This window comes from Eschrichtius robustus, chromosome 16, assembly GCF_028021215.1.
Source record: "Eschrichtius robustus isolate mEscRob2 chromosome 16, mEscRob2.pri, whole genome shotgun sequence".
Lineage (NCBI taxonomy): Eukaryota > Metazoa > Chordata > Mammalia > Artiodactyla > Eschrichtiidae > Eschrichtius > Eschrichtius robustus.
The window spans coordinates 25,502,752-25,646,930 of NC_090839.1; the positions used below are offsets into that span (position 1 = coordinate 25,502,752).

The following is a 144,179-nucleotide window of genomic DNA, read 5'->3' on the forward strand; positions in this document are numbered from 1 at the left end:
CTAGAACCATTTTAGAGCTGGGAAACACCAGACTTAGAAACTGAGGCCTGGACCTACCACTGCCTGACCAAGTGGATCAAAATTGCTTGGCACTTCTACCACGAATGCTCTCGTGGGCACTGGCACATCTGACCCTCCCGAACAACCCTACTGGCCATTTTAATCCCCATTTTAGCCATGGAAACTAAGGCCCAGACAGATCAGTTTCAGGCACCCTAGACAATGCTCTCTGGCGGAGAGGAGTGAAGGAGGGAACAGAAGCAGGTGTAGCAGACCTGCCTTCTGGTTGGACAGGAGGGCCAGGGCACCTTCATGAGAAAACGCAAACCATCCCATCTCAGAGCAAACTGGGATCCAATCTCTTTATTGTCAGGGTCCCCTCCCTGTGGGTCCCACCCCCCTCCAAACCTATAGAAAAAACCCCAAGCCTGGGAGTGTCCTGGGGAGGGGAGGCAAGAGTATAGGGAAACTCTGTGCTCTGCCCTCTGGCCTGGGCAGTGCCAACAGGAAGGGAGGGTACATGAGAAGGGGATGCCGATAACTCCACCTGCAGAGAATGTGGCACTGGCTGGGACGCGTGAGGGAGGTGGTGCCTGCTGCCAGCTCTCCTCTGGGACCCGCTGGGGGTGGTTATCCAGGGGTGGGTGCCCAGCTTGAGGCCTGGTACGGTGTACGCCCTTCTCCTGCCGGTGGCCATTGCTCCTGTCAGACTGAGAAAGAGACACAAAAGAGAGACTAAGGCTGAGAGGAAGAGCCCCTTCGTGCTCTTGATAACAGGGGGTGGGAAGAAGAAAGAGTGGAATGGTGTTTGCTGTTTGCAAACAGAGATATGCCTGTGCTCTGGCTCTGGCCTCATAACTTTCTGGCCATGAAACCTTGGGTGAATCTCCCCCTTCCCTAAGCCTCAGTTTCCTCACCTGAGCCCCCAGCACCTCTCCTGCAAACTGGCTTAACAAGGTAAAACTGAGCCTCCCAGGTAAAACAAACCACGAAGATTGCCTAAACTTAAATGTGTGGTGGAGCATCTCACAGCATGAATGTGTCATGCGTACAGACACCTCTGTTGTTTGAGGCCTTCCTCCGCCCAAGCCTTTCTTACTCTGGCAACGGCCCCCAAAGGAATGGGGCAGAGTATGGGCAGAGCTGCTGTGGCCTGGTTTCCCTCCAGGGTGGGGTAGAGCAGGGTGGTAAATACCAACCAGAGAGTGAGCTTTGAGGCCCACACCACTGGGTTCAAATCTAGGCTCCACCAATTACCACCTGGGGATCTTGTGAGATACGTGGTATCTCCCTGCCCCCTTCAGTGCCTCAGTTTCTACATCTGTTACACTGGCACAATCACAACCTTGTAGGGCTGGGGTGCACGGGGCATTTCCTCCAGACAGGATCAAATCCCAGCCCCTAAGTCTGGCATAATCATCACCCTCTGATGATGAGCAGCTGCCTCTCCCCACTGTGCAGAGCTGGGACTGCAGCCACAGGAGGCTCCTGGCCACTTCTCACACACCGAGGACTGCCGGCGTTCTGTGCCTGTGATAAGGGTGCTCCCTCAGACGCTTCTCCCTCAATCCTCAACAGGCTCAGCTACACATCACCTCTTCCACCACACCCCTCTCTGAGCCCCTGGCTCTCCAGTCCCTGTCATCCTGCTCACACTGGGTGGTAATAGTTTGTCTTCCTCCACTAGACTCGGAGCTCTTTACAAGTGGAGACAGGCAATGCGGCTCAGAGTATTCTGAGGGAACTCCTGTTGGGCGGACCTGGCTAGCCCATCCACGGCTCCCTGCCCTGCAACGCACCAAGCCCCTACCACAAATGGGCGTGGCAGGATGTCTCGGGACAACAGAGCCTTCATTGCTGGGCACAGCACTACCCTGCCAGGTCTACTCCACCCCTCCCCACCAGGACCCCCGTACCTGCTTACTGCAAGGCCCCATCCTCCGCATCTGTGTCCTGGCTGTGCTCCTGATAGGGAGGAGACAACAAAGGACCACACATCACTCACTGCAAGCTCTGTCCTACCCTGGGGCCCAGAGCACATATGGAGACCACACTCAGAAAGGGGGAGGGACAGCCAAAGGGAATAACTATGGGACCAGTCTAACTAAAGGCTGGCTTGGGATCCCAACGGTAGTCTGAAGGCCCCTCAGGAGAGAGAAAGGACCAGTCAAGGAAGTTCTAGGTGTGCCAGGGGGCACATTCTGCATAGAAAGACCTTCTTAGGTTGGAGCAGACCGAAAGCCTAGTAGACTGGTGAGCTAGCTCCCATCTTAGGAGCATCGAAGCCGTCATTAGGGCCTCTATGGAGACTACTATGCCTGAAAGAGTAAGATTGGGTATCAGGCTAGGTTTAAATAAGAAGAGACAAGCTGGGCATGAGGAAGACCTCCAACTGTTATGGCCATAAGCCCATCTGTCCTCACACCAGAACCCAGCCACGTGGAGAAAGTTCACAGACCCACTGAAGTCCAGGCTCCAATCCTGGCTCAACCCTTATTAGCTACAACGCCCTGGGCAAGCTACTTGACTCCTCTTGAGTCTCAGTTTCTTCATGGTGTAAAATGTGACAAGAGTAATACTTTGCAGAGTTCAGGGCTGCTGTTAAGGTTAAATAAAGTTAAAAAGCGTGAACTACAGGGCCTGGTGCTCAGTGTTAGGTAACTGAGTACGAGGCACACAACAGACATCTTATAGACTCAGAATCTGGTCTACTTTCCCACTTAATATGAGCTCCTTGCCTCAATCTGAAGAATTCCAATAACAAACAGAGAGCTCACTCCCTCTTGAGACAGCCTGTTTTCATTCTGAGGCAACAATGGCTTTTAGAAAATCCTCAGGTGGAGTAGATTCCCACACTCCCTGTGGCTTCCCCAGGCAATCCCCCTCGTGCTCCCTGGAACTCTGCAGACCGTGTGTGTTTCCTTGAGTCCGTGACTCTTCCCTTCTCCGACTCATGTGGAAGACAGAGTCTAGAATGGGCCTTAGGCTAGAGAGAGGTCTGCCCCAGTCCTCAGTGGGATTTCTGACTGGCAGCTGAAATAGCTAAGTACTCCCTGTTCATTTCCCCCTCTTCCTCACAGGACTAGAATCCCTGGGAAGGAAGGAGGGAGCTCATAGGGCAGCCAACCGGCTCAGAGGTTCCCCCTCCCCCTGCAGCCCTCCTGCAACCAAGGGTGCAAAGTCCAGTCCCAGTCCCAATTCCCCCTGCGCCCCCGCATGCCCTCACCAGCTCTTCCTCGCTGTGTGTTAGCAGCCCCTCCTCATCACCGTCGTCTCGAGCCTGTGCTTCTCCCTGGGGCGTGCCTGCCTCAGAAGCTGTGTCCTCTTGGGGGGCCGGTGGCCGGCTGCCGCCACCACTACTGCCACTGCCACTGCCGATGCCGATGCCACTGCCACTGCCGCTCTCGCCCTTCTTTTTGCCATCTTCAGGCGGAAGCGGGGAACGAGGGGAATAAAAATCAACCTGGGGCAGCTGCCCAGGGTAGCACCTTAGCAGAAGCTAGGCCTCAGCACAGTGGGTCCAGGTGGGATTGGAGGCCACAGTCCCTCTCTGCCCCATGCACTGTCCTCCCCACACTCTGCCCTGTGCCCCTGGCCACTGATCTGGGCAGGGACCCTTGGAAGCTGACCTGGATTGGCCTTCTGCTCCTCGGCAATCTGCTCCAAGCGACCCAGCAAGGCATCGATGTTGGACTTGATCTGGGTCAGCTCTGTCTTGATGGTCTGCAGCTCACTGCTCTTTACTGAGAGTGGAGGGAGTACAGGGATGTCACCTAAGGGCTGGGAGCTTGACACTAACACAAGAGCCTAGCCCCATTCTGTCAACTAGGAAGACAGGCCAGTGGCAGAAACTATCCTTGTCCACGGTCTTTTTCTGGCCAGGGAAAAGGCCAGAGCTGCCTGTGGCTTCCTCCTGAGACTTCCTGGAGGCCCTTCTGAACCTGGGTCTCCCCCACCATCCCCGACCCCTCCAACTCTGAAAGGGACTGGGGATGGATAAAAATGGAGGTGTGTGGTGTGTACCTCTGTGTGCACCTGAGCAAGCATGTGACTTTGCTTATGTTAGAGAGTGGTATCTGTCTTTCAAGGTGTGTAAATGTGTTTTACAATCAGATTTCCTGAGTGCCTGACCACGTGTGCACACCAGAATGAATGTGGAGTAGCGAGGCTGTGTGGACCTGTCCTTGTGCTTACTAAAGGAAAGATGACACCATTTCCTCACTGGGCTCCATGTCACAGCACTGGACTCTGTGCCTAACCCAAGACCCTCCTCCACAAATGTTGGTCTTTCCTCTTAGAAATGCATGAAAATACTCACTTGGTTGTATTAGAGCTGCAGAACTGTGGGAGATTTGTTCCTTTATCTATTTTCCAATGTAAAAAAATGTGATTCTATTATTTTGCTAATGACAAAAATAAAAATTACCTAGGAAGAAGATATAGTCACTCACACTTGATCTTGGCTGAGCCGGTGGTGGTGATGGCTGTGGAACGGGCAAAGAGCTTGACAGGTATGGTGGTTTTGACACGTCGGACCAAGGGGACTGTGACCCGGGGTCGCTTCACAGGGACTGCCCTGGGCACTGGCACTGGTGACAGGCGGCCCCGATAGTCGAAAAGCCTGTGAGAGCAAATGGGCCAGAGGCTGCAGCATGGCCTGTGGCCACCAGGGGGCACTGTGACCCTAGAGCAACACATGTAGGGCTGGTGAAGGGCTGGGTAGCCTGCACTCCATACCTCATCCTTCCCAGTTATAGTCCTGAGGGTGAAGAGGAAGGGCTTTCTGGACCTCAGTGACCTTACGACATCCACCTTTCCTACCATTCAAGCTGGGTAGGAGCAGGGGAGGTGACAGGTGGTAATGGTTACCACCATTCAATGGTTAGCCCCATTCAACAGAGGAGCAAACTGACAGCCCCAGAAAGGAGACTTCCCTAGAGCACCCTGACACCCAGTCCTGTTCTATTACCTGACCTACTTCTGCTTAGTCAACTGTACCCCAAGCTCTGGTCAGAGTTTGCAAATCTCCCTAAAGCAGTACAAGTCCCCAGCCAGAAACAGAGAGGTGAGGGAGTGAGAGTCAATCCCTAAGCCTGCCTAAGCCTCAGTTTTCCCATCTGCCTAGTGAGGATGGCTACCCCGAACTCTGTGCCCCCCACATCCCCCAAGGCTGCTGTGAGGGTAGAGCGTGAGAGAACTTGGTTAAAAACACACGTTAGAAGGTGTGATAGGTGAAGGGCCAGGGTACCGAGACCCTCACCTCAGGGGCCTATGACCTCAGAGGCATGAGGCTGGAGTCCAAGCCCCTTTCCTCATTCTGGGCCCCCAGTCACCCCATCCTTCTCACTCGACTTTGGAGATGGAGGGGCAGGGGGCCCAGTGGAGTATCAAGGTTAGGCAGCTCGGTCAGACCCTCTATACCAGACAGTATGCTGCACCCCCGACGCCATCACCCAGCCCTTTCCAGGAGGGCTTCTCTTCCTGATCAGGCAGAAACTCAGTAAGCCAAGTAGGGGTTTCTCCCACCGCTGCTGCTGCTACCACCTTTCTGCACGGAACAGCAGCCACAGGAGTATACTATGGGATCACTTTCCTGATGACAGCCAGGTAACCTGCCATCACTAGGCAATTCAATGCCCCATGCCTTGGTACTCCTTTGTTTAGGGAGCCCCTGCCCTAGGGTGGTGATGGCTGGAGATGGAGAGTCTCTGGGAATGGACCCAGTCCCAGACCCTGCATTTCTGCCCCTAAGGGGAGGGGGCGGCTCTGGCCTTGGTCAGAATCACTGAACCACAGAATCCCAGAGCTGGAAGAGCCCTGAGGGATCACTTGGTGCAAGCCCATTTCAGACTGGGAGGGGATTTGCCCAAAGTTGTGTAATCTATTCAGTGGCAGAGCTGAGATTAGCACCCAGGTCTTCTGACTCCCAGGCTAGGGCACTTTCCACTACATTGCACTGTCGCCTGAAACCACTCACAGGTGAGAAAACTGAGGCTCAGAGAGGTCTGCTCTTCCTGGACAGCCTGGGGCAGGCTGAGAGGGAGGGAGGGAGGGAGAGAAGCAGGAAGGAGGAGAAGCTTGGGCCAGCCCCCACCATGATTTCCACAAGAAGGTGGCTGGTGCCATGGATGCTGGGGTCTGGGTAGGCTTGGGGGTGGGCCACAGCCTACCAGGGACTAATTCAGACCTCCAAAGGACTGCTGGCCTCTTGGCTATAAATATAAGGCTAAGAAGCTCAGACTGAGCTCTGAGGTTCCTTCAGCTGGCTGGACACCTCAGAGAGGTAAGGAAACTGAACAGAAGCGTGAGGGCTCAAATTCCCTGCACCTGGCCCTGCACCTGTTTTGTATTCCAACTTGCTACATTTATAGGTCCCCTGGCTGTCCAGTCCCATTGAGTCCCACCCCAGGATTAGGAGGGGGAGGGGCGGTCAGAGAGTTGGGAGACAGTGTGGGCTGGGGAGAGCTCTGGCCTGGGCACCTATAGAAATGGACCCTAGTCCCAGCTCTGCCACTAACTTGCGGAGCAGCCTTGGGCAGATGCCTGTCCACAACTCTGGGCTTCAGTTCCCACTTGGAGGACTGAGTGGGCTGCACCAGCAATCTCTCAGGACGCTTCCAGCTTGGCTGTTTCATGCCTGGGCACGCCCCTCCCCCGCTCACCTGTCGTAGAAGTCGTCCCGGTAGTAATCATAGTCAAAGCTGTAGCCACTGGGGAAACAAAGGGGAGAGGGCCGGGGCTTAGAGACGGCCACTCAGCCCACTCTTCGCAGGCCCTCATCTCCAAACACCTCCCCAAATTCTAGGCTTGGCATACCGTCACCACCAGTGTTCACTCCCTCTGTGGAAAGAGGAACCAATCCCACCCAGAGACAGACAAACAAGACAGAGCGCCCCACCTGTATATGGCAGATGCTGCTCTCTTTAGCCCCTTGGGTCTGTTGGGCTTTGGCTCTCCAGCCATGTTGATGTCTGTATGGAGGGAGGAGGCAGAGTCAGATGCTGACAGGATATCAGCACCCATACACATATCACCCTCATGCACGTGTGCAATTTATGTGTTTACATGAGATACACATGGACTTCACTCACTAACATGGACAACAGAGGTCTTCACAAATTAGACTCATACCCACACATCACATGCATATAGTTGTTTATATATTCATATACATTCAGATACATGCATGCATGCTCACAATCACACACACACACGCCACGTACATCAAATTATATGCTTTCTCAAGTACACTCACATAAACACATACATCAGACACACACCCTCACACATACGTTCACATATCCAGGAAATAAGATCATACACTCAACTACACTCAGACGTGGCTCCAACATCCTATACTTAACTGCCCATATGCAAATGAGCCAATGCACATTTACACAAACCTTCTACCAAACATCTTTATGCCTAGAGCAGAGTTCAGCAAATGTTAGGACCTCAATAAATATTTGGTAAATGAATACACGAATATCTGCTTACACACTCAAGTATATTCTGATACACACATAACTCTACATATATACATAGTAAGTAAGGTATGTGTCCACATATTCTCCACATGTTCAGTTACATCCACATACCACATATTCAGGAATACATATCCTTCTCAAACATACACAAATACACCGAAGTATGTGAACATATACAAACACTATACAGGCTCCAAGGTAGGCCTCCAGCACGGCCACATCTCATGTACGTAACACCGAGACCAAGAGCACCTGCTTCACCTTATGCTCCCAGCCCCTCCTCCTGGCTCTCAGAAAGGGTTCTAACCTAAGCCAAATGCAGCCCAATGTAAGAGGCTGTGCTAGTCCACTCTGTTCCCTTTCTCTGGGGAATCTGCATTTTAACTGGAACGCTTACACTGTGAAAGCAGGGACAGAAGTGTTTTCCTGAAACTTCTAAAATTTTCCCATACAGGCACTGATCTTATAGTGGGTGACAGCTGGAGAAGACAGAAAAGAGGATAAGAGGGAACCTAAAGAACGCAGGTCAGCACCTGCCCAGGAGAAATCCAGGGGCAGGGCCATGGAGAGATGCTTACCCAGGGTCTGCCCAGCCAGCACCCGCCCATTCTCTCCCAGCACAGCTGCCCGGGCATGGCGCTCATTGGCATACTGGACAAAGGCATAGCCCTTGTGCACAGAACAGCCGGCCACACGGCCATACTTGGAGAAGATGGTCTCCACATCAGACTTCTTCACCACAGCTGTGTTGAGGTTTCCGATGAAAACCCGAGAGTTGATGGATTTGGGGTCATTCTTGTTGGTTACGTTGCTTGTCTGGATCTTCAAGGACATGGTGGCCACCTGAAGAAAGAAAGCCACTGTGAGGCTGGGAACCCGGGTTGGGCTCAAGGGCTGCCCATGGCCCACAACCTGACTAAACTGGATTGCTTTGTGCCTTCCTACACACACGCCCCTACAGCATCCAGCCTCCCCATTTTTGTTCATTTCACTGGCTGCTCACCTCATACAGGCGCTTTACATATGTTCCGTCATTTGGTACTGACATGATAAGCAGAATTAGGACATTTTATAAGGGAGGAAATGCAAAGTCAGAGGTCACAATGCTAGTGAATAACAGGACAGGGATTTGAACCCTGGTCTGCTTGACTCAATTCTTCTCTTTTAATTGAGGTTACACATTGGTTTATAACATTACTTAAGTTTCATATTGACTCCAGTTCTTTCAAATCCACTCTTTCTTTAATGTTCATCTCAAATGCTACCCCTTGCAGGATCTAAACTTGAAGATCTTCCACAGCTTTTCTTCTGTTCCTTCAATGTAGAACCATGGTAAAGAGATCACATGGTAAATGCAAGTAATGTTTGCTCTAAAACAACATCATATTAAGAAAACTGCTCAGTCTGATCCAGACATGGACCATGGCTGTCTTTACTAGAACCAGCCATTTCGAAAAAAGTGAGCTAAACCTCACTGAGCACTCACTGTGAGCTAAGGGTGGCATGCGATACTGAATAATTCCAAGACTCCATGAGTTCGACAGATGAATGGATAAATTAGACGTGGCTCATATATACAATGGAATATTACTCAGCCATAAAAAGGAACGAAACTGAGTTATTTGTAGTGAGGTGGATGGACCTACAGTCTCTCATACAGAGTGAAGTAAATCAGAAAGAGAAAAACAAATACTGTATGCTAACGCATATACATGGAATCTAGAAAGATGGTACTGATAAACCTAGTGGCAAGGCAGGAATAAAGATGCAGACTTAAGAGAATGGACTTGAGGACACAGTGGGGAAGGGAAGCTGGGACGAAGTGAGAGAGTAGCACTGACATACATACACTACCAAATGTAAAATAGATAGCTAGTGGGGAGCTGCTGCATAGCACAGGGAGATCAGCTCGGTGCTCTGTGATGACTTAGAGGGAGGGGAGATGGGAATATATGTATACTTATAGCTGATTTACCTTGTTGTACAGCAGAAACTAACACAACATTGTAAAGCAATTATACGCCAATAAAGATGTAAAAAAAAAAAAAAAAAAAGACTCCATGAGTGTTATCATTATCCTTCATATTTTACCAAAACCAGACTCCAACAAGTTCATTAACTTGCCAGGAACAGGCAATCAAACCCAGGTCGTTGGTCCCTAAAGCCCATTTCTATCAATTTATCACTCTCCTTCCCAGAGCTAAACCCACTTTAAATACAGTTGACCCTTGAACAACACAGGTTTCAACTGCATGGGTCCACTTTTATGCAAATACTTTTCAACAGTAAATACAATACTGCATGGTTCCCATGGTTGGTCGAATCCACGGATGCTGAAGAACTGTGGATGTGGAGGGGGCTGACTGTAAGTTATACACGAATTAACCCCTGCATTGTTCAAGGGTCAACTGTACTACAGTAAGTCAGCATATTTATCTGAGAATTTTTTTTAATAAATTAATTTTTTAGAGTTATCCATTTTACACTTACTATTCAAGTTCTGTCCTCTTTGCTTAGAGATGATACTATACCTGCTCTTTGCTCTCTATACTCAGGCAATGTTTTTTACCCCCAAAGGGCTGTACAACTCTCTCCTACTCCCCTTCCTGGACAGGTTATAATCTGGGCACAGGCTCCAACGGGAAAGGGAAAAGGAGGCTCAATTTCAGTAGGAAAGGCCTATGTAAGCCCTGGCATTTATACTTCCTGGCCATCTTCTGCTCACTGGCATGGGTTGGTGCAACTCCCTTTTGGAACACTCCTATCTTAAAACCTGACCCTAGAGCTACTGCAGAAGGTGCTGAAGAACCACCAGGCAGTATGCATAAAAACTCTCATCAGCTTAGGCTAACCATAAACACCTGCCTATTTACCTAATATTTTAGGGCAGAGGGGGTTTCTTTTTAGTGAATTAGAGAAGAGCTGAGTATAAGCTGGGATATCTGTATCTTTTGTCCCATTAGGGTAAAAAGACCCTTTTCTCCTCAATCCTCCCAGCTTAGAAGTTAGCACTTTCTGACCAGCAGATGGTACTGTTTGCAAAGAAACCATACGCTGGACCTGAGAACGATTCTGCGCAAGAACCTGCTCCTATTATGGGCTTGCAGTAGCAAGGATATACTGGGGTCAAGTGTGTGTCATCGCAGGTAAAGGCTGAGGGCTGAGAGGGCACTGCTACTGATGAAGGGGCTGGTGCCAGTTTTGGAGCTGGCGTGGGAAGATGGACTCTTCTGTTACTCAGTTTGCCTTTGAATCCAATCATCAACATTTATAAAGCAGTGAGGGACACAAAAGAGATTGCCCGTGAAAACACTTAACACACTGCCCATATGCAGAAAGAAATGCTCGATGTATGTGGGTTCCCCATGCCTCACAGTTCTCTGACAATCCCTCTCCTACCTGGATGACAAGCCATTCAAAGGTTAATTCCTTGTGCGTCCATGGGTATACAAGAAATTTGTGGGGCTCCTCCATGGGCATCCGATAACTCTCTCCTTTGAGCTATCTCCAGGGCTATCTCCTGGAGACAGCACAAAGTCATGAAGTTTTGGCCCAGGGAGATGCCACCTGCTTTGGCTGAAGGGAGCCAACCAGGTCAGGTGTGTGGACCAAGACAGAAAGAAAAGAAGGGGGGATGACGGTTCAGAGATCTACTGATGACTGCTGGCTCTGCCACTGCCCTGGCAGGGCCATGACCATCGCTGGGTTCCCTCAGACCGCTTCCTGTTCAGTAGTGTTAGTAAGCTCTAACACTACTGAACAGGAAGCACTGCTGAGCACCTGTGCTTGGTGCTATAGTGGGATCAGCATTCACTCCTTGGCTGGTGAGCAAAGTCCTTTGGGTTTGCCTCTACCCAGTCTTTTCTCTCATCACCTGGGGTTTGGGACGATGTATATAAAAGGCCTTTGCAAACTGTGAAGCTCTTTATAAGATCTAGAAGTTACTCTAACTAGTTGAACGTCTCTGTTCTACTAATACTGCCATTTCTGGGCCCATTCTAGATGAGGGTCAAGGTCAGACTGGAGCACATTCTGTACAATGCCATGGAAAGGCAGTCAGAAGCCATGTCACACGGGGTTCAGTTTTCTGATCTGTAGAGAAGACACTTAGGAAATATATGTATGTGGCTGCCCTGCACTGTCAAGGAGAAATGTCTGCCTGAAGTATGCTCCGGGAACCTAACCGTTGTATTCCCCAACCAAATAGCCCCCAATCTGCTTTCAAGGCCTGCACACTCTTCAGAGGGCAGGCCGTGCTGCTGTTGTGCATAATCTCAAGGGGTAGGTCTCTCTGGGGGTTCAGAAAAGCTTAAGTATCCACTCACATGTCCATGAAGCTCCTCAAACTGAGGAATGGAGTTGGGGGTGCAAAATGAAAAGAAAGCATGCTCAGACTAGCTCTCCTAGAACTGCTAGGTTCAGGTACAGAATCCCTAATTCAGATACGGTCTTCCAGGTTGTTATGAAAATACCAATTTGTTAGCCTCACTTATAAGTTATAACCTTCGAATATTTAGACACATGGTATGTGGGTCTCCATCTATACTCTTGTTCTGCCCTGCAAATGTTAGAGGCAAGCTCGACAAAGTTGCTCAATAAACAGTAAATGCTCAATAAACATTAGGGAGGAGGCAGTGAGGATAATATCCCAGAAGGTGGTGAGAAGGGCTAGCTGTGGCCCTTAAGTAGGGGTATGGAGGAGTTGGGGGGACTACTAGAGGCTAGGGTTCCAGGCACCTTTTTCTAGCCTCTGACCCAAACACCCCCGTCTTAACACCAACCATCCCCAACTCAATCCTCTCCACACAATTCTATCTTGGCTCTTCCGGGATTCCCACCAGGTTAGAGCGGGAGCCCTAGAAAATACTGACATCCTATTCAGCAGAAGCTAGTTGACTTGATAAGCTATTTTCCCCCCTGGGCCAAGCTCTGCCTCACAGATTAGCTGTGTAATTGAGAGCAAGGTGTTTGTAGCCCCCAGAGGCCCCATGCTTAGCAATGAGCTAAGGTGAGGTGGGTAGAGGGATTGTTCTTGCAGAGGTGGGCGGTGGGGGGGGTGGGGATTCAAGAACCCAACTTGTTCCCAGAGACTTGTGCAATGTCAGATTAGCAGGGACCTTAGTGAGCATGGAGCTTATATGCCCCCTACTCTCTGAGGAACAGAGGGGAATGGACATGGCCAGGATGCCGTAGCCAGTGAGTAGCAGGGCCAAGAACCCCACGGGTCCTCAGACTCTACGTCTAGGGTTCTTATATCTCATTTTTCCTTCTGGGCTGCTAAGAGACAAGCCCTCAGGACAGTAAGAAGCTTGGAGGAGGCAGTCTAGATATGCTGTGTTTGAGAAAACTGGGGACTGGCTCCCAAATAAATATCTTCACTTTTACCTGCTAAAACAACTGCTGCATAAAAGCTGGGACCTTGGGCTTCCCTGGTGGTGCAGTGGTTGAGAGTCTGCCTGCCGATGCAGGGGACACGGGTTCGAGCCCTGGTCCGGGAAGATCCCACATGCTGTGGAGCAACTAAGCCCGTGCGCCACAACTACTGAGCCTGCACGTCTGGAGCCGTGCTCCGCAACAAGAGGCCGCAACAGTGAGAGGCCCGCGCACCGCGATGAAGACTGGCCCCCGCTCTCCACAACTGGAGAAAGCCCTCGCACAGAAACAAAGAACCAACACAGTCAAAAATAAATAAATAAATAAATAAATTTATTTAAAAAAAAAAAAAAAAAAGCTGGGACCTTAAGCTAATTAAAACCCACCAGGAACACAGGCTTTGAAATGCAATTTACAGCTCAAAGGGATGGGCTGGCTCCTCCAGGCTGGCTCCTCCAGGCTAATAAGAAAAGAAGAAATTTGGCAAAAAACAAATCGTTTTCCCCAGATGAAACATTTCAGATGGAAGCTATGTTTTGGAAGAGCCAAGCCTGAACATGTGGTAAAGTGACAGGGCTTTGTCAAGGCAGAAAAGCCCTAAAAGGTACCTGAACCCCTGAAATTTGAGTAAATGAGCCTCCCAGAGGGGCATCACAATAAGAATAGCCTCTAATTACTGACTGCCAACTATGTGTTAAGAGACTTTACAAACCTCACCTTATTTCTCACAACAGCCTTATGAGGAGGTAATTTAGATAGGGAAAGAAAGCTCAGAGAGACCAAGTTACTGGTTAACAGAGCAAAACCAGAACTGGAACCCAGGTCTGTTTGACTCCAAAAACCTAAGCATAGAGACGCCTTGGGTACTGATTCCCATGGTGAGAGTGTGTCACCCTGAGCCAGCCACACCCTCTCCTTGGTCCTCCTCGCCCCTTTCCCTTTTCTACTACAATGCCTCATATTTGCACAGGATTTTAGTAAAGAAAGCCCCAGTTTATTTTCTTGAGCCTGACATTGTTAATCCCATTTTACAGATGAAAAAGCTGAGGATCATCAGCAAAGATATGTGACTTACTTAAGGTCCCCCAGTTGGTTAAGGGAGTAGCTAGGGGACTTGAATCCAGGCTTCTTGTTTGACACTCTACATGTCACTGTCTCAACTATTCTAAACCTATGACTCTGCCTTACCAAACCTCATGCCCTCCCAATGCTGCCTATCAGGACCTAGTCTTCAGCCTGACCTCTGAGGCACTCAACCATCAGAACACCCACTTCCCCAACTCTGTGAATCCTCCTCAGCACTGGACCTCTGCTGCTCTTGGTCCTCATCCCCCCCAACCAGTGCTATCCAGAGCCTCTGTCTGGGCCAGTTCTGCTGGACATCTCCAGCCTTATTCCCAAGCATGGGGATGAGTGGTCATACCAGCCTGTGGCCAGACCTCTGCCCTTAGATAACCCTGGAGCCATCTGGGTGACTTTAAAGGAAAATAGTTATCAGTGATGGGGAGAAGCCAAGCAATTATACTGATCAGTACCCAGGGCCTCCTTGGTCCAGAACCTCCTGGTTACCAGGCAGCTAGGGATGACAGAACATCTGTTAATCTCATTAAACTCTCCAGGCTCCAGCTCATTATCACTGCCCAAATGATCATTACTGGCCAGACAGGACTAATTTCCCAAGGAATGCTCTTTAGTTCTTGACCATTCCCACCTCCAAGAGAAATCCTAGTTCCCATCAAGCTGAACACTGAGGGCTCCCGGGATGGGTGGAGAGTTTAAGGGGTCTAGGCTACAGGTCCAGGAGGCTTGGCTCTGCTGCTCTTAGTCATGTGACCTGAAACAAGTCTCGTAATTTCTCTGAGTCTTATCATCCTATTCTGAAAACAGAAATAATCTTTTTCCTGATTACCTTTCAAATCTGATATAAAAATCAAATAGGCTAATTGATGTGAAAGTTCTCTGTACATCTGTAACATATTATAAATGAATAGGGGATTATACCTATTTCTATTATTACCCAACTCCTATCCCCTTCACTCATTCAACAAACATTTTTGAGTATTCTCCTCTGTGTTGGCACTGTGGAGGTGCTGGGGAACAGTGTTCACGGGCCTTGCCCTCCACTTGTTTTTAAGAAAGCCTTCTCTCCAGGAACCTGTTTCTTGACTGTTTCCTAATAACAAAAGAATGCACATAGAATAGCAGAAACAGCACAGGCTCTACAGTCAGACAGGACTGAGTTCTAATCCCAGTCCTACCACTTATGAGATATAACCCTGGACATGTCTCTTATCCTCACTGGGCCTCAGGTTCCTCAGTTGCAAAATGGGAATTATACCAACCTCCCAGGATTAGTGATAATATTTGTAAAGAGCCCAGTATAATGGCTGAGACCAGTAGATATTTACATAAGAAACTCAAATGCCCAATGCCCTATGCAAAGAGATGAATCTAGCCTGGCAGTCTAGATCCTCCACATTCCAGCCCTAATCCTCTTTACCCAGGTTGTCTCCCAATGCTCCAACGTTTCACCTGAGAATAAGGGAGTCAGGGGTAGGGGGCCTATGCATGCTCTCTCCCTTGTCCTAGTATGTGGTACCAAACCTAAAAACTTCGTAAGAGTGCCCCCTCTCCATACCTGTCAAATCACTACTGTATGGGACTGACAGAGGAAAGAACACTGGCTGGGAGGAGTTCCAGGCTTTGCTGAGCCACTGACTCACCTCTCCGCCACACCATGAGGTCTCTAGTCCTATACTCTAACACTGGTATCAGCATCTGTTAGGCCCTGAGGGGAGACCCCAAAGCAGAAACAGAAGGTAGAGCTGGGGCCTCAGCCATCTCTTCCCACAGTGTGGTTTGAGTATATACTCTACCCTCCCTGCATCTTGCACTCTTGACTACGGCCTTAGGCTGCTGAGGTTTAGCATCTGTGACAAGCAGCACTTATAGCTATGGAGGGAAAGGCAACAAAGGGTAGGTAGGTACAAACTTGGGCTTACAATCCCCAGTACTGAGTTAGAGTTGGGGAACTACAAATGATTGTCAGCTTCTTTACTTTTGCCAGACGTCATCCCCTCCATCCCCCAATAGGAAGACTGGTCCTGGCTTTGCTGCTGATGTACCACATGACCAAGAGTTTGGGAGCATGTGACCACGAAGGGCCCTTCCAGGGTTAACATTTCCAGTACTTGCTGAGCACTTACTACATGCCAGGAACTGTACTATGTCTTCTGCTATGAGGTAGGTGGTGGTATATATAGTGTCCTTTTCACAAATGAGGAAACTAAGCTTAGTTGGAGCTTAGTCCTACACAAGCTAGGAAATGGGACCTACACAAGCAGAGCTGGGACCAGGCTGTATGAGACAAGAGCTAGTGCTCTTAACCTTGGCCCAGAATGGCTTTGTGCTAGGCATGCACTCTACCTGCCAGGAGATCAGTTTCTAACACTTTCTGATCCTTTGGGAAAAAACTCATGGAGCCTTGCTGAGTGCATACTCTCAACTCCAAGAGCCAATAAGCACTTGCTGTGAGCCTGGGGGATGGACTTCTCCCCTTTCCCATAACTCAAGGGGCTGGCTCCTCACAGTGATAATGTGGCAAGATTAGTCACTGCTTGCTGTTGGTTGATTACAGCTATTCTTTTCTGTAAATGAAGTTTAAAAGTCATCAAAGGGTTTGTCAGCTGTGACTTATGAGCCTCTTTCCCCGCAGGGAAGTCAGGCAGTGACAAATGCCCCTCTTGTTCTGCCATCCATTACAAGGCAGAAGGTGCCATGTTCCAATTACTGGAGACCCCGATGAAGTTCATGGAAAACCCTGCTCGAGGCTGCAGCCATTAGTCAGGCCTGGCAGGACTGCCAGCAGAGCTGCCCTAGGCCCAGGCCCCACTGGCTAAGAATGGAGTAAGAGCACATTTCTGACTTTGTGAGTCAGCCCCTTCCACCCCATACTTGTGTTATCTCTGGTGGGTTTATTCTAGACACATTTCAAAAACGAGTAAAAAAAAAAAAAAAAAAAAAACGAGTAAAAACATGGGCATCGTGTGGGCTGTCTCAAAGTACCCAGAATCAAGACTGCTTAAGACAAACAGACATGCGGAAATAAGGTCATGCTGCCGGTAGAGTAGGTGGGGAATATGATGCTCAAGAGGGAAGAGGATAAAGTACCTATGACGTTCAGAGTAGAGACTGAAAGAACCCTTAGAGATCATCTAGTGTAATCAACTGCCTCCGTACTCAATACCCATTATATGCCAAGCCCTGTCCACCTAAATGCTGGGGAACCAAAAATGAATAAAACATAGTCCCTACCACTGAGGGTAGATGAGATCATTAAGGTTTAAAGAAGTGACTTGCCCAAGATCACAAAATAAGTTAGGATCAGTGACAGAATGAGAAAGCAGGTCTCCAGACCTCTAGTGAAGTAGAGAAAGTGGAGTGACAGGGAGCCCTCCTGCATGCCAGGCTCTTTACACAGAACATGGCATAACAGTCAAGAGCGCTAGTTCCCATTCAAATCCCACCTACACACTTATTACAGGGTTTGACTTCTGCAAAGTCCCTCAACCTATCCAAGCCTCAGAACAAAATTTATTTCAGAGTTGTGGCAAGAATTAAATAAGATAATACATGTACAATGCACAGTGGCAGGCACATATTAAGTATGCCAAAATATTATTTAACATCAATTTGAGGTAGGTATTATTAATCTTGTTTTACAGACAAGAAGACTGAAGCTCTTTTTCACTTTGTCACACTGAGCCAGTACTTCTCAAAACTACTTGTGGTGAAGAAGCAGTTTTTTGTTGTTTTGCTTTTTAAACTTCCAATCCATTACAGACAAATACATTTGTAAAATACAAATGTCAAATTACTGTAAAGGTCTCTAAGCGCTTAGTCTCAATTTCTGTACTCATCACAAACCAGCAAGTTTGCGAACTAGCATCCATCTACTCAGTGGGCTATAATTTGAGTAGCACAGCTCTAAACCACTCCCACCCATCCCTGTCAACCTCTATAAAAAGCAAAGCAAACAAAAAATAGAGTTTATTTCATTTCTTTCGAGTCCTTTAACCTGATTTCTTGTAGACTTTGGTGTTAGACTATGAAAAACTATCTTAGTCTTTTTCCTTTCTTCTCAAGAAAGAGAGAAGAGGATGCAGGCCAAGGATGAGTTCAAGGATTTGCCACCAAATGCTTTAGAAGGTGATTTATCTTGGTCATCTGCTCTAGGTCATGCTATATCCTGCAAGCCAAGATGATCTAGGCTTAATGAGGACTAACACCTTCCTGAAGCCTGGTGATCTGAAAGGAAGGCATGTGCCTGAAGAGGCTAGTACTTCTAGACCCTCTCTCCCCAGACTAGAGGACATGAGGAAACCAGCCAGGAAGGGGAAGCATGTTGTAACTCTTCTTTTTGGTATTTCTAATTTTCAGTCTTGTATCACAGCTATTTACACAGTATTCTTCTCTCTCCCTCTAGGGAGTTTATTGACAGCAAGATAGATATCAGATTCATTCTTGAATGCCACTGTACACCCAAGAGTGTGACTGGCTGGGGCAGATGAGTAGCTCTTAACCAGTGTGCCAAGACATAATAATGTACCTTGAATCTTCCAGGTGCATGGCTAAATTTTCATCGGTGTACAAAACTTCTTTTTGTTCTAACTGAGCTAATGGGGTAGTACTATTTTTCAGCACAACCCAGAGCTGAGTGGGTCATATGACACGGTGTATAGAGAGGTACAACCTGCTGCTGTGAACAGGGTGCTGCCATCAAGCAGGAATCAAAGCCTAAATGTTTACTGCCATGTGAGAGGCCACGTAACATGGTCAAGAGAGTAACCTCTGAAGCCAAATGCCTTCATTCTGCCACTGAACTAGCTGTGCGACAGGGCCCTCAGTAAGTGTCTTAAGTTCTTTATGCTTCAGTTATCTCACCAATAAAATGGGGGTAGTGATACATATCTACATATCTCTAGGGTTGCTGGAGGATAAAACAATCTAATTCATGTTTAAAACAATGTCTGGCACATTAGAAAGTATGCTACTGTTATTAGTATTGTTATTGTTAGAACCCAGAAGAACTTTTTCTTGTGAGTATGAAAGGTAGTGAGTTCTACCGTAACATTAATCTAGAGCTGAACTATGATCAAGGGAAGAATACTATCACTGTGGATGCAATAAATTTTAGTATCTGGAAATGTGCCTTGAACATAAAAGGAAGCACGGGAGTAGGCACTCATTAAGTGTTAAATGAATAAAGAAATGAGTATCAAGAGTAAAGCAGTCCCCAGAGAGTACAACTTGAGAAGGCGGGCACCAAGAGGCCCCTAAGTGAAGGTTCCCAGAAAGGCCTCTTGTACCTTGAGGACCCAGAAGGCAGGTTGTTCTTCCCTTCCAGGCAACAGGGCTGCAAGGGCTGATACTGCAAGAAACCTCTGCTTGCTCACTGTTCGGTATCTCCGATGGAACCTCCACATTCTGTGGCTACTCTATTCTGAATAAGGCTGCAGCAGGTTGTGCCACGGTAGTGTACACGTCCCCATTTTCCTATTGAAGGAACACAGAGAGGGCGGCCTAACCCCTCCCAAGACAGACCTTGCCCCAAATTAAAATAGTAACAGGGGATTATTAGCTTTGAATTCCTGCTTGCCTGTGGAGTCCCAGGTCCTGAACCCCACTTCCACTAGCTGTGTGAACTTGGGAAGGCACTTCACTTCTCTGAGGTTCAGGCTCCCCATCTGTGAAATGGGGATGAAAATCCCTGCCCTGCCCACTTGCAGTGCAGGTTGTTGTGAGGGTCAAAGGAGATAACATATGGGAGTGTACTGTTACCTGAGATTGCTACAAAAATGTGGACAGGGATATTCCCTGGGATGGACAGCTCCTGCAGGTCTTCCTGGACAGAGGCACCCTGGCAGTGGGCCAGTTGGCTGGAAGTAGGCGGTAGATGGTACACAACTTGGCACTGCAGCCAAGCACTGTGCCCTTCAGGTGTAAGGGCAGTTGATTAAAATCCTTTCCTGTGAAATCAGTATTTTCCTCATTACAACAATCCTTCTCCTTGAAAACACCTAATGCTACCCCTCACAGTCCCACTAAGGCTTGATCCCGCCGAAAGCATATGCACTGGCATATAAATATATATATTTAACTTCCCACATTCAGACAGGAGAAAAGAAAGCTGACCTCTCTCCAGGGTGTTGATCTAAACACAACTCAGGGCTGTAAGCACCACCCCACAGTGCTGTATGTTTGGCCCAAAGAGGACCACTGAGAATATGTCACTGTCATAGCCACTCTGTCCCTCTGGTAACAACATTAATTCCACAAATATTACTAAGCTCTGCCTCTTGAGTGAACCACTGAGCAAGTGTGTCCTTGTCTCCTGTTTAAGACCCTTCAGCAGCTTCCCACCACCAAGAATCAAGTCCAACTCCTTAAACGTGGTTTACAAGTCCCTTCACTAGTTAAAGCTACCAAATTCATACACAACAATCCTCTAAGAGATTATAAGTCACACCCGCTTTACAGATGGTAAACCCTAGTGCAGAAAGACAAAGGCAGTTGCCCAAGGTCACATAGTGAGCACGTTGGTATGAATTGAGTTCTTCCTGAAGGGCTAGGTATCAGACCCCAAGGTATAGACTCAAATTTACAACCGCCTTTTCTTGGACTAGTCTATATGATGCAATGTGGGGATGGGGCATTTATTGCTCAGGTGACCCCTTCAGGGAGCTGCTTAGATAAATGTCCCTTGTTGGAAGCTGCCAATCTGAACTCTCTCACTCCCATAGCTGCAGCATCATTGATAAACTTGGCGTAATGACCAAAATGTTCATTTGCATGTAATATGGTACACATTTGCATACCTAAGGTTCAGGAGGCCCAGCCACCACGAGCATCAAATAAAAGTAAACCAATGAGGGCTTCCCTGGTGGCACAGTGCTTAAGAATCTGCCTGCCAGTGCAGAGGACACGGGTTCAAGCCCTGGTGTGGGAGGATCCCACATGCCGCAGAGCAACTAAGCCCGTGCGCCATAACTACTGAGCTTGCACTCTAGAGCCGGCGAGCCACAACTACTGAAGCCTGTGCACCTAGAGCCCGTGCTCTGCAACAAGAGAAGCCACCGCAATGAGAAGCCCGTGCACCGCAACGAAGAGTAGACCCCGCTCGGCACAATAGAGAAAGCCCGCGCGCAGCAACGAAGACCCAACGCAGCCATAAATAAATAAATTAATTAAATAAATTTTAAAAAACCAAAAAAGTAAACCAATGAACCACAACAACTTAGGGGGGAAAAAAAGCCAGCCCCCAAAACAATAAGCATAACATGCCCAATACCTAAATGAACTTCTAAACTAATTTATTCAACTGATCATGACAGAAGCAGCTGTGGTCTCTACGGTCTTTTCCCCCCATCATCCTCTTAGAAAGAATTAACTAACCCTTTCTGGTCCCCTTTCCCCTCAAAAAGGACACTACACTAAACATGTTTCTATACTGCAATAGCTGGTTTAAAAAAAAAAAAGTTTCTCCCAAACTTTAATATACAGATGTCTCAGCTGCAGGAGCATGAGCTTTGGACAGAGACAGACCAGGATCAATCAATCATTTACTTACTAACTGTGTGACCTTGGACAAGTCATTAAACTCCCTGAGCTGATGTTCTCTACTAGACATACTTCCATATACTTCTTCCCTCCACACAGTGAATCATTTCCTGATTCACATACTAAAACCAAGCCCTGCTGATTTGGCCTCCTAAATATTTTTAGAATGTAGCCCTTCTTTCTCCATTCATATTACCACTCAATTCATCCTCCACACCGTCACAATATCACTACATGCCTCCTTTGCTTAAAACCAAAATTAAAGTTTTGCTTTATTATTTCAAAATTCTTGGCCATTAATTTGGGTGTTTGTACTTGTGTGTTTATTTTTTGAAATTACCATAAGTAATCACCTAAACCCCAACCCCTCTATAGGACATAACTATTGTTAGCATCTTGGTATACTGCTTTCCAGTGTTTTTTCTTGTGCATTATATTTGGATTACATAGTTAGATCATTCATTCAATTCTGTAACATAATTTTTTCAACTAACATTATAACACAGTATATATAACGTATTTGTCCTTATTGCTGCATAGCTTTCAATAAGCACCATTTTAAAATAATTATCATTTTTAATAACTCATAGTTTCCCCATGAGTGGATTTATAATTTAGACTGGTCATAGTTTAGGTGGTCATTTAAGCTTTTTCCAATTTCTCAATATTATAAATAATAGCATCTGAGGGAAAGTTCATTCTATATATTGGATTATTTCCTTAGGACAGAGTGTCCCAGAAGTGGAATTACTGTGTCAAAATGTATGAACATTTTTATGGTTCTTGAGATACACTCTGCCTAATTGTTGTCCAAAAGTGCTATACCAATTTACACTGCTATCACCAATGAATGCCACTTTCATGGCAACCTCACCAGAATCATGTACTGTATTAGTATGTGTGGTGGTGGGGGGATGGGGGGTGGGGGTAGTTAACAGGGGAAAAGCAAATCCTCATTGTTGTTTTCATGTATACATGAAAATAACAGTCTCCCACAATTGTTACACTAAGTTTTGAGTCTACAGAGTTTTTGATAGCCACGAAGTTATTGTAGGTTCTTAGAGGAATAATATGCTGAAAATTTATTTACTCATTTATCAAAAAATCATTGAGTACCTGTTTCTGCCAGACACTGTACAAAGTATGGAAGTGAACAAAAAGTATTTACAATCCCTGCCCCAGAGGAATTCACAGTCCACACAGTCCAGTGATGAAAACCAGAAACTACGTTTCATCCCTTTCACCTGGATAAGGGCTATGAGAGGACCACGTGGGAACTCAGAGGCATGTCACTTACCAAAGGGACAGGACAGAAGGAAGAGGAGGCAGTCAGCAAGAGGAGTCATCAAGAAGTTCTGATCTTGTCCATAGGGATAAGTTGAAGTTGATCCACACACAGATGAGAGAAAACATTTAGGAAAGAGGAAATAGCATGAGCAAAGTTGTGGAAGCTGGACAGTGCTTCCACACTGAGTGAATAATAATATGTATTGTGGTTTTACTGGAGTGTAGAGTCTAAGACTGGATGTTACAAGAGATGACAGCAGAGAGCCTGGAAAAGGCCAGATCAGAAAGCCCTTGTGGACTGTTGAAGAGTTTGGACTTCATGGGAGCCATGACCCAGTCCTATGTCATATGCAGAAGAGTGCTCAGTAAGAAGGGACTCAGAAGTCCCTATAGGTGTTGAGCGTCTGAACTACAGAAGTCAAACCCCGATCACAACATCCCGCTGTGTCAACTCTTTTTGTCTCATATGTTAGTCTTCTCTTGCCAAGCAGTGCAGAACTTTTGGGGTATTTTTCACAGCACCTAGCACATTGGTAGGCACATGGCAGGGGCTCCAATAATGCTCATGGATCAACCAACTGGAGGTACCTCCTGCAATAATACATATACTCAAGAAACCCTTACTGCCCTGGCATAGCGCCAGCCAATCTCAGCAGGAGCTCAGTCACTGCCTCTCTAGGCAGATGTACTGCCTCAGAAAGCTACCTCCCCACTTCTTGCTCCTTCTGCCAAATAAAAAAATGTGCCTGGGTACAAGAAACTATAAAGTATGTGATAACTAAGCAGCACATCAGGTGGCCAGCGGGGAGGCCTGAGGGACATAAATCCTTCCCCATAGTACATTCCTCAAGCCAAGGACTCCCTCAGTTCCACTGGCAGTTTAGGAGTGCCACCACGACCCCCCCATAAAAATAAAATAGGTTTTTCCAATTGAGCATGTTAAAAGTCTCCTTTGAGTAGCTGCTGACCTTCTCTGAAGTAGTACAACTTTCTACATTAATAACATCTGCTTTAATGATGACAAGGATATTAACAGGATGATTATTTCAACAATTAATATAATAGCAAGTCATTCATGCCCTGCTAGTAGTGGTATGAGCTGTGGGCAATGGGATCTGATGTGCTGCCTAAGATCCATCTGAGGAGGCAGTATTAAAATGATTTGTTTCTGTGTCATCTCCCCTCCCAGATTGTGAATTCCTGGATGGCAGAGACCACAATCTATTTAATATTGGCATTCCTCCTGCCTTTCAGGATAGACCCTGGCCCAGAGTGGTGCTCAGGGAGTACCTGCGGAAGTGAACTCCAGGTACCACTGTCCCCACCCCCTTCCTCATTCATGCTTTTTAAGAAACAAAGAAGCAGGCGGTATAGAAAACGAAGCCAGGAGACTTGGGAGACAGAAAGGAGACATCTTTGCAGGAGCCCAATCCACTCCAGCCTTTAGGAAAGGCTGTTTTGTAATATAAAAAATGATCATTATGATTCATTAATTGCTTATTTTGTGGTAGATGCATTGCTAAGTATTTTACTTCTCATTCTTACAACAACTCTTTGAGGTTAAGAATTATATCAAGGTCATAATGGCCCTGAGACTCTTTTAGGACAACGACTCTGGAGTCAGACTACCTGGGTTCAAATCCCAGCTCTGCCATGTATCAGCTGTATGATGCTGGGTAAATGCCTTAACTCCTCTGTGCCTTAGTTTTCTCAGTTGTAAAATGAGAATAATATTACAGCACCTTCCCCATAAGGTTGTGAAAATTCGGTGAGATAACATACCAGCAAGTGAAGCATTCAGGAGCTTTCTAAATGAAATTATTATTACTACTGGTCCCATTTAATAGATGGCTCCAAATATCACACTCTTAACATTGCATAAGGTTAAGAGAGATTGCTTCATCAATAAAGCAGGACCAGAACCAATTTCTGATTTGGTGATGGAGGCTGGAGCCAGAAGGGTTTTCAGTGCACAAAGCCACCTATGTCATAACCTTGATGAAAACTCTTCAGGATAGCCTTTGTTTTCCATCCCCCAGGAAGACAGTCACTGTCTCCTCTGGACCCCGATATTCTCTACAGACTTCTGTCACAGCAACATTTGCTGCACCTTTGTGATTTACACATCTGTCTTTCTCCATTAGACTGTGAACTCCTAGAAGGCAGAGACTTTTATTAATCTTTGCAATCCCAGCCTCCAGCACTGCCCTGGCAACAAGCAGATGCAAGAATCTGATGTGAAAGAATCCTAGGTGGGCACTGTTTCAGTAAATGGTTTCCCAGTGTTCCTGACATGGCAGCTCCTTAAAAGTGAACTGTATATTTGAAGTTCATGGGATGAACCCAAGTTCCTCATCCATCAGTAGGGCAGAAGGACAGGCAAAACAGTGATGAGAGAGACAACAAAGGAGGATCAGAGCGAGAAGCTGGGGACCAGTGGTGTCTTTGTTCAGTAGACTCCAAGGAGCAGAGGCTCAAAAGAGAGGTTGAATCTTCAGCCCAGAAACTGCTGAATCTAAGTTTTCTATGGTGGGGAAGATGTACAAGGTCCTCACCAAGCAGAGAGCAACAACGGCTAGAAACGGCCATTCTCGTTGGAAATCAACACAGCAAGGGAGACCCAGTCTACTCTCTCTGAATTATCTGGTGACCCTGAGATGAGCCCAACCACTGGGCCCTACCATGCTGGCTTAAAGGAAAGAACACTGGGCAAAGAGTTCGAAGACCGAAGTCCAGTCCTGGAAATGTACCAATTTTTCAATTAATAAATACTTGAGGATCTACTATATGTCAGGATTGCACTAGGCACCTGTAATACAACAATGAACATATCACTAATCTGCTGTCAGCCCCTGGAAAAGTCACTACCCCTTCTCTGAGCCTCAGTGTCCTCATAACGACACATGGAAGATAACCTCTATGTCATAGGATTGTTTTGTGTTATCAGATGTGTTTAGGAAAGTTTACTGCACAACTTTGCAAAGGTAAAGGTTGTATTTTTTACTAGATCTAAACTAGAAGGCTTAGTAAAAGCAAGGACAGCCCCCACCAAATAAATGCCAAGGACAGCTCCCTTTGCCAGGTCTGGATAGAAACCAGCGGCACATTCCTAACCACTGAATTCCATGGAAGATGGTGATGGAAGAGCAGAAATCTGACACGTTCTCTTCAAATTCCTCTCAGGATCTTTCCCATAGTTACTGGTATCAGTGTTCATCGCTGGGAACTGCACTTATGGGCCTCTTGGATGAGCCCCCTGGATGCAACTGAAACTTCTTAAAACAAGAACAGACTTAAAACTTTGTGGTTTAGAGGCACCTTTCCAGACACTGAGCTAAAATTACCTGACCCCTGGTCTTTCAACTGTTTGGAAACATTTGGTGGCCATTAAGCCTGTTGTTTCCTCATTTTCCTGCTTACTGGCACAAACACAACAAAACAGAAAGCTTGATGCTCTAACAATGCTCTCTGATTAGTGGTTTGCAGAATCCTCTGTAATTTTATGATTTGCCGGCTAGAAGAGTAAGAACAATGGAGTGCAAATAGTGGTGTGGCCCAAGGGGGAGTCAGGCACCCTGAACCATAGACTTTGTTCTACTGTGGACTGGCTCTGTAAACTTGATTACAGACCTTAATTGCCTCATCCAAAAAATGGAGGAACTGAACCATATCAGTGTTGCATGAACTCTTCCATGAAAAACCAGTGTTCCTCAAGATGTTAATGAGAGCTCCTCAGAAAAGGGGCTCCAAGATCAAATAAAAACAGGAAACTTGGCATACTCCATCCCTTCCTCCCCACCCTCCCCAGTCACATGCACGTTAAGGTTCTAAGAAGTCAACAATAAAGAAATGTACTTTGCATTATTCAGTCTGACTTTTCCTAGATTATTAACATCTCTTCTGAGGAAGACACATTGGAATAGATCTCTCAGGTCCCTGGTCAGCTCTAACCCACTGTGATTTGTATCAGAAGTACTTAATCAGTGCCTGGAGCACCCCTGCTTCCCACTAACCCAGTGAGGCACTTAAATGATACTCTGGCTTACAGAAATTCATTACATGTAGTTCACTGTACTGTAGTGAGAGTACTAATTTTTTTTATGACATCTTTACTGGAGTATAATTGCTCTACAATGGTGTGTTAGTTTCTGCTTTATAACAAAGTGAATCAGCCATACATATACAAATATCCCCATATCTCCTCCCTCTTGCGTCTCCCTCCCACCCGCCCTATCCCACCCCTCTAGGTGGTCACAAACCACCAAGCTGATCTCCCGGTGCTATGTGGCTGCTTCCCACTAGCTATCTATTTTACATTTGGTAGTGTATATATGTCCATGCCACTCTCTCACTTCGTCCCAGCTTACCCTTCCCCTTCCCCGCGTCCTCATGTCCATTCTCTACATCTGCGTCTTTATTCCTGCCCTGCCCCTAGGCTCTTCAGAACCATTTTTTTTTCAGATTCCATATATATGTGTTAGCATACGGTACTTGTTTTTCTCTTTCTGACTTACTTCACTCTGTATGACAGACTCTAGGTCCATCCGCCTCACTACAAATAACTCAATTTCGTTTCTTTTTATGGCTGTGTAATATTCCATTGTATATATGTGCCACGTCTCCTTCATCCATTCATCTGTCGATGGACACTTAGGTTGCTTCCATGTCCTGGCTATTGTAAATAGAGCTGCAATGAACATTGTGGTACATGACTCTTTGAATTATGGTTTTCTCAGGGTATATGCCCAGTAGTGGGATTGCTGGGTCGTATGGTAATTCTGTTTTTAGTTGTCTAAGGAACCTCCATACCGTTTCCATGGTGGCTGTATCAATTTACATCCCCACCAACAGGGCAAGAGGGTTCCCTTTTCTCCACACCCTCTCCAGCATTTACCGTTTGTAGATTTTTTGATGATGGCCATTCTGACCGGTGTGAGGTGACACCTCATTGTAGTATTGATTTGCATTTCTCTAATGATTAGTGATGTTGAGCATCCTTTCATGTGTTTGTTGGCCATCTGTATATCTTCTTTGGAGAAATGTCTATTTAGGTCTTCTGCCCATTTTTGGATTGGGTTGTTGGTTTTTTTGATATTGAGCTGCATGAGCTGCTTGTAAATTTTGGAGGTTAATCCTTTGTCAGTTGCTTCGTTTGCAAATATTTTCGCCCATTCTGAGGGTGAGAGTACTAATTCTTAAAGACTCAAAATACAAGACACTTAAAACACTAAGATGGGAAACCTGCAGTTACTAAGCTCCTAATACTTGTTCCATACTGTGCTCGCATTTGTCCATGCATTATATTATTTAATGCTTAGACAACCGTAAGAGATGGTTATCCTTTTATTACAGAGAAGAAAACTGAGGCTTGAAGAGGCTAAGTAACTTGCCCAAGGTCATTCAGCTAGAATATGATGAGCACCAGATTTCAAACCTAGGACTACCTGTCTCCCAATTCTTGGTTCTGTTTGGGGCTCTGCCACCATAATTACCAGAAGATCGATCACTAACCTTCTTCCCTAACCCTCCCTGGTCTCAACTGTCAAGTGGGAATAGTAATCCTTGCCACTGCTGCCCTCAAAGAGTTGCTCTGAGACTCAAAGGCAATAATAGGTATGAAAGGGCTCTGTAATATATAAAGATATGAATATAAGGGGCACTTGAAATATTGTGAACAAATGTTGTTATTTCCTTTCATGACTTTTTAAGGTACTTGAGGTTCTTGTAGGCTTCCCATGAAGTCAACTGTCCTTATCCCAGTCACCCCACCTCCCTGCCCCGCTCCAGAATAGTGTTCCTTAAACTTTCCATTTAGAACTTTGGATAAACAGAGAACATGTCAACTTCTCAGTATTGAGTACTCTTTAGGCTAATTGTCACAGTCACACTAAGCAGCCAATCTGCTTAAGGAGTCAGAAGTAACAACAGCAGTGAGGGTGGGAGTGTTGGGAGGCCTGTAGATATAGGAGACTCTTTAAATAGTGCAACATGCCTGGGAAATAGGTCCAAAGGGTCATTTGGGACAGCAGATCATAGAAGCCTTTGTATGAAATCTATCCAGAAGATCAATAAGTACGTTGTGTATGGGAGTAGGAGGGGGCAGGGTTGGCCAGCTTCAATTTGTTCTGGGATGGAAAACACCTTGGCAGGGCCCTGACCGTCGAAACAGTAGTAGATGAGTAGGGCTCTCAACTCATTCTCTAGCCCAGCCTGGGATCACACCCTCATGATCCACACTGCTGTGGCCATCTGCTCCCTTCAGCTTCTGACAGAGTAAGGCCAAAAACAATAGCAAAGCATTCTTGGAACCAGGCCCTGGTCAGGGACAGATAAATAAATAGCAAAGTCCCTCCTCTTAGAAAGGAAGGCACTGCACCAACATAGTTTGAGCCTAACCAGAGGTTCTCTTGTAAAACAAAGTCTCTGGCTCATGGGGTATATTCAAGAATTGTGTGAACTGAATGAATCAAAGGAGCATTCTTCTATGACATAAGAGCACCTGTGGTGTCAGGAGCCCTGGATTCCAGTTCTCATTCTGGCATGAATAATTCAGTGAATCTGGGCAAATTACTTAACTTCTGTGGACCTCAGTTTACCCACCTGTAAAGCAGGCTCTGTCTACCCCACAAGTTGCTATTTGTAGCCAGTGACATAATAGTTGAGACATTTACTCTGTAAATGGCATGAGATGGAATAGTGGGAGCTGACAGAGCATTGGGACACATGGTCTTAAAAGTTCAGAGCCCAGTCTGGGGAAGACTTGAAATAAGCTCCTTTTCTTTCTCCCCAGGCAACTTAAGTCTGCTTTTCTCACACTGAAGTCATTCTTTGCATTTCTATTGAAGGGAGAGGGAAATGTGCCACTCAAGTATGGAACAGAAAGCCTGCCATCTTTCTACTTTTCAAAGTTTGTTCAGATTCACTGTAATGCAAAAGAGAGCAAAAGATTTGGATTTCTAATCCTAGCTTTTGTTAATCAAAAGCTGTAAAACCATAAACAAGCCTCAACCTCTCTCAGCCTTAGTTTCCACATCTGTAAATTGGTGGAAGATTTCCTAAGTCATGAGATTATAGTTAAGATTCAATTAATTAATGATGAAAGAGTGTTTTGTAACCCACAAAATGCCACACAAACATCAGTCATTACAGAGCTGTCTTCCCATCAGCTCATGAGCTACACAGGACAGTGGTTATCACTAAATTGACAGGTGAGATAATCGAAGCCCAGAGAAAATACTGATGGTGACACACAGCTCAACTCTGACTTCCTCCATCAAAGGTAATTATTCCTTTTATTTGTTATAGGAGTTATTTATTAGTTTGTTAGCCTCATTAAACTAACAGATCTCTGGGGGACAGAGCTACATACATTTTATGCATTTTTGTACCTCAATGCCCAGCACTGGCACACCAGAAAGATGCTAAAGAAATACTGGCAGTAGAAACAAATCTAGAACACCCAGGACTCCTAATCCCAGGTATAGAGTTCTTATAACAGGAAGTGGCCCAAACCTCATAGACTGACTCATCATAACTTATCTCTTCCTCAATTCCTCCACCCTAGCAAGACTTTCCATTACTGGAGAGAGTCTCTAAGCCTTTGTAGGTGCTGATCCCTCAGCCTTGAACACTCCTCATATGCTTCTTTGCTGAGCTAATTCCTATTCACCCGTCAGACTTGGAGGCCTTTCTAATCTCCCCTAATACTGGGTCAGGTATTCCCTCTCCAACCACCCCCATGTCTGTTTTATCATAGAATCCTAGCACACAGCATGTGTCAAAAGTATCTGTTGATGGTTGAATGACTGAAATAGTGGATCTAGAAATCCAAAGGAGATTCTTGGCCTGGAAGTCAGAAGGGCTGACTGTTTCTAATTCTAGCTCCACCACTGCTGTGCTCAGTGATCTTGGGCAAGCCCCAGTTCTTCCTGGACCATCCATAAATGAGCTATCACCTATGAATGAACTCAAAAGCACTGACAATATATGAGACTTAGACTCATGCTAAGTCCTAAGGGTGAGGAACTTCTGAAGCCAGTTGTGTGCTCCAGAGTATGGGAGGCCCAATATCCTCACCCCACGAGCAGCACCAGGTACACTGAACTATGCTGTCAGCAGCCTCCCAGCCTGTTGGTTTACTTAATTTCTCCTGATGAAGTGCCAAGAATAAATCGTAGGTGAGCAGCAGAACACTTTAATGAGACCAGAGCCTAATGAATCTTTTCCTTCCTGTGTCAATTAGAATTTCAAAGCTAGGATCCCCAAGGACCAATTTATTGGGAACAGAGAGAAGCCTTTTGTTCATCAGCTGCTGCCTGAGCTACTTTCCCTGGTCCTGTATGTCTGCTATGTAACAATCTTGCTTACTCAGATATGCCACCTGGTGAGACAGACAATACTTCTGGGGTCTGAACTTGAGGAAGGAAAGGAGGGGTCTAGGGTGTTTCTGGGGGTGAGTGGGGAGGTGGTAAGAGAATCAAAGCAGCCCTGACTTGAATGGCACCTCCCAAGGATACTGGTCTTCAAAGAGCTAACAGCAGCAGATCAACTTGCCATTCACCCAACTAAGTATCAGGTATTGTGTGACACCTATTTGCCTAAGGTATTTTGAATCCTCCCAACAACCCCCGAAGTAGGTATCAACAGCACTATTTTTTTTTTCGGCCGCACGGCGAGGCTTGCAGGATGGGCTCTCAGTTCCCCAACCAGGGATTGAACCCAGGCCGCGGCAGTGAAAGCCTGGAATCCTAACCACTAGGCCACCAGGGAACTCCCTCAACAGCACTATTTCACAGACAGAGAAACTGTGGCTCTGAGAGATAAAGTAAGAATTTTCAGGAACTAAGGAACTAGTTGAGGAACTAGCTGAAGAACACAACCAGCAGTTGGTAGACAGGGATTTGAACTCACAATCGGAACTTGCAATTCCAAAGACTGGGCTCTTTCTATGAAACCACAGCAACCTTGCCCCAGGGCTGGCAGGGCCAGCGGCTGATGTCCTGAATAGCAGAGATGGCCTGTGGGCCGCTGTGGCCATGTTGGACACTTGCCACCAACACGCTGTCTTTTGCCCAGGCACAAGCTAGAGTGCCTATGCATTGCTGGTCCTTCCATTCAATGAAGTTGGCAATCTCACCCCGAGAACATAATCCAAATAGAGTCACCATTGACATTACCCCCAGACTCCTACCCCAGAAATCTTTTGATTTATGACGAGTTGCTAATCCTTGATCTAATAGCTCTCAGGTGCCTAGTTCTCTTGCCTCCCATACTGTCCTCTCCAAGTCACACAGGGCCAGCCCAGTTGCCACTGCAATGTCATCAATAGAGGCAAATTCCAAGGTGAGAAGGTAAGCAAGTCAGGTTTCCAAATGGTTATGAAATGGAATTTTAGGACTCTGGTGGGAAAAACACTTAAGAGTGAGGTCAAGAGGTTTGTCCAAATTTACAGAACTAGAAAATAGCAAGAACCGGAACACAGGCATATATTGAATCCTAACCTGGCATCTGTCTACCAAGAGCAAGAATAATAAATACAGAAAAAATGAGATCAGTGGTTTAAATTTTTTTTAAACTTTTAATTTTGAGATAATTATAGATTCACATGTAGTAATAAATACTTTTTTTGGGTGGGGAGGGCGCTGCACCTCACAGCTTGCAGGATCTTAGTTCCCCAACCAGTGATTGAACCCAGGTCCTCGGCAGTGAAAGCTCAGAGTCCTAACTGCTGGATCGCCAAAGAATTTCCCAATAAATACTTTTTAAAAGCACTTAGCACAGTGTCTGGCACACAGAAACCCACCCAAGAAGTGTTGGCTATTAGATGATTAGGAAAAAGGGAGAGGGCATTCAGGATGGGCTTTTGAGGAAGAATTACTAAGTTTCTCTTTACAGAATGCTGAGGTATACCCCTATAACACTTTAAATAATCTTTCCAATGATCCCATCAAGCAGGTATTAACATCCCTATTTTACAGATGAGAAAACTGCTCTCAGAAGTCAACTAACTTATCCAAGATTACTTTGTCCCAGTACATGCCAAAGCTGGGATTCAAATCCAGATATATCCAACTCCAAACGCTATGCTCTTTCTACATTGCTTCTCTCAAGATAATACGGGCTGGGCTTAAAAGACAAGCCTGGATGTAGACTGGAGGTTAAGAGCAGGCTGCCGGTTAAGTAGGGGGGATAGCGTGAACTAGGATGCGAAATTTAGCAACATACTACTGTCTTTGCAAAGAGTGGTAGTTCAAAGACATTGGCCAGAATAAAACAGTAAACTCACATGACAAAGACAAAATAAAAAGCTAAGGGGCAGATGGCAGAGGGTCATTGAATGCTAGCTGCTCTTGCCAACTATGTGTATCACAACTTGACTCCCTTTTGCTGGACACTAAAGAAAGAGAGGTAGCATGCCAAAACTGAAGAGCCAGAGACTGGGAGGCAAAGGAAATCAAGTTCTACCACTAACTAGTTAAGTGGCCTTGGGCAAGTCACTCGTCCTCTCTGGGTTTCTAATACCAGAGAATCAAACTAAAAGATGTCCAGGGACCTCTCTAACTTTGACCTTCCAGGAATCACTCTATTACCAGGTCATGTGTACAAATGTGAGTCTGGGAAATGCTAATGCTGTGATTAAGCAGAGAAGCTTGAAATGAAACAGAGTAATGGTATGACAGGAACCTTGGGTACAGGGATAGAGAAAGAGAGCTAAGTGAGGGAGAGGAGAATAAAGGAATTAAATGGGATCCAAGTTAATCTTGGATAAAAGCCAGAAGCCAGCAGGCAGGCAAGGGAAGGGAGGCTGAACCAGGATAGTTACCAATCCTGGCCTTCCTACTAACTTGCTATGTGGCCCTGGATATTAGCCTCATTTTCCCATTGGCCAAATGCAGGGTCCTATATGTTCTGGCCTCAGCTGTCCCCTCTCCAACCTTAACCCTGCTTCTTTCTCTTCGGTGCTGTTCCAACCACACTGTCTGCCTCCTAGTTTCTCTACAAACATGCTCTTATCTTGGGGCCTAGCCTGCGTATCTTTCTTCATAACACATATGAAATAATCTAATAATTAATGATTTACTCGTTTTCTGTCTCCCCCACTGAAACAAGTTCCATGAAGGCAGTCTTTGTTTTGTTCACTATCATATCTCAGCTACAAGAATAGTATCAGGCATTCGTTGAATGGATCCCTAAGGTCCCTTCCAATTCTGGCATGCTATGATTAACTTATGGGCTTATGGAACTGGTGAAAATCTCAGAAGTTCAAAGTTCAAGCCTGGGTGAACTTAGGTTTAACCTGTCCTTTTGGCTCCGATTTTTGATATTTGCTTTGCCTCAGAGGGTCTTCAAAAATCACCTCCAAGTGTAACAATGACATCCTAACACACAAGTACACACGTGCACAAATAGACAAATATATACCACTTAATTCAAGAATTATTATCGTATACTAGATGTGAAACACAGCATTTCCTTAACCTGGAAAATGAGGCCTTACGCAGTTTAGCCCCAACTTACTTTGATAACTTTAACCCTAACCACACTCCATTCCTGAAATCCTATGCTCTGGCTACAATGGACTGTTTACTCTTCTCTGAGACACACATGTAAGCTTCTGTGCCTTTGCCCTCACTGGTCTCTTTGCTTGGAAGCTACAGACTCCCCTTCTCAACTGCCAAATACTTCATCTTTCACGACTGTCAAATGTCTCATCTTTGAAGTCTAACTCAAATATCAGCTCTTTTCTGAAGCCTTCCTTCATCTCTCAGGCAGTTAGTATCCCCCCCTCCTCCAAGTTCCCAAAGCACTCCACATGCTTCCATTATAGTGATCATCACTGCCACCTACTTACTTTATCTACCTCTTCTCCTTGATCAGCTATGGGCTCCAAAGGCCTTGACCATGTGTTTGCCTTCTCCTTATCCCTAAGGACCTATCTCTGTGCCTGGCACAAATGTTTATCATATTGGATGTTAACATGGTACCACAACTAATAACACTTCTTAACCTTCACTGGCAGACTTGATCAGATAGTTCATCCAACCAAAAGTTGGTTTCCCTCATACTTCTACTCACTAATATGAACTCCTATGGGACTGGAGAAGAAGCTGGAAAGAAAGAGGAGAAATAGTATTTGCAGAGCCTTGAATGTCATGCTAAGGACACTGGATTTTATTCTAGAGGTTTTATGAGCAGGAAAGTGATAGGAATAAGATCTGTATCTTAAAACCTATGGAGAGAAAAAGGAGGTTATATTTCAGGGGCAAAGACTGGAGATGGGGAGACAGGCTAGTTGACAATGAAAAAGTCTCAGTGAGAGAGGATTAATATCTGGCCTTGGATGGTAGCATTGGGGATAAGAAGATGGGCAAAACATTTCAGAGACAAAACCACATAATGAAAGCAGTTGCCTACTTTACCTGAGTAAAACTCTGCTCAAAACAAACTTGCTCCAGGTGGAACTTTGGGATCTCTTTGCATCCAAGATGGCCCTGAGGGTAACCAGAGCAGGGAAAAAGCCTCCATGACTAGGTGAAGGGGAAGAAGCAAGTCTAGGATTCGCAAAGGCCAAGCTCCACGCCAGTGAGTAGGGCTGTAGGAGACAGCTCAAGGTCCTGCTAATAGCTGCTACCTGCAGAAGCTTCAGCAAAGAAGTCGGGTCTGTGCCCTGAGCAGAAAGATGCCCTCCTGACTTGGGAGAGCTCTAGCCAGCTTTACTACCAGAGACTCTGATGATTTTCAGCAGTGCTTTGTTAAGGAAAATTATCCAAAAACTGGAAGTAAGGGAAAAAGACAACTGTGTGAACTTTTAAAGTCATGTTAGGACATTTTTTTTAGTATGTATCTGAGAGTCATCTGATACTCTTGGAGAATGGAATTTTGTTTGACTTACTGTTCACAACAGTTGGGGCCCAAATATTTTAAAACTCTGCAAAGTTAGAGGTTAACATATAGCAAACTGAGAAGTAGAAAAGATAACATGAAATGTTACATTTTCATTAGGACATTAATCAATTTTGGATCTAATTTAGCAATCTCATTTCAGCAATCCTTTTTCCACTAAGAACATAAATCCAGTTTCTCAGCTATTCTCTTTCTGCTGGTTCCCACACTGAGTTAAACAAAACTTGACACATGCTCACCACATGGATGAGAATTATGCCCTGACATAGCACACACATCCACAGGCCTGCCTACCTACCTCACAGGAACCAGATGCCAGGAGGCAAAAGAAGCCTGATATCCAGGCACAGGATGTTAGTGAAGTGAAACAGGTGGTCACTTATGAAATGACATAAAGCTCAGTGTAGCAGAAAGGGCACAAAGCTGAGAGTCAGACCTGCCACTAATTCATTGTGTGACCTTGGGCCTATTACTTACTGCCCCTTGCTGGGCCTCAATTTCACAATTATAAAACGGGTAAGTTGACCTAGGTCAGTGTTGTTTTATAAACTGTGTTCCTGGCAACTCTGCAGGTTTAAGGCAGATGCCTCAGAGCCTGTCTTTGATGAGGGTAAGGGGGAGGCTGGACTGGTGGACTCTGGGCCCACCACTGCCACTTCTAACAGAGCAGCTCTGTTTGAGATGTTTAATTATATGTTTAAATAAAGGGCTCCTCCATAAACTTGACAACTGTTAGTTAAGATCTCTTCCCACTCTGACATCCTAAAATTCCATCATTTTATGGCAAATGATCCTGAGGACAATACAGAGCCAAAAATATCTCCTCTTACCCTATACTTAAAAACGTATCATTAGAAGAGGGTCTCATTAAAAAGGCCCTAGCAGTTGAGTAGGAAGGGCTGAGGAAGGGGACAAGTGGGCAGAGGAGGGCTCAGAAAAGGGCAGAGACTAAAGGCCTGCCCCTTTTGCAAATGAAGATTGAGTCGAACCCAAGGCCAGGGACAGAACCCTTTCAGGGAGGGCTTAGATTCACTGGCCTTATCAAGACTAAGGAGTTGGACTCTAGCCCCTGACTCTGCCACATAAAGGCAGATGCCTTCAGTTTCCTTAAACTAAAATCTGTACAAGTAAGGTGCTTTGTAAACTGAAAAATGATTACAGATTTGAAGACCTATTAGAGCAATCTTATTCTTAAATCTTTCATATTATTCTCCTCTCCTGCCAGGTCCCTGAAGGAGGCTCATTCCACTTGAGATGTGTAGACCCTCTCTCTTCCTTCCTTACATTTCAGAGTTGGGCATACAAGGGGCTTATTGCTTGGAATATTCCCCTCATTCAACTTTGAAAATGACAAGTGCACTTCTTACTAGAGAGTCCAAGTTCCATGTTGAAAATGGAAACCTGGCCGCTCGCTTAGTGACTGGACCTCTGGGCCACACACGTGGATCCTAGAGAAGTTGGTTTGAGGCAGGAGAGCAGAAGAAACTCATGGGAAAATGCACTGAAGGCATGGAGATATTCCCATTATACTAAAGCCACTGCATACCCCTTCCTGGGCACTCTTGAACACTCTACCCTCCTGGAAGGGCAGAGGCCAGAGGCAGTATGATACTCAGGAAAGAGCTTACTATACTAAATGCATGGGGTCTACGGAAGCAGGAGGACCTGAGTTCAAAACCCAGCTCTTTCACAGGCTAAGTATATGACCTCTGGCAAATTCATTTACTTCACTGAGCCTCAGCTTTTTCCTCTGGAGCTATTAATAACTTAATGAGTTACAAAGATTAACGAAGATAATTTTAACTTAAAACACCTATGACAATACCTGGCACATAGTAGGCACTTGATAAATGTGACTTCCACCAACAGGGAAAGGGCAAATAACAAAAGATGACTGAACGTGATTCATATGACAGGTAGGGAGGACTAGGGGATGAACCCCAGTGAGCAGATCAGAGCCGTGAGTGGCTCAGAATGGGAATGGGCTGATTTGGAGAGCCTGTTGTGCTATTCTAAGAGCATCTGGATCCTGTACCAGCCAAAGCAAATCAAACAGGAGTGCTTATGAAGAGCTTGTTTCTAAAACAAGTACGGGCTGTGTTATTGACACACGCCACAGGGGAATTGACAAGACTGTTGGCAGAGATGTTAAGAAAGCTGACATGCTTTCAGTTCCAATCTTTGCTACTACCTACGTATGGGTACAGCTGACCTTGACTCCAGAGGAGAAAACCCTGGACTGAGACACAAGAGACCTAGGTTCTGGTCTGAGCGTGACTCTGAGCAGGCGACATCATCTCTCAGGCCTCAGTTTTTTCTTTCTCCTCCAAATAATAACAATTCTTTACATGCCTACTCTCTTATCACTATCCTCATTTTCTATGGCTCAGAGAAATTAAGCTAATACAGGCTGGCATCTGAATTCCAGGTCTGCTGTTAAAGCCAGTAGTCTTTCCACTCTATTGCATCATCTCTCAGTGTTAACTGATGGGGTGAAACCAGGTGGACCAAGGCATTTCTGGACTTGAAAATTTTATGATTCTTAGCAGCCTGAAACTGTGGTTTCAAGAGCATTCTAAATATATACTGTAGTGCTAACCTGCTAGTTAAGAAGCCTTCTCCTATAAATGAAATCCTCAACACCAAGGGCAAAAGCTGAGTACAAGCCAACTTGAGAGCCAGAGGAGAGCGGACAATGAAATTTTAGGAAGCCCTGAAGAGGCCCCTGGAGAATACATTGCCTAATTCATTTTACAGATGGGGACATGGAGGCTGCAAAAAGAGAAACAGCTTGACTGGGAAAACCCAGAAAGTGGGTGACAGAGCACAAACTGGGTTCTATGCCTCATGGACTCTCTCATACTCGTTATCTACTCAGTCTCCAACATTCCAGGCCATTCTGATTTCCTCACTGATATTTTTTTTCCAAATGCTGAGTGACAGGCAGGTCACTGCCCCTGCAGCCGACTCCCAAACACTTCTCGTTGTAGGTAATGGCTCTTTCTTTCTGTCTCTGCTGCAGCATTAAGCAGGACTGAATCTGAGTCTTCTCTTTTGGCCCCCTCCTCTTTTTTTCCTTTGAACGACAGACCAAGTGCCTTTGGAGGCACAGAACTGGAAGAGACATACCAGCAACTATAGAACAACTTTCTACTTCATTCCCTCTTTTTGGAGCTGAGGAAACTGAGGCCCAGAGATATTAAATGCTTTCCCAAGGTTGAGTTAGTAGAACAGGCTTAAAGAGCCTGGGCCACAATACTCACCTTCTACTACAATCTGACACTGAACACAGGGTATCAGAATTTATTTCAACCACTAGTGGCTGAACACCAATCCAGGCCAGGCATTTTTTCATCATCTCCTATTAGCATCACAATAACTGTATAGGCATTATTGTTCCCATTTTGCAGAGGAGGAAACTACAGCTTGGAGAGGTTAGTCACAAAGGAAATGAATGTCACAGCAAGGATTCAAATCTTTGGCTTTAAAGTTTCCTCTCTTTCCCCAGCAGCATATAGCCTGAGGTTTTTAAGAATATATACAATGGTGAGAAAGATGGAGTTAATTAATCTTCCTAAAGACAAGTTATCCTGTAGATAACTTTGTCTCTTGCCCTATGCACTTAAGTACACTAACTCTTGATATATTATGCTAACTGAGGAGATGGGGAGGGAGACGAAGGTACGGGAGACCAGTAGAGACTCCTAATACAAAATGACAGATAACTCAAAAGCAGCAATTTCTGCTTTTGTGTTAACGTGATCTTTTGTAGGATAGTTTTGGGGCTTTTTTCTGCATCTGCCCCATTAGGTCATAAGTCCCCTTTATTCATGTCCTACTCATCTTATGATTCTGGTATCAAACTTGCTGATGGACCTTGGTTTCCTGATTTATGGTTTCCCAGCTTGGGTTTTTGATCTCTTGGCCTTATTCTTAGGCTCAGATCCCTACCTCTCTGCCACAGTCAACGGCCTTAAAACTGCCCTCTAGGAGCTGTCAGTCACTCTTCTGTCAGGCTTGCTGCTCCAGTGGGACACAAACATGCCTCATGAATACAGGCAAAACTCTTCAACAAAATATTAGTAAACCAAAACCAACACCATACAAAAAGGATTATACACTATAACCAAGTGGGATTTATTCTAGGAATGAGGTTGGTTTAAAATCCAAAAATCAGTAACATAGTGCCATGTTAGTAGAATAAAGGATAAAAACTACACAAACAAAATCCAACATCCATCCATAATAAAACCTCTGAGTAAACTAGAAATAGAAGAGAACTTACTTGGCCTGATAAAAGAAGTCTACCAAAAAACCCTACAGCTAACATCATACTTAATGGTGAAAGACTGAATACTTTCTCCTTAAAATTGGGAACAAGGTAAGAGTGTCTGCTTTCACCAATTCTGTTCAACATTGTACCGGAGGTCCTAGCCGGTAGAGTCACGCAGAGCGATTTTATGGACGTAAGATTATGTCATTCCTCTACTCAAAACTCTCCAGTGGCTTCCTATTTCACTCCGAATAAAGCCCTACATGATCTGAGTCCCTGTCTACCCTTGTGACTTCTTCTCCATAATCCACTCTCCCTATTGCTCACTTCCTCTCTAGCTACACTGACCTCCTTTTGTTCCTCAAGACACTAAGCATGCTCCTGTTTTAGGGCTTCTGAACTTGCTGAACTCTATGCCTGGAATGTTATTCCCCAAGATATACACATAACTCATACTACTTCAGCTCGTGCATATTTCTGAACAGTTTATTTTCTCACAGAAGCCTTCTTTCATCACACAGTCCCTCCCTATTCCCTTACCTTGCTTTATTTTTATTCCTATGTATTCATTTGTTTATCCTCCACTAGAATTTAGGATACAAGAGAGAAAACTATTTTCTTCACTGCTACGTTTCAAACACTTAAAACTGTGCCTGGCACATGGTGGACACTCAATAAATACACACTGAATGAATGGACGTCTTTAAAAAGATATTCATATATAGGAGAATGAATAAAGGCGGGGTTGGGAGGGTGGGAACCACTGTCCCAAGAGTCTGAGAAGGACCAGGGTTTTAGGTCATGGAGAAAGAGCCGGTGTAGAATAGAAAAAACTTGGTTCTCTAAAGCCAGATTCTTCTAAGTTCTAACCTTAGGTCTTCCAGTCACTGCCTGTGTATCCCTCTCTAAGTCTCCGTAATTTATAAAATGAGAATATCACCACCTACCTCCCAAGCTGTTATGAAAATGAAATCAATTTATGTAGAGCATTCAATATAGCACCTGATAATATAGTAGATACTACAAATAATTAAACATTCTCTGATACCTCTGTCCCTCAAGAAGAACCTAGAACTACCTTAAAAATTACCTAGCTCCACCTTAGTGAAATGCATAGATGTCTATAGGGCTGTTGTCCCTGAAGTATGACCTTCATACCCATTTTAACTTCTCTTTCTTATCATTCTTCTTTTACCTCTCCCTTACTGTTAGCTTTCAGCTCTCACCTCTAGCTGCTGCTAATATAGCAGCTCCTCCTCCCCTTTTTATACACCGCTCTTAATCTTATGGAGGTTTAGAAACCAGATTGCTAAGCTTGTTACAACAACACGTAAAAACAGGAATAAATTAGTGCTGTGCAAGGTCTTAAGGATGACAATGCTTTGTTACCTTCTTGTTTTTCAGTTGCACTCTGGAAAATTGAGGATGTTAGACAAATAAGATACTATATGGATATCAGTATATTATACAATATTTTACATAGAATCGTTCACATTTTAAAATAGTCAGTAGTGGAACTTCTTCACAGGGCAGTTGTCACGAAAACAATAAAAGCCAAGCTTGATGCCCAGGCCATGTAAAGGCCAGAAGCTATAGAACATTAGATTAACCAATACAGAAAGAGAGGACAGGAAGAGTCCAGAGATTCAGAATAGGAGGGAAGGTTGGCCAGTGTGGATTCCAGGAGCATCAGGTTGGAGGACAGATCCCTCTGTGCATCCTCAGGCAGGCAGAGGGAAGAACAGAATGCCCCTTGTTACATACAGAGTGTGAAGAGAGTGACCTGTATCACTGGCCAAGAGAGAGAGAAACGGTGGGAAAACTGGAATGCCCATGGCCTCTGATAAGATATGAGGCTGCCGTACAAGTGCCTTTTTCACTAGCAGCTGGAGGGTGGGGGTTGGGGGAAGGCAGGGAACCTAGGGCCAGAAGAGGAATAGCCCTCCTGTTCTAACATGCTGGGGATGGACTCTTGAAACCAACTATAATATCTGTACTGGCAGTGGCCTTGGAGCCAGGCTGTGTGAGTGCATCTAAACCTGCACTCTGCAGCCCACATGCTGCAAATCATGGCTGCCAATGCTGCCTGGTTTTGTCTCTGTGCCCTGGAAAGACTGAACTTGTGGAAAGACTGAACTTCCGGTAGGGCCTGCAGAAGGAGAGGAGGAGAAGGGCATGGGAGAAAAGTTACAGTGTAAATTTCCAAGGCAAAACCTTCCCTTTTACCGTTGGGGAGTGGGGTGGCAAATAGGTCAGGGACTGAGATGCCAAGGATACTTATAACACTTTCTTCTCACCTTCTCTCATTTCAGTCATGCTGTTCTACAGTTCACAAAGCTTTCCAACTTGCATCTCCCATTTGATTGTCTACAATATCCTGTATGGTTGATGCACACAAAATAGACGTGTGGGTGCAGTGAGGCACTCCAATTTACAAATAGGGAAATGGAGATTATCCAAGGGCAAATACTGAGCGAGAAGATAAAAACCCAGGTTTTCCAACTGCAACTCAGCTCTCCAGGTCCCCATCTGTGCTGGCCCAAGTGCTTATGGAATCCCACGTGTTACAGATGTTTTCTTCTCCTTCCAGCCATATTTAGCCTTGGCCTCCGCCTGCTTGAAGGTTCTTCCTTTCCCCCTCACTAAAAATGCCATTGCTCAGAAAGGACCCCCAACTCTTGCCTGCCCTGCTGGGCCCTTCAAATAACTAGACCTCCTTCCTGAATCCCTAAGGAGGTCTGTTTTCTTGAACTTTATAAGAAAAATCATGATTCCAGGGAGATTAGCATTCCAAGGAAAGCCTGCCAAGGCAGAGAGAACAATGGTATTCACAGTTAGACTGACCTGGGTTCTAATATCAGCTTTACGGATTCCCAGGTGTAAACCTGGGCAAGTTACTTCAGTTTCCTGAGTCTCAATTCTCTCATCTATAAGATGGGGTTTTGTCTAGTTTAAATGGGATCCATAACACTATTGGTTCTTAATATGTTGATTTCCTTTCCTGTTTCACCATCTGCAGTCTTCCTTCTAAGATTCCCTGGACTTCCCTCTTCACACAGCCCCACTCTAATCACTCCGTCCTCACCTCCACTGATGATCACATTCTGCAGGACTGATAAAACCACAGGATTTTCTGAAGCTGACTCTGGGCTTGGTAGGTCACAATCAAGACTGAAATCAGGAAAAGTCTCTAAGGGCTATGAAGTCACGTTAAGAGAGCTTATGGGAGAAGGGGTTTAGCTGCCAGGTCCAGAATACCCCCCAGCAGAAAGCAGCTGGCAGAAGCCAGAAGGAATTGAGCATACTTTGCTTTATTCATGGCAAATGATCCCAGCCTGTCTCATGGCAGCTCCAGGAAAGCAAGTTCAATTCTCCTCCCAGTACAAAAGACTGCCTATAACAGTCTCTTAGGCATGGAGTAGGAGAGTAATTATCTGTAAGTTATCTGTCCTAAGGGTAAAAATAAGCCCCAAACTAGTTACCTTGTATCTTGGCCCAAGTTTGCCCAGAGTTTACCTCGGCACCCTCACTCACCAGTACCAAGGCTGAGCTCAGCCAGCAATTTCCTCTTTTGCGTTACAGGGTCAGCACCAACTGTCTCAGGGAAGAGGGCTCACCTATAACAGAGAGAAATCAGTCAGGGTCTTGCTCAGAACAGGCATGAACTTAGGTCAATGAAGGCATGCAAAGTTCCTGCCCTTACATGTCTTGCATCCTAGCAAAAGATAGGGTAATAATTAAATATATAGTTTCAGGTTGTGCTATAAAGAAAAATAAGCAGAGTCAGGAAAGAAAGAATGACAAGGAGTGAGAATGAGGTCTGTTTTAGATAAATCGGTCAAGGAAGACTTCTCCAAGCAGCAACTGCTAGACAGAGACCTGAATAAAGTAAGGGGGTAAGTAGGCAAGAGTAAGCTTGTCATGCTAAAGAACAAGAAAGTCAACATAGAATACAGTGATGGGAAGAATGAGGTTCCTCCAGGCTTCAGTAACCTGGAACCCAGCTGGGACAAACTTTCAAGCACTCTGAGATTGATTTCAGGTTTCTCTGCTCACCTCCTCCTCTGTTGGGTAAGGGACAGAGAAACTCCTATATATTACTTGGAATGTGGGGTAGAGAGAAAACAGAGAAACTCCTATGTATTACTTGGAATGTGGGGTAGAAATGACTGGGGTAAGGAGAACAGTAGCACGTGCCAGGCACTGTTGTAAACCCTTTATTTGTATTAACTCATTTAATCTTTACAAACTCTTGTAAGGTTGGTGTGTTATTACATTTCCTCATTTTACTAATGGGGAAACAGACAGAGAAGTTAAGTAAATTTGCCCCAAGTCACACAGCTAATAGATGGTAGACCTGGGACTTTAACCCTGGAAGTCCAACCTCCAGGGCTTGCCTTCTTAACCACACACTATACCACTTCTCAAAAACAGAAGAAAAAACACAGGAAACGCATTCTCTAGTCCTAGCTGACATGGCTCACAGTCCCCATTTATACCCAAGTCTGAGATCCTCTCCATTTACTTGCAGTCCAAGCTTTTTACTGAATACCAGTTGAATAACTCCGGAGTCCTTCAGCCAGGTGGTTCCAGAGGATACTGTGATCACAAAGCTATGATGATAACCACAACAATAGCCATTTAATAGCCACTAACATTTAATGCACACTTTGAAATAGACTAGGTACTGGGCTAAGCACCTTACATGTACTATTTTATTTCAGAGAAGGAATGACAGTTGCTATAAGGCCTGGGTAGAGGGATCTGTGGGGGGCTCCACGCCTGGAACAAAGCAGCAAACACAAGGAACTAAAGGATCCCTGTAGGCCAGGGTCAAAGCACAAAGGCAGAGGCACTAATGGGTGGGTGGTAAGAGGAAAGGACTATCAGCACCTCCAATTAACATGTCAACAAACTGAACTCATCTTCCATTTCCCAGTCCCCATGTTTCACCAAATGGTATAACAATTCTCCGAAGTACATATATTTTTTAACATCTTTATTGGAGTATAATTGCTTTACAATGTTGTGTTGGTTTCTGCTGTATAACAAGGTGAATCAGCTATATGCATACATATACCCCCATATCCCCTCCCTCTTGCGCCTCCCTCCCACCCTTCCTATCCCACCCCTCTAGGTGGTCACAAAGCACCGAACTGATCTCCCTGTGCTATGCGGCTGCTTCCCACTAGCTATCTATTTACATTTGGTAGTGTATATATGTCAATGCTACTCTCTCACCAAGTACATATTTGGACTCCAAAATGTTCACTCATGCTCTCCAACCCCTTCTTCCCTCATTCCCACAATTGCCAAGTCCTTGTAGGGGTTTTTTTTGTTTCTGTTTTTGTTTTCAGTCTCTAACAGCTCTACATCCAAATCATCTTCTTAATTCCCTACTGTGTCAACTTCCTCTTGGTTCAGGATCTCATTATCTCCTGCCTGCACTGCTGGAATAATTCTTAGAATTTATTGACATTACAAGGACAGGCTGTTACAGCAGCCTCTTCCCTGGTCTCTCTTTCACTAGTCTCCCCCGACCCTTCCTGTTCCAATCTATTGAGCCCACACTGCCAGACTAATGTTCCTAATGCCACTCCCCTGCTCAAAAAAATGTCATGGCTCCCAATCACCTCAGCCTTGCTCTCTAGACTCTCATACCATGGGTCTGGTCATCATCTACCTTACCTCTACTGTGGGCTTTCCAGCTCCCATACTTTTATCCATGTTGTTGCCTCACCTGGAATGCCTCTCTTCATTTGTACATATTCAAATCCTTCTTAATTTTCAAGGCCTAGCAATTCAATGAAGTTATCCTGAACCCTTTCTTACCTCTCTGTCATGTTCTTGAAACATCTCTGGCTGTGACTACTATCTGGCTCTGGCGTCACCATCCACTAAGGCTTCAGAACACATCCCCTGTTGTTCTTCCTTGTAAAGATTCCTACTGCTTCCAGACAAGGAAAACCTCGTCAGTTAAGATTTCTGTTCCAATTCCTACTACATACATACATTCATTTACTTATTTATTCATTCATTCATTCATTCATTTATGGCTGCATTGGGTCTTTGCTGCTGCGCGGGGGCTTTCTCTATTTGCAGCGAGCGGGGCCTGCTCTTCCTTGCGGAGCACAGGCTCTAGGCACACGGGCTTTAGGTGTGGCTCGCAGGCTCAGCAGTTGTGGTGCACCGGCTTAGTTGCTCCGCAACATGTGGGATCTTCCTGGACCAGGGCTCAAACCCGTGTCCCCTGCATTGGCAGGCGGATTCTTAACCACTGTGCCATCAGTGTAGTCCCCTACTACTCTTATCTTACTCTGGATCTATCTCTTAACAAAAGATCTGAGTTTTAATCTGAGCCTCAGATTCCTTAACTACAAAATGGGGATACAATTCCCATCCAGCCTACAATATAGGGAGTTTGTAAGAATCAATGTGACAATAGGAGAGGAAAGGGGAAGGGTTGAGATGGGAGACCCAGCCAAATCTTTAACAGCTCTTTTTGTCAGCTGCAAAACCCCAAGTCTTCTACCCAATTAATCGAAAACAATTCCTGGGCCTTCTTAGCCATGGTCACAACTCTGGTTTAGGGGTTATAGAGGATGCAGGGATGAATGAGAACAAATCTTATCCTTAGGCTCCTGGCAAGAACTGTGGAGTAAAGTCCTGGTAGGACTGTGTCAGCTTCCTACAAAGGATGACTAAGACTATTAGGCAGACTATGGAAAACAGTATGGAGGTTCCTTTAAAAACTAAAAACAGAGTTACCACATGATCCAGCAATCCCACTCCTGGGCATATTATCTGGAGAAAGCTCTATTCGAAAAGATACATGCACCCCAATGTTCACAGCAGCACTATTTATAATACCCAAGACATAGAAGTAACCTAAATGTCCACCAACAGATGAATGGATAAAGATGTGGTGTGTACACACATACATACACACACACACACACACACGAAATATTATCAGCCATAAAAAAGAATGAAACAGGGCTTCCCTGGTGGCACAGTGGTTGGGAGTACACCTGCCAATGCAGAGGACACAGGTTCAAGCCCTGGTCCAGGAAGATCCTACATGCCACGGAGCAACTAAGCCTGTGTGCCACAACTACTTAGCCTGCGCTCTAGAGCCCACGAGCCACAACTACTGAACCTGTGTGCCACAACTGCTGAAGCCCTGCAATGAGAAGCCCATGCACCGCAATGAAGAGTGGCCCCCACTCACCGCAACTAGAGAAAGCCCACGCCCAGCATAGGAAACCCAACGCAGCCAATGAATGAATGAATGAATGAATGAAACAATGCCATTTGCACCAACATGGATGGACCTGTAAACTATCATACTAAATGAAATAAGTCAGAAAGAGAAAGACAAATACCATACGATATCACTTATATGTGGAATCTAAGATATGATACAAATGAATATTTACAAAATAGAAACAGACTCAGAGACACAGAAAACAACTTATGGTTACCAAAGAGGGAGGGGGGTGGGAGAGGGATAAATTAGGAGTTTAGGATTAGCAGATACAAACTACATATAAAATAAACAACAAGGTCCTACTATATAGCACAGGGACCTATGTTCAATATCCTGTAATAAACCATATTGGAAAAGAATAGGAAAAAGCACGCACACGCGCACACACACACACATATAACTGAATCACTTTGTTGTACACCAGAAACTAACACAACATTGTAAATCAACTATACTTCAATTTTTTTAAAAATCTGAAAAAAAAAGAACATTAGGCAGGACCTAACAGTTTCAAGAGTGCTATGTATTATAAAAGTGGAAAAAGAAATCAGTCTGGGGCTTCCCTGGTGGTGCAGTGGTTAAGAATCCGCCTGGCAATGCAGGAGACACGGGTTTGAGCCCTGGTCCGGGAAGATACCACATGCCGTGGAGCAACTAAGCCCGTGCACCACAACTACTGAGCCTGCGTTCTAGAGCCCATGAGCCACAACTACTGAGCCCGTGTGCCACAACTACTGAGCCTGTGTGCCTAGAGCCCGTGCTCCACAACAAGAGAAGCCACCACAATGAGAAGCCTACGCACCGCAACGAAGAGTAGCCCCCGCTTGCCACAACTAGAGAAAGCCCGTGCGCAGCAACAAAGAACCAATGCAGCCAAAAATAAATAAATAATAATTTTTTTTAAAAAAAGAAAGAAATCAGTATGACTAGAAGTGGCCTCAGAAGCTTCATCAGAGCAAGGGCTTAGGCCAGGCCTTGATGCAGGGTGACAGGAAGACATGGGCTACTATGCACCAGGCACTGGGCTAGGTGTTATGCTGGTAACCCTTGTAATACCTGTGAAGCAAGTGATGGCATGCCCATTTTATAGCCAAGGTAACTGAAGATGGGGGAGGAGGCTAAGTGTGTCATTCAAGGTCAAACAGCTGGTAAGTAGCAGAGCTAAGATTTGAACCTAGGTCTGCTTTACTCCAAAGCCTAATGTGCTTGCTTACTTACTTCATGGTCTGCCTTACTCATCATGTAGCAACATGAAAAGGGACCAGGTAAACTCTGAAGTTCTTTCTACCTCAAAAATCCAATGATTTGAATGGGGGTGGGGGAGAGAAGAGAGGAGCGAAGAGGAGGTTTACTGCTGCTATGTCTTTCCCATAAGACTGTGACCTAACGGCAGGTTTAGGGTCTTATTAACTAGAATGCTGAAGTATCTGACACAGCCTGGCACGTACGAGACACTAAGTATTTAGGGAACCTGTGAGTGAGTAAAACACCAGCTCTATCAACCTTTCTTCTAAGGTCTAGAAGTAAGGTCCAAAATCTCAAGCTCCATGTTCTGACTCTCAGCCCCAATATCTATATCAACTATCTACTAGTCTCTCAGCTGAAGGTACCCTTTTCCCATTCTTGTTTTCAGGAGTTAGGGAAGAGGTGAGAAGAGAAAAGGATAAGAAAGGGAGTTAGGTGGTTAACACAGAAAGGAGAGGTAGAAGAAAGGGGTGAAAGGAGAGAAGGTAAGGAAGGAAACAAAAAGGAAGGGGGTGCCAGGGCAGGATTAAAATGTCTGACACCTAGACTTTGAGAAAGGTTTCTTTTTCCTTCTGATTCCAGAAACAAAATTGTTTTTGTTTTTTTTTTAAGAGCAGTAGTAGGAATTCCTCTTTATATATTTTAAATGAAGGGAAATTGCTTGTCCAAACCCCAGACAAAATCTGTCAGCTGGAGGTAAAGTGAAATTCCTCAGGGCTCCCATCCTCAGTTCTCACCACCGTCCTGCCCCAGCCTAACCCTTGCTCACCTGGTTTAGGCTGAGGCCTGCAGAGATCAGAAGACATGAAAGTTCTTCCTCTATTCCTCTGCTCCTTCTACAAAGGTTGCTCCAGGCTAATAAGCCCTGGGAGTCTAACCTTCTTTACAGATAAGGGGATACTGATACCCTCTGGACCCATCCTCAAAGCTCCCTGTCAGGAAAGCTTTGTTGATTCCTAAGGGAAAAGTGTTTCTCCCTTTCTGCTTAATTTCTCAAATGTGTGTGAATGCACTAAGGTAAAAATGGGATGGAGGAGGCAAGGTCCCTTCAGGACTCTCTAGATCCTGGGTCCTAATACAGCTCAACCCTCTTTAGGTCTGATCTACATATTATATACAGGTATCTCTCTTTCTTACTAAATCAACAGAGAGAGCCCTGGGCTGAGAGAAAACCTAAAGGCTAGTTCCAGCTCTACCTATAATGCACTGTGTGACCTTGTCAGGTCATTTCACCTTCCTGGACCTTTTTTCCATATCTGTAAAATGAGGGTGATAGTATCTACTAGTCTGGAGGATTTTCTGATGGATCAAACAAGATTGTCAAGAAACAGTTTAACTGTTTAAATCTATTTAGTTTGATATAAAGGTAAAGAAAGAATGAGGGGATGGTCTCTTTAAAAAATGAAATAAAATAAAAAGAGGGCTGTACCACCTTTCACTTGAAGAGATCTGCTCTGAGTGAAAAGACTTAGGAAGAGCTGTGGCAAAGACTGTCACTGTCTGTACCTCCATCAGAAGACAGTAAAGCACCAACTTAGACTGAAAAAGCTCAAGAGCTACATGTATGCAAATACCAACAGTTCCAAGCACAAAGAAGGTAAGAACCAGCAGAAGTCACGTATTACTCAGGGAAAGTAACAAAAAGTAGGAATGACCAATTTAGTGGTGAAGAGCTCAGGCTCTAGAATCACACACCTGGGTTTGAATCCCAGCTCTGTCTCTTACTAGCTTTGTGACCTTAGGCAAGGTATTTACCTTCTGTGCCTCAGTTTCCTACATTTGTTTTAAAAGGTTCCTGCTTCATAAATGTGTTATTGGGAGAAATAAATTAAATAGCATGGGAAAGCCCTTACCTCAGGGCCTGGCATAAGTGACTTAACGATAGATATTGTTTTTCCATTTAAATACCACAAAGGATGAATCAAGCAATAAAAAAGGCCTAGGAGAAAAGAAAGAAATGTACATTTGCTATTATCTTATTATGTACCATTAATACCCAAAGCCTTAATTATTCTCATTTATTCCTAATAACCTCTTGAAATCCATAGAATTATCCCCGTCTTACAGGAGGAAATTGAGCCTCAGAGAAGTAATTTGTCTAAAACCACACAACTGGGAAAAAGAACTTATTTCAAAAGGTCTGACTGCAAAACTGTGTTCTTTCTACTACATATATACCTTGCACTTTCTCATGCTCAAAAATAAGGAGCCCCCCACATACCAAAATAGGCTCCAATAATAAAGTGCTAGGGAATGGACCAACTTCTCCCATTTTGTACTCAATGAAGCAACTATTGGTTTTGTATGCCTGGGGAAAAGATGGGCAGGGGTGAAATGCAAGTGCACCATCAAGTTCCAGAGTTGCAGACTGGACTTACCAGGCCTTCCCAAGGGGCTCTCACATTTGTCGCAGTAAAAGAGGAGACAGGGCCTTTTGCCAAACTGAATACCACACCCTAAAGGACAAGATGTTCTAATGTTGTAACAAACAGGCAAAAAGCCATGAGAGGTGCCAGGGCAGAACTCAAATACCTGATCAAAACACCTTATACCGGGAGGGAATACAATGCTATGTATGAACACTTTTGCAAGAGTCAGCATGTACTGTGTCCTGAGTGTGCACACTGTCCCTATTTCTGGGAAGCACTTTACTATGGCCCACATGACTGGAAGTTTACTCTTAAGACAAGCACTCCTTCCCTTGGGCCAGACTATTATTTTGGAGCATTCCATTAAAAAATAATAATAATTAAAAAAAAAAAAAAAAGGGAACAGATTCTTACAGGAGTATATGGAAACCAGGAATCTACAGCTGGCGAGTAGGGGAAAGAAGCCAGGAAGTAAATCAAGAAAAATTTGAGAGAAGAACTGGGGCCTGGATATCAAAGGCTTTGGGTAGGGTGGGGAACCAAGCAAAAGACCTAAGACAAGAGAAAGGGAGTGCTTCAGGGGGCTAAGAAGATATTTTGACAGAAGAAATTATTTTCTACATTTGTAAAACAAATTTTTAAAAAAAATAGTACATCCCTGGGACTTCCCTGGTGGCGCAGTGGTTAAGAATCCGCCTGCCAATGCAGGGGACACGGGTTCGAGCCCTAGTTCGGGAAGATCCCACATGCCGCGGAGCAACTAAGCCCGTGCGCCACAAGTACTGAGCCTGTGCTCTGGAGCCCGTGAGCCACAACTACTGAGCCCATGTGCCACAACTACTGAAGCCCGCGCGCCTAGAGCCCGTGCTCCGCAACAAGAGAAGACACTGCAGTGAGAAGCCTGCGCACCACAACAAAGTGTAGCCCCCACTTGTTGCAACTAGAGAAAGCCCGCGCGCAGCAACAAAGACCCAACGCAGCCAAAAATAAATAAATAAAAATAAATAAATTTTTAAAAAAAAATAGTACATCCCTATAAAACCTCTGGTGTTTAGAGTAGAGCAATCTCCAGGGCATACAGGAAGACTGATTGAAAGAGGTGTTTCGTTTTCTTTTTATTTTTTTTGGCTGTGTCGCGTCTTACTTGTGGCATGCCGGATCTTTCATTGCGGTGCGCGGGCTCCAGAGCACGCGGGCTCTCTAGTTGAGGTGCGTGAGCTCAGTAGTTGAGGCACGCAGGCTTAGTTGCCCCACGGCATGTGGGATCTTAGTTCCCTGTCCAGGGATTGAACCCGTGTCCCCTGCACTGTAAGGCAGATTCTTTACCACTGGACCACCCGGGAAGTCCCTGAAAGAGGTGTTTCTGAAGTGATATCTTCCTCAGGAGAGGGGAAGGAAAATACAAGCTAGGTTCTCTAGGCCTCCGGGGTGACAACCAAGGCAGGAGTGAGCAGACACAGGACATAATCTTAGCATAACAGCTCCAGGTTCAATCAGGCAGGGCTCACCTGCAGGTAGTCTCAGACCCATTTCTGCTATAGTCAGCACCTGAAGGTGCACAACTGCCCATAGACCGTGGGGAGTACAAGACTGGCCATAGAGCAAATAGTCCTTGTCCCAGGAGCCACGCTTGCCAATCTGTTTTAGTTCTGTCCAGCTTGCCCCCTAACCTCTTGGCCTCAGAACTCTAACTGCTTCAATCTTCGTGAGGCCTGCTTTTCCCAGCCTGGATCAAACGCCATGGTCCTGCAGTTCTAGACTCCTTCCAATCACAAGAATCCCTGACCTTGACTCTTATGACTGGCTCTATTGTGTGTTGCCTATGCCCTGGCATAATAAACCAACTGGCTGTGTTGCCATGGGGGTTAAAAAAATGACCTCACAACATAATAAAAATGCAGCCAAGTCACAAATGGCTCAGTAAAACCCTCTTCTACTCCCCAACAAAGACAGGTGTCAGGATGCCCAGCATATCGCAAAAAGAGGCCCTGGAGGGCAGCTGGTTTCTTAATGACAGGTGACATTAGGGCTCCTGAGCCCAATCCATGTCCACGTATGAGAACACTATACATGCCATAAATAGATGAAACTCAATCCAGGCAGTCTCTAGGCTGCCTGGAAGAACGTCCACAGAATACAACAGACCTGCAAGACAATCATTCTTGCCTCTGCCTTTTCTGGGCAGCTAACAGCATTTCTCCTTCCTCAGCTGAATCTGCCTCCAGTTTCCCCCTTCTCCTTCCCTGAAAAACCAACCCCGCAGGAATCATCAAGGGAGGCACAAGTAATTACTATTTTCTTTTCTCCATGCTAATGAGACAGTTGGATGGTTCCCCTTCCCCCTCTTGAGCTGGAAGCGAGAATCCAAGGCTTTATAATCTGTAACCAACAGACCAAAGCTGGGGCCAGACAGTGCTCTACAACTGAACTGTACAGAAGATGGCTTTTTGTCCCTGATGAGACCAGAGCTGGAAGAGGCCCCACCATTTTACAGAAGGAGTGGTAAGACCAGAATGAGAGGATCTGTCCAAAGTCACAGAAGGAAGGCAGTGGCATGGCCAGAATCAGTCTCCTTACTCCCAATCAGGGCACTTCCCAAATCATCCAGACTTCCTCTAGTACAGAATAAATTTGGAGGTGTCCTCAATGTACCTGGAAACTGGAACTACAAATTTCAAGTTTACATATCAGTTTTTGAATAGGTATTTAAAAAGCAATGACAATGCTCTGCAGAAGTGGACTCAGTCCCAGAACTGGGGTTCTGGGGCAGAAAGCCAGGATCTGAGACAATGCCAATTTTACCCCAAAATTTAAATCACAAGTAGATGGTCAGGCAAAAAAACAATCTGTTAATTTTAGTTGGGATTCAGCTCAGTTACGTGAAGACTGTAGATACCAAGGGTGGGATCAGAACTAGCCTTAAGAATGAATTTCAGGTCTGGCGGATAAAAGACCAGTTTAGTATAGAACACTAGGACCTCATATTTCACAGATGAAGAAATCGAAATCTAGCACTATTTTTTTTTTTTTTTAATACATGTGTTGTTTAGAAGGCACCCAGTCTCGGGTGTTTTTGTTCTAGCAGCCCAAACGGACTAAGACACATGGCTTTATCCTAAATGTCAGAGGACTGTCTGCTAAGGAGACTGACCAGTGATTATCTTACTTAATTTTCTGGCCAACTGTCCATGTCATTGCTTCTTATCTCAGGGTAACACAGAGTTTTGTCCAGAAAACTAATTTTGGGGGGAACTTCTCTCTTTCACTTGGTGGGGAGTATTTGTCCTCATTTTTATTGGGGTTGCCCCATTTATCTGTTTTTATCTCATCTTTCAGGAATTCCTCATTGTTTCATCTATTGGGAGTATTTCTCCTAGTCTTCCAACTATGTCACAGATCTCTAGCAGATGATCACTTATGCCAAAAACCAAATCTGGAAACTGGATTAAGACAATTTCCGTAGTTTAAATAACAACACCAAAAGGGAGACATGTCTCTAAAAAGAATTTAACAACCGACAGATATTTGCAAAATCGCAGTTCAGTACTTTATACAGTGGTTATCCTTCAAAACATACAAACTGGGATCTGCCGTAACTTGTGCTGTGATATCCCCAGGTGACATCTCCCCTTGTTGCAGGAAAGACAGTGGGGCACGAGAGGATGCTCACATCCCAGGTCTTAGGCGAGTCCCTGGGATGGCCGCCGAGTGTGGGTTCTTGAACAGGAAAGAATTCAAGAGCGAGCCAAACTAAAATGAAAGATGGTTTACTCAAGGAGAAACAGACTCCACAGACAAGAGTGTGGGCCATCTCAGAAGGCGAGAAAGGCCTCGAATCTAGCACTATTGGGGGCATCACAGGGAAAGACCCAGGGTGAAGCAGCAGACTGAAGGATGCTATGGCTCAGAGCTAGCCATGACCTGCCTGCCTAGCCATGGTCAGAGAAAAAGGAAGACAGAGCCTCTGGGAAAAGGAGCCAGCATATGCAAAGGCTGTGCTGAGAAGAAAATGGTTCAAGTTTTTAAACTGGACTAATCTGTAGACTCTAACACAATTTTTTAATCTTTTTTATTTTTTTAACCTGAAGACAGACTGTCAGCCTCTAAAATCTCTTCCCTTCCCTCTCACGTCTATCCTAGCTCTATCACTTCAGGTTGGAGTCAGCAACTCAAATTCAGTCCTCAAACAATTCTGACTCCAGGCAGGAAATATTTAAAACAGTCTTCGCCCTAACTCCCATCTCCTACCCACACGGCCTGGATGTCAACCCTTCCTCTCTGTTCTCCTGTACCACAGAGTTGATTGTGGGGTTCCTTGTGGTATTCCAGGATACTGCCAGTGCTGACCACGAGGCTTCAACTTCTAGAGGGCACAAAATCATGTACAGTATTCTACAAATGGCCCCAGGTCCCTGTGAGAACGCCTGCCTCAGGTCACCTGCCTAACATCTCAGGCCCTCCTAGGACTAAAGCCCAGCTCTGAATCCAAGACTAGGCCTTCCCACCAGTGGCCATTCCTCAGAGACTGCCTGCCAGCCTAGACTTATTCTTGAGTTTGCCACTCTCCCCATCCTTCTGCAGGGAAGGCAGCATGGTATAGTGGAAATAGCACGCATACAGATCTGGGTTTGAGCCCTGGATCTGGCCACCTAAACTGGGTATCCTTAAGCATTATTATTTACCTGCTCCCCTATATCCTCTTAAGAGCTTTGATTACTGTCTGTTTTTTCCACCACTCTCCCCTATGGGAAGAGGGAATATTTAGGTATTTCCCTGTATCCTCAATGAGTCAGTCTCTGTCTACTGAATGATCCTCTAAAACTAAGTTCCCACATCTGTAAAATGATATCTGTGATGATATCACCTGTCTCAGAGTTATGAGATAAAGGAACAAAAAAAATGTAAATTGCCTGGATCAGTGCCTGGCCCTTATTCTTATACTCTATCAAGGATACCAGGGCCAAATGTTTACCTGTACTGAACTAGACTGCCCATCCTAGAGACACCATGCCTCGCTGAACCCTAGGGTCAGCTGGACCTGACCTCCAGTGTCTGTTCCACTCCAGTAATCAGACTGAGTGCCAGTTCCTTGAACCTTGCCAGTACAAACAGCTAGAGATATGACTATTCTCCTCACAGTCAAAGGCAGTGAATTTGAAGCAAATGAGGTACGTATATACACAAATACTCTAGATTGAAAGGAGGGGGGAACAGAGGATAAGAGAAAAAAAGGGAAAAGGCTGTGCTCTGAAGTTGAAGTCTTAAAGAAGAAAGCCCAGATCCTAAGAGGTGGCTAAAGTCACTTGAAGGGCCAGGAACATGAAACAAATTGGCTGAGGTCACATAGTAAACTGAAGGGAGAAATGAGTTTGGAACCCACCACTGCGGTCTCCTATCTAGTGATTTTTCCTATCCTCCAGGGTAGATGCACAACATTCTAGGAAAAAGGGAGTGAGTCATAGGGGATTCAGTGTAGTGGCAGGGAGAGACGCATAAGGGATATCAAATGGTACTTACATAGTTTCCTGCTTTGAAAGGTGACTGAGAAAGAAATCAATCCAGCCTTTAGCTTTGCAGGGGGCTAATATGCTCTGGAAGTTAAAGGGCAGAAATAAACTCAGTCTGGCCAGAAGAAGTGCCAGCAGTTAGGGAAGGGGAGGGGCACAAGATGTCCTCAAACTATCATGAGCCCTTCTCCCACAACACCAGCGGCTCCAGGAGATCAAAACCCTCTGCCCACCCATCCCCAACTTCACAACTCAAACTGTAAATTATGTTCCAGGTTTTCTAGGATATCTGATCTTCCCAACAGCGGGCCCTCAGATTTATAAAATGGGGGGTGAAGTATAGAGAAGTAGCAGAATAAGAGTTCTGTGCCATGAGGAAAAATCTGATTGATTCTTTTCTTTGTTCTATTCACAATATTCACCTGAACTTCTGGGAAGGTAAGTGATTTGCCCAAGGTCACACAGCTAATAAGGGCAAATCAGGACTTGCCTGCATCCTGTGTCCTTTGTGATATGGTGACTTTCAGCAAATTTGACCTTTACAAAGTTTTGAGAGGTAAGTAGGGCAGGTGTTCTCTGTTAAATCATGCTGTCCCTTCTTCTGAAAAGTCTCATTTGACACCTCCAATTCATTTCCGGCTTAGTCCTGACATTTATCTCCTCTTCCAGAACTTTCATAATTACCTTCTAACTCAGAGGTCAGCAAACTTTTTCTGTATAGGGCCAGCAGTCTCTGTAGTATTCAACTTTGCCAAGGTAATATGAAAGCAGTCATAGACGAACAAATGAGTGTGGCTGTATTCTAGTACAACTTTACAAAAAGAGGCAGCAGACTGATTCAGCCCACAGGTCAGTTTGCCTGACATCTGTTCTAACTAATCTCCTGTCTCCAATCACCCTGTCCCTCAGTCCACCACACACACTCATATCACAATCCTACACCCTCAATGGATCCCCTTTGCCTACAGGATAGTTTAAACTCTACCTCATCCTCTATCATATCCTTCCCTGCACACTGTACTCCAATCACAGCAGGATGTCACCTGGCAACTTCTTACCTTCCACCATGCTCTTCCCTAACACCTGCAATGCCCTTCTCCATTCCTCTGCTAATATTACCTATTTCAGGGACAAGCTCAAATGCCAACACCTGTGAGAAGTCTTTTCTTGGTCTGCCTTACATAATTAGTCACTATATGGCTGTCCCTCACCCACTACTGTTTCCCTACTCCCCCCACAATTCTAAGCTTTGCAGGGGCATGGAGTGTGTCTTATTCAACTCTGTATCCCTTGCAGTACCTAATGTAACACTCAGTGTCCACTGACTGAACAGGCTTCTGGGCTAAGAGAAAGTCATTAGAACATGGGAATCTTTGGTTCTAACAGAACCATGAGATGACTCACAGCATCAACAGATCCTTCAGGCTGCTTCAGGGGCTGCCTCCCTCCCTCCCCATCATGTTCCCTGTCTGGCCAGGTAACTAGTTAAGGTAGGGGCCAAGACCAGGCATTTCATTAGGTGGCTTCTAGCCTACGCTGATATATGTGAAGAGAAGAGGGATCCTATTTTCAGAGCTCCTTGTCCCTGACCTCAAACTGTATCCTTCATACCAGCCATAAACTGATCCCAGATACAGATTTAGCCCTAGATCAGCAGACAGCCTTCTAACAAGTGCAGATCCCCCAAAGACAGGAGATTTCACCCAGGGAAAGGCTCAGGGCATTCAATCCAACCTCAACTGAAATGAGAACTCAAAGGTATGTGCTAAGAATCATCAGGAGCATCTCCTCTGGATGCAAAGGGACCTCTACTGAGATTAAGGGGTCCTGAACAAGCCTGTAGCCCACAAGTAAGACCATCCTAGCTTGAGCAAGCTGTGAGGTCAAAGACTAAATTGCTCATGGGGAAAAACAAAACAAACATACAAAAGAATTTTTCTCCTAAGCCCAGAACAGAACAACATTCCATCTGGGTAAGTAAGCTTGTCACAGGCATGGGGTACTTAGCATATCTGCCATTCCAGGATTACAGCTGTCAAGTTTTAATTAGGGTAATTAGAGTTAAAAATGTAATTTCATTTCAGGGATACTTTGAACAGATTCCATTAATTTCTTTTTAAAAGAAAGGAGGGGAAGGCAAGTAGAGGATTTTGCCATCAGAGAAGCAAAGCCCTGTGCCTGAGCCAACGAACTTTCAAACCACTGCCAAGAACCCCCAGCATCTCTGCAGGCTTGGCCCAGAGTGCAGAGGGCTGCTGCTCTTCAGCTTTCCTCCCTAGTTTCCTCCCTGAAACTAAGTTTCAGTCGGCATCTACTAATAAACCCACCTTCTTCTCCCTACCTGCTCCTGTGTTACTACCATTCAGTGACTACTATTACAGCCCTAAGTCTAGTAAGGGGCAAGGGCTGTCAATCTGATTGGCTACATGTTAGGGACTACTCTAATGTCCACCCCTTTATCAACTGTTCCTGGACACATCTTTATGCTTTCCTTTGCGCTAGTTCCCTGGTCTGGAGTGCCCTCCTTGCCTTGCCTGCCTCTACTCTTACTCTTCCTTCAAAGCCAGATCAAAGTTATCTCCCCCAGAAAAACCCACTTCCATGCCTCTGTGATCCCAGAGAACCCTGCATATGCCTCTATTAAGGCACATACAGAATACTATGGTCTGTTTCCCTGTTTGGCTCTGATGTTAGATTGTGAGGTCTTTCAGGGCAGGGACTGGGTCTTTATCGAGGAATCCTTAGCTAGCACTAGCACAAGCCCTGACACTTAGGAGATACTCAACAAATATTTGTTGAATGACCAACTGTAGGGGGAATTTGGTCTGAGCACACTGGTAGCTGAGCATATTAAGCCCTCGGGTTCTACAACGCATAGAAATATCTGGTCGTGAGTCCCTTCCCCCTCCTTGCACAGGGCCAGTTCAGCAACCTGACTCAGCCCTCCCACTGATCCCAAATGATGATTGATCTCTCCCACCAGAGTGTGCTCATTCCTTAGGGACCTGGGAAAGGAGATGAGAAAGCCTAAGCAAGCAGAGCATCTCCCCCCATCCTCCTCAACCACTGGTTTTAAGGGATTTCCTCCAGTCTTTGAAGGGTTCCAGGGAGAGGGCCTCAGCTCCAGTTCAGTCTGTAGAAGGGTAAGGGATGGCCCTGGTTTTTTTTTTTTTTTTAAATAAAAAAAGGGACTTCCCTGGCCGTCCAGTGGTTAAGACTCCAAGCTTCCAATGCAGGGGGCGCGGGTTCGATCCCTAGTCAGGGAACCAAGATTCCACATGCCATGTGGCGTGGCCAAAAAAAAATGAGAAAATTCTGAACAGAAAAAGATTCCAAATTAAAAAAAAAAAAAAGTTCATTGGCTTGGAATCAAAGTGTTGCAAATGCTCAGAAATGCTGTAGTGCAGTACAACAGAGAACATGCTATGTGACATAGGGCAGCCAAGTCACTTCACTTCTCTGAGCTCCAGATTCCTTTTCAACCTACCCCGGTAAGTTGTTAGGGGAAATGAACATACAAAGAGGCTTAACCCAATATTAACACTAAATGATGTTGCCATCTGAGGAGGGGGCCTATATTATGTACCTAGCACTATATTATATATGAGTTTATAAAGGTGAGGAAAACATATCGATTTCACAGTAATCAGATTCTCCCCAGCTAGGAGTACTCCTCCAGCTTCCTCCCAGGCTCCCCAGGCCTGGCTGCAGGCCCATATCGATCCACTTCTAATTAGGAACTGTGTCAGTGCTTCTGACAGAAGATCAGGGCCTAGGCTGCCTCTGCTGGCCTCTGGCCAAAGCCTGAAATGCCTTGCCCAGGGTAGACAGAGAATGGACACTTTTATGGTAGAAAAGTATCCCAGATTGAACTCATCATAAAGCAGCATGAAATTTTAGAGCTGAAAAGGTCCTTTATGAGCATGAGCTTTGTTATATTACAGTTGAGAAAGCTAAGGTCCAAAAAAAGATAACTTGTCCAAGGTAGTACAGAAAGATAACGCAGATCTTCTCACTTCTAGTTCTTTCCTCTACATCAGTGTTTCCTAACCTGGCTACACAACAGAAGGACTCTGGGAACTTGTTAAAAATACAGTTTTCCAGGCCCCACCCTAGAAAGTCTGATTTGGAACATCTACAGTGGCTCTGGCTCTTTTGCCAGTATATGATCACCTTCCAATAGAAGTGAACCCTGAAATCACAGGATCCAGTTTGGAACTAGGTTCAAATACACCTTGGCGGGCTTCCCTGGTGGCGCAGTGGTTGAGAGTCTGCCTGCCAATGCAGGGGACACGGGTTTGAGCCCTGGTCTGGGAAGATCCCACATGCCGTGGAGCGACTAGGCCCGTGAGCCACAATTACTGAGCCTGCGCTTCTGGAGCCCGTGCTCCGCAACAGGAGAGGCCACGAGAGTGAGAGGCCTGCACACCGCGATGAAGAGTGGCCCCCACTTGCTGCAACTGGAGAGAGCCCTCGCGCAGAAACGAAGACCCAACACAGCCAAAAATGAATAAATAAATAAAAGTTAAATCTTTAAAAAAAAAATAATACACCTTGGCTCAAAACAGTGCCATTTAGAAGCAATCCACTATTGTTTGAGCCAGCCCTCCCCCACCTCCACAATAACAGGGTTACTCTAGAGGCCTTAGTCAAAGGATCTGTCATAAATGGTTCAGACTTCCTAATGGTCCACTAGCTTGGCTGTCGACAAAGACATTTCCTTTCAAAACTAGTCTGAAAAGAAAATGTTTCTATAAAGATTAGAAATAATTAAGGAGGGAGATTTAAGGAATAGTGGGAGATGGTGTGGTATTGAGTGTATGGGACTGGGGCATGGGCAGATGTCAGTGTCTGTATGTAGGGGAGTACTTGTGTGGATACGTAAGGGAGAGGACAGTGTGGTGTCTAAGACAGGCTTGCAGATACTTTCGTGGCACACACAATTCTGTGTATCTAGGTAGAAAACAGTGGGACAAGGGTATAGGAGGATAAATGTGTGGGTATAAGGTATAAGGGAGATAAGTATGGATGTGTACAGAATAGAAGAAATATGTGCACCTTTGTAACTCAGTTGTGTGTGTATGTGTTGCAAAGCATACAAACCTGTAGGGACAGAAGGGAGTGGGTATGTATCTGTGTGACCCAGACACCTGTATGCATGAGAAAACAGACCAATGAGCATTTCTGACTCATCCAGCCCTAGCTTTGCCTGAAGGCTCACACCACTCAAGGGCAGGCCTGTCTGCAGAAATTTCTCATTAAAATTGACATTTTGACAACTACTAAAAAAAATAAGATGATAACAACACCCCCACCATCGTGGGAGGTTAAAAAAAAGTCAATGCCAATAAAACATAAGAGACAGATGAGAAGCAATTATGCCATGATTACTTCTCAGCTTCACAAGAGGAGGTGGTATTTGGAGTTAAATACTGTGTAGCTGATTCACATCTCAACCCAAAGGCCTGGATTTCCTGGGTTGCCTGGGGAAGAGGGCAAGAAAGAAGAAAGTAGGTAGAGAAAGGTAAACAATAAAGTTAAAAAAACAAAAAACATAAAACTGGAGCACTGGGGGGACTTCCATGGTGGTGCAGTGGATAAGAATCCACCTGCCAAAGCAGGGGACACAGGTTCGAGCCCTAGTCCGGGAAGATCCCACATGCCGTGAAGCAACTAAGCCCGTGCATCGTAACTACTGAGCCTGCGCTCTAGAGCCCGTGAGCCACAACTACTGACCCCGCGCGCCACAACTACAAAGCCCGCGTGCCTAGAGCCCATGCTCAGCAACAAGAGAAGCCACCGCAAGAAGAAGCCCAGGCATCGCAACGAAGAGTAGCCCCCACTTGCCACAACTAGAGGAAGCCCACGTGCAGCAATGAAGACCCAACGCAGACAAAAAAAAATTAAAAAAAGAACAACATAAAACTGGAGCATTGGGAAGATGAAAGGGAGGGAAAGGACTGAGAAGAAATCAAAAGTAAAAGACAAGTGGGTCACGAGAGAGGGAGAAGGGAAGGAAAGAACAGAAAGAAAAAAAGGTAGAAAAGATAGGAGAAAAGAGAATTTCCTTTAGGCTGGCCTAAAAATTTAGCACACATTCTAGAAAGAATTCTAGCTTAGGGCAAGAGTAAATTAGTAGGTGGGGCCTGACCTCTGTGCTTTCTCATTGTTTTTACTCTAACCATTCCCTCCACCTGGAATGTTCTTCCCACCATCTTTGCCAACTGAACTTCCCCCTAAATCTCAAAAGAAATATTCAAATGCTACCAGCTTCTAGAAGCTTCCAAGATTTCTCTTAGAAGTTCTCTCTCAAGAACTTCCATAAACTGCCAGAGCACTTTATCATATTGCACCTATAGCATTTATCACTCAACCGAATACCACAGGTATCTATGTACATATATTTCTGTCATTCATTCTGCAAGTACTATTTGTGCCAGGCCTGTTACAGAGACACACGGGAAACAGAGATAAACAGCACACTGTCTCTTGGCTCATAAGGTCTCAATTTCAGGAATGAAAGCAGATTCAGGTGTGATACAGCACCAGAGTACAACTATAGAAGTAGAAGCAAAGTAGAAAGAAGATCAAAATTAATTCTGCTCATGGAGTGATCAGGGAAAGCTTCACTGAGGAGGTAGCATTTGAACTGGTACGAAAAGATGAGTAGGAGTTTGTCAGGTAAAGACAACAAGGAGCCGAAAGAGTTTCTACTCAGAGGGAATAGTCAAAACAAAGTCATTCTACTGAACAGGAGCACAGGGAACAGTGGGTGTTAAAAACTGTGCTGCTGACAGAAGGCAGCAAAGTGAGGTGACACCAGACTATATGAGCCTTATAGTCAAGTCCATAGTTGAGATTTTATCCTTTCCAACCTGGGGTGGAGGTGGGGAAGAAGGGACATTTTAAATACATATAATCTCCTTTATTTAGTTGCCCTACTTTAGAGCAAGTCCTCTCAAAACTCCTGGAAAACAGGTCCAATCCCAGGCTCTGCCTACTGCAGTGGCATCACAAGAATTTCGCATGGAGGAGAAGGGCAACAGTGAGAGAAAAAGAAAGGACGGGGGGCGGGGGGTGCAGAAGGGAGGTAGCAGGGTTCAAGGAGGAAGGAGCCGAAAGGGAAGAAAAAGAAGAGGAAGAGAAGAGGCAAGGAAGTCACAGGAGGGAATGGATCTATCTTGGCACTGAGGCTCTTTGTTGCTGAGCTGTCCTCTACATCTTTCTAGGTAGAAAAAATAAGGTCAATATGATGCTAGTCACAGAAATAGACCCTTTGCACCAAGATGAGGCTGAGCATATTACTGCCACCTCAACCCTCCCTTTGCTTAGGATGATAGGGCTGTACTAAGAAGTGGAGTTTGCCCAGCTCTACCAACCATCCCAAAGTATTCCAGAAGCCCCTAGCCCCATGCCCTAAGAGCATGAGGCAGGAGCACCAAACAAAGGTCTAGAGTTTGAAGCAGGGGCCTGCCCAAGACCTAAGGCTGCTGCTTAGGATCCTAGAGGAAAGCTCTGTTACCTTCTCTGGACTTCATTTCAATCTGCAAAACAAGGGGAGTAAATGTGATGCTCTCTAAGAGCTAAGATATTACAGAAGCTGCTACCCACAGAGGATGATATTTAATGTGGGAATTTTCCTAACCTATCAAGTCTTAACTTCTTTCCACTCCGACCTATGGCCAGTTTGAATCCAAGCCAGACTCAGAATGGAAGCCATCCCTGACACTATCATCCATTTGGCTCTGTCCAAAGTCTTGTTCTTACCCAGACCTGTTTATCTCATAGGTCACAAAGGGATGCTTAGGCCCAAGGATGTGTTTTGTCTGACCCACACATTTGTTTAAAAAACAAACAAACAAACAAACCTGAGTTATCTGCCAACATTTAAAGTCAGACCTCTTTTTTCTAATTAGATTTCTAGCTCCTCTTAAATATATCAGAGATCTGGCAACACTAGACCCTCTGGGGTAAAGGTCAAAGGGCCTACTATAATCCTGTAATTTATTTGATGCCTTCTCATTTTATCTAAAAAATTTATGTTAACTTATTATCCAATCCATAACATGACTTAATGTAAGAGTAAACTTTTAAACTACTAGTAATAATACTTAAACTAATCCAACTACAAAAAAAAGATTTGAGTACACTTCAGGAAGGCATATGGTTTATCCTGTGATTTCATGTGTCCCAGTCTGAGAACTCCAACATAGTTTATCCATTCACTCAAAAAATACTTAGGGGGGCTTCCCTGATGGTGCAGTGGTTGAGAATCTGCCTGCCAGTGCAGGGGACACGGGTTTGAGCCCTGGTCTCGGAAGATCCCACATGCCACGGAGCAACTAGGCCCGTGAGCCACAGTTACTGAGCCTGCGCTTCTGGAGCCTGTGCTCCGCAACAAGAGAGGCCGCGATAGTGAGAGGCCCGCGCACCGCGATGAAGAGTGGCCCCCGCTTGCCGCAACTAGAGAAAGCCTCGCACAGAAACGAAGACCCAACACAGCCATTAATTAATTAATTAATTAATTTTTAAAAAATACTTAGGTCCTGTGGTAAGTGCTGGGAAAACATTAATTAACAAGACAGATGTGGATCCTGCCTTGGTGGAGCTCATGGTCCAGTGGGACATAATGGAAAGAAGCCATACAGAATAGAAGGCACAAAGAAACACTAGACTGAGGATCTCAAGTGTATTACACAACCTAGAGACCCCTTAGGCAAGTTGTTTAACCTCTCTAGACCTCTGTTTCCTTGTCTATAAATGGGGAAGGTTTAATTAGGCAGTTGCTGCTGAAAAGTCATTCCCAGCTCCAAATTCTACTAGTATCACAAGAACTTAGCCCAATACCCTTTTCAAGTTCCTAACACTTATTAGCTTCCTCCCTTTATCTGGGAAATCATGATCAGTTGTCATGGAAATTACCATGGTGCTCCACATATTGGATGATGATGTTACAGTAATTACAAGAAGCCAAAGGGAACAGGCAGCAAGAACAGTCACTTACTCAGAAAGCCACCTACTTTCAACACACAGGAGCTGCTCTCACTGCAGCTAGGGGGAAAGAAAGACCAGTTACTAACTTATAAGTAAAACAGCTTTGATTTATATTGTATATTTAGATGTTGTGGTTTCTTCCATGAGACGGCAGACTTCACCCCAGCTTGTGAGTTGTTAGATGCAAAAGATGCCAATTTTACAAGGACAAGGTTCACTGAGACTTGACTACTTTGCTGTCCTTATGAAGTCCTAAGACAAGCCAGGAGACAGACTTCCTAGGCAACAGAGGCACCAAAAGTTCCTGGTAAAATAAGATAATTCATCTAGTCCCAGGGACTAAGAGCACTGTAACTGGGTTAAGTCCCTTCAATATTAGAGTTCCATCTAGTGCTGAGCTGACCCAGAGGCACCAAGCAGGTAGCAAAAATAAGTACAGCTGACCAAGTGTTTCAAAGAAAAAAGTGCTAGCCTGGTGATAAATGGCAACGGACACTGGGCTTGGGTAGCAAAGAAACAACAGGAAATGGTGTGGGCTTTGACAAACTTGAGAATAAATATGTTCTATCTAGAAGAGTCAGCCAATAAGGAAGTAGCATGTGGAATGAGGGAGAGAAATGAAAAACATGATTCTGTAAACTCAAGCATTTTGCCAAATTGGCCTGGTGCCAATTATGATACAAAGAGTCCCTGGTGGCAGGCTCAAGGAGTGAAGCCTATAGAATAACTGGGGACTATTCCCACTCCTGTGAACAGGAAAATGCTCATGGTCAGCATCAGGATCCAGCCCCTTCTTCTTCCTCAAAAATCCTACTCCCTCTTCAGGAGAAATCACTCACCCTCATAGCCCACATGCCCGGGCCTCTGATCTCATACATAGTATCTCCACTGAAAACCCTAATCTTCCCAGGCTGGGGTCCAACTCAAAATAAATACACTTCAGGCTAGACACAACCCAAGACCTGCCAGTCTGCAACCTCTGATCCAGAGCGTAAGATCCTCTGAAAAGATCTGGAACAGAAAGGACTTAGGAGTCCCCTAAGTACTCTTAACTTTTGTCAGAGGAACTGCTTTTCCAAGGAGCTATCCAGGGTCCTAGATCACTTGGCTCCTGAGCTTTAGAATCCATGATTTCACAGCCTTCTCCTCTGGCTTGATCCACTGTCAAAGTATTTTTTTTAAAGACTTTAAAAAGATATTAGGTAACTATTATATGCAAGGCACTCCAGTGATACAAATGCCCTAAACTTTACTTCTCCTGACTTTTGACTTCACTACCTGTATCAGTTGTACGTCAACCTGGACCCCAATGCCACCTGTCTGCCACCCAAATTACTACAGACCGAAAACACTGCTCTGCTTGACTCTACTCCTATATAACACATTCATTTTAATGGCTTGGTTAGCCAATAAGATGAAGGTTCATCAATGAGATGAAGGTATCTCAAAAGGATACCTTTAAGACTCTTCTCCCTGGACTCCACAACTAAAAGTTCCTTTTCTTTGCAAAACAGCACAATTGCCCCATTACGGTCAGATGTCCTTGGGAGTAAACAGTACAATGCTAAATGTATGCACTCCCCTGAATCAAGATGGCATTCCCTATGCTTCACTCCATCATTATTCTATCATCTCCAGATTTCATTTCCATAAAAGCAATAACAACTTTGCCAAATAGAAAAGAAAAAAGACTAGCTGCCCTTGAAACAGTAACTCAATCCAAGGAGGGAAGGTTTATTGCTGGAAAAACTTTTCTTATTTACCAGATCCCTCAAGCTGGATTTATGAGCAGGGAGAACACAACAAAAATGGTTTTTAGGAAAAGGCAACTGGCAGCAGAGAGGAGCATGGCTTGAAAGAGGGCAAGACAGGATGTAGGGAGGTTAGTTAGGAATCCTATGGGGGATTAATGATCCTATAGACCCGCAATTGCCAAAACAGGCTCCATGTCTGAAACAGGGTATGGTCCTCAGTCCCTGGCTGACTACGTGCTCCTTGAAAACAGTCTTATTCATATGAGTATCACCCACAGCATCTAGTATCATGCCGTCAAATGGTGGGCACTAAAATGGTCACAGGGACACAGAACACTACTTCTATAAGAGCTCTCAGTGCACACAAAGAAACTAATGCCCAGAGAACTGAAAATGATTTGCTCAAGCTCACAGAATGGGTGAACGGTGAAAACAAAAGAGCATAGGTTTTGAAGGCAAGAAGGTCTGTTCAAATCCAAGGTTGCTGTGAGGCCCTGGACAAGTTACCCAACCTTTCTCAGTCTGTTTTCTCATCTGCAAAACAAGAATACCTATTTTTGTAGGGCTGCTATGAGGATTAAGAGATATTGCCCTCTAGATACAACCACAAATTTACAGGAAATACAAAGGACAGAGAAACATATTAAACACACCACAGATCTGCAATGAGCAAATTTCTACAGGAAAAACAATCCAACTCCTTCAACAAATAAAAGGGGAAAAAGGTGAGCTTAAAATTAAAAAAGACTTAAAAGACATAACAACCAATTACAATGTATGGACCTTATGTAAATCCTAAATCAAACTGTAAAAATAAGATTGTGACATTTATAAGACAATGGGAAATTTGAACACAATCTGGATTTTGATGGTATTAAGGAATTGTTAAATTTTATTATGTGATAATGGTTGTGTTTTTTAAAATCATCTTTTAGAAATATACTGTGGGACTTCCTTCGTGGCGCAGTGGTTAAGAATCCGCCTGCCAATGCAGGGGACACGGGTTCGAGCCCTGGTCCAGGAAGATCCCACGTGCTGCAGAGCAACTGAGCCCGTGCGCCACAACTACTGAGCCTGCGCTCTAGAGCCCGCGAGCCACAAGTACCAAGCCCACGTGCTAGAGCCGATGCTCCACAACGAGAAGCCACCGCAATGAGAAGCCCCCGCTCGCCACACAGCAGCAAAGACCCAACACAGCCAAAATATAAATAAATAAATAATTTTTAAAATACATTGTGAAAGCTTTTTAACAAAAGAAGTATCTAGAGTGGTGATGGTTGCACAATGATGTGAACATACTGAATGCCACTGAACTATATGACTAATATGGTAACTTTTATATTACATATACTTTACGACAATAAAAAAAAGTTCAAAAATTAAAAAAAAAATACATTGTGAAATACTTAAGGACAAAATATGATACCCACATTTCAAAGCACAGGATGAGAAGTATGTAAGGGTATAAATGCAATAAGATTGACCATGAATAGATAACTACTGAGGCTGAACGATGGGTACATCATGCTTCATTAACCTATTCTGTCTACTTTGTATATGTTTGAAATTTTCCATATTAAAAAAGAAGATTTGGTTAGGTTTAAATCCTGGCAACTACATTTACTAGCAGTGTGACTGTGGGCATATTTCTTAACCTACTGGTACCTCAGTTTCTTACCTATACGATGTGGAACAACAGAACCTACTTCTTACGGTTGAGGTGAGAATATTTTTAATATATACTTAGGTATATTATATTTAAATTATATACAATATATATACAATATATACAATTGTATATGTATATACAACATATACAATATGTTGAAACTTTATATGAAATATGTTTATGTTTTTTTTTTTTTTAAAGAATTTCACTTTTATTTATTTATTTATTTATTTTTGGCTGTGTTGGGTCTTCGTTTCTGTGCGAGGGCTTTCTCTAGTTGCAGAGAGCAGGGGCCACTCTTCATCGCGGTGCACGGGCCTCTCACTATTGCGGCCTCTCTTGTTGCGGAGCACAGGCTCCAGACGCGCAGGCTCAGTAGTTGTGGCACACGGGCTTAGTTGTTCCGCGGCATGTGGGATCTTCCCAGACCAGGGCTCGAACCCGTGTCCCCTGCACTGGCAGGCAGATTCTCAACCACTGCGCCACCAGGGAAGCCCATGTCTATGTCTTATACATTAATTTTACATATAAGATATGCCTTAAGATTATATATAAATTTATATTATAAAGATTACACACACACACACACACACACACAAAGAGCTCTCAGCGCATAGTAACCGTCAGTAAATATCAGCTCTATTAGTATGAACACAAGGCACCAATATGGTATCTCACCACAGTGGGCACCCAAGTCATGGCAGCTTTTTTTTTTTTTTTTTTTTGTGGCTGCGTTGGGTCTTTGTTGCTGCGCGCGGGCTTCCTCTAGTTGTGGTGAGCAGGGGCTACTCTTCGTTGCAGTGCACGGGCTCCTCATTGTGGTGGCTTCTCTTGTTGTGGAGCACAGGCTCTAGGCACACGGGCTTCAGTAGTTGTGGCACACGGGCTCAGCAGTTGTGGTTCATGAGCTCTAGAGCATAGGCTCAGTAGTTGTGGCATATGGGCTTAGTTGCTCCGCAGCATGTGGGATCTTCCCAGACCAGGGCTTGAACCCGTGTCCCCTGCATTGGCAGGCGGATTCTTAACCACTGCACCACCAGGGAAGTCCCATGGCAGCTATTATTAATATAAATGGCAGAGTTAGGTCTAGAACCCAGGTCAGATTTTTAATCAAGTACTTGACAAGTCTCCTTGACAGAAGGCCTAGATACCCTCTGGTCAATGTCCCCACTGGCAGCTCTAACACCCCCAGTGTCCCGACAAATACCCCAGGACCTAACACAGGATCAGGAGCTGACTAATGTTTAACATGCCTCTCTGGGAGCAGGCAGGGCCACCTTGTTTCCCAAAAACAGGTAATTTAAGGTACATTTTCTAGTATTTGCTGACAGAACAAAGAAGAAAGACTCTAAGACATGATCAATGTTCACACCAGCCTTCAAAGTGATTTGGTAAAACTACAGAAAATAAACACCCAGCTAGAGTCCACCAGGCAGGATAAAAGCTGACAAAGAAATGGTAATTTTTCCGAGCAAATATACAAGTAATAGATGAGTGCTGAGAGACTAAGCTCTTTAGGTCCTGGCATTCCCCTTCCTCCCCCTCCATTTTAAGAGAAGACAAACTCTCTTTCGACATACTTCAAGTATGACTGTCTGCTGGATTAATTTCTTCCCCGAAATGATGTAATTAGAGGAAAAGAGGTCATTCTCATCCTTCTATCAATTTAAATACAAATTGGCTTGGGAACATTATTACCTTTTCCACCTGCTCCAGGAGACTATGAGAAGGTATCACCAACCCCCAAATTATGGGACATGCCCTCCCCACTCTGCTCATTAGCTGGAATATGGATGCCGCTTGATCTAGTTGCTCATCTGTGTTTCTGCTCAAGTTGTTCCCATTGCACAGAATGTCCTCTCTCCATCTCTGGAGCCTAAATCTCCTGTGATCATACTTTCTGGAAACAAAGGGGGAGGAGAGAGAAGCACTGCAACTGAGAAAAGATATCCGGGCGCTGCTTCTGGGTGTACTGGGAGATTTGGCCCAGACATAGAAATATTGGTGTTTCATAATTTATAAGCACAGCAAGACAGAATATTAGACATTGGGATGGTCCTAGATAATATATGGTCACTATCCTCATCCTACAAGGCCCAGCTCAAACGCTCACTCCTCCATAGGTGTTCCCTGGGCACCACATACCCACAAATGAAGCAATCTCTCCCTCCTCTGAACTTACCAATCACTTTACCCCTGTATGGTACTACCTGAGAGTTCCTATCGTGGTTCTTACAATTCACTTCTATAACTACACTCCAACAAGAATGACATAAAATAAAAAGATAATGCTAAGTGTTGACAAGGACATGGAGCAACAGGAATTCTCTCATACACAGCTGATGAGAGTTTGATCTGGTATGCAGTCTGAAAACTGTTTGTCAATAATTACTGAAGCTAAAACACTCACTGCTGCCCCTTAACAGTTCTGCCTATAGTCCTTTGCTCCATCATTGCCTCTGTCTAAATGCTTCCAGCATTCTTTCTCCCCATCCCAAGACTGGTCCAGACTACTCTTCCTGATCACCCCAGCCCAAAGAGATCTCCCCTTCTATAGGAAACTCTGCTATTTACCTATTACCTCTGACAAATGACTCATGAATTCTTCACATATAAATTGCATCATCTGGTTTTATAATGCACTTTTAGTAACATCTAACTTGCTCCTCACAATAACACTGTGAGGAAGGCAAGATACAGATTATTAACCTCATTTTATAGATGAGAAAATGGAGGTTCAGAGAGGGGAAAATGACTTAGTCCAGTTTTCCTGGCCAAATTAGTTCCAGGGAACAAGAGTAAGACCTTAGTCTTCCAAACCAAGCTCTCTCCACCAAACTGCCTTATTATCAGCTACAACTTCATGATTACCTTATCTCCCCAAAGAGACCACAGGTTCCCTGAAGACAAGAGTATGCTTTACACATTTTCATCCCTCACAGCACCAAGGGAGGACTCAATGGGCTCCATACAGTTTGGCCAAATTGATTTCAATATTGTCCCCAACCTCTGAGGACGAACACAGGCATATTTCCTCTTCTTCTAGACCTCCCAGGCAATGCTAAATTGTTGGAAGAAATCATGAACACAACACAGCATCCCAAATAACACTTTTTTTTTGAGAATAGGGACAAGGGAAGATGAAGAGCCCTTCAAGACAGGGTAACCTCAACGTTCCCTCCATTTCCTAGGGCTCCATGCTGCAAAGTGTTCAAAGAAGGCTGGCAGAGATAGCAGCAATGGGCTTCAAGAACTACAGTTTAGTCATAATTAGTAAGTCAAAAACTGATCAAATGGGAAATCCCTGGTGGTCCAGTGGTTAGGACTCCGTGCTGTTACTGCTGAGGGCCCGGGTTCAATAACTGCTCGGGGAACTAAGATCCCACAGGCTGTGCAGCACAGCCAAAAAAATGCCAGAAACCACACCTCAAATAATTCCATTTGCAAGCAAAATAGCTATTTTATTTCAAAACTGAGTATAAAACTTAATTCAATATGAAACAATTTTCTTCATTCCTAAATAAGAAGCTAGACAATATCAACTTTTTCTGGAAACCAGCCAAAGAACTGATGTGAGAAGAATAGGGAAAGCACTAGGCAGATGTCTGGACACCCAAACCTGAAGGACAATGTTGTCCCCTACCCTAAGGTTCTTGACTTTACACACTGGCTGCTGGACACCTCAGCAATAGAGAAGAAAATCTAGATAACAGGCAGAAGAAAGGAAGAGAAGGAGGGAAGGCCAAAACCAAATTGGAACACTGGAAGTCAGATACTCAAATAGGTCTCCTTGCCTAGTGATACATCCATCAATTCTGCTATTTCCAGTCTAAACCCTCAACCAAAATATCCAGGCCAAGGAAGCACGGGTAAGAATAAGCTAGGACCTGTTGTACTTACCTGTCTCTCTCTCCAGACTGAATGTAATCTGGGGGCAGGAATCATGTATTGTTTGGTTTTTATGTTCTCCATAGGGAGAACACATAGTAGGTACTCCAAATTCCTAGAACAAATGGTTGAACTTAGGGATGGAAAGCAGTTGGACTTCCAAGCATAGTCTTACTACAGCAGCTAGGTAACCTACTTAGCATGGTAACCCTACCTAACACCCTAATTTTAGTAAGAGTTAACTTTAATTGGTGTGAAAAATCAATTTAGGGTGAGTCTTTAAGGTATGAAGAAAAGTTATTCTTGTGTTCAACTGATTCAGGCACAGCTATCATTATTATATTGAGAGCACCATTCCTCAGTGCCAGCTTACAACTATCTGGAAGAACAAAGTCCCAAAGCCTTAACACGGTCTGTGTAAGCAGCGAACAACATTTGACTTCTCAGTGTAGCATGATCACACCTTCCAGAAAGGAAACCCAGACCTAGAGAAATAATGAGTTATGGAAATGATTCTTTTAAATCTACTGCTCAGCTTGCTTTCACTAGCACAAAGAATTACAAAGGAAACTAGACAAACAGATCAACAGACACCATGCAAACACTACGGTTAACTAGGCTTAGTGAAATCCTTAATAAAACAAACAAACAGGAGATAGCTAAATACCAGATAAATGCCTCTGGAATGAAGAAAACCTGGCCAACAATAGGTTGACCAGGTTGTAAATGTGACCTTGTAAATGAGACCTTGTAAATGAGAATACTTAACTTGGAATAAGGCAATGATTCTTACCTTGACAAATAAACAGAACTCTTCAGTCTCTACAGATGGCATTTCAAGGGCCAGGTAACCACAGCAGAGGTATCTACCTCAGAAAGCCAAAGCTCTAAGGAAATGCAAATTTCTGGTCTAGTGTTTTTCCAGTCCTAGTGGTGTTTGGGAATCTTATAGTGTTTTTATTTTCCTTTTATCCTATGATTTTAAACAGTTTGCTACATATTTAAATATAACTTTTTAGTCTTGGACTCCAAGTTTGTCCCATGGGACAACAGCTCCAAGTTTATAATGGAACTCAGTAGACAATTTGGTAAATTCACCTCACAAGCAATTTTTCAGCACTCTGTCCACTCTAAAAAGCAATATCCATCTGTTTATATACTGAAAGGTATCTGCGAACCCAGAATTTAACCCTGTGAGATACTCTCAATACTCTAACAAAGCCCCTTCTTCTTCCAGAAATGAATTCTCAAGCCACTCCCATAAAACCAGACATCAGCCCAACCCCCTTGTTTTACAGACAGGAAGACTGAGATCCCAGGGAGTATTAGGTAATTACAATTAACATGAGTTTGGCAAGCATCAAAGGCCCACCGAATGCTATTCCCCCTCAGTGGAACTGCACTGGGCATGTTGGGAGGATGGCCAGATTGGCACTTTAGTCAGTGGAGCACTCCAAATACATGTGTCTGAGCCTAAGAAAACCTGAGTATTCAACCAAAAACTCCCGACCCCTACCCCAGCATAGAGAGCAGGGGGCAGCAGGCAGCCTTAACGGCTCGTTGGGGATGTAGACCAGAACCTAGAGATAATATCCCAACCTTCCTCCCCTCCTCCCAGGAGGCACAGCAGATTTATTCATATGGAGGCCATTATGACGTGACAAAAAGACTGAGGAAAAAAGAAGGGCTGTAGAAACAGTCAGAAGAGATAACTAGCAATACTTGGGCAGATGCCTGTCTCCAGTTATTCGATAATTATTCCTCATTAGAGAGGAACTTCCAATCCTTTTTCTGTCCCCAGGGCTCACCCTTTGGCCCCCTGATTATTTTATGAAGCAATAGGGCCAGAGAAGCAAAGGGGCTTGGCCAAGCCCATACACTGAATTATTAGTAGCAGGGACCAGACCAAATATCCTCAGGCTCATGACTAGGCTCCCAATTTATCCCACGGCCCCTTTCTCTCTAGTCCTGAGAGTCTGTGAGCTGCATCCATCATGGGTCTGAAACTTTCCTTACAGTACCCAGGGGTCAGTTGTAGGACAGCAAGCTAACATTACTACTGCCATCGTCTCTCCTCCAGTTGTACGTTTTATACATAAAGCTAAAACTGAATACAACTAGGTTTTTAATAGACACTCATGTGAAAACCCTATCTCCACCCCGACATCCCTACTACTGCCTAAGGAAGAAAGGGGAGGAAGAGGAAGCGGGAGGGAAGAGAAAGGAAGAAAGAAAATACCTCTCCAAGAGATATACTGTCTGAATCATCACTAGAATCATAAAATGTTATTGCTAGAAGGGACCCTGGGGGTCATCTAGTCATTATTTTTCATCATTATTCAAATGAATAAACCTGGCCCTTTGAGTAAGTGTAGACTTTTGCCACCTGAGGAAAAGACTGGCACACAGAGCAGAGTCTCCTGACTCCTGCCCCTAATAAGAATCCTTCTGGGGGCTTCCCTGGTGGCGCAGTGGTTGAGAATCTGCCTGCCAATGCAGGGGACACGGGTTCGAGCCCTGGTCTGGGAGGATCCCACATGCCGCGGAGCAACTGGGCCCGTGTGCCACAACTACTGAGGCTGCACGTCTGGAGCCTCTGCTCCGCAACAAGAGAGGCCGCGATAGTGAGAGGCCCGCGCACCGCGATGAAGAGTGGCCCCCACTCGCCGCAACTGGAGAAAGCCCTCACACAGAAACGAAGACCCAACACAGCCAAAAATAAAAATAATAAATAAATAATAAATTTAAAAAAATTAAAAAAAAAAAAAAAGAATCCTTCTTAGTCCCTCCCCATCCTGTCCCGCCCCACTCTCTCCCCTCCACTACAGTATCTAAGCTACTGAGATCTGCTGCCCTTTTGAATGCAAGCTTCTCAAGCTATGTTTTATTCATCTTTGCTTTCCCAGTGCCTAGCAGAGTAAGCAGAGGTGAATTAGAGAGGGACACTGGCACATGGGGAGAGCAATGCCAAAGAATGTTGTCTGGAGAAAACATAAGCTTTCCTTGGCTTTAACATAAGCAGTCTTCAGAGCTGTGCAAGGTCTGGAATGTCTAGGTTCTAATTATTTCCTCCTTTCCAAAACTAGTGTCTACAACAGTTTAGCCAGGGATAGTTATCAAATTTGCTGTGCCATACTCTCCCTCACCCCAGTTTCCCCTCCCCTCCCCTTGGAGAACTATGATCAATACTGGATAAAGGTAAATGAAAGCAGATGTAATAAGACCCTGCATGAGAAATCTTCCCCCCATCTTCTTCTCCTGTGTCCTCACCTCAATAAACTGCATCCCCATCTATACAACCGCACCAGGTAGAAATCTAGAAGTCTTCCTTGATTTCTTCCTTGCCCTCCACACCAACAATCTTTGACAGTGTCTCACAACTCAGTTCCATCTTCTTTTCTCTACACACACACCCTTCATTGGAAACACCATCACCTCTTGCCTGCATTACTGCAAAAGCCTCCTAACTGGTCTCTTTGCCCATGGTGCTCTAGCCCTCCAATCCACTCCCCAAAGAGCCACTGATATCCTTCTAAAATGCATACAGGATCATGGTCCCCTCACCAAAATGAAGTCCAAACTCTTCAACCTGGGCAATAAGGTCCTTTCATGACTTGGCCTCTGCTCTGCCCACCTTGCCAGTCTCATCTCTTGCTACATCCACCCATCTCATGCTTTATGCTCCACCCAGAAATCTTGAGAAACTTACTTAACTCCTCTGGGTTTGTTTCCTCACCTACAGAATGGGAATTGTAACAGTATGTACCTCTCAAGATGGTTATGGAAAGAAATGAGTTAACACATGTTAAATGCTTAAAATGGCATCTGGTAGATATAGTAAATGGCCAAAAGTCTCACCTGTTACCACCACCATATCTAGACTTGCTATTCCCTTCTGCCTAGAACAGTCTTACCTGTCTTCTCCTCAGCTCCCCAAATCTCTTCTTTTCCTAGCTTAGTCTTTTCTCTGAGGTCTAGGCCTAGCCAATTTCTCCGACGAACCCCCCCCCACCCTGACCCTCCAAGGCTGGGTTAGTTCCATTCCTCCGTGCTCTCATGGTGCTCGTCCCTGTCACAACACTTCTCACACTGCCTGTTTCCTTGCCTGTCTTCCCCCTCAGACACCCGAATTTCCAAGCTTAGTACACTGCGGAGCAGATGTTTAATAACTGTTCTGTAAATGGAAAACTTTCCAATAATGAGGTGCCCAATGAAACAGAATCTCAACGGGTAGCCTACTCAAATGTTGGCTGGGTGGCTGGCTGGTCTACATGATTTTAAGTCCCTCAACTACAAGATTCTATCCAATAAACATTTCAATACACTCTGACCTTATTATCACACTCAGGGGTTTAGACTTTAATAGGTAGGCAATGTTGGGCCATCAGATTTTTGAGGAAAGTGCAACATGCTCAGATCTGTGTTTGTTGCCCTATTATCCATCTCTGGAACACCTCCCATCCCAACCCCTGCTGGCATCATGACAAAATTCCAACTACACTTCACAAACATAAACACCACATCCCACCACCACACCACCCAAAACACACAAAGACACAGAAGTAGTCAAAACAAAGGGAATTTTGAAAGACTAAATGCAGCATTTAATTCCATCTTAACCACCTGCAAGCAATGAGGAGCCATAAATACCCTCTAGGAACCCAAAAGCTAATCCCTCTTGTGTGCCTTTATGGAAAGAGGAGGGCACAAAGAGGGAGCATTTCATAAAGATAATCCATTTAATCGTCCTGAGTAGTTCTGATCCGAGCTGCTGTCTCAGCACTGCTATTGTTGATCACAACAGCCCCATATGCCCAAACCCAGGACAGCCAGAAAGGAAGATGCAAACAAAGCAAGGGTGGGGAGTCCTCTGGGTTCTATTTCAAGAGCAGGAGTTCCCTTTGGAAGATACAGAAGGGGCAAGCAGAGATCCCCAAAAAAGGCTTCAGTGATAAAGAATTTTAATCTACGGAGCTGGGGTGGAGTGGGGGAAGCTTAACCAGAGTGGTACAGCCAGGCCTAGGTTCTTGCTCTGGAGCTGCATGCCACACCTTACTGCAGATGAGAACTTATAATCATTTTGCATTTTCAGAGCACCTTGGGCTTAAGGGAGGCACTAACAGTGCCAGCTTTGCCAGTCACAAAAGGACAAATATTGTATGATTCCATTTATATGAAGTACCTAGAGTAGTCAAATTCACAAGGACAGAAAATAGAATGATGGTTGCCAGGAAGGAGAGGAGAGGAAGTACGTGTTTATACAGTTTCAGCTGAGGTAGGTGAAAAAGTTCTAGACACGGATGGTAGTGATGGTTGCACAACAGTGTGAATATATTTAATGCCACAGAACTGTACATTTAAAAATAGTTAAAATAGTAAATTTGATCTTACGTGTATTTTTACAAAAAAATAAATAAAAAGCATACCAGCTTTAAAGTTATATTGTCTGCAGTTATCAATTACATGATCCTGAGCAAGTCATGTAACCTCTCTAATCCTGTTTCTTCTTCTGCAAAAGGAGTTTAATAATATACCTAATTCATACAGTAGCTCTGAGGACTAAATGAGATACTCTAAAGAAAGTCCTTAATCCAGTGACTGGTACATGGAAAGTACTTAATAAATGTTAGCCTACTACTACAATGCACTTTCATAGCCATTTTTCATAGCACCCAACCCTGTGATAGTTTACAGATAAGGAAACTGAGGCTCAGAGAGCCACAATGAGTGACTGAGTTCATGATGCCACATCAAATCAAATCCTTTGTCCATGAGAGATGCCCTGTACTCACCACCTGTTAATCCAGTGATCTAAGTAAGGCAAGTGCCCTAACCTTGCTATGTCTCCATTCTCAATTAGAGTTGTAAAAAGGAGATATAAACCAAACTCTGAGAGCTCCCTCACAGAACTGGATGAGAAATGAAATCAGGTAACAGTTATAAAAGAGAACTATAAACCATAAATAAAGTACTATAAAATAACAGTGGTGACTTATGAGAACTGGTACTCCTGTGCACAAAACCTAGCCTCCTTTTAATGCTGGGACTAAACAACTTCTTTGTGATTTCAAGTTACTTGGGATTCTTGGTCTTCAGACCTGAATAAGTAGTTTAGTGCCCTTTCAAAAGGTGGCAGAGTACGGTAGAAATAAAAATATTACTGCACTGGGAGTCAGAAGACTGGAATTCCAGTTGTGATTCTGTCACTAAAGCAGTCTGTGAATTTAGACAACTTACTTCCCCTTTCCAAGGTTCAGTTAACAGGAAAGAGGGAAAAGGCAGATAAAAAAAGTTAGACCAGATAAGACCCCTTCCAGGTCCTATATACCACTACTCTTAAATCCAGAATCTTGGAAAGGGGAGACTACAGCAGACCTCCAGACTCCAAAGAACTCAAGCACACATCAGGAGACATCCCAAGACCTGGCCTAGGAACTCCCCTGCCTGATCTTTAGACACCAAGGATCAAACACACTGGAAAACTAAAACACTTGCCAAAGTTAATTTTAGTTCACTTTTACCCCTCTGGGCCTTATCTGAAAATAAGAGAAATAAATCTCTATTTGAAGGCAGGGAGTTGAAGCAATTGACTTGAACCACTTTCTGCTCCCCCTCCCCCAACCAGGAGCTATAAATCTAAACACTATAGAGAACAAGCAAGGTTTGGTGGGAGGAACAAGCCACAAAAAAACAAAAAACGGATGGACCTCACTGCTTTAAACGACTTACACCTTCCCTGAGCCAAAACCCCAGGGAACTTCAGTTGTGCTTGCATCCATCAGCTTCTAACGGGCAAGGAATCAGGGAGAACGGAGTTAGGTCTCCCAACTAACGATGTGAATCAAAATCCGTTCTGCACTAAGAGATTACACAAGTTCACACTAAGAAATAAATAACAGGTACCAGCACCACGGCTTTACACTTCTGTGGCTCCTAACTGTGATTTGGAACACATTACTTAACCTCTCTGCGCCTTGATTGCTGCTTTTGTAAATGGGGATAACCTCAGAAGGCCGTCGTGAGCATTCTATGAAATAAGGCTTGCGAAGTTCCTGAGTCAAGTCCATTAAATGTTACCTGTTCGTATTAAACACTTCTCTCACACATTAGTTTCCTCCCTGAATCCACAAACACCCTGCGAGGCGACTTTCTTTCTCCCTGTTCACTGAAAAGCAAACTGAGACTCGGCGGCGAAAAGGCTGCGTGAAGCGCGGAACACGGCCCCAGCTCAAGGGTCTGCTGTTGTTCCTCTATAAGCCCAAGGTGTGCAACAAGCCCAGGACCGGGAAAGGGGGGCCGAGGAGGCGCTCAGGCCCGTGGGGAGCGAGGCGGGACCAGTTTTGATCGCCTCCGGGAACCCGCAGACCCAGCCCGAGAGGGAGAGTCGGAAGAAGCCCGGGGCCGAGGCCAGAGCCGGGGCCCGGCCCGCCCGAGGCCTCCCCAGCGCGGCCTCCGCTCCCCCCTCCTCCCCTCGCCGGGCGGGGCGGGGCGCGAACACAAAAGACTCCAACTTCCGAGCGGGCGCGGGCCCACGCCGCCAACTCCGGGCCCAGGTCCGACCCGCGGGGAGGAGGCGGGCAGGGAACGCCAGGGCTGCCGGGACCCAGGGCGGCAGGCCCGGGTGGAGGGAAGGTGCGGGGGGAGGGGGCCAGGAGTTACTCCGGCTCCCGGGACTCCCCGCATGGCCAAAAAACAGAGTTTCTAAAAATAGGCAGCGACCGGCGCGAAGAGGTGGGTGACCAAAAAGGAGCAAGGAGCACCCCCTCCCCGTACCTTTAAGGAGACGCCCGCGGCCCCCACTCACCCGCGCTGAGAGGTCTGGAGGAAGCCGCGCGGCGCGGAAGGAGGCGGTGCCGCCGCACTCGGGGGCGGATGGGAGGGAGCGAGGGAGGGAGGAAGAAGGCGGCCCCGGCCGCAGCGTGAGGAACTGATCACACGCGCGGGAGTCGCCGCCGCCGCCGCTACCGCCCCCTCAGCTTCTCTCTGCTTTGCCCACCCTGCGCCGCGCTGCTCGCGCACCCCGCCGCACTGACAGCGGCGCGAGCCCCGCAGTCGCGAGTCCTTCCCTTGGCCGGCACCACTGAGGCGCGTCGGGGTGGGGGCGTCCGGAGCGGCTCCCCTCAACTCGGCCCCGCCCGCGACTCCGGCACTGCTCCCGCCACCCCCTGCCCCCGCCTCTGTCTCTAGAGACGGGCCCGGCGACTCAAGCGCGAGGAGTCCGCAGCCCCGCCATGACACAGCCGGGCCCCCGAGGCGCAGGGGCTCTTCCTACCCCCTCAACCTAGCTTTGGAAAGGTCCAGAGCTACGGCGGGGAGAAGAGGAAGGAGGGGCCGGGGAGGGGCCTGACAGGGAGGAAGGACTGAGGTGGGACCCTGAGGAGGCGGGGCTAGGGCGGGAAGAGAGACTGGTTTACCCTGGAACCGAGCGTAAGGAGGGGCGGGGCTGAGAGAGTGATGATGCAGTGAAGAGAGGCGCGCGAGACAAGCATGGAAGACATTGGCGCCCTTGCAGAGACGGGCTTGAAAGGAGGGGGTGTGGGCGGGGCTAAAGGGAGGCCTGCCCAGAGGAGGAGTCAAGGGTGGAGGGAGGCCCCGGCGAGGTTGGGGGAGGAGGGGCCCTTAACGGGGCGTGTTGGAGGCGGGGCTGAAGAGAAGCCCCAAACGGAGGAAAGACAGAAGCGGGACACAAAGAGGCGGGCCCGGAAGCTGAGCCGGGAGGAGGGGGCCCAAAGGTGGCCACTCTGGGGAGGAGCCGGAAGGAGGCGTGACCCAAAGGCGATGGGGTTCGGGAGGGGGCTGGAGGTGGGCGGGGCCTGGAGATGGGTCCCAAACTAGTTGGCGGTGGGCGGTGCCCGAGGGATGCGGAAGAGAAGAAGTGGGACGGAGCGCCAGGGCCTTTCGCTTTGAAGGGAACCTGGTGAGTAGAGAAGGCGAAGATCCACGCTGCCCTTTGGGAGTGGGCGGAGACGCCGCCGTGAGGGCGGGTCTGGGGAGGAGATGCCACTTTCACATAAAAAAAAGGTTAAATTCAAGCAGCTTTACCCTTTTGGGGTGCGAGAAATGTTTTATAATTTGATCTGGATCTGGATGTTTGTCCTCACTACTGAATAGAGTTCTCCTGTCGAAAACTCAAAGCCTAAATCAGTGTTCCAGCCTCCAAGGAACAGCCGGAGGGGTCTTACCAGAGCACACGAGGATGGTAAGCCCTTCAGTCCTCAGCTGTAGTCTTCCCTGGACTCTGGGAAGACAAATTCTCCATGCATCGTCCGACCTGTGATTCTGTGATTGTATTTTTCACATCACTTCCCCCAGAACCTGCCTAAGAGACTGGATTCCTGAGCACGAAGCAGAGTTTGAAATGAATCCTGCCTGGCTCTGCCAGACCAGCAGTTATAGCTACACTTGTGTTGTTTGATGACCTGTCGCTGCTTCAAAAGGAAGAAAAATCAAATTAGAGAGATGGTGACAACTGAGACCAAGGCCAGGAACGTTCTTCCCCCACCTCTTCTGATGCCTCAGGTCTCTGCTTAAATATCACCTCCTCAGAAAGGCCCTCCCTGAACACCCAGCTTAAAGATGTTCTTTAGTTTGATCTCTTGTTCATTTCCTTCATGGCATTTCTTAGTCTTGTCATTTACTGATCTGTTTATGTGTTTTTGCCCATGTTCCTCACTAGAAGGTAAGTTCCATGAGACCAGGAATCTTTGACTGTTGTGTATGGCACTGTGTCACCAGACTTAGTGTTCAATAAAAACTTGAGTGGATGAATGAGTCAGTCAACCAATTAATGAATCTGGCCCCGGGCTTCCCTGATGGCGCAGTGGTTAAGAATCCGCTTGCCAATGCAGGGGACACGGGTTCGAGCCCTAGTCCGGGAAGATCCCACATGCTGGGGAGCAACTAAGCCCGTGTGCCACAACTACTTAGCCTGCGCTCTAGAGCCCACGAGCCGCAACTACTGAGCCCACGCACCACAGCTATTGAAGCCTGCATGCCTAGAGCCCGTGCTCCGCAACAAGAGAGGCCACCGCAATAAGCCCGCACACTGCAATGAAGAGCAGCCCCCACTCGCTGCAACTAGAGAAAGCCCACGGGCAGCAACAAAGACCCAACGCAGCCAATAAATAAATAAATAAATAAATAAATAAATAAATCTATTTTTTTAAAAAAATGTATCTGGCCCCTCCCAACCTCCTCTGCTCTGTTTCTGGCCACTCCCTGGCTCCTCACCTCCCTCTCTGTGTACCAGCCTTACCATGTTTGCTTGAATACACCACAATCTCTCAGTACCCTCTGATAAGGCACTTGGATTGCTCCTTCCCTTCTGCCTAGATGCCTCCTGTTCATCCTTCAACACTCAGCTCAAGAACCACCTCCTCTGAGAGGCCTTCTCTGACCTCCCGTCAGCACCCCCACCCCACCAGGAAAGTTGAAGCACTCATCCCTTCCTGTTCATGGCCTCAGTTATAAAACTTCCCTGTGCAGGTGACATCGTCTTCCCTGCTGGCATCCTGCTGACACTGAAGATTATGTTCATGCCCTATAAGGTCCTGTGTGACCTGCCTCCTACTCTTCTTATCCCCTATTGTATTGCTCTCACCACCTCTCACTCTACTCCAGCCACATTGGCCTCCATCCTGTTCTTCGGACATACCAAGCATACGGCTAACCTTAGGGCCTTTGCACTTGCTCTTGCGTCTGCCTCAAATGCTCTCCTCCCAGGTATTGGCATGGCTCACTCCTCCTTCAGGTCTCTGCTCAAATGTCACTTCCTCAGGCCTCTCTGAGGAAGTGACCCACATTTAAAATAGCAACGCTCCACTCCTCTGCACTTCCTCACACACTTTCTTGTTGAATTTTTCTCCATAGCACTTATCGCCACCTGAAATATTACATGTTTATTGTTTCTCTCCCATCCCTACCTTCCACTACAGTGTGATCACCACAAAGATAGGATTTTGTCTGTTTTGCTCATTCCTCAGTACCCAAAACAGTGGTTCCTCATTTAATATTTGTTGAATGAATGACTATGTATTCAACAAAGAAATGCTAGGAATACTCTGCATCGTCCAGAAGAATCCCTGAAGATTAGAGTATAAAGGGAGATGTTTCTGAGGAAACGTGCTGGCAACACTAGCTAACATGGAGCATTTACTAGTTGCCAGGCAATCTGCTAAGCGCTTTTCAAGCTGATTCCCACAACAGCCCTATGGGGTAGGTACTATTATAATCCCTATTGTACAGAAGCTCTGGCACGGAGATTAACTTTCCCAAGGTCACACAGTTAATAAGTGGTGGGGTCCAACTTTAGAACCTGCATGCTGAATCACTATACTGTCCTACCTTCTAATTATTAAAGATCTACCACTATTGGTCCAATAAAGGCGAAGAATGAGGATGAGACATCCTTTTGCCTTCTGAGCAGTGTGGTATATAGGGTCTGATGCCTAGAGTTGTGGCAGAATTTTTCCTTAGCCACCATATTAGTCAGGGTTCTCCAAAGAAACAGAACCAATAATATATATTTAGATATATAGAAGAGATTTATTATGGGAACTGGTTAACAGTTGTGTGGGCTTGAGAAGTTCCATGATCTACCGTCTGCAAGCTAGAGAATGAGGAAAGCCGATAGTATAATTCAGTCCAGGTCCAAAAGCCCAAGAACCAGGAACACCGATGTCCAATGTCCTGGGCAAGAGAAAATGGATGTCTCAGCTCAAGCAAAGGAGCAAATTCACCCTTCCGTCTTTTTGTTCTATTCAGGCTTCACCAGATTGGATGATGCCCACCCACATTGCCTTTCTTTACTTAGTCTACCAATTCAGATGCTAATCTCTTCCAGAAACACCCTCAAAGACACACCCAGAAATGTTTTACCAGCTATCTGGGCTAAGGCCCATCAAGTTAACACATAAAATTAACCATCACAGCCACCATTAGGGAAGTCAGCTAGAGAACAAAGCCATCACATAGAGGAGGGTAGGACTGAGAAAATATTGCAGAAAAAATGAGCCAGAGACCTGATAAAGCCATACCTGAAGCTTGACTCACCTCTGGACTTTTCTATGGACCAATACGTCTTTAGAGTTTGAGTATTTTGAGTGTGTGTGTAATTTACAATAAAAACAGACCTCCTAACAAAAACAGATGAGAAGGGTTCAACAGGTGGAGGTATTAATGCCTCACATTTTTATGAGGTATTTGTTTACAGAATGCTGGAGGGGATTCCAGACAGAGGGAATAGCAAATATGAAGACAGGAATGTAAGAGCTAAGTGTTTCTGCAGTGCAAGGTATGAGTTGAGTTGAGAAAGATGAGATATAAAAGGTAGGGTAGAACTAGTATCTGGAGGAACTGGTTTCTCCACTCAACTTCATAGATGGTGGGAATCATTGAAAGGTTCTGAGCAGAAGTTGCTTTGAAATGATAAAGTGTCAAGGTTGGAAGAACCTTTAAAAGCAATCTGGTTCAACTCTAGGATCTGTTTTTGTCCACATTTCATGGATGAGAAAATGTGACAGGCCAATATCTCACAAATGTTAGGTGAAGGAGCAAGGATTTGAACCCAGGGCCATCTGAGCCCCAACACATGCTATCAGTGACCTCCTCTGTCCACCATTGGAATTAATTCTGCCTTCTGAGCTCACCCTGAATGGGCAAATCCTTTTTCAGAGATTTGACAATGATATTCGTAGAGCTACCCAGATTAGGATTAAGAAGATGGATTCAGGGGAGAGAAGAGTAGAGGGACCCAACAGGTGTCTTCATTGGAGGCAAAGAAAAAAGGAAATGAGGAAAGCAGGCGAATGAAGAGGAGGGAGCAGACAACAGAGAGGTGATGGGGAGAATCAGCAGGACCTGAAGAAGGAGAAGATGGAGGTGGAGGGATGCAAGAAGGAAGAATTCATTAAGGAAGACACAGGCTTGTCATTAGAACAGGGATTGCAAAATCAGACACCAACAGAGCCAAGTAAGTACCATAAATGAGCAAAGTGGGTCAGGTATAATAGGGAGTTGGGACTTCCCTGGTGGCGCAGTGGTTAAGAATCCGCCTGCCAATGCAGGGGACACGGGTTTGAGCCCTGGTCCGGGAAGATCCCACATGCAGCTGAGCAACTAAGCCTGTGCGCCACAACTACTGAGCCTGCGCTCTAGAGCCCGCGAGCCACAACTAATGAGCCAATGTGCCACAACTACTGAAGCCCGTGTGCCTAGAGCCCGTGCTCTGCAACAAGTGAAACCACTGCAACGAGAAGCCCGCACACCACAACAAAGAGTAGCCCCTGCTCGCCACAACTGGAGAAAGCCCGTGCACAGCAACAAAGACCCAATGCAGCCAAAAATAAATAAATAAATAATAAAATAAATTAAAAAAAAAAGATAATAGGGAGTCATGGGGTCTGCAACAAGCTGGGAGTTCACGCTCCTTCTAAAGAAGGCACCTACTACTCATGTGAGAGTATGGGCTCCCAGTGTGGGCAGCTGCCAGGTCTGAGAAGAAAAATAAGCTCTAAATTCAAATTCTTACACAAAAATCTTCTGGTTTTTAAATGCTGGAAACTAATTCAAATTTTAAAAAGAATAAAAACACTGTGCTGGCCAAAAGACACACATCTCAAGGCTGGGTTTGGCCTGTGGGCTGCCAGTTCATGCCTTCTAATCAGTTTGGATCCAAACTCCCGTTCACTGCTTAACAACACTGTGTGCTCTCGAGCAAGTTACTTCACCTTTGAAGTCCCAGGTTCTTTTTTATTTCCCCTGATTTAATTTTTTTTTAATTTTATTGAAGTATAGTTGATTTACAATGTTGTGTTAATTTCTGCTGTACAGAAAAGTGATTCAGTTATACATATTTATTCGTTTTCATATTCTTTTCCATTATGGTCTATCACAGAATATTGAATATATTTCCCTGTGCTATACAGTAGGACCTTGTTTATCCATCCTATATATAATAGTTTGCAACTGCTAGTCCCAAACTCCCAATCTTTCCCTCTCCCACTCCTCTCCCCCTTGGCAACCACAAGTCTGTTCTCTATGTCTGTGAGTCTGTTTCTGTTTCATAGATATGTTCATTTATGTCATATTTTAGATTCTACATATAAATGATATCATATGGTATTTGTCTTTCTCTTTATGACTTCACTTAGTATGATAATCTCTAGGTCCATCCATGTTGCTGCAAATGGCATTATTTCATTCTTTTTTATGGTTGAGTAACATTCCATTATATATGTGTGTGTATGTGTGTGTGTGTGTGTCCCACATCTTCTTTATCCATTCATCTGTCAATGGACATTTAGTTTGTTTCTTGGCTATTGTGAATAGTGCTGCTATGAACACAGGGGTGCATGTATCTTTTCAAACTATAGTTTTGTCTGGATATATGCCCTGGAGTGAGATTGCTGGATCGTATGGCAACTTTACTTTTAGTTTTTTGAGGAACCTCCATACTGTTTTCCATAGTGGCTGCACCAATAAGTCCCACGTTCTTATCTGACCCCACATCATAGGGTTGCTGTAGGATTTTTTAATTTATTTTTAAAATATTTTACTTGTTTATTTATTTATATGGCTGCACCGGGTCTTAGTTGTGGCACGTGGGATCTTTGTTGCGGTGTGCAGGGTCTTTAGTTGCAGCATGCGGGATCTAGTTCCCCAACCAGTGATCAAACCCGGGCGCCCTGCATTGGGAGCACGGAGTCATAACCACTGGGCCACCAGGGAAGTCCTAAGGGCTTTTCATTTATTTGTTTGTTTGTTTATTAATTAACAGTAAAGTTATTTTTTTAAATTTATTTTATTTATTTATTTTCGGCTGTGTTGGGTCTTTGTTGCTGCACGTGGGCTTTCTCTAGTTGCAGCGGGAGGGGGCTACTCTTCATTGCAGTGTGCGGGGTTCTCATTGCGATGGCTTCTCTTGTTGCAGAGCATGGGCTCTAGGCACGTGGGCTTCAGTAGTTGTGGCTTGTAGGCTCAGTAGTTGTGGTGCACGGGCTTAGTTGCTCTGCAGCATGTGGGATCTTCCCAGACCAGGGCTCAAACCCGTGTCCCCTGTATTGGCAGGCAGATTCTTAACCAGTACACCACCAGGGAAGCCCCAGGACTTTTTAAAATAAGACAAATGTATGTAGAGCACTTAGCATTCAGTGCCTGACATAGAGCAAAACACTCAGAATGGTTTTATCATCAGTGTGAAAGTTATTCTTTCTCCTATAATCCATAAACTCATGAACTATTAGAAAAGAAAATGTCCCCAAAGACATCTCATCCAGGGGTTTTAAACCTGTTAAGCTACAGAGACCTCTTTTAAGGCAGACCTTTCACAGAAAGGCAATGCATAATTAGATGGGGGAGGGGAGTGGCTTTGTTTGAAGTGAGGGAGGGGAACCCAGAGTCCTGCCTAGTAGGCTTCCCCACCCCAGCCACAAACCACCCTCAAACAGTGGTCCCTCCACAGGGTGTTGCAGAACACGGCTTTGAGAATCACCATTCTATTCCAGGTGATAAGGAAACAGATAGGAAACTGAGGCTCAGAAAGGAAAGGAAACTGAGGCTCAGAAAGGTACAGAGATTTGCCTAAGGTTCATTGACAGGGAGGGATTCCTGCTTCCCAAGCTAATGCGCTTCCCAACTGGAATGACACACCCTCCTTCCTGTCGACCTGCTTGAGAATAAACCCTCTTTTGGCCCCTCCTTGACTTGGGTGAGGAGTAGCCCCGCTAGCATTGCCCCAGAGCCCCAGGATATAACCAGGGTTCTCAGTTGCAAATTGAAAAAAAAAAAAAACCCAAAAACTCAGGCTAACAGAAACAGAAAAGGAATTTATTAAAAGGGTATTGGGGAGCTCCCAGAACTGATGGGAAGGCTGGACAACCAGGCTCAGAGAATTGAAATGACGGGATCAGGGACTTGGATGTGGCTAGGACTCTTTTTCCTCAGTCCTTGTCTTTCATTCTCTGTGTGTGAGCTTTTCTCCTCAAGGCTGGACACTTGGCTGCAGCAGCTCTCAGCACTCAACAACTCTCAGCTGCTCCACTAGTGAGACAGAGGCTTTCTGCTTCTGGTCTTGACAGAAATTTAAGCCTTCCTTAAGGGAAGGACTTAGATTGGTCCAACATGAGTAGGTGCTCATCCCTAGACCAGTTATCCATGGGTGCGGGGCCAGGTACTGTGACCGGCCCACCTTGAGCCAGGTGCCTACCCTTTAACCAATCATTGTGAATAGAGAGGTTGGGTGAATAAGTAGATGGCAGTGCCTGTTGGAACCATATGGTCAGAGGGGAAGGAGAATTTCTCTCCTCCAAGAAGCCTATCTTATCTCCCTTGCCACACACATTTGCAATTAGCTAAGTATAAATGAAATGCTTCACTCTCCAAGATTTGTTGCCCTTGGTTTATAACTATTAAAGCATGCATCCAGCTCAACTAGAGCATGGAAGCCTGTCTTGTCCACTTTTGTAGCCTTCCAGCACAGTCAAACAAGAAGCCCCCATGAGTGCTCTCAGGTTAGACTGGATTGAGCTGACCTTTGGAGACATTTAGTCCAACTTGCCCATTTTACAGATAGAGAAGTAGGCCTAGAGAGGGGAACACACACGTCACATACGCTGAAAGCAGGAGAGTTGCAGAACTAGGGCTAGAGCCTTCTCAACTTCTACTCCAGGGCAGGTTAAATTCTGTGTTTAACATTTGGATGCACCTGTTGGCAAGTCTTAGGAGCCTGGAGCTCCCAAGTGTTCAATCATCTGTGACATCAGAGCCAGAAATCAAATGATCAGGCCTTAGTTCCAACCCCAAACCTGTCTCTTACTGGACAAGCTCCTGAAGCTAAGCCCCAAATTGCACCTCTGTAAAGTGGGCATAAGTTATGCTTACCTTGACAGTTGCTGGGAAGACTAGAAATAATGTGTATAGTATCCCCTGACACATAGAAGTTCCTCAAGAAATGGTAATGTCTTCTAATGATTGTTATTGATGATAAAGAAGATGAAAAACAAGAGCCCTGACTTCTCAAAGGGAAGAGAATCATTCCTGAGGTTGGTCTCTTGGAAAACATGAATCCATATCTTCTCTATCCCAAACAAATTCCCTCTGGCAGGGAACAAAGGAAATCCCTTTGTTAGGAAGGAAGGAAGGAAGAGAAGGAAGAAGAGTTGGCAGACTGTGATTGTCTCTGCCTCTCTATGAACCTTGCCCTGCTTCCCCTACCCCAAACTGCTCCATCCCACTGCCATGCTGAATTCAGGTCACACTCACACTAGTGTGAGACCACCAGCTTTGTGGCAGAATTAGGGGATCCCCATGATAGTAGATAGCAGGCTAGGAGCACCTGCTCCTGGCAGTTCTAGGTTATGGGGGAAGCTCTCATAGGTCAATGCAAGGTTGTGTGTGTCACATTTCTCACCGGCTCAGCCCTCAGAGCCTTGTCTCTCCTCTCTACCTTACTACTAGGTCTCCAAATTAGTTTTTTTTATCAAACAATAGACAGGCTAGCATCTTTAAAGTATGGCCTTCATCAAGTAGGGAGAAAATCATGCCACACCTTCCCTCCCAATGCCTCCCTCACCAGGGCCTTCCAGTCACCTAACAAGAGGGGACACCTCCCCCCACTTCCCAGTGAACTTCGCTCCACCCCCAACCCCACCCATTGCATCCATAAGAAGCAACACCAAGATCAGATGCTGCGACATTAATTGAAATTGACATTAAGGGCTCGCTTGCTCAAGCAGAAGAACATTAGAAGAAATATAAACAAGGAAAGCTTTGCGTCTGTGGCATCTGTTCTAATGAGAAAAACCATCTCTAGAGCATCTTATTCAAAAAGGATTGAGTGCCCAGGAAATAACAGATACGCAAGGCCTTCCACCCCCTCCCCACCCCCAATATTCAGAAGAATCACACACACTTCCTGAGATTTTTCAATCTATCTTGCTTCTGTCCTGGCCTCCCAGATGCATTTCTGCAATTGTCCACCACATTCCCCTTTATATTCTCCATCTGCTTCTCCAAATCCACTTCTCCATATTTTAACAGTTCTCAGTCAGATGTTCTTTTTGCTGTTGTACCTCAAGAGTTCTTGACCATGTGGCCCAAAAACTTAGCTTTGGATCCAATCAGGAGACCCTAAGACTAAAAGAGTCCTAGCTGGAATAGAGAGGAAGATGCACAATTATGCAGGTTTCTGCATAAAGAACAAAACGTTGTTCTTCAAATTGTGCTCTAAGTGATACATCATGTTTTTAAAGGGTGTTAATGGGTGGTTGTCAGTTACAGATACTGTTTTTGCCTGCACAGTATCATGTCCCCCTCTTACTGACATCAGTTCCTGACTTTCCTATGAACATCCACTCCCATTCTTGGTCCAGCCCATAAAGAGTGTGGATGCCAAAGTTAGACTGCCTGAGTTTGAATCCTAGCTCTGCCTTTTACTAGCTGTGTGAACCAGGGCAAGTTCCTTAACCTCTCTATGCCTCATATAAGTAATATGGGGAATTGTCAAAGTTAGTAGAAGGAAAGAAATCATAAAGATCAGAGCAGAAATAAATGAAATAGAAACAAAGAAAACAATAGCAAAGATCAATAAAACTAAAAGCTGGTTCTTTGAGAAGATAAACAAAATCGATAAACCTTTAGCCAGAGTCATCAAGAAAAAGAGGGAGAGGACTCAAATCAATAAGATTAGAAATGAAAAAGGAGAAGTTGCAACAGACACCGCAGAAATACAAAGCATCCTAAGAGACTACTACAAGCAACTTTATGCCAACAAAATGGACAACCTGGAAGAAATGAACAAATTCTTAGAAAGGTATAACCTTCCAAGACTGAACCAGGAAGAAATAGAAAATATGAACAGACCAATCACAAGTAATGAAATTGAAACTGTGACTAAAAATCTTCCAACAAACAAAAGCCCAGGACCAGATGGCTTCACAGGTGAATTTTATCAAACATTTAGCGAAGAGCTAACACCCATCCTTCTCAAACTCTTCCAAAAAATTGCAGAAGAAGAAACACTCCCAAACTCATTCAATGAGGCCACCATCACCCCGATACCAAAACCAGACAAAGATACTACAAAAAAAGAAAATTACAGACCAATATCACTGATGAATATAGATGCAAAAATCCTCAACAAAATACTAGCAAACAGAATCCAACAACACATTAAAGGGATCACACACCATGATCAAGTGGGATTTATCCCAGGGATGCAAGGATTCTTCAGTATATGCAAGTCAATCAATGTGATACACCATATTAACAAACCGAAGAATAAAAACCATGTGATCATCTCAATAGATGCTGAAAAAGCTTTTGACAAAATTCAACACCCATTTATGATAAAAACTCTCCAGAAAGTGGGCATAGAGGGAACCTACCTCAGCATAATAAAGGCCATATACGACAAACCCACAGCAAACATCATTCTCAATGGTGAAACACTGAAAGCATTTCCTCTAAGGTCAGGAACAAGACAAGGATGTCCACCTCACCACTATTAGTCAACATAGTTTTGGAAGTCCTAGCCACAGTAATCAGAGAAGAAAAAGAAATAAAAGGAATACAAATTGGAAAAGAAGATGTAAAACTGTCATTGTTTGCAGATGACATGATACTATACATAGAGAATCCTAAAGATGCCACCAGAAAACTACTAGAGCTAATCAATGAATTTGGTAAAGTTGCAGGATACAAAATTAATGCACAGAAATCTCTTGCATTCCTATACACTAACAATGAAAGATCAGAAAGAGAAATTAAGGAAACAATCCCATTCACCATTGCAACAAAAAGAATAAAACACTTAGGAATAAACCTCCCTACGGAGGTAAAAGACCTGTACTCAGAAAACTATAAGACACTGATGAAAGAAGTCAAAGATGACACAAACAGATGGAAAGATATACCATGTTCTTCTATTGGAAGACTCAATATTGTGAAAATGACTATACTACCCAAAATATCTACAGATTCAATTCAATCCCTATCAAATTACCAGTGGCATTTTTTACAGAACTAGAACAAAAAATCTTAAAATTTGTATGAAGACACAAAAGACCCCAAATAGCCAAAGAAGTCTTGAGGGGAAAAAACGAGCTGGAGGAATCAGACTCCCTGACTTCAGACTATACTACAAAGCTACAGTAATCAAGACAATAATGGTACTGGCACAAAAACAGAAATATAGGTCAATGGAACAGGATAGAAAGCACAGAGATAAACCCATGTACCTATGGTCAACTAATCTATGACAAAGGATGCAAGGATATACAATGGAGAAAAGACAGTCTCTTCAATAAGTGGTGCTGGGAAAACTGGACAGCTACATGTAAAAGAAGGAAATTAGAACACTCCCTAACACCATACACAAAAATAAAATCAAAATGGATTAGAGACATAATGTAAGACCAGATACTATAAAACTCTTAGAGGAAAACATAGGAAGAACACTCTTTGACATAAATCACAGCAAGATCTTTTTTGATCCACCTCCTAGAGCAATGGAAATAAAAACAAAAATAAACAAATGGGACCTAATGAAACTTAAAAGCTTTTGCAAAGCAAAGGAAACTACAAACAAGACAAAAAGAAAACCCTCAGAATGGGAGAAAATATTTGCAAATGAATCAACGGACAAAGGATTAATCTCAAAAATATATAAACAGCTCATGCAGCTCAATATTAAAAAAACAAACAACCCAATCAAAAAATGGGCAGAAGACCTAAATAGACATTTCTCCAAAGAAGACATACAGATGGCCAAGAAGCACATGAAAAGCTGCTCAACATCACTAATTATTAGAGAAATGCAAATCAAAACTACAATGAGGTATCACCTCACACCAGTTAGAATAGCCATCATCAGAAAATCTACAAACAACAAATGCTGGAGAAGGTGTGGAGAAAAGGGAACCTTCTTGCACTGTTGGTGGGAATATAAATTGATACAGCCACTATGGAGAACACTATGGAGGTTCCTCAGACAACTAAAAATAGAATTACCATATGACCCAGCAATCCCGCTACTGGGCATATACCCAGAGAAAACCATAATTCAAAAGGACACATGCACCCCAATGTTCATTGCAGCACTATTTACAATAGCCTGGTCATGGAAGCAACCTAAATGCCCATTGACAGATGAATGGATAAAGAAGATGTGGTACATATATACAATGGAATATTACTCAGCCATAAAAAGGAACGAAATTGGGTCATCTGTAGAGACGTGGATGGATCTAGAGACTGTCTAGAGTGAAGTAAGTCAGAAAGAGAAAAACAAATATCGTATATTAACGCATATATGTGGAACCTAGAAAAATGGTACAGATGAACTGGTTTGCAGGGCAGAAATAGAGACACAGATGTAGAGAACAAACATATGGACACCAAGAGGGGAAAGTGGTGTGGGGCGGGGGTGGTGCTGTGATGAATTGGGAGATTGGGATTGACATATATACACTAATATGTATAAAATAGATAACTAATAAGAACCTGCTGTATAAAAAAATAAATAAAATAAAACTCAAAAAAAGAAAAAAAGGAATATGGGGAATTGTGGGGAGGATTATATGAGTTAATTCACATAAGGTGTGGCTGGTGCATAGCAAACACTTACTAAATCTCATCTGTTATCACTATTCCTATTTAGTTCAGAATGGGCTGACCCCATTGCCCCTAGCTCTGGTGATAGCACTTGACTCAGTCCTGGCCAATCAGGACATTCCCCCCACCTCACTATGGAAGGCAGCCATATCAATCATTTGGACTGAGGGACTTCCCTGGTGGCGCAGTTGTTAAGACTCTGCACTCCCAATGCAGGGGGCCCAGGTTCAATCCCTGGTCAGGGAACTAGATCCCACATGCATGCCTCAACTAAGAGTTCGCATGCCACAACTAAGGAGCCCATGTGCTGCAACTAAGGAGCCCGCCTGCCGCAACCAAGACCCAATGCAACCAAATAAATAAAAATAAAAAAATAAAAGAGCTAGAAAATGCATGGAATAATTATTTCTTTGAAAAAAAAATCATTTGGATTGGTACCATGGGTTGAAACCTAATCTGGTTTCTGAAAACCTGGTCTTGCCAGTCCAAAGCTGTAAAGCAAAAGGTAGCATCGGGTTCTGGGCTGGTTCATCAGGAGAGATAATTCTGAGTAGGGAGACTCAGGGACTATCAAATGTCATCCTGCAGGCGAGGTGCACTGTCTCTACTCTAGCCATTGGTCAGACACCATGAAAATACTTGTGTTATACCATTATTTTGGTGGACCCCAATGAACCACGCTTCCCATTAGCCATGCTCTTTTTTTTTTTTGGCCGCGTTGGGTCTTTGTTGCTGTGCGCGGGCTTCCTCTAGTTGCCATAAGTGGGGGCAACTCTTCGTTGTGGTGCGCGGGCTTCTCATTGCGGTGGCTTCTCTTTGTTGCAGAGCCCAGGCTCTAGGCACGTGCACTTCAGTAGTTGTGGCTCAGGGGCTCTAGAGCACAGGCTCAGTAGTTGTGGTGCATGGGCTTAGCTGCTCAGCAGCATGTGGGATCTTCCCAGACCAGGGCTCAAACCCGTGTCCCCTGCATTGGCAGGCGGATTCTTAACCACTGCCCCACCAGGGAAGTCCCTAGCCATGCTCTTATGTAATCTCCTCTTGGGCCTGGCCATGTGACACACTTTGGCCAATAGGACATCAGCAAGCATGACGCAAGCAGAGACAATAAATGCGTGCATGCTGGCTTGTCCTCTTGGAGTGCTCGTTCTTGGGAGCCCTGAACAACCATCTACGAAGTGCGGCTGGAGAGACCACATGGAGAGAATCAGAATCCCAGCCATCCACCTACCTGCCAGCTGAATGCAGCCACAAGAGTGATCACCAGCAATATCAGTAGAAAAACCACTCACCTAAACCCAGCCCAGATTGCACAATCACAAGCAAATTAAATGGTTGTTTTAAACCATTAAGTTTTGGGGTGCTTTTTAACTTAGCAATAGACAATCAAAACAGCAATCATGGGAATTCCTTGGCAGTCCAGTGGTTAGGACTCCACGCTTTCACTGCTGAGGGCGAGGGCTCGATCCCTGGTCCGGGAACTAGGATCCGGCAAGCTGCGGGGCGTAGCCAACAAAACAAAACAAAACAGCAATCATGTTTAATAAACTCTCCTAGCTCCACAGAGTTCTCAAAGCCTTCCCACATCTAAGAGAGTGTGATTCTTGTTCTCCTGTTGGGAAAGCTGAAGCCCAAGGAGGAAAGCGACAGCCCCAGCCAAGCAGAGGCAGAGTTGCCACGCTCATCCGCTTCGTAATCAGCTCCTTCTACAGTATTTCCCACTGCGCATGAAAAAACTTATAAACAGCAGCAGAAGGGAGTGTTGTGTAGAAGGAGCATTGGCCTGGGAGTCACAGTGGCCCAGTTTGAAGCTGGCTGTTGCTTCGCTGTATGAGCTTAGACAACTCAAACTGCTTCTGCTTCCCCCTCTGAGCCTCAGTCTTTCCAATGGTTCAGTGAGAGAGAAACAAACTCAGAAGTTCACGGGACCTGGGAGATAACAGACAAGGGAAGCAGGCGGTGGGGGGGGGGGTGTGCGGGGTGGGAGCTGTGTTAGTGGGTGAGCGCATGCCCATCTAAGGGAGGTCGTGGCTACCCAGCTCCAGCTGGGCCCAGCATGGCCAGATCGCCTGGTTATGTTTTCCTTAGAGAGACAGGAAATATAGGTTATGAAGCAAAGTTTTCCAACGTTAAAATATTATGAATTCAATTGAATTTTTTGTAATGTTGTGTAGGACCAAAAATTACATCCATTTAGCCTTCAGGCTGCTGTTTTGAAACCTTTTGACCACATAATTTCAAAATGTCCTTCCAGAGTTTACACTGGCATCAAAGAAGTATTCCTACCTATCCTCCTCTGCCCTACACACACAGAGAAGCTCCTTCTATCCCACTCAGGTCATAGAGGCTGAGTAACAGGGAAACCTTGGGTGTGGCCACCATCTTTCTCTCCATGGACTCCAGCCCTCTCACCCTTCTGACTATAGGGAAAGGGGTGCAGATATCCAGCCTCAAATGCCTGAAGTTGACAGGGCCTCATGGAGGGCCAAAAGTGGAAGGGAAGTAACACATATTAAGCCCTACTTTGTGTCAGGCATTGTGGTAGACTCTTTATAGCATCACCTAGTGGTGAAGAGCCCAGGCCTGGGTTTGAATCCTGGCTCTGACACTTGTAAGCTATGTATCCTTGGGCTTGTCCCTCTCCTGGCCTCAGTTTACTCATCTGTAAAACAGAAATCATAATGTTTCCAGTTTCTCAAGGCTTTGGTGGGGATTAAATAAGAAAATGTATATTTGGCAGATATTGTGAATTGGCTACCCCCAAATTCTTTACAACCTCCCTTGCCATGAAGGCTGGCTTGGTGTTCTAGGCTTCCTAGCAGGTAAGGTTGCACGAACAACCCAGATGACAGAGTTTTGGCCAATGATATGCAAGTGGAAGTTGCTTGGTGTTACTTACCAGAAAAGTTTTTTTTAATATTTATTTATTTGGCTGCGTCGGGTCTTAGCTGCAGCATGCAGGATCTAGTTCCCTGACCAGGGATCAAACCCGGGGCCCCTGCATTGGGAGCGTGGAGTCTTAGCCACTGGACTGCCAGGGAAGTCTCAGAAAAGTTTTTTAAAAAGACAGGCTCAACTGACATTCTTCAGCCATTTGCGCTTCCCCTCATGTTCTGCCTGGAACAGAGACGTGATGGACAGAGGAACAGCAGCCATCTTGAAATCTTGGGAACAGAAGTTGACTTGATAAGAATGTTAAAGCAGAAAGATGGAAAGAGCCTGGATTTCTCCAGACTTCTAATGTTAGATAAATAAAGCTCCATAAAATGTATGTGCCACAGTTACTTTTCATCTGTGCTACCTGCTGTCAAGCACATTTCTGACTCACACAGTATAATACCTGGTTCACTGCAATACTCAATAAATATTAGCTATTGTTATTTTGCCTATGTTACTTTTCATAATCATAACCATGGGTGGTTATGCTGCGGGTGTTATCACCCTCAGTTTAGAAGTGGAGAAATTCAAACTTCTTCCCAGAATGGGTTGTAAAATTTCAGCGAGATGGGTAGCCATAATAACAGCAAACATTTATCCTTGCTCACTATGTTGCTGGCAGAGTTCTAAGTACTTCACATATATAAACTCAGTTACTTCCTACAGCAAACCTGGAGGAAAACACTTTTATTCCCACATGAAAGATGAGGAAACAGGGTCAGAGAGGTTAAGAGATTTGCAAGGTCATATAGCTAGCCAGCACTAGATTCAGGATTCGAACTCTGCAGTCTTAGGACAGTGTCTGGCATCTGTGTGTGTGTGTGTGTGTGTTTAATTAGAAAAAAAGAGTGCAGCTCATAGATGTTAAGTGACTTGTCTAAAGCCATACAGACAGAAAGAGGTGGCTGAACCCAGGATTTGGACCCAAGTCTGGCTGACTCCAGACCCACATCATTAAGGGAATCCCTGTGGGTGAAGAAGTGTGTGGCCTACCTGCCATGTTGGGTTTTTTTGTTTTTTTTGTTTTTCTTACTGGAATTTTTCTTTCTTTTTTGTCTTTGAATTTTTGAATTTTATTTTATTTATTTTCTATACAGCAGGTTCTTATTAGTTATCTATTTTATACATATTAGTGTGTACATGTCAATCCTGATCTCCCAGTTCATCACACCACCACCCCTCCCCGCCACTTTCCCCCCTTGGTGTCCATACGTTTGTTCTCTAGTGGTCTGCCATGTTGAAGAGTCACATATGTTTTCACTATGAGGCAAGGCTTTGCAGAAGGAAAAGCCTAGAGCCATCCTCAAGGCTGCTGCCCTATCCAGATGAAGAATCTGAGGCTCAGAGAGGGAACACAACTCACCCAAGTTTGTCCAGCTGAGAGGGCAGTGATGGGCCAGGAATCCAGCTCTACTCCATGACTGTGGGGACTAAGGGGTCTGAGGAGATCTGTTCATCCCTGATCGCAATGAGCCTTGGAGACAGAAATGTAGCGGCAGCAAGGGACAACCCAGACATTACCTGTATTAAGTAAGAGGGCATTAAATTGAAGGGACACACGCAGGCCATCAGTTACCAGCCTGTGCTCTGACAGCCTCACCATTCTCTATGAGTCCAGCTGGGCTTGTGTGGGGTGCAGAGAGCTGCCCCTCATACCCTGGCTCTCTACTAAAGTGCTTAACTGTCTGAGAGAAAATACCAGCACTCCTGCCCAGCTCTGGGTGAAGTTGCAATAAAATAATTGAAATTAAGTGGCTTGGATCTCAGAAAGGAAGGGGCCACTGGTAGGGAAATATAGAGCACACATTTATTCAACAAATATTTGTTCAGCATCTTATGTGCCAGGCACAGTGCTATGAGCTATGAATATGGCAACGATCAAAGCAGGTAAAGGCCCCGTCCTCATGGAGATCATATTTGTGGGAGGATTGAAATCTACCCTCTACAACTCGTAGGTGCAATAAAAGTATAGGTTCTTTATTTTTTATAAGTGACAGGTTTTTTTTTTCTTGTGCCTCCCCTATCTATTATTGAGAGAGAAAAATATAAACCTGATTATTAACAGTAACTTAGTCTCTTCCAGTTTAAAACCATCTCACATAAGTTAGTGCTTAGTATCTTTTGAGAAAAATGTTCATCTTTCTGTGCCTTCACCCCTTCCTCTACTCAAGATGGTGTCTGGGTGTTGGCCAGTCCACATATGGATCCTTGTGCTGTCCTTGGACTGTTACCTAAGAGGCCAGGGGACAGCACATGGACCTATATGTGGACCACCCTCCCCTCCCCACTGATTCAGTGGTAGGGTGGGAAACCGCAGGATATCTTGGTTTAGAGGAAGGAAAACCCATCTCTAGCCAACTGCCAGAGCCCCACCCATATCTCCTCAGCACCCCACCCATGCTCCAAGGATGATTACTGCAGCTATGACCCAAAAGACCTGGCCACAGGAGCATGCTTGGCCTGTGCACTGGACAAGGCAGAAGTACTAGTGATGTAATGCCCACAAAAATACCATTAAACCAATGACCAATGGGGAGTTGATGGCTACACCATTGTCCTCACCCATTGTATGGAATAACTCTGAGGGGTGTTCTTAATTGCCTCCCAGAGTTCCCCAGTGGGATTAGGCTTCAGTTGCCCACAGTGGTAAATTATTTGATCACACATGATTTATTCACAGGCTTTCCTTCTCTGCCTCCCTCCCCACTCCACTATCGGTATTTCCAGGGATCATCCCCCAAATAAACTAGTTGGTCTCAAATTCTGGACCCAAGGTCTGCATCTCAGGGAACCCTAAGACATCATCCATTTAATATTTTTTAAATGTCATATCCATTTTATATTTTATTGAGGGATGATAGATAATAAACAAATATAGTAGAAGCTCTTTTATCTCATGTTATCGAAACAGATATTTGATCAGTGCATCAAAAATATTAGTTCAAATGTGGATTAATCATAACATATGATGCATACGTACCTTAAGCATTTTAGTCTAATTTAAAATAAATAAATGTATAGTTAAGTGCCAATCTTTTGACAGAGGGCTAATCTTCAGAATATTCTGCATTGCTCACTAAGGCTTCTGGGTAAGTGGAGATATGCTTGGGGAGAGCTTGAAGAAGAGGCAAAGGGATGACAGAAGGGAACTGATCAGTGAGAGCCAGCTCTAGAACTCAAGGCTTGTGAGTCCCAAGGCTTGTAAGACCAAGGCTTGTCAAGGTTGGAATGCCCCACGCTTTAAATGGAGTCAAAATTGCAGTGAAGCCACTGGTCTCCAGCCCTTCCAGGGGCCCAGGGACAGTGGGCAATCATGTTTCCCAGCAACACTGCTCCAAAGACATGGGCAACTGCTGTCCAGTTTCACATCGCAGGCCAGCTACCCTGGAGGAATTGAACCTGACCTACCCACTGACCCACAGAGACAAAACCCAGAGGGCCCCCAAAGAGAGCGTGAGAGGGAGCTGCCTCCTGGGATAGTGTGTTGCTTTATGGCAAGGTCACAGGGCATCTATGTGGGAAGTTTTCCCAGATTGCCCCACCCCCAGCCATTATACAGTTGGGCCTTCTAAGGAGCAGATTGGAGAGAGGGCTTAGAACCAACTTTATAATTCTCATAAGGAGCACTGCACTTCATACAAATTAAAGTGGTTTCATGGTTCCTAATGATTTTCCCAATGGCCATGCTAGTGTTCCCCACTTTTATTCTGGAAATGGAGCCATGAGCCAGACCAGTTAGAGACATCTGGAATTTTTCACACCAGAGCTGAGGAAATGTTCTCTATCCTCCAGGAGTTGCTAAAGCTGGAAGGCTATGATTCTGGAGTTGCCAGAGGCCACATTCCCCTCCATATAGAGAACGACCATTTGTGAGAGGTAGGGATGACTCCAACGAGCAAGAGAGAAGAGAGAGAGAAAAGCCTGACGGCATTTTAGACTGGATGTCTAAATCCAGTCATTGCTGGGGTCAGCTCCACTCTGTACCATCCATGATTTGGTTATGTGAGCCAATAAATCCCCTTTTCATGCTCAAAGTAGTTAGAGTTGGGTTTCTATCAATCACTTCTAGCAAAGAATCTTTGACTAATACAGATATCCTCAACAATGGAAAAGATGAGGAGTTTTCAAAGGGCCTCCCAGGCAACAGATGTTCACAGGCAGGGGCTGGAGAGAGAGGAAGAGGAACACAGAGATGACTGCATATAGGAAATACCTTCCGGGGACTCCTAGGAATACATATACCCCTGCTTAATTCTTCTTTTCTCACACACACACACCAGGGATAAAGGGGAAAAAGACCTTGAGGAAAATATATTGTTATAACACAATACTCTGTGTCAGATACTTATTATTTAACCTCTTTGTAAAGCCCAGACCCTCGGTGTATTCTCTTTCACTATATAAGGCAGCAAAGAAAATATACACTTTAGCTATTATTCTGACTCCTATTCTCTCTCTCTTTCCTGAATCATTTCTAAATTAATTTATTACATTTTATAACCTTATATAACCATAAAAACTAGAACAGATCCATTCTTTATGAGGAATTGCACAATTCGTATCTCCTCTCAAACAGAAGGCCTCATGTGCATGTAAAAGCTCGAACATAAAGCACTGGGGTTATTTGTCAATCCAAGAGCAGGCCCCAGCCTGGTGGGCAGAGGAGGGAGCTTAGAGAAGTAAACTTGGAATCAATGTTTTATTTCTTTTTTATTATTGGGAAGAAATGTTAGTTAATTGAGAAAAAGGAGTGTAAGTTTTTCTAAAGCTCTGTTCTGGGAGGTGGGGGAGGAGTTCATTGTATGAACAGTCATCATTTGAGGGTTAAATGTTCTTTAATACTTTGGGATTGAAGGGAAATTATGGAGGAGGGCTTGAGGGCTTGAGGTCCTATATGAGTAAAAAATGCTGAGAAGAGACACCACGGGCTTTTGATAGATGATAGATTAGACTGTTATCAGGAGTATCTCCCTCCCTCCCCTCTACCTCTGTGGATGGAGTATACTTCCTCACCCCTTGACTCTGGGCTTGGCCATGCGACTTGCTTTGGCCAATGGGCTTGAAATATGCTTGTGCAGTTGGGCACCCTCTCTTGCCATTCAGCCATCATCAGGAGAGAAATAAGTTCTGGTTAGCCCGCTGGTTCTAGGAGGAGAATGAGAGATACATGCAGCAGAACCACCCAGCTACCAGGAAACTCATAACCCAAAGCTAAATGCTGTTGTATACCGCCTAGATTTTAAGGTTGATTGTTATGTGGCATTACTAGAGCAATAACTAATTGATAGAACACAATGTGATTTCCCTTGAACAGGCAAACTAGTGAAGACTGGCAACATTTGGGTTGTTTTACTAATAAAAGTTAAACTCCTGATGTGAGCAAATATTTTACCTTTTTATTATTACTGGTTTAAGTGGAATCAGGAGTTGGGGAGAGAATGGTGAAGTTTTAGCTCTGGGACCTCACAGCACAACTAAGCCTATCTGATCCAGGGCATGGAGTTTGTGGTCAGCATATCCATGGATGTGGTTTGTTGGGAGAGGCAATCCACTTCTCCCAACAAACCGTGGGCCCTAAGCTTCCATGCACATTCTTGCTGGATATGCCAAGAACGCAAGGTCCTGACTGCCTTCTACTCAGGCCATTTCTCAGGACTGTGTTTGTAGCAAGCAACCTTAACGGATGAAGTAATGTCTTCCCCAGACAAAGAGCTGACTAGTTACTGCTCAGTGTAGAAGCGGTAGATTCTCCAAGCTCAGTATTCTTCTCCTATAACACAACTCGCTGTGTGTGCAGGCCCACCTGTATCACCTCCTTGGGACTTGGGAGACATGGGAAATCAGAGTATGCCTGACAATCTGGCTACTCTTTCTCTGTAAGTAATACAGTCCCTGGTTCTGCCCCAGAACTCTGTCTTCTGCTAGCACCCATGAAGCAGTCTAGCTTCTCAGCTTGTAAGCAGGGTAAACTCTCAGACCCTTCACAGCTCCTGACATAAGTCATCTCTCATGAATGTTAGTTGTCCCAATGCACTACACAGGAATGAAGTCTGTGAACTCCTTTATATTTAAACAAAAAAATAGATTAACATAAAAATATGTTAACAAGGCTAAAGTAAACAAGGCTAAAAGTGTGTATAAGTTAGGCTGGGATTATTCAAAGGCTGGGCTCAGTAAGGACTTGACCACAGCACCTACACATGGCTCCTCTATGTTGCTTGGGCTTCCTTATAGCATGGCAGATTCAGGGTAGTCAAACTTCTTACACAGTGGCTCAGGGCTCCAAGTGCAACCCCTAGGAGAGGTCATTAGGATGGGTCCTAATCCAATATGATTGGTGTCCTTATAAGAAGAGGAGATTAGGACACATGCTTACACAGAGGAGAGACCATGTGAAGACACAGGGAGAAGATGGCCACCTATAAGCCAAGGAGAGAGTCCTCAGAAGAAATTAATCCTGCCAACACCTTGATTTCATACTTCTAGCCTCCAGAATTATGAGAAAATAAATTTCTGTTGTTTAAACCACCTAGTTTGTGGTACTTTGTTGTGACAGCCCTAGCAAACTAATACAGGGGTCTAGAGCTAAGCAAAGAGTTCTTAGATGTGACACTAACAGCATGATCCATAAAAGGTAAAACTGATAAATTGGACTTATTAAAAACTTTTGCTCTGCTCCTTTTAACAATAAGAGGATGAAGGGGGCTTCCCTAGTGGCGCAGTGGTTGAGAATCTGCCTGCCAATGCAGGGGACACAGGTTCGAGCCCTGGTCTGGGAAGATCCCACATGCCGCGGAGCAACTGGGCCCGTGAGCCACAATTACTGAGCCTGCGCGTCTGGAGCCTGTGCTCCGCAACAAGAGAGGCCATGATAGTGAGAGGCCCGCGCACCGCGATGAAGAGTGGCCCCAACTTGCCACAACTAGAGAAAGCCCTCGCGCAGAAACGAAGACCCAACACGGTCATAAATAAAAAATTAATTAATTAATTAATTAAATTTAAAAAAACAAAAAAGAGGATGAAGGGACAAGCTACAGACTGGGAGAAACTTGTTGCAATCCACATATCTGACAAGGGATTATCTAGAACATATAAATAATCTCAATACACAACAGTAAAAAAAAAAAAATCCAATTAGAAAATGGGCAAAAGTCATGAATAAACTTTTCACCAAAGAAGATAAACAGAAGGCAAATAAGCACGTGAAAGATGTTCAACATCATTAGCCATAAGGAACTGTAAGTCAAAACCATAATGAGATAATACTACATGCCTATCAGAATAGCTAAAATGAAAAATAGTGACAATGGCAAATGCTGGTGAGGATGCAGAGAAACCGGATCATTCCTACATTGTTGGTGGAAATGTAAAATGGTACAGCTACTCTGAAAATCATTTTGGTAGTTGCTTATCAAACTAAACATGCAGGGACCTCCCTGGCAGTCCAGTGGTTAAGACTTCGCTTTCCATTGCGGGTGGTGCAGGTTCGATCCCTGGTTGGGGAAGCTAGGATCCCACATGCCTCGTGACCAAAAAACCAAAACATAAAACAGAAGCAATATTGTAACAAATTAAATAAAGACTTAAAAAAAAAGAGGCCCACATCAAAAAAAAAAAAAAAAAAACTAAACATGCAACTATCATACAATCCAAACTGTTTGTAAGAGCCCCAAACTGGAAACAGCCCAGATGCCTTTCAATGGGTGAATGATCAAAAGAGCTGTGGTATGTCCATTTCATGGCATACTAGTCAGCGAAGGAACAGACTACTGATACACGCATCAACCTGGATGAATCTCCAGGAATTAAGCTGAGTTAAAAGGTCAATCCCAATAGGTTACATACTGTATGATTCCTTTTGTACAGCGTTCTTCAAATGACAAAATTATAGATGTGAGGAACAGATTAGTGTTTGCCAGGAGCAAGGGAAGATGAGGAGAAGGAGGTGGTGTGACTGTAAAAGGGCAACACACACGATCATTGTGGAGGTGGAACTGTTCTATATGTTAACTGCGTCAATGTCAATATGCTGGTTGTGATATTGCACCACAGTTTTGCAAGATGTCACCATTTGGGGAAACTGGACAAATGGGACATGGAATCTCTCAGTATTATTTCTTATACTTCCATGTAAATCTATAAATGTTTTATGTTAAAAGAGAGAGAGAGAATGGGAAAGCTTTCTTTACTGATGTGAAAAGATCTCACTGTTAAGTGAAAGAAAAAAAAGGATCAGAAGAGAGTATTTGCATGCATAGAGAAATCTGGAAGGATACACACAGAACAAATTCAAGTGATTCCCTGAGGAATCCCTGAGGGTGGGGAGAGGTGGATGGGGAAGGGGGAGGGTGGGAGAAGTATAGACATTTTGATAATGTTGGCTTTTTTAGCTTTTGAACCATATGAAAAACAAGAAAAACAAACAACAAAAAAGATCCTTCTAGGGATTTCCCTGGTGGTCCAGCGGGTAAGACTCCGCGCTCCCAGTGCAGGGGGCCTGGGTTCGATCCCAGGTTGGGGAACCCGCATGTGTGCTGCAACTAAGAAGCCCGCATGCCTCAACTATGAGCCCACATGCTGCAATGAAGATCCCATGTGTCACAACTAAGACCCAGCACAGCCAAAATAAATGAATAAATAAATATTTTTAAAAAAGAAGATTCTTCTAGCTGCTGTGTGGAGAGTGGATTAGAAGGGCCAACGGTAGAATTGGAGAGACCGGAAAGACTTTGCCCATCTAGAGAACAGCAGAACTCCACATTCTTCAGTGCAGCATAACCTGCCTTCTGAAACAAATCTAACTGTTCACCTCTGCTGAGAAAGCTTTTTCACCCCTAGATAAAGAACAGCAGCCCAGGGGCTTCCCTGGTGGCGCAGTGGTTGAGAATCTGCCTGCCAATGCAGGGGACACGGGTTCGAGCCCTGGTCTGGGAAGATCCCATATGCCGCGGAGCAACTGGGCCTGTGAGCCACAACTACTGAGCCTGCGTGTCTGGAGCCTGTTCTCCGCAACAACAGAGGCCGCGATGGTGAGAGGCCCACGCACCGCGATGAAGAGTGGCCCCCACTTGCCGCAACTAGAGAAAGCCCTCACACAGAAACGAAGACCCAACACAGCAAAAATAAATAAATAAATAAATTTATTAAAAAAAAAAAAAAAAAAGAACAGCAGCCCAGCATGACATTTAAGACATTTCACAATGTGGTCCCCAGCTGATCTTCCCAGGCTCATCGTCTCTCACCATCCCTTGAATCATGATGTTCTCTTTTATCTGAACACTTGAAGTACTATCACACCTCTGTGCCTTTGCTCATGCTGTTCCTTCTGGCTGGAATGCCCTTCCTGCACACTTCGTCCTTACAATCTCCAACCCCTTAAGACCAAATTCAAGGTTCCCTTCCTTTGGATGCTTTTCTGACCAATCCATCTCCTAAAGCCCCATACACAATTAATTGCTCTCTGTTGAGGGTTCCCAAGGCACTTTCTCTAACTGCCATTTTATCATTTGTGACATTGGCATACACTCAGGTGTGAGTTTAATTAATTGTTATTACATAATTAATTGAGTGGTCATTTGCTTAATATCCTTCTCCCCCACTAGACTGCCAATTCCAGGAGGGTAGGGACCATGATTGTTATATTATCTTACTGACTGGGACAGTGTCTAGGATCCTGGAGCTTACAGCTAAGGGGCTCTCTGGAAGGCTTGGGATCTTGAGCCCCCATTCTCTTAAAGGAGCAGTGTTCTGAATGGTGACGCCCAGAGCATGTTCTAACTGGCACTGCAAAGGACTGAACCGTCACTCTCCTTGTTCAGCTCACACAACCCTATTACTGGACCCCTACCAGGCAAGCCACTAATCTCCCTGAGGTTCTAACAGATGTAAGGGGTTAAACCCCACCAGCAGGGCTGAGTGGGTGGGGGAGCCTAGAGCTCCATGTCCCACACAGTAGCCACTAGCCACAAGTGAGTATTTAACCTTAAATTAATTAAAATTAAATTAAATTAAAATTCAGATCCTTAATCAAGCTAGCTCAATAGCCATCTGTGGCTAGTGGCTACTGATATCGGACACTGCAGAATTACAAAACATTTCCATCATCATAGGAAGGTCTATTGAACATCACTGGCCTAGAGAATCACCACCACCCTTTTTTTTTTTGGCCTCACAGCTTGCAGGATCTTAGTTCCCTGACCAGCGATTGAACCCGAGGCTATGGCAGTGAAAGCACCGAGTCCTAACCACTGGACTGCCAGGGAAGTCCCGAGAATTACCCTTTACTGAGTGCTTCACACAAAATATAGCAGTCTGTTGAAGCATCTCAGTGCGTGTGCTTAGGGGCCAGGCTGTCTGGATTTGAACCTCAGCTCTGCCAGTCACTAGCCGTGTGCCCTTGAGCAAGCTACTTCACCTCTCTGTGCCTCATTTTCTTCAACTATCAATTGAGAATCAGAATAGTATCTACCTCATGAGGCTGCTGTGAAGATTCAATGAGATAATACATGTAAACACTTGGAATATTACTGGCCCACAGTTAATGCTCAGTACTTTGTTGGTTTGTTGTCATTTTTTGTTTTTATCCAAACCTCACAACAATCCTATGAGATAAGTTATGATTATGATTATGATTATGATTCCCATTTACAGATGGGGAAATTGAAGCTCAAAGAGCTGAAGCAACTTATGTAAATTCACATGGTGAAAAAGTGGCAGAGCTGGCTTTGAACCCCCAAGCCCTCAGTTTTCTAGATTTCTTCCTTTTTGAGGGGTGAGGATGGATCTGGCCCTAGCTCCAGCTGGAACTTGGTCTAGTTCCATAGTCCTCCTTGCCAAGATGAGCTCCTGTCATCCCTTACTAGGGGCTCCAAACACTTGACTGATGCCCCATCCCCATCAGCGTGAGGCCTCTGCCATCAGCTGGCATCCATCAGAAAGCCTTCTCCTTCCTGCTGCCCTAGATGAGATGCTGGACCCAGAGCACTGTGCAAATAGAACATGAATTCTGCTGAAAGGGTTAATAAGCTTCCTAAATCAGCACTTGGACTTTTTGCTTTACATATATTACTCAAGTTACATGTCAGGGATTAATATACATTATAAACCAGATGTGCCGGTTACATATTTCTCTCTGGAACATCTCTTGGGTGCCTCCTGGAACTGCTGCTGGTGTTAATCACACATTCTTCCCACCATGCTTGGGCCCTGGTGGGGCCAAGCTGTAAGGAACCAGAGGCTGATTTTTCTCTCTTTGGATCCAGGCCCAGCTGCATTGGGTTTCACAACCATTTCTGTATCTTTCTGCTGTGCAGGCTGTGGTTTTCAGCCTGCTGTGTCCAGTGCTTAGCCAAGGTCTGGGTACATAGTACCTATACGGAGGAGGTGGCAGAGGCTGCTGATTGCTTACCTGAGGTCTATTTTCTCCTTGTTCCCAATGAACAGAACCCTGATATTGTTTGGGGCTGCAATGTACCAAGCTAAAAATATTCACCTTCCCTATTTCCTTGTGGCTAGGTACAGGTATAAGAGTCAGTTCTGGCCAATGACATGGAAGAAGAACTATACTGGGACTTTGTGGGAAATCCTTACGTAAGGACCGTCCCTCACTTCTCGATTCCTTTTGTCTCTGCCTGGAAAATAGGCATGATGGTCACAGCTGCAGCCATCTTGCAACCATGAGGTAACAAGCATGAAAATGAAAGCCTACATGCTAAGATGGAGGTGTAGAAAGATCGAAGGAATCTGGAATCACGTGGCTATATCTGAGACTTTGTACCAGCCCTATTCTGCTTCCACCAGACACATTTTTATATAAGATAAATAAGCCCCCATCTTAAGTTTGCAGTTACTGGGGCTTATCACACTCCTGATGCATTTGCCTTCAGTGTCCCTGGCATCCACAGAGAAGCAACTCTTGGTGAACCTCCTCAGTCCTTGCTTCTCTTCTCTGAAATGAGCTCATCACCACATTCTTGCCCACACCTGCTTCTCAGAAAGTTTTAACCACATTCCCTGCTGGGTGGGCAGTGGACCATGGCCATAGCTGATTGAGTCAGTGATCTAAACCTGACCCAACCAGATCCTCTCCCTGAGAATTTCAACTGGACCCAGAGATTTGCATTCAGAACACACAAAGTGACATCTACAGCCCATAATGGCCCTGGGAGTGTTTTGTTTGTCCTATCTAGTGTTTTTTTGATATTAGAAACATCAGGCTTCCCATAAAGTTCTGGATTTCTGGCTTCTCTTGAAACAGTGGAAAGTTGGGCATCACTGGGCTCACATTCCACGTGGCAATAAATGGCTGCTGGTGAGAAGTGGCTGTTCCCTCTAGACAGGCACACAATCTTCCATATTCCATAGTCCCCACCTTGCCCCAGTGTGATTTTACACACGGCTCCACGTCACTTATTCCTGTTGCTTGCCTGGCTCCTTTTGGAACTGGAGTTTAAGATATCTGCTCTAATTAGTCTCTGTAAGGCCCTTGAATCATGGTGATGATAATAATGCTGCTGGTGAAGATAACAATAGCAACAATTATTGATGGTTGTTATGAACCAAGTAGCTTGGTGAGGGCTTTACATATATTATCTTATTTAGTCCTCAAAACAAGAAGACCCTACTATGATCATTGTACAGAAGAGGAAAGAGGTGCAGTAACTTGACCAAAGCCTCTCAGTTAGTAAGCAATACATCTGGGATTCAAACCCAAGCATTCTGGCCTCAAAGTGGGTGCTTCCCAACCAATAGACTATACTGTCTTCTCATGAATTAAGACAAAGCCACAGCTGGAGAAGGACATGGCAGATGCACAGAGAGAGTAGGAGAAACTAAGGTAAGAGTGGGAGGCAGAGAGCGGCTGCCATGGCCCCTGGCTGTTTTCTGGTTCCTTGTGAAGTGTGGATGCACTCCACACAAGGAAACCTCCACCAGTTGGAATTCATAAATGCAAGTAACAGAAACTGACTCTAGTAGATTTCAGCAGAAGATGAATCAGTGAAATAGACACTGGAGAGCTTTCAGCATTGCTGGGAAGGCTGGAGAACCAGAATGGCCACCACGGTGGCAGAAGCACAGGGCTAGTCTGGTAAGGACCCTGCTGCCCCTACCACAGAATGTCAGACCTTTCAGCTTCCCTTTAACCCTGCTAAAGCTTCACACCTGACTCTAGGGACTGCCACTGGCCCTACTGTTTGGGCTGCCCCAGAGACAGAATATTGCTGCTTCTGTGGCCACTATCACCAGATTGGGCTTCTCCATTGTCTCTGTGTCTTCATGTCACTGGCTCCTCAATCAAAGTATAGTGTGTACCTCTAAATGCCTAAGCCTAGGTTCCATGCCCAAACCCTAGTTGCAAGGGAGCCTGGGAAAGCAAGTAACTAGCATTTCCACATTCTACATCAGGAAGTGAGCTCTACTTCCCACTAAGACTCATATTGGTGGGAAATTCTCCAGACATAAGTATGGGTTTCTGAGTCTGAGCAGCCAAAAGGGACAACTGTGCATGAAGACTTTTAAACCGGCTGACCCAAGTGATACATCATTCAGGGTTGCATTAGGAAAGAGGTGGCACACTCAAATGGAATCAAGGAGAATAAAGAAGAATTTATAAAGGTGCAAGAAGGGTTAAGGGAAACTGGTAAAGGATGGGGAAACACCTCAGAGATTGCAACCATTAGAGGGGGCGTTATGACTCCAGGCTTGAAGGGGCAAGGAGAGGGGGTGCTTATGGGAATGTGGAAAGAGCTGGAGTTGTAGGAGAGGGTTTTCTAGAATGGTTCCAGTCTGTGTCCCCAGTGAGGAGGGAGCTGGGGAAATAAATAACTTCATTTCTCTTTCCTTCCATCCTCCAGTCTTCTGTAGGTGCCTCCCATTGGGCAAGCCCAGCAGGAAGCCAGAGAGTAGAGGATCCAGCTGACATAGTCCATAGAGGTGAGCTGCTGGGGCACAGCTTGCCTCGGGGGGGAGGGTGAAGGCTAGATCTGGAGAGTAAAGAGAATAGCCAAAAACCCATGGTGTGATCTTGGTCCTATCACTTAATCAATTTGAACTGTTTTCTCCACTTTAAATTGAGAGGCCCTGCCATTCTGTGGGTCTCTCAGGCCTTGCTGCTGACTGCTCTGTAATTTCCTCCTTTTTGGCCTGTCCTGTAAGTTTGCCGCTATGTCAGCCTCCATATAAAAGTCAACGCCTTTTGTTTCCAAAAAGCAGAGACTTTCCTATGTGGTCACAGGGGTTCACAGGGATTCTCCTTTGCTGCAGGTGGAAACAATTCTCCATCCAGCTCCCCAAATCCTGACTTGGTGACTCCTCTGGAATTTTTCCATACGGAACAACTTGCCCTTCTAAGGCATAAAATATCTGCTCAGATCTCAAGAGCTGCTCTGATGGAGCTTTTTATTCATCCTTTAGTGTCTCACTCATTCCCTTCTTCCTCTCACAACTTGATTCTCCAGCAAATTCCCATCCCTGCTTCCCATGTTCCCCTTTGAGTGATCATCTCTCTGTGACCCAGATCTTAGCCTCGCTCTCCTGCTACTGAAAAGAACAACACATCTCTGCCTTAATTACATTTTGGTGACTCCATTGCCAGCATGGTTTGAAATTGTTCTTGCCTAACTTTCTAGTGGAAAAAGCAAAGTTTCTCCTTATTCCTTAAAGTTTTGAGTGAGCAATGACACTATGAAGACTGAGCTCAAAGGAGTGACATTTAGCATTGTGACCATATAATAAAATCTGTGCACAGTTAAGACAACACATTTAACACATGATTACAAATGTTTAATGTATACGTATATAACAAGAGACAATTGTGTTATCAAAAAAAATTAGCACCACAATTCTTAGGGAGATGTGGCAGTATTGTGGACTCTGATATTCCACGCAGACACGCCACCCCCCCTTGAAGAATGAAGGACTTGTTCCACCAGCTGCTGGGAGTACTGTTGGCAGGTGACCCTTAGCTGTAAGCCTTCTTTGAGAATTTCCTTGGCAGCTGCCTTTTTGAGGCAGCCTGTATACAATGATTGATCCACTTGGGAGCATAGATACCTGGTCCCCTTGCCCCCATTCAGGACAACTTTGAAGACTTATCCTAGCTTCAGAGTCCCCCCATGGAATCAACTGAGGCTTTTGTTCTGACATCATAGTTTGACTTCTCCCTCTGCTCCATCCTATTCCTTCCTCTCTCTTCCACAGGTGTTGATCCCAAGAGCACTCCCCAAATAACTCCCTGCATGCTAATCTCCATCTCAGAGTTTCGTTCCCAGAGAACTCAACCAGAAATCCTCCATGCGTGTGCACGCGCGCGCAGACACACACACACACACACCCCTTGTGTCCACGCCCATTGGAATGTGACTTTGCAGCTTCTCCAATCAAGAGATAGGGTCTATTTCTCCACTCCTTGAATCTAGCTAAGCTGGCCTTGTAACTTGTTTTGGTCAATAGAATGAGGCAGAAGTGATACTGTACCAGTTCTGAACCTGAGCCTCCAGAAGTCTTGCATGCTTCTGCTCTCACCCTTGGAGCCTGCCACTACCATAAGAACAAGCCCAAGCTAGCCTGCTGGAGCATAAAAGACATGCGGCCAAGTCATAGCTATTCCCCAACCAACAGCCAACCATCCCCCAGAAGCAGAGGCACCTACCTGACCACAATGTATGAATGAACTTAGCCAAGACTAGCAATACTACCTAGCTGAGCCCAGCCCAAATTGCTGACCCAGAGAATCATGAGCTAATAAATACTGTTGTCTTAAGCCAGTTAAATTTTGGATGGGTTTGTCAGTTATGTAGCAATTCTTAACTGATACAAGAGGGAACTGTACTTGAGAAACCATCTTGATAATATAGAAAGTAAAACTGGGGCAAGAGTATCAGGCCACAAGCAACACAAGGGATGATTAAGCAACTTTCCATGAGAAAATGGAAGGAATTTATTTTTTTTGCCCCAGTGAAGCAGGTAGAAAGATGAGACTGGGGGTGGAGGCATAAAAAGTAGATAAGGAGGAGAAAGTTGTCAGCGTGATGGTATGTGACTGGGAACAATATGGGTAGAAGCAGCAGGTGGAATCCCCTACTGGGTGTGGGTCTGTATGCATGGAGATGGGGTAGCAGGACATTTAAGCACAGATGAGCCTAATAGTTATTTTGAACTTCTTTGCATTTCACTGATGTAACCATTTCTTTGTTTATTTGCATGCTATCCAATCTTTAGAAACAGGAACCCTCCCACTCTGCTAGTGGAGGTGTAAACCAGGACATCTACTTTGGAGAGCAATTTGGTAGTATTATTTATCTAGCACAGTACAAAATGCGCATGCCCTTTGACCAGCAATCCCACCTCTAGATTTTTATAGAGAAATACTTGTACATGTGTACCAGGAAACATGTACAAGAATGTTTGCCCTTTGCAGCATTGTCTGTAATAGAGGAAATTTGGAAAAACCTTAATTGTCTATAAGTAGAGCTTTAGATAGATGAATTTGTAAATATTCATACAATGAAACACTATAAAACAGTTAATATGAATGAACTACACATATATTTATATCTATCTGTATATATCATCAAAGACAGATCTAAAAACACATTATTGCATGAAAAAGGAAGTTGCAGAAAATAAAGTATGATACCATTTTTGTATATCTTAAAATCACACAAAACAATGTTATAAGCATTTATGGACACAGTATATGCAGTGAAAATATGAAAACAAGATTTGGAAGGTCAGACACAAAATTCCTGATGGTGAATTCTTCTGAGGAGGGAAGTGTACATAGGAGATTTCACTTTTAACCCTACTAGATTTACAAAATCAGAAGCAAAATCTATAAAATGATATCATTAAATTCTGAGAGTTGGAGGGCATGGGTGTTTGTTAGATTACTCTCTGTTCTTTTCTGTATTTAAAGTTTTTACCAACATAGAAAAAAAATTTAATTTTACCCATGAATGCTTTTTGTGATTTGGGTGGTTTATTTGTCTGTGTGTGTGACTGAGTTTCACATCTGGGTCACAGATTCATGCCAGAACCAGGCCCCAGAGGTGGATGTTACTGAGCACGTGGACCCCTGGAGTGTCCAGACTCTTGCAGAGTACTTTGTGGATCTACAGACTGTGGACCAGGAATCTGAATCAATCTTACCAAGATCACCCACAGTGAGAGACTCTAGGGTACATCTGGGTTACCTGTATAAATTGTTACAGGCACTGACACCAGTGGTAAGCTGGTTTTATAAATTACATGAGCAGTGAAAAAAACTCTTCTCACTTTGCTAATTTTCCAGTGTCTGTGATCAGGGTAGAGATGGATGCATATCTTGGCATATTTTCTTGCATTCATTTAGAAAATTAACTCTATTGTTTTGGGAAAATTATTCCACTCTATTATGAAGAATTCCAATAAAGCAGAAAAAGGTGAATGTGAAGTAGAAATAAAAATCACACCAAATTCTGTGGTCTAGAAATTATAAGAGGTGAACATTATTTGAAACATCTTTCTATGCCATTGTAAAATTAGGAAGATGAGATGATAGAAATATTTTATTAAAATGGGATTATATTATAGATTCAATTTTTAATTTAAAAGTATTACATTTATGTTATTATAATTTACTAGAAGAAAAAGGAACTGGAGAGAAACTAAAGAGATTGTTGAAAGCCAAATAAAGTTTCTTTATTTCAAGAGATCATTTCTTAAAACACCTCTCTAAATTTACAAAGGAGAGATTACAAAAACATTAAAGTTGTGGTCATTATGTTTTTATTTTAAATTATATGTTTCAGTTTTTTCTATCTCCCCACTTTGAAAAATGATGAGCACTCTTACTTCTTTTTACCTCCCAGTTTTTGTTATTTATATATATTTTTTACAATTTATTTTTACAATTTTTAAATAAAATTATTCTACAATTTACAGATTTTTATCAGTTTCACTGTGTTCTAACAATGTCTCATGAATTTCTTTTAGGCATTTATATTTTTTTTTACTGTAAGCCATATATCATAAAATTTACCACCTTAAAGTGTACAATTTAGTGGGCTTTAGTATATTTACCAAATTGTGCAAGCACGCCCACTAATTTCAGAACATTTTCATCACCCCCAAAGAAATCCTGTACCCATTAGCAGTCACTTTCTTTTTCCTTTTTAATTTTATTGAAGTATAGTTGATTTACAGTATTGTGTTAATTTCTGCTATACAGCAAAGTGACTCAGTTATACATATATATATCCTTTTTCATATTCTTTTCCATTATGCTTTATCACAGGATATTGAATATAGTTCCCTGTGCTATACAGTAGGACTTTGTTATTTATCCATCCTATATGTAATAGTTTGCATCTACTAATCCCAAACTCCCAATCCTTCCCTTCTCTTCTTAGTAACCACAGATCTGTTCTCTATGTCTGTTGAGTCTGTTTCTGTTTCACAGATATATTCATTTGTGTCATATTTTAGATTCCATATATAAATGATATCATATGGTACTTGTCTTTCTCTTTATGACTTGCTTCACTTAGTATGATAATCTCTAGGTCCATCCATCTTGCTGCGAATGACATTATTTCATTCTTTTTGATGGCTGAGTAATATTCCTTTGTATATATATACCACATTGTCTTTATCCATTCATCTGTTGATGGACATTTAGGTTGTTTCCATGTCTTGGCTATTGTGGATGGTGCTGCTATGAACATAGGGGTGCATGTATCTTTTTGAATTATAGTTTTGTCTGGGTATATGCCCAGGAGTGGGATTGCTCTGTCATATGGCAACCTTATTTTTAGTTTTTTGAGGAACCTCCATACTGTTTTCCATAGTGGCTGCACTAATTTACATTTCTATCAGCAGTATAAGAGGGTTCCCTTTTCTCCACACCCTCTCCAGCATTTATTATTTGTAGAAGCAGTCACTTTTCATTCCTTCCCTCCCCACCTCCCTAGCCCCTAGCAATCATGAACTATTTTCTGTCTCTATGGATTTGCCTATTCTGAACATTTTATGTAAATGGAATCATACATTATGTGGCCTTTTGTGGTTGGCTTCTTTCATTTATCATAATGTTTTCAAGGTTCATCCATGTTGTATCATGTTTCAGTACATTATTCCTTTTTATGGTTGAATAATATTCCATTGTATGGATATACAATAATTTGTTTATCCATTCATCAGTTGATGGACATTTGGGTTGTTTCCACTCTCGGGCCATGATGAATAATGTTGCCATAAACATTTGTGTACAAGTTTTAGTATGAACTTGTTTTTAATTATCTTGGTTGAAACCTATGAGTGGAACTGCTAGGTCATATGATAGCTTTAGGTTTAACCTTTTGAGGAACTACTAGATTGTTCCAAAGTGGCTGCACCATTTTACATTCCCATCAGCAATGGATGAGGGTTCCAATTTCTCCCCATCCATCCCAACACTTATTAGCCACTTTTTTCCTTTCTGTTATAGCCATTCTACTAGGTGCAAGTAGTATCTCACTGTGGTTTTGTTTTGCATTTCCTAATAACTAATGGTGTTGAGCATCTTTTCATGTGCTTCCTAGCAATTTGTATATCTTCTTTGGAGAAATGTTTATTCAAATACTTTGCCCATTTTTAAAAAATATTTATTCATTTTATTTTTGGCTGTGTAGGGTTCTTAGTTGCAGCGCATGGGTTCTTCACTGTGCTGCGTGGGCTCAGTAGCTGAGGAGTGCGGGCTCTGTAGTTGTGGATTGCGTGCTCAGTAGTTGCAGCGCGCGGGCTTAGTTGTCCCACGGCATGTGGGATCCTAGTTCCCCAACCAGGGATCGAACCTGAGTCCCCTGCATTGGAAGGCGGATTCTTAACCACTGGACCACCAGGGAAGTCCCTGACTATTTTTTAACTGGGCTTTTAAAATTGTTGAGTTGTAAGAATTCTTTATGTATTCTGGATACTAGACTCATCAGATGCATGATTTACAAATATTTTCTTCCATTCTGTAGGTTGTCTTTTCCCATACTATTACGGCACAAAAGTTTTAAAATTTTGTCTAAGTCCAAGTTATCTATTTTTCCTTTTGTTTTTTGTGCTTTTGATGTTATATATCAGAAACTACTGCTTAAACCAAAGTTATGAAGATTTTCACCTATTTTCTTTCTAAGAGTTTTATAGTTTTAGCTCTTATATTTGGATGTTTCATACATTTTGAGTTAATTTTTGTACCTGGTGTGAAGTAGGATCTAACTTCATTCTTTTGCACATGGATGTTTAGTTGTCCCTGAACCATTTGTTCAAGGTCTCTCTCCTGGCCTGTAGTTGGCTGTCTTCTGTCTCTGTCTCTTCATCTGGTCTTCCTTCTAGGCTTGTCTCTGTCAAATTTCCCTTATATATAAGGACATCAATCATTACTGGATTAGGGCCCACACTAATGACCTCATTTTAACTTGATTACCTCTGTGAAGACCCTGTCTCCAAATGAGGTCACATTCTGAGGTCCTAGGGGTTAGAACTTCAACATATGAATTTTGGGAGTCACAATTCACCTCACAACAGTTATCACTTTTGTTCAGTTTGCCAGGTTATTGTTTTGGCTTTTTTTTTCTGCTTTTATTATTTTTTGCTCATCTTCTTAAGTATTAGAAAAGGAGCAAACTATTAGGACATTTCAATCAACTTTCTTAACCCGGAATCCTCTTCAGTTCCCTTTGTAACCCTTGAATCACAAAGTGTTCATTCTACTCCTTGCCTTCACTGCCTATAAGAAGAGCTATATCTGCACAGTCCAATTTGTAGCCACTTGCCACAAGGGGCTATTGAGCACTTGAAATGCATCTAGTGTGAATTGAGATGTACTCTAAGCTAAAACACACATTGATTAAAAGACTTAGTATAAAATAAGAAATCATATAAATGAAAAATAAAAGATGGGGAGGAGGGAAAAATTAAGGGTAGGAGATTAACCAACACAAACTACTATACATACAATAGATAAGCAACAAGGATTTACTGTATACCCAATATCTTATAATAACCTATAATGGAATATAATCTGCAAAAAAACTGAATCACTATGCTGTACACCTGAAACTAACACAATATTGTAAATCAACTATACTTCAATAAAAAAGTAAATAAAAATAAAAAGATTTTAAATATAAATTGTATTTTAAATTACTTACGTGGCTTGCATTTGTGGTTCATATTATATTTCTATTTATTCTATATATTTCTAGAAATATACTTTATATTTCTAGAAATATACTTTATATTTCTAGTGCTGACCTAGACTTTAGAAACCCAAAATATCTGATACCCACCCTGGTGGTGGCAGTGGTTGGTGGGTTGCCTTGTATATCCTTACCAAGGACACGGTGATTTGCTGGTAACTGTTTTGTTGAGACAGAAAACACACAAATCAAGTCCTTATCAGGTCACTGTGCTAGTTAAATCTTCAGTGGGGCATCTCAGTATATATCTACAAGTTCAAGGTATCAATTATCATCATGCCCTGGTATTTTCCTTGCCTCTCCCGATCTCACCTATCACCTTTCATTTCGGAACAAAGTCCCCAAGCTCTGGTACCTGCTAGCTGGGTTGCAGCTTCACTCTGAGGCAGCCTGCATTTGAGTAATAATTTATTCTCTGAACTGGCTCTTCCAGCCTTTGCAAAGGATTTGCCAAATGCATCTCAAGATGAAGACAGGTTCCCCTACCCCTTTGTCTTTCCCTTCTATCATTTTAGAATTTGTAAGATGATGTAAATTTCCCTTCATCTTGTTTGAGATGAAAGTGTAAATGAGTAATACCCACTGAAAAATGTAAACCTTGAGGAGCCCAGAGCTCCTATTTGAGGAAAACTTCAAATATCCATTCCAGATCACACACAGGCCACCCAGAGGGAGGCATCCATTGTGAAATTCAATTACCAGACCTCAGTTCAGCTGCTCCCTGGAAGACCAATTAATTTCTCCCCCTTTTCTGCATGTGGAGGCTCTTTTTAAAGCCGCAATTAAGGATTTTCCAGAAGCAGAGAATGTCTTCCCTTTTAGGTAAATATAATGAACAGGAAATGGACCTTTATTCTTCTTTTGCTATGGGAGGGGCTCCCAGGGGCAAAAAGCAGCCTACACCCTGTGGACAGAGCCCCACTTCCAAGTCTCTACCAGGCAGGTTTCCTGGGTCAGCCAAGGGAGTGGAAATCCTGGCATAATTTCTTTTTCCACATTTATGGAGGATCTCCTCTGGCCAGACACTGGGGAAACCACAGAGAACAAAGCCTCTGCAAGCTTACAGTCCAGCGGCAGCAGAACAAGGGCTAACAACATGTGAGCATCATGGGATTCTGTAAGGGTGAGGGACAGCTGTGTGATAGCAATTAGATACCTCACCTGATTGTCCCTTTTTAATTTTTTTTCTTTTATTTTGTTGTAGTTTCTTTTTATTGTTTTTTTGCTACAGAACCCTTTCGGTGAAGCAAATCTCATGAGGAAGAAGCACAATATGTAAAAGAGACATCAGTGGGAACTGCTCTGGTTGAAGGGGGGATGGGTACAGCAAAGCCTCCCAGAATAAACCCTCCCCTTGTTGCCTAAGGCAGCCCCTGAACTTCCATCAGGCACAGTTTAAAAACCACTAGGTTGAGAAATTATCTCCAGAATGTGCCTCTACTATCCTGCAAAAGCCCTCCCCAAGCTGGAACAGTAGGCAACCACCTTCTCACCTCGAAGTTGTCCAAATCCAAAAACTCAGCCTTCTAGTAGCAACATCAGTAGCACCTAACTCATCAAGTTGTTGCGAGAATTAAATATGAGGTATGCAGAACATAGTAGGTGCACAGTAAATGGCCACTGTTATTCTCATTATTATTATTCAATCTTGTACTCTGAGACTCAGCGTCAATTTTCCCCTATCCATGCTCACACACTGACAGATGGGGTTGTGTCCTGCCCCATTGTGTCTGTATTCCCACCCTAGTCACCTGTCCTGTCCCCAGGCCTATTTCTGGTTCTGAGCTGGAGGACCTCTGATCTCCTTTTCACAGGGAGGACAGTCCTTCCAGGCTCCTGCTTTGAATGGAAAGGGTCTTAGCTCCAGATCACTGTTTCACAGGGCCCCATGGCCACATCTCCTGACCTGCATGGATATTAAAACCTCTGTCCCTAGTCCTTGAAGTCCATGGATGTCCCCTGGGGGCTGCTGCAATATCAGCTGAGAGTTGACTGTGCTTGCTTTAAGATCACACTTATTTTCGGGCACTTAAGGATTTCCCTTTTCTCCTTCTAAACTCAGGTGTATATTAAAGAGATACGTTTTGGGACTTCCCTGGTGGTCCAGTGGTTAAGACTCTGCGCTCCCAATGTAGGGGGCCCGGGTTTGATCCCTGGTCAGGGAACTAGATCCCGCATGCCCCAACTAAAAGATCCCACAACTAAAAGATCCTGCGACTAAAAAAGATCCCGCATGCCGCAATGAAGATCTGGTGCAGCCAAATAAATAAATAAATTTTTTTTTTAAAAAAAAGATATGTTTTAAGATTTCTATCCAGCATTTCTCTGTGTTTGCAGCTGGAACGAGGGTCCACATAAACTTGCCATATTGCCAAATCAGAGTTCTCTCTTTCAAATAATTGCGCAAAGATTTCACGTTCACTTTTATTCTTTTGCTCTACTAAAAGCCTGATTCTCTTTCTTCTAAGGAAAGGCCACCAACACTTACTATGCTGTAGATTTCTGTCTCGTGTGGGGGTCATGTCCTAACTTCAACACTACAAGGAGAAAATTACCTGTTGCCAAAATTACCCTTGAAAATTCTGTATAAATTACCTTTTAATCACCAGGACTTGGATCTTTAGGAATTAACTTCTTTGGTTTTTCTTCCCATTCAGCTGTGGCTCTTTTTCCCTGGTGCAGTGAGAGCCCAAGTCTACTGAGAAAGGAAGTAAGAAGGATAATAGGGTAAATGTAAAATAATACATATAAATTTTATCTAATAATTGAACCTGTATAATTTATACTGAATCTATCATAGTCTTTACATCCTTACATCATGACATAGCATTTCTTTTTATGAATCAAACCGTCTTCCAAGAAGGGGGCCAGTTGAATGGAAGTCCCCATTTGTGTTCTGCCGAGCACTTTAGAGGGTGTTGGATGTTTCTTGTACAAGAAGTAAAGGCTAAGGAGAGAAGAGTCATTTTGTGTACAAGAGGGAGAAGAATTTGAACAGGGGTGAGGAAGGCAATCCCAGGTAGAAGCCTGAGAAGAAGAAATGGAGGTAGTTGGAGGGAGAGAAACAAGGAACCAGAGAGAAGGTGAGAGGATGGAGACCATATGGGGTGACATGGTGAGGGGTTGTCATGGGAGGCGTGGCTGAAGCTTAGGAACTGCCATGTCTAAAGACAACTTGAAGTTGTTTTGTAACAAGCAATAGATTCCTCCTTTGCCCGTCGCACCCAAATGTTTTTTGTAAGCTCTGCAATACTCACACAAAAATTTTTGAGTTGGAGTTTATGTATGGGAATTAAGGAAGGGGTGAGACTTTACATCTGATAAACATAGTGCAGAATCATAGTCGCTTATACAGCACGGTGTCTGTTCTGGGCGCTTTATATACAGTGATTTACTCCATCTTTATAACAACCTTGAAAGGTAGGTGTTCTTATCATCTCCATTTTACAGATGAGGAAACTGAGGCCCAGAGAGGTTAACTAGCCCAAGATCACACTTAGAGTAAGAATTGGAGCCAAGATTCAGACCCAGGAAGTTTGTGCCCAGAGTCCACACTCAACACTGAACCTCACCACCTTTCTAGGCAGATGTACCAGAAGCCTGGAGTCAGAGGTGCACAAAAGTGGCCCATAAAATTCACAGGACTTTCTTTAGCACTTTCGAACAGGTACTGTTCTAAGTCCTGAACAAGCATTAACCTGCATAGAAGGGCAAGTGGGAGATTTGAACCCATCTTGGGTCAATCTCAAGAGGCTGGTTAATACACAGTTAAAATATGGGTTGTGTGCCTTAGGTTACTGACTCCTCATAGCCACTTTGTGAGGCTGGCATTATATCCATGAACAGATATGAAAACCCAGGATGAAGGAGGTGACATTCCCTGCCCAAGTTCACAGGAATGTGAGACATTCACATCATGAAGCTGGAATTTGAATTAACATCTGTCTAGCTCCAAAGCCAGGCTCCCTTAGCCTCCTAAAATTCAAAGTATCTTCAAGGCGAGGAGGCTGCTGGTGCCCAGTGCCAGGAGGAGGGAAGCAAGCAAGTTGTTGGCAACAGTTTGTCAGATTAGTGAGGCAGTCACTGGCTCATCCAAGCGGCTAAACGGCATCTAAACATGTTTCAGAAGCACTTAACAGAGGCTTCAGAGATGGTTCCTCCAAGTCAGGAGTCTGCATCCAGGAAGAGTGACAGGGCATGACAGGGAAGCAGTGAATTGGACATGGCACACAGCTTCCCCAACCGACAAACAACCTCTGCTAAGTTCTTCTAAGTTCTCTGCTCAGGTGTTGACAAATACATCCATGGGAATGAAAGGGCTGAAAACTGGTTTGAAATAACACCGACATTTCATTCCCAAGTTCAAAAGCCACAGTCTATCATGAAACATCCAAGGTCTCAGCATGGGCTGCCAGAGAGGCCAGGTGGGCCACAGGCTAAGCAATCCTCCTACAGGACGGGAGACATAAGGAGCAGAATAAGTCCCCCGCCCCATGCTATGGCTGGGCTAGGATGAAGCTGCCTCTCCAGAATGCAGGTCCAATACAGATGGCCAACAGGTACATGAAAAGATGCTCAGCATCGCTAATTATTAGAGAAATGCAAATCAAAACTACAATGAGGTGTCACCTCGCACCAGACAGAGTGGCCATCATCAAAAAATCTACAAACAATAAATGCTGGAGAGGGTATGGAGAAAAGGGAAACATCATGCACTGTTGGTGGGAATGTAAATTGATAGAGCCACTGTGGAGAACAGTATGGAGGTTCCTTAAAAAACTAAAAATAGAACTACCATATGACCCAACAATCCCACTACTGGGCATATATTCGGAGAAAACCATAATTTGAAAAGATAAATGCACCCCTATGCTCATTGGAGCACTATTTACGATAACCAAGACATGGAAGATTAGATAGATAGATAGATAGATAGATAGATAGATAGATAGATAGATAGATGATAGATAGATAGATAGAGAGTTATAGATATAGATATACACACACACACATATATACATATATATAATGGAATACTACTCAGCCATAAAGAATGAAATAATGCCATTTGCAGCAACATGGGTGGACCTAGAGATTATCATACTAAGTGAAGTAAGCCAGACAGAGAAAGACAAATATCATATGCTATCACTTATATGTGGAATCTAAAAAAAAAAAAAAAAGATACAAATGAACTTATGTGCAAAACAGAAATAGACCCACAGACATAGAAAACAAACTTATGGTTACCAAAAAGGAAAGTGGGGGAGGGATAAATTAGGAGTTTGGGATTAACATATACATACTACTATATATGTTACTATAGTAGTAACATATATAGTAGTTACTACTGTATAGCACAGGGAACTATACTCAATATTTTGTAATAACCTACAAGGGAAAAATATCTGAAAAAGAGTATACATAAATATATATATTCATATATATATGAATCACTTTGCTGTACACCTGAAACTAACACAACATTATAAATCAACTATGTTTTAATTAAAATAAAAAGTAAAATAAAATAAAAAAACAATGTCAGTCTAGAAGGGGACTTGGCATGTGAAGCAGGGTCACTGAGTCAAACTTGATTATAGGGACTGAAGCATAGGAGAAGAATTGAGGCTGAAGTTTCATAAGTGTCCCAGTTACAACTGCTGAATAAACACTCCAAACTTAGTGGCTTTAGACAGAAACCATTTATTTTTCTCATGAGCATACAGTTTGGGCAAGGTTCAGGAGGGAGAGCTCATCTTTGCTTATGCAATGTCAGCTGAGACAGCTCCCTGAGGCTGGTGGGTCCCTTTCCAAGGTGGCTCACCCATGTGATTGGCATGTTGGTGCTGGCTGCCAGTTCTTCTCCATGTAGGACTCTTCTCAAAGCTGCTTGAGCTTCCTCACAGCATGGTGGCAGTGTTTCAAGAAAGAGATTTCCAAGAGACAGAAAGTGGAGGCTGCCAGTTTCTTAAGGCCTGTGCCTGGAAACTGATACAACATCATTTCTACCATATTCATTAATCAAGCATTCACAGAGCCCAGACACAAGGGAAGGGGACATAGATCCCATCATTCACTAGGGGCAGTATCAAAGAATTTGGGGGCTATATTTTAAAACTGCCAGCATGAGAACTTTCTCTTGTATCCTATTACCACAGGGAAAGCATGGCAAAAAGTTTCATTTTTGTCTGCCTCCCCCATTCATTATGGGAGATGGCTGGACTATTGTACTGAGGATTCAGAAACTGTCTTTAGCTTCAGTAGAAAAGAAAGACGTGATTGATTAGTGACTCCAAGGACAAAAGGGTGGGGAGTGGAAGCATATGTGCCAAGTGTTTGCTGTTTATCTCCCAAGGGGTAGGTCCAGATTCTGTCTCTGGAAACTACCTTTCTCTGTCTTGTCTCTCCATTGCTTCAGAAACTTCATTTCATTTATTCGTTCATGCATGCATGCATGCATTTCTTCATTCTTACATTGATTTAAGCAATATTTAATAAGCACCTATTCTGCTCTAAATACAGTAGTGCAGTAGTGATGAATAAAGCAGATATGGAAACTGCACCCCTGGAATGTTCATACACTATGGGGGAGTCGGACAATGAGTAGGTAAACAAATATGTAATTAAAATGTGATAAATGCTATGAAGAAGCCCAAACGGGGCACTACTGTGACCTGTGCAGGAACCCAGCAAGGACATCCATTAGCTACGGAGAAGCATCCAGGGGACTACACAGAACCCGTCTTCAGCCACACCGTGTGGCAGTGAGGAGCAATGGCTATAGTGAACTGATCAGACTTCCTCCTAGTTCCCTACAGAACTTTACTGATGCCCTAAGCCCAAATTGTCCCCTAGGCTTTGAAAATCCAGGGATCAGGGGAGGCCTGAAAAGGAAGATTTGGGTTTTACAAATGTGGGCATGTGAGGACTCAAATGAGTAAAAAATCAAGAAAAAATGGCCATATTTATGCCTGCAAGCTGGCAAAGTGGGTCATTCTGATTATTCCAGTTTAAAAATCCCAAGCACATGACTTGTACTGAGACCCTAGAGCTTGGTGAGTAGCAAATCTGGTTATAAACTGAAAAAGCTGGGCAGGCTATGGGATGGGAGAGAATGGCTCATTCGAGCCAGTACTGGGGCTAGATATATTGGCCCCTCCAACTCAGAGCAGGATTTTCCTTGGTAACTGGAGAAGGGCTGAGCCTGCAGTAGATGTCAAGAAGCCTCAGTTGTAGGGCAGAGAGGAGGCAAGAATAGGAACTGGGCAGAGGTTGGTGGATATCTCATGAGCCATTCTTTGTTAGGTAGCCAAAAAAAAAAAAAAAAATGGAATTGAAAAGGCATTGGCTTAAGGGCAATAAAGGCAACTGCCCTCAGATGCGATAATCTGGTTGCAATAATCTAGTCGGTTTTAATCTGGCTGCAAATAATAGGAAATCCAACTAAAACTACTTATGCAAAAGGGGATGTTATTGGCTCATAATCCAAGGGTGTCTGGCTTCAGGTGCAGCTTGATCAGAAGATCAGGTGAACTCACCAGCTCCTAGTTCCCTCCACCCCTTCCTTGTGCCTCTTCAGTTGCTGGTTTAAGTTCCAGGCCTCATGTGCTAAAAAGATGGCAGCAGCAGATGCAGCTCTTATGCGTTTCTAGGTTGCATGTACTGCAGAAAAGAGAGAGTCTCTTTTCCAGAATCCCAAGTAAAAATCTCACTGTATCTCATTGGCTTTGACTGGGCCACATGCCCACCCAGGAACCATTGTTGGGGCCAGAAGAATTAGATGTGATGAGTGAGGAATCTCACCCCCGGAGTGGAGAGTGATTTCAGTTTCATCAGATTCCCTATGGACTGATTATGGGGCAGAGTGTTTTCTCCGAGGAAAATTGGGGTGTGAATACTAGAAGAAGGATGAATGGATGTGGGGTCCATCCGTGAGCTCAAGGAAGACACTGTATCTGAAAGTGGGAACAGCACTGTCCCTAGGGTGCATGGGACCCTGGACAAATATGTTTTGGGGAGCCCCCTGCTTATGTAAAGAATTTGATTAGAATTATAAAATTCCTGGGCCTGTGTGAGGTACAGTGATTTATTGAGATTTATTTATGGGTACAGAAGAGATACGTATGTGCACATGAAGATTCTTCGTGGTACCCATCGCTTTCTGTACTTTACTGTCAAATGTGCTGTTCTGGGCTAATGTCCTATCTCCCACTCTGAGACAAAGGCAGTAACACTATTATTGTTTACAATGCCGTGTTCTTCAGTCTCTGTTTACATTGAAACAATACAGATCTTCTTGCCTCTGCATTTCCCTAATACCTTTTATTTAATGATGGTTACACCATTACTCATGGGGCTGCATCATCCCTTGCGCTGCCACTGAATACTGGCTTCCATTGACTCTCAAAGGTCGTGCTTCCTTGATGATGACCACTGATAGAAGTCTTACCCAGAGTATGGAGAATCTGTGAATGATCATTCATTTTCTGGTCATGTTAAATTTACTGTTTGGAATTTTTAGTTGTTAGTATAGAGCAACACGTCTTGTAACCATGTCTTCTCTTGAACACTTTGGGCCCCAATCACTGCATTCCTAAAATGGGATCTGTTTCAGTGTTGACCTCACTCCTGCCTACTACACCCCACTACCAGTGGGGAGCATAGATGAGGAGCCCATGGGTGGAGCAAGAACAGATCCATACATGCAGAGACTGTTTGTCCTCATCCAGCATAGCCCAAGGCCACCTCAGAAGAGCAGGACTTGCTTTATCACTCAGAGGCAAGAAAGGACACTGATAGGCCCGTGGACACTGCAGAACAATGAGTAAGCACAGTCACACCCAGAGGACTGTCTGACACCTGACTCAAGGCCTGTGGAAAGGTTGGAGTCCAGGAGCAGAAAGTGCACAGGGTAAGGACACCTGTTGCCACCCTGCAGCCATGGGTGCTGCAGACCAGAGGTGGCACTATAGTCTGAACACAGATGTGTGAGAGCCACTGCCCAGGCCCATGTATATGGGTCAGGCCCGAGGGTCAGTGGTAGGCCATTAATAGCCCAGAGCTCCAAACCCCTCCTGCATCTCTTGTGAGTCACTCAAACTCCGTGTGTCAGCATCATTCTAGAAACTCAATCTCATGTACTACCACAAAAGGAATACCACACCAGCCAGAGAGAGTTTTCTGCTCCTATGCCACCCTCCTGAAGCAGGTCCCGCTGCGAGGCCCCAGGACGACCCCGCAGGCACGATCCTGGAGCTCCTCAGGTCATCTGGTCAACTCCACAAGTAGGGTAGAGGGTTACAGACCACTTTGAAGGGGCGAAGTAGGACAGAAACCCACGTGGACCCCAGTTCAGGCTCAGGGAGACCCATGCAGATGGTACTGCTCACCCTAGCCAGTCCTAGCCCCCAGAGGTATTCTTAGAAAAATTTCAGGTGTGTTTCTGGCAATTAGGACTTAACATAGAACCAGGTCTGGGCTTAGGGCACCAGACCTGAATACTACTGCTAGCCCCATCCCGTCTCAGACACCAAAAGGGGGCTTCCTTTGAGAAAGGCATTCCAAAGTGCAGGGCCCCTGAGGTGTGAGGCTGGAGCAGGAGCCCATGCTTGCCTGGGTCTCAGGGCAGTACTGAGTGGGAGCTAGCTGTGTGTGGAAACCAGATTCACAGTTCAGCTTGACACATTCACTGAGCCCCTGCTAAGAGCCAGACACAGGGTGGAGACAAATTTGAAAGCTGTGGGGCTACAGTGCATTGCATGTTGAGGTGTTGCTAGAGCAATTACCCCCTGGTTGCATGGCATTGCTTCACTCCTTTCCAGATTGCCTGAAATGGAGAGCAGCCCCATGCATCCAAGGGCCTGTTTACACCTCACTGCATCCACTGTTTTATTCCATTCCATAAATATTAAATAACAGGAAACACTCAGGTTTTGTCTGTGTATTCCAGGTGTTTGTTTATACCTCATTAGTTTCTAGATAGAGCTACTGGGTAGGGAGTGGGGAGTGTGGAGACAGTGAGAAGCCCAAAGAGGTGCATCAGGAGGAGCCCATCCCAAGACTGGGGATTGTCAGTGAAGACAATTCTCTTTCTAGCCTCCTTCCTCTTGGGCTCCTTTCATACCTCATGCCTTAGGAAAGACCCCATTGGTTGTAAGAAGGAGAAAATGACTCAGAAAATGAGACTTCTGAGGGCTCACGTGAGGAGGCAGATATAATCGCTAGGCAGATAACTGTGGCACTTATGTTCAGCTGAGAAGAGGGCTGAATAGCTTGAAAAATAGGGGGATTTCAGACAATTATTGAAGGAGAAGAGAAGGAAAGATGCAGTGTGGGAGGGTACAGACCAGGAATTCTAATGAATGCCTGCTCTGTGACTTGAGAGGCAAACCCCCTTCTCTGTCTCCCATGAAAACTTCAGTGAAACATCTTTCTCATTAATGTCCTGTGTATTCCCAAAGCTCCTTCATGCCCAAAGCTCCACCAACGCAAAGCCATTGGAGATTGTATTTCTTCCCTAGGGTTGCCTTAGAAAATCACCATCAACTTGGTGCCTTAAAACAACAGAAATTTACTCTCACAGTTCTAGAGGCCAGAAGTCCAAAATCAAGGTGTTATCAGGACCTTACTCTTTCCAAAGGCTTTAGGCTCTTCCAGCTTCTGGCAGCCCCAGGAATTCCTGGCTTGTGGCCACATCACTCCAGCCTCTGCCTCCATCTCCATCTCCATCTTCTTGCCTTCTCCTCTGTTATCTCCTCTTCTGTGTCTTATAAAGATACTGATCATTGGATTTAGGGCTCACTCCAATGATCCAGGATAATCTCATCTCAAAATCCTTAATTACACCTGCAAAAACCTTTTTCCGGGAACATATGTATATGTATAACTGATTCACTTTGTTATAAAGCAGAAACTAACACACCATTGTAAAGCAATTATATTCCAATAAAGATGTTAAAAAAATAAAATAAAAAATAAAAAACAGGATAAAACAAAACAAAAAAAAACCTTTTTCCCATTAGGTCACCTTCACAGGTTCTGTGGATTAGGATGTGAACATGTCTTTTTAGGGGAGCCACAATTCAACTCATTGCTGGGGTAACAACTGATACTGAAGATTTGGGAACTGTTAAAAAACAAAATTCGGGGCTTCCCTGGTGGTGCAGTGGTTAAGAATCCGCCTGCCAAAGCAGGGGACATGGGTTCAATCGCTGGTCCCAGAAGATCCCACACGCGGCAGAGCCACTAAGCCGGTATGCCAAAACTACTGAGCCTGTGCTCTACAGCCCATGAGCCACAGCTACTGAGCCCACGTGCCACAACTACTGAAGCCCACGCACCTACAGTCTGTGCTCCGCAACAAGAAAAGCCACCACAGTGAGAAATCCACACACCACAACAAAGACTAGCCCCCGCTCACCGCAACTAGAGAAAGCCTGCGCACAGCAACAAGACCCAACACAACCAAAAATTAAAAAAACAAACAAATAAATAAATAATTTTTAAAAAAAAATTCAACTGAGTAAATTTTAAAGATCTTATTGGCTTTATTCAATGATTCATGGATCTGGCAGCATCCCATCTAGCAGACAGAAAGGAGCTCCGAGGAGCTGTATGAAATGAAAGAATTTTATAGGCAGAAAGGAGCAGGAACAAGAAACTTATACTAGGCAAAAAGTGGGTTGGTTATGGCAAGGTCACTTTCCTTTAGGGGATGGCAGGCATCTGTCAGGCAGGTTACCTAACTAGTGCTGATCAGGTGATTCCTGATTGACTGAGTTAAGATTCCATTCCTGGGAGAGTCAAAACTGTAATTAGGTTAATTCTAGGTTTGGAGACCTGGGGCTTAGCATAAGCAACTCCATTTGGGGCCTGTTGTCTTGTGTTTAACAGGACAAAGAAAAGGAGGTGTCATCACAGAATGAACAATGTGTTTAAATCGAGCATTAGACATGGCTGTGGCCAATGTCCCCCTCCTGGGCACATCTTCTTGGGTACCTGACTCCTTTCGCCCTGGCCTGTTGCCAAATTCTCTCTTCTCCGTCTCCCCTCTGTATGTGATGTACAAAATCCGTTAAAACAAAGTGCTAAATAAGGGTTGATAATAGGCAAAGATATGAGACAAATACAAAAGACAATACTTAGATAAAAGTGCAAATCCCTGGTGCTTAATCACTAACAGCAGAACAGCAAGGCTGGACCCTCAGCAGGTATCATCTGCATAATCAATAGGTCTCTTGAAATACTTTCCCAAACAGAAGAGCAATTCTCTCTCAAGGAAGAGCTCTAACATATGTCGGTAGAGAGCAGTAAGCACAGACTGCTTATAAAATAACAAGCTTTCTCCCAGCACCTGAAAGCCTTGAAACTGGCCCCTCTGGTTCCCCGTGAATCTGATCAGACAGAACTTGGGCTTCCCTGGCTCCTTGTTCTGGAAGGGATTTTGCAGAGACCAGGAGAGTTCCCCCTCCACGGAACATTCAGTTAGGCCGTGGCCATCCATGTTTTCTCTTTAGGCCTTCAAGTTTTTCCAAAGAGAAAAGCAACCCTAGCAATTTTTTTTTATAAATTTATTTATTTATTTATTTTTGGCTGCGTTGGGTCTTTGTTGATGTATCTGGGCTTTCTCTAATTGTCGCGAGCAGGGGCTACTCTTCGTTGCGGTGCGTGGGCTTCTCATTGCGGTGACTTCTCTTGTGGTGGAGCACGGGCTCTAGGTGCACCGGCTTCCGTAGTTGTGGCACACGGGCTAAGTAGTTGTGGCTCGCAGGCTCTAGAGCGCAGGCTCAGTAGTTGTGGTGCACAGGCTTAGCTGCTCTGTGGCATGTGGGATCTTCCCGGGCCAGGGCTCAAACCCATGTCCCCTGCATTGGCAGGTGGATTCTTAACCACTGTGCCACCAGGGAAGCCCAACCCTAGCATATTTATGTCAGTTATTTTTGAGTGTTGGGTTATATGGGGAAGGGACATTCCCTCTCTGGGTTCACTTTTTCTGTCACTAACTGTGATATTGTGCTTTATAGTAAGAAATATATATTTGGTCTTCATCCCTCTTTCTGGCACAGAGCTCCTAAACCTTTGGAATTTCCTAAGTGATAAGAGCTATATGGTGAAAGGTGAAAGGAGCGTCTTTTTTTTTTTTTTTGGCCCCGCCGCGCAGCTTGCGGGATCTCTGTTCCCCAAGCCAGGGATTGAACTCGGCCCCCGGCAGTAAAAGCTGGGAATCATAACCACTAGGCCACCAGGGAACTCCCAAAAGGAGCATCTTTTGATATTCATAACAAGCCCCTTTCAACTACACCTGAGTTTATGTTAATGAATGAGGTGACTCTTGGAAAGCCCTTAAGGATGATGGCTTGTAGCCAGGGGAACCAACCTGAAACAGAGGATTGATACTTTCAGTCCCACTTCCCATGACCTCCAGGGAAGGGAGATGAGTTGGAGCTTTGAGTTTAATCACCAATTAACAATGATTTAATCAATTGCACCCGTGTACTGAAGCCTCCATTAAAAACCCAAAAGGACAGTGTTCAATAAGGTTCTGGGTTGGTGAACACATGGAGGTGCTGCGAGAGAACAGGTGAGGTGCTCGCTCAGAGAGAGCACGGGAGCTCCAAGCCCCTTCCCCACAAACCTTGCCCTATGCATCTCTTCCAGTTGGATGCTCATTCGTATCCATTAATATCCTTTGTAATAAACCAGTAATCTAGTAAGTAAACTGGTTGCCTGAGTTCTGTGAGCTACTCTAGCAAATTAATCGAACCTGAGGAGGGGTAATGGGAACCTCGATTTATAGCTGGTCGGTCAAAAGTACCAGGTGACAACCTGGACTTTTGATTGGCATCTGAATTGGGGGTAGGAGGACAGTCTTGGGAGACTGAGCCCTTACCCTGTGCCATCTTTCCCTGTCTCCAGGAAGGTAGTGTCAGAATTGAGCTAAATTTGTAGGACATCAGTCAGTGTCCACTGAGAATTGGAGAATTGCTTGGTGGTGTTGGAAAAACACACAAGAGGACTTCCCTGGTGGCGCAGGGGTTAAAAATCCACCTACCAATGCAGGGGACACGGGTTCGAGTCCTGGTCTGGGAAGATCCCACATGCCGCGGAGCAACTAAGCCCGTGCGTCGTAACTACTGAGCCTGAGCTCTAGACGCCGAGAGCCACAACTACTGAGCCTGAGTGCCACAACTACTGAAGCCTGCACACCTAAAACCTGTGTTCCGCGATAAGAGAAGCCACTGCAATAAGAAGCCCACGCACCGCAACAAAGAGTAGCCCCCGCTCAGCGCAACAAAAGAAAGCCCGTGCGCAGCAACGAAGACCCAACGCAGCCAAAAATAAATAAATAAATAAATTTATTAAAAGAAAAAACACACACAAGACTAACACAAGGAGGGGGTTCCCCCAGGACATCTGCATAGAGACCTCAGATGTTGTTCCCTTTTATCTGTTTCAATACAGAACTTTTTGTCAGATTTAATTTGAAATAAGTTTAAAGACTAGTAAACTCAACGACTTCTAAGGGCTCCATCCAGTTCTAGAGGAAGGGAAATCTTGTAGGATCTCTTAGGTCAGTCCTTCTCAAACTTCAAAGTGTATATGAATCACCTGAGGATCTTGTTAAAATGCAGATTCAGCAGATCTAGGATGGGATCTGAGAGTCTGCATTTCTAAACAGCTCCAAGGTGATACTGATGCTGCTGGTCCACGGACCACACTTTAAGTTGCAAAGATACAGGCCATAGAAAGTTCTATTGCTTTTACTCTGAATGAGTTGAGAGCCACTGGAGGAGTTTGGGTGGACAGATGACAAGATCTGATATACATTTTTAAAGGATCGCTCTGGCTGCTGGGAGGAAAATAGATTAGGGGGGGATGGGTAGGGGGTGGTGAGGGTAGAAACAGGAAGGATAAGAGGATATTGCAATAACCCAAGTGAGAGATGCAATGATCCAGTTGAGAGATTCATTAAGAGTTCATGCAAAAGTTTTAATCTTTGATTGATTGATTGATTGATTGATTGAATGATTTTTGGCTGTGCTGTGTTGCTTGCGGGATCTTAGTTCCCCAACCAGGGATTGAACCCGGGCCCCCTGAAGTGGAAACACAGAGTCCTAACCACTGGACTGCCAGAGAATTCCCAATCTTTTAAATTTAATATTTATAACTGTTTCCCAAAATACAGGACATATATCAATGGTGGTATATGAGATCATTTTAGGAAGGACAAAAAGTAATCATGTTTTATTTTTAATAGTTATGTGTTTATCACAAGTATTTTTGGTTTTCATTTTTAGTGATGATATACAGTTATCGTTTATAATAAAAGTTTTCAGTTTTATAAAATGGGAGTTGATTTAAAGTAAAACAGCAAGTAAATTCGCAGTGGCGATACACACATATAGCAAATATGAGGGCAGCTCCCAAATGCCTGAGTCTGGGAAACGCTGACTTTAAAATTTATTAAATTATTACTGGTGGTTTATTTATTTCATAGGGTAATTTTCTTCTCGAAGAATACATCTCACATTCACTAACAAAAGACAGTGAGAGATTTAGAACCAAAATCTGACACTGGCTTTGCAAGCTACCTTTCAAAGATGCATCCCAGCGTTTAATAAACATTTGCTTCTCACAAAGTCATTGTCCAGAAGGACAGCACTTTAGTAACACAGGGCACAGTTGGAGGGTCACCCATGATGATTGATCCAGGGGGAATGAGCTGGCCTCCAGTTAAAGCAGTGTCCTCAAGTCTGGCAGAACATAGAATCACCTTTTTTTAAAAAAAAAAAAAAAGCCCAGATCAATTACTTGAGAATCTCTGAGGGTGGGATCTGGGTACCTGTGTGCTTTGAAAGCTCCCAAGTGATTCTGTGCCTGTCCATCACCTTGTTCCTGGGTACAGAGGAGAGGGTATGGCTTTTGGAATAAGACAGACCTGGGTTCAAACCTTGCACTTGAATGCTGTGTGAACTGAGCTGCTTATTTGACCTTTTGGAGCCTCTCATGCCTCATCTGTACATGAGACTAGTCATACCCACCCCGTAGGGTTGCTGTGATGATGCAGTGATGCAAGATCGGTCACAGGGCACGCCGGGCAGAGGGGGTTCAGTACATCCTTGTCCCCTCCTTTCTTCAGTGACACTCCCACCACTCGGAGCCTGACACAGAATAAAGGGGCACCCAGGAGCCTCAGCTTCTGTGAGGGATCGGAGAGTACAGGTTTGAGCTGATAATTCAGGAGGAGGAACAATGCTCATGAATCAAATTCTTAATTCATTATTTTCAATTTTTAATTAATATTTAATAATATCAGTTTTAATTGAACCATTGCTCTCTTGCTCTTTTTTTTTTTTTTTTTTTTGGTGCCCACTCCACGAGACTTGCGGGATCTTCATTCCCCGACCAGGGATCCAACCAGGCCCTTGGCAGTGAAAGCCCAGAGTCCTAGCACACAGTCCTAACCACTGGACCACCAGGGAATTTCCGTTTTTTTTAACAGAACATTATAAGTAAAGCACAAGCTTTCTTTGTACACCTCCCAGAATCCTGGTCCATGTCCCCTTTCCTAATATTGAACTTGGCAGGTGGCTTCCAGACCTTTTAAAAATACACTTACGTATTTTATAGAAACCCATAGAAAATATGTAATGTTGCTTGTGTTTTTAGCAAATAAGTGTTTTTTTTTTTTACTGTATATGTGATTATGGGACTTTTTTATGCAACAACATGTTTGCAAGACTTACCCATGTTGTTATATGGAGCTAAGTTCATTCCTTTTAGCTCCTCTGTAATATTCCTTTGTAAAAATATACCATAATTTATATAGCTATTTTGCTATTGATAAACATTTAAATTCTTTCCAACTTCTTGTCTTCACAAACAAAGCTACCAAGGACATTCTTGTACCTATCTCCACATACTCATGTGTACTTTTCACTTTACAAATTACTCTTCATTTGCTCACCAGTGGAATGAGCTCTGGATTGGGAGTCATTGGACTTTGGGACTTTGGACCTCTGAGTCCTAGGCTCTCCATCCTAGGCAAGGTCTCTCTCCCCTTTCCACCATGATTCTCTCACCTTAACCACTCCACCTGCCCTGTCACTGAGCTTCTGTCTCTGGCCCAGTCTCTGGTTCCTCCCAGTCCACTCCTAACATCAGCCGTCATGTCATTCTCCTACTTAAAATCCTCCACCAGCTGTAGAGCCCAGCCCTGGTGAGAGCAGAGCTTGCACGGGTGAGATGTGGGAGGCCCAGGGGTGGTAGGACAGGCAGTGGCATTGCGAAGGGCCACAGAGGACAGCTCAGAAACACAGTGACCTGGAAATGACCCTCCTGGAGAACTCCCCACTGATCACTCAAAAACTCCTCCCTGTGAAGTCTACCTGGGCATGACTGCTCCTCCTCCACCCCCCACCTCTCATACTCTCACGGTACTATGTCCTGCTACTATTTCAGCACTTTGCACACTGAATTTTATTTTATTTTATATTTATTTATTTATTTATTTAGGCTGTGCCAAGTCTTAGTTGCGGCATGCGGGCTTCTTAGTTGCGGCATGCAGGCTTCTTAGTTGCAGCATGAGAACTCTTAGTTGCGGTATGCATGCGGGATCTAGTTCCCTGACCAGGGATCAAACCCGGGCCCCTTGCATTGGGAACACAGAGTCTCACCCCCTGGACCACGAGGGAAGTCCCTGCACCCTGAATTTTAACATGTTATCTTCCTGCCTATCTCCCCTTTGGCCTGTGAACTCTTTGAATGCTGGGAGTGTGTCTCTGAATTCTCAGTGGCCAAACAGCGCTCGAATCAAGCTTTAGGTATAATCAGTGTTTCTTGAATAACCAATGAGCTTGGGCTTGGAGTTTGATGGGCAGGGCAACAGAATAGCCCTGGCAGGTGGCCAGCATCAGGGTGTCCAACACGTGTGTCAACAGGGGTCCTGAAGTTGGCAAAGTATAGTTTGCATCATGCAAAATGTCAGGGGGAAGCCAGACTTCATTCCTAGAAGGATTGGTGTCTCAAATATCTATCACTATTTCACAGCCATTGCAAGCCTTAGTGGCTTAAAACAACGATTTACTATTTCTTATGATTCCAAGGGTTGGCCAGACACACCCGGGCAGTTCTTCCATGACATGTTTGCTGGGGTCACTCATGAATTCAGCTGGGACTCGAACATTCAGGATGGCAGCTGAGGTGGCTGGGCTTCACTTTTCAGCAGGTTAGTTAGACTTCTTTCTCAGTGGCTCAGGGCTCCAAGAGAGCAGAAGTTGCCAGGTCCCTTAAGGGCTAGGTGTGGAAATGGCAGCAGCAAGTCAAAGCCAAGTTACAAGGCCAGCCCAGATTCCAGGGGGGAGGAACGGTACCACCTCTTGACGGGGAGGAGCAACATGTGAGTCCAAGGCTGAGAGGCATTGTTGGTGGCCATCTTTGGAGGCAATCTCCAGCAGCTGGAAAGTCTGGAGCTCTTCTTCCAGGTGCCAGCCTTTATAGTCACTTTATCTAGGTCTTAGGTGCGGGACTAATGGGAGAGGACAGGTGATTTGTGACTCCCGTGGGAGAGAGGCCCAGCACTTGTGGGGAAAAATCCAGAGTGGTCAAGAAATGCCAAGGCTGTCAAAAAGAGGGGGTGATTGAAGGGAATACAGAGGCACGGCAACAGGAGGAGGGTCAAGGCTGAGGTTCAGGACTGAGCCCCCTGGATGGCAGAGGGGAACCTCCCTACCTGTGTCAAAGGTGAGCTGGTGCCTGTCATGTCAGGATCAACATCCACAATCCGATTTTAGCGAGGAAAGGGGAGAAGAAGCCTCTGGAGACATTGCCTCCCATTCTGACCTACCACAGGCGTCACCCTTCCCCACCCCCCAGGGATGGCTCTGGTCCTCTAACCCTCCCCATGTAAGGACAAGATAATTCCTTAAGTTTCAATCGCCCCCAGTCACAGAATAATGATATCTGTCCAGTCTCTCCTGCTAATAAATATTTGAACAGCAGTTTGTTAATTTTTCTCACTCTCTCTGCGACAGAGATTAACTGCTATTTTACATTACACTCAACTTATATTAGTTTAGGATTTACTTCCTCAGTGATACCGCTGGCATTGCGCTTGAATAAAACATTTTAACCTAGACAAGCTCATTAAATTCTTGAAGGTGAGTAGACAGAAGGGAGGGAAAACCCGCCCTAGTTTTGCAGTTTTGAGTGTATCAATTTAAATCCATCTGGGGAGGAAGGTAAATCCTGAGTTTTCATCACACAAAAAAAACTTTTGTTTTTCTTTTCCATTAAAAAAAATCTCCATGAGCTGACGAATGTGCACTAAACTTATTGTGGTCATCATTTCACAATATATGTAAATTAAATCATTATGCTCTATACCTTAAAATTATACAGTGCCTTATATGAATTATATCTCTAGAAAACCGGGAAAAAATTTTTTGAAATACATAATGTGTCAGGAAAGTTGATTGTAAAAATAATGACACTCAAACAAAACTTAAAATACTAGAATCTATAGTCAATATGACATGATATGAATAGAAGTATCATTTGCATAAAAATAATTGATTTTGTTGGAAATAAGTTCAGTGAATTAAAAACAAAAGTGGATAAAATAGGGACTTCCCTAGTGGTCCAGTGGTGAAGAATCCACCTTCCAATGCAGAGGACGCAGGTTTGATCCCTGGTCAGGGAACTAAGATCCCACATGCCTGAGCCCACACACCACAACCAGAGAGAAGCCCGTGCGCCGCACCAAAGATCCCATGTGTCGCAACTGAGACCCGATGCAGCCAAATAAATAACTAAATAAATATTTTTTAAAAAGTGGAAAAACTAGATTTTTTTTTACTGTGCTGTCTTTTAAAAAAATTGACCAAGGAATTAAAATGTCTTAATAAAATAAATTTTCAACAAATATTGTTACTCTTTTGTATAATTCTGATTTCAAGGATTTAATAGGCTCAGAACAAGAATATTATGTTTCATCAAAGTCTCAGGTTAAATGGCTGGGACAAAATAGCAAGGTCAAAACAGAAGAGTAAAAGTGGCAAGACTAATTTTTCCTCTGCTTATTTCTCTGTATTTGCACTTTTTCAACAAAAACTATTTTTTATTGATGTAAAAAAAAAATCAATCTGGGGAGTGTGAAGCAGGATGGGGGCCAGGGAGTGCTGGATGGTGAAGGATAGAAGCCACGAGAAGGACAATCCTGCTCAACCCTGTTGGCCTCAGGCCACCAGAACTAGCCCTTTCTCAGAGCTACCCCACTCCCAAGCTGGCTTCTGACACCCTCAAACTGTTCACAGGCTTGGTCCCAAACGGCTCATCTTGACCCAAATAGGACTCCATTTCCCAGTCTGTTCTCGGTCATCCTACTTTCTGCCCATTGAATCATATTTTTCAGTGTCTGATTTTACTCTTTGGACCTGACACTCAGCCCCGCTGAGAATGGTGAAGTTTTCTCACCTATTAACAGGAGATGTTATGACAATTATCCTGTTCACCATCAATGTCATTATATTTATCATGCTATCCCTGACCCAAGGGCTTGATCCTGCTTCTGAGACTTCCCTTATCACCTGGGGCACACTTCCTCTGTGACTGTGGCACCCTATGTTGAGAACCCCTCTAGCACAGAAGCCAACTGCTCCCATCCACTTCTTTCTGATTCTAGACCCTGCCCCTACTGGCTTCTATTCCTTCCTCTCTCCCCTACAGGCAATGTGGTATAAACCCCACACACTCTCCCACCCAATGTTGAGAAGTCTAGCGAATTTCTACAGGAAGGTCCTAAGCAGAGGGGAAAATATGGGAGACTATAATTAACAAGACCTGGTTTTTTCACTTAAAAGATCAGAAACTAGGTATCTTCCCTAGCATCAGCTTCAAAACTTGCTGGAACAAGCACTGGTGTTGAACACTGGTCACCAGTGCAGACTCCCTTTACATTTATAGTCATTTTCCCTGTGGGTCTTTATGTTGTTTCTTTCAGGAATCTCAACTGGACTCATCCCAATCAACCAGAAAAGTTGTGATCATGTTTAATCTCAAAAGGAAAGGGTGTAGGAGTCTTGATTCCTGAAGCTCCCATGTAGCTTCTGACCCATACGCAAATTTGCCCAATTCATCCCCAGCTTCAGCTCTGAAAATCAAAGGTCTACTTTGAGGGGCATATTTATGGAGCCACAGAACGTCCTTTGTGGCACCTTTCCCCAGAGCAAGAGGTATCGACTCGCAATGTAACTGCATATTTTAGGGGGAAGTTTCTGGAGGAGTCCAAGAGAATCTGCTGCACCTGGATGGTGCTAAATCATTTTATGTTCCAGAATACCTAACATCCTAATTTATAAGGCTACCTGGAAAGCCAAGGAGGAGAAATGCAGGGCAGTGCTCACAGGGAGAGAACTAGAGCCTTGAGAACACAGGAACCCTTTCCCTCTCTTGCGGTCCAATCTTTCTCTCGTCCCTGCCCTCTGGCCAGCTTCCTCTGCTTCTTTTCCCACATTATGTCTGCATGCCACGTAACTTTGTTTGGGTTCCCTCAGAAGTAGACCTTGAGACAAAGATTCAAATACAAGTAGTTTATTTGGGAGTTTATCCTGGGAAATACTGGTTGGGGAGTGGGACAGGCCAAGGAAAGGAAAGGAAAGGTGCCAGTTACTGCTGATCCTTCCAGGGAGCTCTAGAAATGGTGTAGAACATGGGTCAAAGTTATCCCACCCAACGGGCTAGGGAGCTGAGGTATTCATCCCCCCTCCCCGTGACTTCCATTAGTCGTTGATGGAGGGCTGCTCCATGGGCATTAACCCTCTGGCACCTCAGCTTTCCATGCATACAGGTGACTGTGCCCTCAGCAGAAAGCAGCCAGATAAAAGCCCTCAGGCGGAAGGTGGCAGGTCCCAAGTGTTTGTAGTAAGCAGTGTTCAGAGTGTCCAGCAGGGGGCCTCACAGTTATGGGCAGTACACTGGCAGTGGTTGCCCCCTTGCCCCAGCCCAGATGCTATGTGAATTTTCATCACTAACTAGTTCTTGCCCTTTGTTATGGGCTGAATAATGTCCTTCCAAAATTCATATGTTGAAGCCTAACCCCCAGAACTTCCAAAAGTGACTGTATTTGGAGAAAGGGTCTTTAAAGAGGTGATTAAGTTAAAATGAGGCTGTTAGGGTGAGCCGTAATCCAATCTGACTGGTGTCCTTATTAGAAGAGGAAATTGGACACACAGAGAGTCTCCAGGGATGCAGACACACACAGAAAAGACCATGTGAGAACACAGAGAGGAGGCAACTGTCTACAAACCAAGCAGCAAGAACCTCAGGAGGAATCAACCCTGCCAGCACCTTGGTTCTTAAACTTTTAGCCACCAGAACCTTGAGACATAAATTTCTGTTGTTTAAGCCACCCAGCCTGTGGTACTTTGTTATGGCAGCCGTAGTAAAGTAATACACCCTTCCCTGGTTCTGTTTCTCCATCCCCAGTGTTGCCTTTAGTTGGCCCAGCTCATCTTTTCGTACCAGGCCACAGGTCAGAAGTGACTGAACCATCTTTGGGTCAGGTGTCCATCTCAGTCCATCCAGCTGTTGGGGGGAAGCAGGGCTGCATGGCCAGGACTGTGAATGAGAAAGGGAACATCACTGGGGAAGGCACCAAATGTGTCTGTATTTTGCCCTTCTAGGATGGTGCTAAGCTGAGGTGGCCAGTCATCCACATACTTGCTTTAATCTGGGGCATCTCCAAACCACTGTGCATATGTCCTAGAAATAGATCATCAGGGAAAATAAATCAACACAATGCTGAGCATCTAGACACTGCTTCAGACAACAGGTTGACTAGTTTCCTGGCATGGAGATTGTGGCTGTGAAAGCCCACAGCCCCATCCCTGTGGGCTGAATCGGAAGCTAAGAGGCACAGCTCGCCTTGTCTGGAAACCAGCAGGTTGTGAGGCTGACAGTTAATTAGATTAATTAGGAAACCATGCCTTAAAATGTAATGTTGTTTTCATGAGCTTTTAAAGCCTATCAAAATGTTTGCTGAGCTTTACGGCTGGTAATTAACAACCTTGTAAAAATATACAAGGAAACAAAGAGATGTCAGGGAACTAATGAATGTGACAGCTGCCAGACACGCAGACAGAGCCTGGTTCTGGCCTTCACACCAGCTGGCTTTGAATCCCAGCTCTGCTTCAATTTGCTGTGGCCTCAGACAAGTTCCTCACCCTCTCTGATCTCCTTTTCTCATCTGCCCAGTGAGAAGCGTGGATAACCTGTAGGCCCTGGACCAGCTACATTTCTCAGCTTCTCCTTTTCTTGTGCCTCAGAGCTCAGTCTTCCTGCAGCTCTACTGCTCTGAGGGCTATTCAACCGTCAAGTTCTAAGGATTCCCACGATAGGTAGGATTCTAGTATCTCAGGGAGACCCTCAGCAGCCCACTCCATGGAAGTGGACATACAAAGCTTTCACGGCTAAAGGTCCATTCAACTTTCTTTGGCAACAAGTTTTTCCTTTAGGAGAGCTCTCCCTCCCAGTTCTCAGTCCCTGTGCTTTAGGCAGAGTTGATTCCTTGGCGCTAGGGGTGGGCCTGGGTCTCAGCTATAGCAATCAGAGCATCTCAATCTTCTGACCACAATGATTTGTTCAGGGATGGTCACCTGACACCATTAGAGCCAATGAGTCACAACGGAGAGAGAGAGGTTCTCCATTCAGTTCCATTGGGATGATTTAGGCCTGGGATTGTTGGCAGCTAACTTGGCACTATGTTCAGTGTGAATGGTTATCCAGCACAGAGCAAGGCTGAGCCAGATGATGGAGAGAGACGAAGCATGAGTACCATTGTTTGGGCCCCTGAGTTTAGCGACATCTTAAATTTACCCTTGGACTTTTCATTTACATGAACCAAAATGTTTCCTTTATTAGTTTAAGCCACTCAGAGGTGAGTTTTCTGTCATTTGCAAACAAGAGTTCTAACAGTTGCATGCTGTGTTTGTGAATACAGAGGTGTGACAGAAAGAGAGAGGGAGAGAAACAGTCATAAAAACAGAGAAAAAAAGAAATAATTTTTCAGTGAAAGTACATGCTAGAATTAGCACAAGCTGTTTCATGTGCATAAAATGTCATTTGTCCTCTTTTTCCCTTTAGGAATTTCTATTTATCTTCTCAAAGCCCATCTCAATGGCATCTCCTCTTTCCCAAGTCCCAAGGCAGAGTTAGTCACTTCCTCCCCCGTGTCCCTTTGGTGCGTTGACATGTGAAGTTTCTCCATACACATTTCACTCTGAGACCCTTCATAATTGGACTGGGATGGATACATAAGGTTACCACTTGCACCTGGGTCAAATTGTCAGAAGCGAGAGAAGAAAATACCTTCAACTATTGTTGACAAGATTCATTATATTATCCAATGCCCCCTTTGTAAGAACTCGCATGAAAAATTCCCAGAAAAATTTGGGGTGTCTTAAACAACTGGTAGATTTCTTTCTGGAAGATAATGAGAGTTATTGAGTACATTGGGTTTCCTTTTTGCTTTCACCTCCAGGGCACCCACCCAAAGCTAAATCAAATGCTTTTATCAAGGTCACCAGTGACCTCCATGTTGCTAAATCAAATGGTCAGTCCTCAGTTCTCCCTTTATTTATCCCGTCAGCAGCACTGGACATAGAAGGACACTCTCTTCTCTTTAAAATCCTTTCTTCATTTGGCTCCCAGGACCTTTTTTACTTTCTTGATTTTCTCCTATACCACTGGCCACTCCTCAGTCTTCTTTCGCTGATTCCTCCTCATCTCCCCAACCTCTAAACAGAGGAAGGTCATAGGGCCTGGTCCTTTGTCATGTTCTCATCTCTGTCATACTATCTCCACCAGCAATCTCATATAGTCTCATGACTTTAAATACCATCTTTCTGATAATAACGTCCAAATTTATACCTGTAGCCTGGACCTTTCTCCTTGAACTTGGACCCATATGTCCAACTGCCAATTTCACATTTCCTTTTAGACATCTGTATTAGTCAGCTCAGGCTGCCATAACAAGATGCCAGAGACTGGGTGGTTAAAACAACAGACATTTATTTTCTTACAGTTCTGGAGGCTGGAAGTCCAAGATCAAGGTGCCAGCAGGGTTGGTTTCTGGTGAGACCTCTCTTCCTGGTTGCAGATAGTTACCTCCACACTGTGTCCTCACATGGCCTTTCATCTGTGTGTACCTAGAGAGGCAGAGACTGCTAGGTGTCTCTTCCTATAAGGACACCAGTCTACCAGATTAGGGCCCCACCTTTTATACCTCATTTAACCTTAATTACCTCCTTAAAGACCCTAACTCCAATTGGGGGTGAGGGCTTCAACACATGGATTTTTTTTTTAATTAATTTATTTATTTTTGGCTGTGTTGGGTCTTCGTTTCTGTGCGAGGGCTTTCTTCTAGTTGTGGCAAGCGGGGGCCACTCTTCGTCGCGGTGCGCGGGCCTCTCACTATCGCGGCTTCTCTTGTCGCGGAGCACAGGCTCCAGACGCGCAGGCTCAGTAGTTGTGGCTCACGGGCCTAGTTGCTCCGCAGCACGTGGGATCTTCCCAGACCAGGCTCGAACCCGTGTACCCTGCATTGGCAGGCAAATTCTCAACCACTGCGCCACCAGGGAAGCCCCAACATATGATTTTAAGGTGACACAATTCAATCCATAACATTATGTCGAACAGCCATCTCAAACTAAACGCATTCGAGACTAAATCTGTTGTCCCCAAGCCTGCTCCACCCACAGCCTTCCTTATCTCAGAAAATGAAAACTCCCACCTT

The 144,179-nt window shown here is 44.5% G+C and overlaps 1 protein-coding gene across 5 annotated transcripts; it reads right to left on the bottom strand.

Annotated features, from left to right (window-relative positions):
• Window positions 1-348: 348 nt before the first annotated feature.
• Window positions 349-80,885, bottom strand: RALY (RALY heterogeneous nuclear ribonucleoprotein). Of its 5 annotated transcripts, XM_068566141.1 has the most exons (11): window positions 80,443-80,876; window positions 45,775-45,889; window positions 43,477-43,559; window positions 8,066-8,330; window positions 6,899-6,971; window positions 6,663-6,710; window positions 4,452-4,621; window positions 3,630-3,743; window positions 3,227-3,423; window positions 1,917-1,965; window positions 349-710 (listed from the first exon to the last, which is right to left on the bottom strand). In XM_068566141.1, exons 4-10 carry the CDS (start codon window positions 8,319-8,321, stop codon window positions 1,921-1,923), a joined length of 903 nt encoding a protein of 300 aa, XP_068422242.1. In that variant the 5' UTR covers window positions 8,322-8,330; window positions 43,477-43,559; window positions 45,775-45,889; window positions 80,443-80,876; the 3' UTR covers window positions 349-710; window positions 1,917-1,920. The 5 variants fall into 5 exon arrangements, with proteins under 5 accessions (XP_068422242.1, XP_068422240.1, XP_068422241.1 ...); XM_068566139.1 differs by lacking the exon at window positions 45,775-45,889; XM_068566140.1 differs by lacking the exon at window positions 45,775-45,889 and having other exon boundaries at window positions 80,412-80,876.
• Window positions 80,886-144,179: the final 63,294 nt, after the last annotated feature.

Excerpts from the sequence above, each read along its gene's own strand:
- RALY (XM_068566142.1), bottom strand. The coding sequence starts at position 8,321 with ATGTCCTTGAAGATCCAGACAAGCAACGTAACCAACAAGAATGACCCC. Across the intron at positions 4,622-6,662 it reads CGGGACGACTTCTACGACAG|GCTTTTCGACTATCGGGGCC; the intron begins GTGAGCGGGGGA and ends TTGCTCTCACAG. Across the intron at positions 1,966-3,226 it reads CACACAGCGAGGAAGAGCTG|GAGCACAGCCAGGACACAGA; the intron begins GTGAGGGCATGC and ends CCTCCCTATCAG.